The sequence below is a fragment of the Anomaloglossus baeobatrachus genome, chromosome 2 (genome assembly GCF_048569485.1).
Source record: "Anomaloglossus baeobatrachus isolate aAnoBae1 chromosome 2, aAnoBae1.hap1, whole genome shotgun sequence".
Lineage (NCBI taxonomy): Eukaryota > Metazoa > Chordata > Amphibia > Anura > Aromobatidae > Anomaloglossus > Anomaloglossus baeobatrachus.
The window spans coordinates 235089125-235233303 of NC_134354.1; the positions used below are offsets into that span (position 1 = coordinate 235089125).

The window sequence follows — 144179 nt, forward strand, 5'->3', positions numbered from 1 at the left end:
CACTCTGCCCTGAAGGCCAGCATCCCAGAGTCACCTTTTCACTGTAGACGTTGACACTTGCATTGGTACTATTTAATGAAGCTGCTAGTTGAGGACCTGTGAGGCGTCGATTTATCAAACTAGAGAATCTAATGTACTTGTCTTGTTGCTCAGTTGTGCAGCGGGGCCTCTCACTTTCTACTCTAGTTAGAGCTTGTTTGTGCTCTCCTCTGAGGGGAGTAGTACACACCGTTGTACGAAATCTTCAGTTTCTTGGCAATTTCTCACATGGAATATTCTTCATTTCTAAGAACAATAATAGACTGTCGAGTTTCACATGAAAGTTCTCTTTTTCTGGCCATTTTCAAAGTTTAATGAAACCAACAAATGTAATGCTCCAGATTCTGAAGGTCAGTTTCATAGCTTCTCTAATCAGCAAAACTGTTTTCAGCTCTGCTAACATACTTGCACGAGGGTTTTCAAGGGATTTCTAAACATCCATTAGTCTTCTAACACAGTTAGCAAACACAATGTACCATTAGAACACTGGAGTGGTGGTTGTTGGAAATGGGCCTTTATACACCTACAGTATGTAGCTATTGCATTAAAAAACAGACGTTTGCAGCTAGAATAATCATTTACCACATTAACAATGTATAGAGTGTATTTCTGTTTAATTTAATGTTACCTTCATTGAAAAAATGTGCTTTTTTTTCAAAAATAAGGAAATATCTAAGTGACCCTAAACTTTTGCACTGTAATATATGCCTTTTCATCATGCAACCGACAAAAAAGGGACAAAACAAGACAAAAAAGTTGTATGCGAATAAAAATGGCATAGCTGAAAAAAAGCTAAAGTTCTCAGAATAAAGCAATGCTGTGTTGCCAAACAGTACTGTACTGTCACATGTGAGGTATTGCCACTTTCAGGAGAAATTACTTAACACATTATTGGCATTTTTTTTACCTAGAAAATTGGAAATCTCGGGCTAAAACAACATTTCAGTGGTTAAAATGTAATTATTTTTTCTTTACCGCCCAATAGTATAAGATTATGTGGCACACCTGTGTTATCAATATGCTCACTGCACCCGTGGATGAATTCATTGAGGGGTGCAGTTTATAAAATGGGGTCACTTATGAGGGGTTTCTGATGTTCTGCCACCTCAGGGGCTTTGCAAATGTGACATGGCACAATACTGCGCTCCTTCCCTTTACTTTGCACTGTGTCTGAAAAGTAGTTTTCAACCAAATGTGGGGTACTAGAGTACTCGGGAGAAATTGTGTAACAAATTGTATGGTCCATGATCTCCAATTATCCTTAATTAAAACTTTGGGAGGGGCAAAGCAACATTATTGTGGAAAATATGATAATTTGTTTATTTTCACAGCTCAATGTTATACAATTCTGTGAGTTAGCTGAGGGTTAAAATTGCTCATTACATCCTTAGTTGAATTCCTTGAAAGGTGTAGTTTCCAGAATGGGTTCGCTTGTGAGGGAGGGGGGGGGGTTCTGCTGTTTTGGCATGTCAGGGGATCCTCAAATATGACATGGCCTCTTCAATCTATTCCAGCCAAAATGGCATTACAAAACTCAAATAGTGCTCCTTCCCGTCCAGGTCCTGCCATGCGATCCTCTCGCTTCCTAAAGCTCAATGTGGCCACAATTGAACTAATTATATTTCCTCCATCTCACCTACACTCCTTAACTGATCTATCTATTACAATAAATAACATCACGCTCTACCCAGTATCCAAAGTTCGGTGCCTCGGAGTGACCCTCGACTCTGCCTTGTCCTTCAGACCATACATCCAATCCCTCACCACCTCCTGCCATCTTCAACTCAAAAATATTTCCAGAATCAGTCCTTTCCTCAATCTTCAATCTACAAAAATGCTAGTGCATGCCCTCATCATCTCCCGCCTTGATTACTGCAACATCCTTCTCTGTGGCCTCCCTGCTAACACTCTCGCACATCTCCAATCCATCCTTAATTCTGCTGCCCGAATGATCCACCTCTCTCGTCAATACCACCACACTTCTCCCCTCTGCAAATCCCTCCATTGGTTCCCTATCCTCCACCGTATCCAATTCAAACTACTAACACTGACCTACAAAGCCATCCATAATCTGTATCCTCCATATATCTCCGAACTAATCTCTCGCTACACTCCAACACGTGACCTCCGGTCCTCTCAAGATCTCTTTCTCTCCTCTTCACTCATTTGTTCCTCATGGAACTGCCTCCAAGACTTCTCCCGAGCATCCCCAGTTTTCTGGAATTCGCTGCCTCACCACGTCAGATTTTCTGCTACACTTGCAACCTTCAAACGGAACTTGAAAACTCATCTGTTCAGAAATACCTATAATCTTCAATGACCCTACTGCCTCACCACCGCCACCACAGCTACTGCCGCCCGACCAACACCCCACCTACTGTCTCCTCCTCAATATCCTACAGAATGTAAGCCCACAAGGGCAGGGTCTCCTTCCCTCTGTACTAGTCTGTCTATTGTATTGTATATGTATTCTGTAAATAACCCCTTCTCATGTACAGCACCATGGAATCAAAGCTGCTCTATAAATATTAATAATAATTAATAATAATAATTAATAATAATAATTAATAATAATGCGCCCAAACAGTAGTTTTCCACCACATACGGGGCACTCAGGAGAAATTGCACAAATTGTATGGGGCATTTTCTATTGTTACCCTTGTGACAATTAAAAAGTTTGGGGTTAGAGCAATATTTTTGTGGTAATAATGTATTTTTTCATTTTCACATTTTCACAGCTCAACATTATAAACTGCTGTGAGGCACCTGGAGAGTCAAGGTGCTCATCACCCAACTAGATACATTTCTTGAGGGGTCTAGTTTCCAGAATAGGGTCACTTGTGGGGGAGCTCCACTGTTAGGCACATTAGGGGGTCTCCAAAAGCAACATAGCGTCCGCTATCTAATCCAGATAATTTTGTGTTTGGAGCCATGCGTGTGCTGCCAAACACTGAGAATCGGCATCCATCTCCAGGCACTGGTAACCAGTGCACACCACTGTCCATCACTCTGGGATTTTCAGACGCCAGAGACTCGTGTCCAATAATAGCCATAATTTACAGTCGCTTCACCACTGCGTCCCCGCCTCTAAGGTGGCCGCTTTAAGAAAAGTAGTCGCCCTTTTAAGAGCGGCGGCCGAAGTCGAACGCGAGGCTGTGACGTCACAGTGGAAGTGATCCGGCGTTGGAACGTTCCAAAGAGAAGTCGGTGCGGAGCGGCTTGTGGTGCTCTCGGTCCAGTCTGTGGCGAGGAGGATCAGGGGGCCCTTCCCCCACTCGTTTGTAAGGTCCCAGGTCATTGTCGGGGCCGCGCCTTGTCTCCTCGTACGATCTACATGTACCGATCGTTGTGTTAGGCGGCCGCCAGATACGGGCCGGCGTGCGGGACGTGTAATCTCCGGCAGCACTGGTGGAAGGTGACAGCTATACCGTGTTCTGTGGTGGTAGAGCGCACGGAGCCAACATGATGAATCCCGGGCACCCCTTCCTCAACCCCCCGCAACCTCAGCCGCAGCAGCCGGCGCCACAGTATAAGTCTGCGCTACCCATAAAGAAGAACGCCATCACAGATGACTACAAGGTCACCAACCAGGTGCTGGGACTGGGCATCAACGGCAAAGTGCTGGAGATCTTCAGCAAGAAAACCGGGGAGAAGTTTGCTCTGAAGGTAACTGGAGGTGGGGCAGGTCCTGGTGACAATGGGGAGCAGATGGCATGTGGTCATCACTCCGGGATGTCAGATAGTGCTGGTCGTGGGCAGTGTACTTCTGCCCCGTACCCAAGACCTGGGCCGGCAACTGGTGGTGTGTGACATCTAGATCTATGGTGGAGCAAGACCTGTCAGTGGTGGTGCAATCCAGGATCCGGATCAACCACAGGCATAGGCCGGCATCTGGTGCCAGTGTGTGACATCTAGATCCGTGGTGGAGCAAGACCTGGGGTGAGATCCAGATTCAAGGGGAACTGGGGTCAGTGGATGTGGCAGCAGGGTGAGATCCAGATCAAGGGGGAACTGGGGTCAGTGGATGTGGTGGCAGCAGGGTGAGATCCAGATCAAGGGGAACTGGGGTCAGTGGATGTGGCAGCAGGGTGAGATCCAGATCAAGGGGGAACTGGGGTCAGTGGATGTGGTGGCAGCAGGGTGAGATCCAGATCAAGGGGAACTGGGGTCAGTGGATGTGGTGCTAGGGGTGAGCTCCAGATTCTAGGGGAATCGGGGGTCACTGAATATGGTGCCAGGGGTGAAATCCACTTTCAAGGGGATCTGGGGTCAGTGGATTTGGTGCCAGGGGTGAGATCCAGATTCAAGGGGAACTGGGGTCAGTGGATGTGGTGCCAGGGGTGAGATCCAGATACAAGGGGAACTGGGGTCAGTGGATGTGGTGCCAGGGGTGAGATCCAGATTCAAGGGGATCTGGGGTCAGTGGATGTGGTGCCAGGGGTGAGATCCAGATACAAGGGGAACTGGGGTCAGTGGATGTGGTGCCAGGGGTGAGATCCAGATACAAGGGGAACTGAGGTCAGTGGATGTGGTGCCAGGGGTGAGATCCAGATACAAGGGGAACTGGGGTCAGTGGATGTGGTGCCAGGGGTGAGATCCAGATTCAAGGGGATCTGGGGTCAGTGGATGTGGTGCCAGGGGTGAGATCCAGATTGAAGGGGAACTGGGGTCAGTGGATGTGGTAGCAGGGGTGAGATCCAGTTTTAAGAGAAACTGGAATCAGTGGATGTGGTGGCAAGGGTGAGATCCAGATGGTTGGTGTCTTTGGTGTTATGTAACATTACAGAATTACTGGGTCTGTAGACTGTGATCTGTCTTGGGAGTAGCAGCTCATGAGTGACAGGGGGTCTGGACCGGTTCTGCTACTGTATTTGGAGACGTCTATGAAACTCAGCCTGAGCACAAACACTTCTGGGTCTCTGACCCCTCAGCCATGTATGAGGCTGACGAGTTTGGGTTGGGAGACTCACCGATAGTCCGTGCATTGTGGACTGTACTTGGCCCAAGCTTCCCAGACGTCTGCTTGAGCCCTTAATGGCAGCGGCTGTTCCTGTCTGGCCGGCCTGGGTCCATTGGGGGCAGGTATTTGTTGTAGTGACACCTCCACATTGGTGAGGGGATCCTACTGACCCAGGAGCTTTTGGTGGATATTGAACCTGATGATTAATTGCTGTGGCCTGTACCTAATGGTGACCATCTCCAGACGTTGGTCTCTGGGCCTCTTGGCTCCTGGCCTGGGCTAGCATGTGCTGCTGGCAGGAGCTTGGGGTGGAAGGGGCGTTTGCACAGTTTTATAAGTTCTGAAGTTTCCTCTTTACAGAAAAAATGTCCGTTCCAATGATGTAAGGAACAGGAAGTCATTGTGTAGGGCTGTGCTCCCTGGAGAGGTGGTGGGGACAGCTGCATTCTTCACCAGTATGGGGTGGTGATAGAAGTATCAGAGCTCCACCAGTGACTGACGGGTGCAGCCAGTGCCTGACAGCTGCCCGCCCAATCCGTGTGTGTGCGGACGGAGGCAGTGCCAGGGACACCTGTCAGATATGGGAGCACGTGAAGCCCTGAGCCTGGCCGCCGGCTGACTGTTGCCTTATTTAGCCTGTAATAGTAAGACAAGATGGAGGCTGTCCCTAGTACTGTGCTGCCTGCATGGACTCTGCAAGCCGTCATGTCTGTGGAGTGGACGGGTCACTACATGTGAAGGGATAGATTCCTTGGTGGTTTTACCTCTTGTCTAGACGGGGCCGGTCACTCTCTAACATGAGTGATCACCAACCTGTATCTGCGGTTATCCATCAACCATGGCCGGATTACCTGCAAGCTTTTATTGCTGCCGATCACGGAGGGATTTGCTGTAGATAAAATAGTCACCTCCTTGCTGGGTAGTGAAGTGATTACCTGCAGACTTGGATATGTCAGTATTGTGGTCAGCGCGGGGTGTAATCTGATTGTAGGGAATTCCTGATTTGTTTGGAGTGAGAATCTGTCACCACTCCATATTTATTGCCAGCTGGGTGTTAGGCCCTGTGCCCACGGGACCCTACCTGCGGATTTTGCCATGGAAAACCTGCGGATTTTCTAGATAAATCTGCAGGTTTTAGCTAGTACAGACACTCCCCATGTTACCCTATGGGACGTGCTGGGTTCATGGTGCAGTATGTGCGGCTGTGGATGTCCCGCAGCCGCACGTAACTGCATGTCAATTATTCATACGGAAATATCTGCGGAAATCCCGCTCCTCCACTATGGAGTTAGAGGCCGGGACCTCTGCAGGTAAGTCGCAAGAATGTCCGCAGGTTTCCCCCAGCTATTTCGCTGGAATGGATAGCTGCGGTTTCCGGGGAGCAGCTGTGGAAAAACTGCTGATATATTCGCAGGTACATAGTCCTGTTCGCACATAGCCTTACGGTTCTTCTATGTTCCTATAAGGGCTAAGCCACACGGCGAGAAAAACAGTGCGAGTGGAGTGCGATAAAACATCGCATTCCCCTCGGACCAATTCTAGCCTGTGTGTCAGCACACATGGGCGATTATTTTCTCAGCCCTAATCGGACTGAGAAAACAATCGCAGCATGCTGCGATTGTAAGCTGAGTCTCTTTCTCTCGCACCCATTCAAGTGAATGGGGCGAGAGAAAAATCGCACTGCACTCGCGGTACACCGGTGTACTGCTAGTGCAGTGCGAGAATGGCAATAGCCGGCTATGCAGGAGAGAGGGAGAGAAATCCCCCCCTCCCCTCCTGAGTGCCGGCCCGCCCCCCGCAGCTGAGGTCTGCTCGCACGAATGGACCTCAGTTGCAAGGACACAGACATGACACTCGGCTCTGCTGTACTGCCAGCACGAGCCGAGTCTCATGCAAGTGGATCGCAGTAGTGCCCGTGTGGCCCCAGCCTAAGGCTGCTTTCACACATCCGGCTTGATCTCTGCGGCTCAATCCGGCTGTGCAAGCTATGCAATGGATGCGGTGAACACACCGCATCCTTTGCATAAGTTTTTCCTTTGCGGCCAGTCTGGTTTTTGCCGCTTGCGGCATGCTACTGAGCATGCGCAGTGGCAAAAACCACATGCGGCGGCCGGATGCGGTTATTGCCGCATCCGGCCGCCATAGGCATGCATTGAAAAATGTGCCGCATCGGCCGAATGCAGCGCGATGCGGTTTTTTTTGCTGCACGAAAAAACGTGCCAGGCAACGTTCCATCCGGCCGCCGCATCGGCTAAATCTGCCGCATGCGGCAAAAACCGGACGGAACGCAAGGCCATGCGGCACAATGCGGCACTAATTAAAGTCTATGCAGGAAAATCGCAACCGGCAGCAAAAAAAAAACGGTTGCGATTTTCCTGCAAAGTGCCGGATTGTGCCGCATTGCAGAAACCGGAGGTGTGAAAGCAGCCTAAAGGTGACTGTTCGGACAGGGGCTTTGTGCAGTGACGCACCTTCAGCTTGGGACACCACCTTCAGCTTGGGACACCACCTTCAGCTTGGGACACCACCTTCAGCTTGGGACACCACCATTTTTAATTCCTAAATCTCTAGGAGGAACAACACAATGTAAAGGTATAACAGAAGATCTGTTATTTCAGAAGGCAGGGCCTCTTCGTGTGCCGTGTATCTGTGAGATGCGGTTCCAGAACATGTGCTTGGCTGCCGCTGCTTTCCTGGCTTTACACATCGGCCCCCATGGCGTCTTCATTCACAAATGGCGTTGTCCTGATGGAGAACATCATTCAAATAGTCTGGGGGCCAAAGATGGTGTGCAGTTAAGTACTTCTTTCCCAATTTTAAGTGTCTGAGGATTCCTGCTGTATATCTCAAACACCTCAGCTACTCCTACCATACAGTTTGGTCCAGAAATATTTGGACAGTGACACAATTTTCGCGAGTTGGGCTCTGCATGCCACCACATTGGATTTGAAATGAAATCTCTGCAACAGAATTCAAGTGCAGATTGTAACGTTTAATTTGAAGGTTTGAACAAAAATATCTGATAGAAATTGTAGGAATTGTACACATTTCTTTACAAACACTCCACATTTTAGGAGGTCAAAAGTAATTGGACAAATAAACCAAACGCAAACAAAATATTTTTATTTTCAATATTTTGTTGCGAATCCTTTGGAGGCAATCACTGCCTTAAGTCTGGAACCCATGGACATCACTAAACGCTGGGTTTCCTCCTTCTTAATGCTTTGCCAGGCCTTTACAGCCGCAGCCTTCAGGTCTTGCTTGTTTGTGGGTCTTTCCGTCTTAAGTCTGGATTTGAGCAAGTGAAATGCATGCTCAATTGGGTTAAGATCTGGTGATTGACTTGGCCATTGCAGAATGTTCCACTTTTTTGCACTCATGAACTCCTGGGTAGCTTTGGCTGTATGCTTGCGGTCATTGTCCATCTGTACTATGAAGCGCCGTCCGATCAACTTTGCGGCATTTGGCTGAATCTGGGCTGAAAGTATATCCCGGTACACTTCAGAATTCATCCGGCTACTGTTGTCTGCTGTTATGTCATCAATAAACACAAGTGACCCAGTGCCATTGAAAGCCATGCATGCCCATGCCATCACGTTGCCTCCACCATGTTTTACAGAGGATGTGGTGTGCCTTGGATCATGTGCCGTTCCCTTTCTTCTCCAAACTTTTTTCTTCCCATCATTCTGGTACAGGTTGATCTTTGTCTCATCTGTCCATAGAATATTTTTCCAGAACTGAGCTGGCTTCATGAGGTGTTTTTCAGCAAATTTAACTCTGGCCTGTCAATTTTTGGAATTGATGAATGGTTTGCATCTAGATGTGAACCCTTTGTATTTACTTTCATGGAGTCTTCTCTTTACTGTTGACTTAGAGACAGATACACCTACTTCACTGAGAGTGTTCTGGACTTCATTTGATGTTGTGAACGGGTTCTTCTTCACCAAAGAAAGTATGCGGCGATCATCCACCACTGTTGTCATCCGTGGACGCCCAGGCCTTTTTGAGTTCCCAAGCTCACCAGTCAATTCCTTTTCTCTCAGAATGTACCCGACTGTTGATTTTGCTACTCCAAGCATGTCTGCTATCTCTCTGATGGATTTTTTCTTTTTTTTCAGCCTCAGGATGTTCTGCTTCACCTCAATTGAGAGTTCCTTAGACCGCATGTTGTCTGGTCACAGCAACAACTTCCAAATGCAAAACCACACACCTGTAATCAACCCCAGACCTTTTAACTACTTCATTGATTACAGGTTAACGACGGAGATGCCTTCAGAGTTAATTGCAGCCCTTAGAGTCCCTTGTCCAATTACTTTTGGTCCCTTGAGAAAGAGGAGGCTATGCATTACAGAGCTATGATTCTTAAACCCTTTCTCCGATTTGGATGTGAAAACTCTCATATTGCAGCTGGGAGTGTGCACTTTCAGCCCATATTATATATATATAATTGTATTTCTGAACATGTTTTTGTAAACAGCTAAAATAACAAAACTTGTGTCACTGTCCAAATATTTCTGGACCTAACTGTATATATTTTGAAAGGGAGTCTGTCATTTTTTTTCTTTGGAAGTAGTGGGATGGCTTTGCCTAATAAAATGTATGTATTCTACTCTTTTGGTGATTCAGTGTGTTTAGTCTTGAGACGTGTAGCATAGAAGCTGCATCATATCAGGTATACAGCGCATGAGGCTGGGTCACTGCACCTTGACTGTGGTTTTGTGTGTGTGTGTCTACACGCTGCTAAAAGAAAAGACACGATGGTTATTGGGGACTATATTTTATTAATTTTTTAAAAGCTTAAGAACCTTATAGGCAGATAGATGTTAATTAGCCAACGTCCTGTTGATTGACATCAGTCTCCCCTTAGTTAGGCAATGGGGAGCCGGCTGTGAGGGTGACATCGGCCGTCACACCCGCATAAGCAGAGCGGAAAAGAAGCCGCTGCTCTGAGGCCTTTTTCATACATCCATGGCTCCGGTACGTGGGATGTCAGTTTTTACATGTATCAGAGGCACGGGCACACACTCATTAAAATCAATTTGTCTGCGCACATGTCCGTGTTTGAACATTGACTGTCTGTCCATATGCTCCACAATCCACACAGCGACATGTCGGTTTTCTGCTGGCAGCACAGGTGTCACACGGACCGCACATTGATGTGATCCGTGTGACATCAGTGTGACACGTACCCGAGGAAACACAGGTCACATCAAAACAAAGGTTTGTTTTATACTTGCCTCTCTCTGGCGCTGCTGTCTCCGCATCTGCTGTTGCTTCCGGACCCGCTCATTATGCTTCTTGAATATTCACTGTACTGACCACAGACCCGGAAGTAACAGCAGCGCTGAGAACAGGTAAGTATACAAGATCATGCTGTTTGTATGCTATCTGCATGTCACAGGGACAGCACACACAACACACACATGGACAGACGCTCCTTCACCACGGATTGTGCAAAACGTTCGTGTTTTGCATGGACGTGTGAAGGCCTGAAGCTGCAGGAGACCATAGGAAAAAATGGTCCCAGATAACCTCTTTTTAAGGACAAACCAACATAATGCATCAAAGGTCAAGGGAAACCCAAGTCTTGAAATCGTCCTGAAAGAGTATAACATTGAGATTGTGTGGCTCCATTTTTACCTTAATTTAATCACATCTCAAATTATGACTCCCTATTGTGTATGGCCCCTACGTTCCTATATGCACTCTTGACATTAAAAGTATACTGTTCATGGGACAGTGGATGGCATCCTTGTTGATCAGCACTCAAACCTGGATCTGGTTATCGGTGACCTCCTATCCAGGCTGTGGTGCTTCTTGGTGGCATTGAATGTACTGATACCTTACGTCCTAGAGGTTTTCAATTTAGTTCAGGTTTGGGTTACTGGAGGGCCAGTCATGACATCAATGCCTTCATCATCCAGGGACTGTCTATACGCCATCACCACATGAGGCTAGGCAGTGTCCGCCACCAAGATGAATTCTGGGTCTCCTGCAGCAGTGTGAGGTCTGCCTACAGCTAGGAGGATTTTCTCCTCACCGAACAGCGGTCAGGGTCCTGCTGGCTATCACATGGAGGTTTGTACCACCCTTGCCTAACTGGTCATGGCACATAATGTCATAGGCAGCATACCAGTCACTGCAGCACCTCCAGATTCATGTGTCACATGTGCTCAGTGTGAACCTGCTCTGAACTGTGAAGAGAACAGGTTGCCAATGGTGGACCTCCCATTTTTGGTGTGCTCCCAAGAATGCCAGTCAAGCTGTGCTGTGAGTGCAGTTCCCACTAGATCACATCAGGCCCTCATGGAATCGATTTTTGGCTGGGCAGAAGGCTGCACATGAGTAGTCTCTAGAGGTCATTTTGTAAGGCTTCTCTGGTAATCCCCCACCCCCCCCACCCCCTTGCGGAAGAGCAGATACCTGGGTTAATGCCCTACTACAGCACTGTCCAGTGTTCCAGTGGAGGGGGGTGTATGATGCGGCCTTCAGGGGCCTGTTGTATACAGATAAATATACATGTTTGTATATACACATGTGTACATATATGTATCACTGAATTTGAGCATGGTCCTGTAATAGGATGCCACTATGGCAATAAGACTGATCATTCTTTCCTCCTGAATATTTGCACGATCATGGTGGAAGTGTCAGGGATTGACAGTATGGACACGCTCAGACGAGCGTATCAGTCCGTGTGCCATGGATCGTACATGGACCCATTAGGCTATGTGTCCACGGTAGAATGTACCTGCGGATTTTTCTGCCTGAAAATCCGCGACTTTCGCGGCAAATCCGCACCCGCGGATTTGCCGCGGATTTTGATGCAGATTTTTTTTTTTTCTTTTTTCCCCATTCAAAACCAAAAATCCGCACCAAATCTGCACCAAACAATTGACATGCTGCAGATTTTTCCGGATCAAAATCCGCGGCAAATCCGCAGCGGAAAAATCCGCAGCATGGACACAGCATTTCCAAAATGCCATTGAAATGGCTTGGAAGTGCCGCTGCTGCAGATTTTCGGGAAATCCGTGGCAAAATCCGCGGTAAATCCGCAGCGTGGGCACATAGCCTTATAGCGAGTTCATAGCATGGACTGGTTTGGTCAGTTTTTACCAATCAGAATAATGAATGCAGTCTAAAGGCCGCTCTTGCACATGTCTGCAATTCACATGGACCCGCACACAAAGAAGGTCACTTCCGCAGTTTGCAGGCATGACTGGTCCAATTTCTAATACTGCTTTCCAGCCCTGGGATCACACAGTACTGAGCCGGATAGTGCTCCAACTAAATCACTGCAGAGCTCCCAGCCTTTGGCAGCTGCATCTGCATGAAACGTCACCTGGAGCTTGTTGGCTTTGCTCTCCATCGCTGAGCAGACACGTGTAAGCCTTGGATTACCAAGCACAACTTCAAGCATTGGATGGAAGTGGTGTCTGATGGACTAGTCTCGGCTGGTGAGTTCCAGGAGAACGGCATCTGTCTGACTTCATTGTTCCAAGTGTGAGGTTTTAATGGAGGGATGATACTTGGGGGTGTATTTTCAGAGGTTGTTCCAGGCCCATTCTTTTCTACTGAATCATATCTTAATGATTCCGCATACCATACATTTTGGAAAACTTCATGCTTCTGTGGGAACTGTTTGGGGAAAGCCCTTTTCTGTTTCATTTTGCCCCAGTGCACAATGCAAGATCAATAAAGGCGTGGTTGGGTGGGTTTGGTGAGGAAGACTTTGCCCTGACCTCACCTCATAAAACACGTCTGAGGTGACCTAGTATGGAGGCGAGGACTTGGCTCTGGGCTCTTCTGGATGAATGGGCAAAAGTTCTCACAGACGCTCCAAAATCTTCGTATTCCCAGAAAAGAGGAAGCTGTTAGAGGAGACCAATGGTTCTGGTGTTAGTATGGCAATTGTTCCTGGAAAAGTTAAGTACCTAACACTGTCCAGTCTCTACGCCATGCCAGCTTGTGTGGAGCAGGTACCAGTAATGGTTCGCAGTGCTTGACTGTGGATTTTTTTCCTTACTGTGGTCTGCTCTTTGTACCGTATATCCTTCTGTGATGTCAGTCCTGGCTGTCTTCTACCTTCCCCCTCCCTTTTCTTTCCTTTGTTGTGTCTGAAGTGCATAATAAAGAAAAAATGCTGAAAATTTCCAGTTCGGTTTTATTCTTGTATAGTTTAGTAATGATTTACGGTTTCCTGCAGTTTTGCTTTTTTTCTTTGACACAAGAATGGTTCATATCGCTCAGTCCAGGAAAATGTGGTATTTTAATGGAGCTACCAGATTATCCATATTTGTGATGGAGTGAACCTGCAGATTCAACAGTGCAAATGCCAAATGCAGGTCGCATGGTTAGTCTCCAGTAAGTGTGAGTGTGTGTGTGTTTGCAACATTTTCCAGAGATGTATCCTTTACTGGGCTTCTTGCTGTAGTTTTGATACAATCACTGTTTTCTCTGCAGATCTAGCAGTGCAGAAATGCTGAGCTGTGTATAACTTCGCCCACATCACTAATTGGGTATCTTTCTATATACTCTATGTATAGGCAGAAAGTTGCCAGAGTATATAGAAAGATACCCAATTAGTGATGTGGGCGAAGTTATACACAGCTCAGCATTTCTGAGCACTGCTGGATCTGCAGAGAAAACAGTGATTGTATCAAAACTACAGTAAGAAGCCCAGTAAAGGATACATCCTTGGAAAATGTTACACACACACACACACACACACACACACACACACACACACACACACGCAACTTTCTGCCTATGCATAGCCAATCAGTGGTGTGTGTGTTATGGTTGGACTACGTGGCAGAAGACTGTGTAGTCTTCTAATAAGAGCTTTTATGAACACTCCAATAATAAGCTGTCACATTGCTGGAATCAGGATCTCTGCCCCTATGTCATTCTGCTCTCAGATTAGGTAGCACAAACCTGGTGACAGATTCCCATTAAATTCTTGATGTTTGTGGAAACCTGGCGCTTTTAAGAGATGCCCAAAAAACTGAAAATATGTGCAGAAAGTCATTTTTCTATAGAAATGCATATGGTCATTCTTTTGAGGTTTGTGGAGTCCACATGAAAATAAAGTACATGTTGTCATTGCAGTAAAACAAGTAATGGATGCCTTTAAAAAAACAAATATTTATTTAATGGGAGGCAAACTTTAAGTGTCATAAATGTTGTTAAAAGGCAATCTATCTCCAGGTTTTTGCCACCTAATCTGAGAACAGCCTAATATAGAGACAGAGACCCTGATTCCAGCGATGTCACTTACTGGGCTTCTTAGTGTAGTGCTGATAAAATCCCTGTTTAATCATCAGTGATTATCAGTACAGGACTACTTGGCGTGCTGCCCGGTAGTCCAGCATAGTCATGAGCTCTGAATAACTGCTAGATCTGCAGCAGAAAAAACATTGATTTTTATCAAAATAACAGCTCAGTAAGTGAATCGGGGTCTCTGTCTACATTATGCTGGTCTCAGATGGGGAAGCAAAAACCTGGTGACTGATTCCCTTTAAGAAAACCGATTTTAGAATGAATGTAGTTTTCCCCAATTAAAGAATTAAAGGGATCTGTCATGAGAGTTTTTCTACCTTATCAGAGATCCGCATAATGTAAGGGCAGAGACCCTGATTCCAATGATGTGTCCCTTAGTTTACTGTGTGCAGCAGTTAAGACTAAGTTTTTAGATGTAGCAGAGCTCAGAGAGCTAACACCACAGCTTTATATGCACATTTACTATTGACAGTGAGCCGATTATCAGAGGAGGGGGCGTTGTCTGACATCAAGCTGTAGTCCTGGCAATGATCACTCAGTGATAAAACCTTTGTGTAAGTAAACGGCACACAGCCTAATAAGTGACACATTGCTGAAATTGTCTGATGACAAATTACCTCTAATGCCATGTCCTTACATAATCCTACATTCTTCAAAGACCTACATGGTATTGACTTCAAACCAGCTGTCTACGATCTGATCCTGCCCCCTACTTACTAATACACATTTGGTAGATTAGTAAGAAGGATGAGGAATCTGGCTGGGTTGTAATATGGATGCTGGATCACACGGTTTTCCAAAGTTGCTTTTTGTCATTTTGAACATGGTAGACAGATTCAGATTGGTAACAATAATCTAATTTTTTTCTAATGGCCTAATTCTAGACTTTCCCTTTAAATGTTGGCTTCTCTGAGGCGAGGAGTAGCGTGTGCTTGGTGGTGTGTACAGTGCATGAAGCATCTAATTATAATCTCTTAAGTACAAGGTGCATTATCTTGTGGACATACCAGACCGGGCAGGTTCCTAGAGGCTCACCCTGCTCCTATGGAAAGTAATTGCAGGAAATACTCAGTTACATAATCTGGAATACTCTTCCTTGTCCGAGAGGAGCAGGAGGCGAGAGGGTTAACCGGTCTAACGCTGTCTGTTTGCCAAGGTGTTGGTTCAGAGCCCAAATTGTGCCTCTTTGTTCTGTGAGACTGGCTCAGGGCAACTTGTGATTAATTGTTGCCAGGAACATGCAGTGAAGATTAATGTGGCCACGTGAGGCATTAAAGGGAACCTGTCAGGTCATTCTACCACCCTAATCCACAACGATGCCATAGTAGATGACCTCCAGTCACTCGGTTCATGCCCAGGTCTGTTTTCATCAGGCAGCCCGAGCCATAAAGTCACAAAATGCTGTGTGAGAAGCCAATTGGGCGTTCACTGTCCGGTGTCCCGCCTGCCCCTATAGTATTCATTACCATCACCCTACTCCCCCGCCACTGTAGTCGCCATAATACCGCTCTATAAAGCGACTGTCAACCTAAATGTCAGTCAGTGTTTTACTAAAATATTATATGTAGCAACATAAAGTATAAAGTAATGAATCCAACCCTAAGTAATGAATCCAACCCTATTCCGCAATGTGGCAGGGGCATGAAGTAAACTCTGAGGTGTGCGTCGTTGTAGTGGCATACCATGACTTTTGGCTGTACGTGTCCGTATAACCGAATCGAAATGGTTGCATAATCTTAATCTTCTGCATATAAGTTACCACTTCTGGAACCCCACCTGCCACACAGAGAAGGGGTTAGCTTCCAAACTTGAGACCTCTATGTAGAGGATAGTTTCCCAATAGCTGGGGGTTCAACTGCTGGGACTCTAACGGGGGTGTACGGATGGAACAAGGGCTCCTAGGCCGACCCCAAGACCGGGCCCCTGTGCTGTAACTTATCTTGAAGGTAAACTTGATGGTAGTCAGGTTGGAGCCTCCAACGTGGCCCTATCTCCTGTCCAAGCCCTGATACTATTTCCCCACTTCCACCCCCACCCAGGGAGTGGGCCGGAAACCCAGTTACTAAAACCCCACATATAATCAGATTAGGGTAAATGAAGACTTGTGCACATTGCACTGAAACACAAAGGAGGGACAGACTGTGAACTGGGGATTAACGCAAAAGGGGTTGGCAATAAATACACAACTGGAGGACTCGCACACCATGCTGATGATCACCATGCAACTGGATAACTTCAGAAACCAGGAATCAGAAAGCGATATCTGGCAAACGGTCCTAGAATTCAGAACCTTATAAAGGCTAGAGATGGTGATCAGCAGCCTGAGCTCCCAGCAGATGATCACAGGCCAGCAGAAATTAACTCCCGCTGTACTAGAGAGCAGTGAAACCAGAACCAGTCATCGCCCATGATGGGCTGTCTAACTAAAGAATCCCAGGCAGTTTGTCTGACTCTGCAGTGTGAACAGAGTCTGACACTGCTATGACATCCACCAAGTTCAATGCACCACACGACAGACCCCCACTGATCCCGGTGGCGTGTGATCAGTCATGCGCACTGCACTCCATATTCACTCTTATGGCAGTGCCGATGAGTAGCCTAATTCTGTGCTCTATCTCCTACGGTCCCATAAGTATGTATGGAGCGGCAGTGCACATAATTGACCGCCGGTTCTCAGGATTGATGGGGGCCATCAGTCATGCTCCCGGCAATTAGGGGATAAGTGCCTATCTTATGGATGGGGGATACGTTCTAAACTTGAGGGGAAACCCCCCCCTTAAAGTATTGATGTGTGTTTGTAAAACCCACATCTAATTATCTGGTGTATGGGGAATCCTGACTCTGATGTGTCTAGATAGCAGGGGTGTCTGACATGTTAGTGATGGCTGAGCGGCGTGGGCGGTTATATGATAGCTGATGATGGCCTCTACTGAAGCCTTGGGCACCCCCAGCTGTTTCCTTATGACCCGATCAGGCCTGTAGTTACTCGGGGTGATTGTCTGCTGGACATTTTACTGTTCTAGTAAGACTTTCTGACAAGGAGTTATACAGGTGGCTGGGGAGGCCTTCAGTGACGAATATTCTGTAGCAGTCGGGATGACCCGGAGTCAGGTGACAGCCTTGCCTGCCAGCGCCGTGTGCGTTTCAGTGACATCAATGGCCTGTGCTGCTCCCTCTGTCACCATGTTGATGGGACACATGAGATCGTGTTACTGTACATTCATTACATCGCTCATTTGTTTGGCCTCCATCACAAGGTTTTGTCTTATTTTTATCGCCATGTTTCCTAATTTCCCCTCCCCGATTCTCTGGTATTTTTATAGCTGGTTCTTGCGCAATAAACAGAATTGTCTGTCTTCACCTTGCTGTCATGTGGTGAAGTCGAGGAGTTTCCCTCAATGAACGCTTGAAGATCAGTTAAGGGTTTTTCTAGAGGAAGTTTGTTGGTAAGAACTGTAATGTCATGATTCTCGCACCTCATCCGCTCCACCCCTCACAGCTATTCCGTGCCTGGGAACGTGATTGAAAAATTTAAAGTGTAACAATCACTTTAATTTTTATTTCATAAATCAATAGTGCACATGAGAATAAGCAACTTTGTAATATATCTTATCAGGGAATATATCTTCTGAGGGAAAATCTACACATGTGGTCAAAATTGTTGGTACCCCTCGTTTAATAAAAGAAAAACCCACAATGGTCACAGAAATAACTTGAATCTGACAAAAGTAATAATAAATAAAATCTATGAAAATGAACAAATGAAAGTCAGACATTGCTTTTCAACCATGCTTCCACAGAATTTAAAAAAAACCCCAAAACAATTCATGATATGGGCCTGGACAGAAATGAAAATGTGACAAAAGGGACATGTTAAATCAAAGTGTGTCCACAAATTAGTATCACAGGTGTCTACAATCTTGTAATCAGTCAGTGGGCCTGTATATAGGGCTACAGATAATCACTGTGCTGTTTTAGTGACCTGGTATGTACTACTCAACATGGACCAGAGGCAGAGGAAGCGAAGGAAAGAGTTGTCTCAGGAGATTAGAAAGAAAAATATAGACAAACATGTGAAAGGTAAGGGCTACTGCGCACATAACTACTGAAATTTCAGCAGCGAATTGACAGCACATGAGCTCTTCAAATCGCTGCAGAAACACTGCATAATGAATGCAGTATTTTTGTTAAAAAAAAAAAGAAAAGCCGATTTCATGCGCTCGGGATGCTGCCCCCACCATAGACAGGGAGCTGCATCCATAGCGCACGGTATAATTGACATGCTCATTTTATGAACGCATGGATTTGGGTCAAAATTTTAGCACCCAAATCTCTGCGTTCATAAAAGAAACGTGCGTTCGTATCACGCACAATCTACATAGATTGTGCAGGGGACGCAGTACGCATGCATTTACGCTGCAGTGCAATACGCAGCGTAAATGCATGCAATTACGCAACGTGCGCATGAGCCCTAAAGGTTATAAGACCATCTCCAAGCAGCTTGATGTTCCTGTGACTATAATTGCACATATTATTCAGAAATTTAAGATCCATGGGACTGTAGCCAACCTCTCTGGTTGTGGCCGCAGGAGGAAAATTGATAACCAATCAAGGAGATGGATGATATGAATTGTAACATAAGAGGCCAGAAGAACTTCTAAAGAGATTAAAGATGAACTTCAAGCTCAAGGAACATCAGTGTCAGATCCCACCATCCATCATTGTTTGAGCCAAAGTGGACTCCATAGGAAACGACTGAGGACACCATTGTTGAGAAAAATCATAAGCCAGACTGGAATTTGCCAAACTACATGATGACAAGCCACAAAGCTTCTGGGAGAATGTCCTATGGACAGATCAGACAATACTAGAACTTTTTGTTAAGGTACATTAGCTTTATGTTCACAGATGGATAAATGAAGCATATAAAGAAATGAACACTGTCCCTACTGTGAAACATGGAGGAGGCTCAGTAATTTTCTGGGGCTGCTTTGCTGCATCTGGCACAGGGTGTCTTGAATCTATGGAAGGTACAATGAAATCTCAAGACTATCAAGGGATTCTAGAGAGAAATGTGCTGCCCAGTGTCAGAAAGCTTGGTCTCAGTCACAGGTTATGCAACAGGATAATGACCCAAAACACACAGCTAAAAACACCCAAGAATGGCTAAGAGGAAACATTGGACTATTCTGAAGTGGCCTTCTATGAGCCCTGACCTAAATGCTATTGAGAATCTTTGGAAAGAGCGGAAACATGCCGTCTGGAAAAGGCAACCTTCACACACGAGACAACTGGAGCAGTTTGCTCTTGATGAGTGGCCAAAATACCTGTTGAGGGGTGCAGAAGTCTCATTGACCGTTATAGGAATTGTTTGATTGCAGTGATTGCCCCAAAAGGTTATGCAACCAAATATATAGTTGAGGAGGAGGAGAGCGCATCATTTCTGTCCAGGACTATTTCATGAGGTTTATTTTTTTTTTTTTTTTTAAATTCTTTGGAAGCTGAAAAGTAAGGTCTGACTTTCATTTGTTCATTTTTCATGTGTGTGGTGTTTTTTTTTATTTTTATCAGGACCGCAAAAAACAAACCGCTACATAAATAAATAGATGGGTATAGTATAGAGATGGATAGATAGAGACAGAGAGAGGGATTGAAGAATAAATAAATGGAGAGCTAGATAGATAATAGACATATAATATCCTACCCCCCTGCATATTTTAAGCTGGTACCCTTTAGTGACTTTCATGTGGCACTAAAGGGTGCTTAGCCTTGTATTTAGCCAAAAAAAACAAAAAAAAAAACTGTCGGGTCCCCCCTATCTTTTGTAGCCAGCTAGGGTAAAGTAGACGGCTGCAGCCTGCAGACCACAGCTGGCAGCTTCACCTTGGCTGGTAATCCAAATCACAGGGCACCCCACGCTGTTATTTTACATCAAATAAATAATTTAAACAAAAAACGTGGGGTCCCCCTCAAATTGGATCACCAGCCAAGGTAAAGCGGACAGCTGGGGTCTGGTATTCTCAGACCAGGGAGGTCCATCGTTATTGGATACTCTCCAGCCTAAAAATAGCAGGCCACAGCCGCCCCAGAAGTGGCGCATCCATTAGATGTGCCAATCCTGGCACTTTGCCCCAGCTCATCCCGTTGCCCTGGTGCGGTGGCAAATGGGGTAATATATGGGGTTGATGCCAGATGTGTAATGTCACCTGGCATCAAGCCCTAGGGTTCGTGATGTCAGGCGTCTATCAGATACCCGACATCACCAACCCAGTCAGTTAAAACTTTTTTTTTTTTATTTGAAAAAAACACTCCCCAAAACATTCCCTCTTTTCACCAATTATTGAAGAGAACAATCAAATCCGGGTCCGGCGTAATCCAATAAGGGGGTCTCACGATGATCAATACTCACTGTCCCAGTCAATGAAGAACAGAATGTTCCTCATTGGCTGGGAGACCAGTGCAGTGACCCGAGCTAACATCATGAGGTCAGCCCAGGTCACTGCAGGGCATGACCAGCGCTGACTTCAGGAGGTTAGCGAGGTACATTACCTGTGGGGATGGAAGACGCTGCACTCCTGACGTCAGCGCTGGTCACGGAGTTCAATGACCGCTGCGTTCACAAGTATCGTGAGCGGTCCGTGACTTCACCGCTAGTTAGTCTCGGGCCGCCCGCGAGACGTGATATGAGAACGCGGCGGGCATAGAAGTCAGTGACGAGCGCTGACGTCAGGAGTGCAGGAGATCGTCACAGCAGGTAATGATCTCATCTAACCTCCTGATAGCAGCGCTCGTCATCCCCGCGGCTGTCACACTGCAGTGCGGGCAGACGCTGTCACACTGCAGTGCGGGCAGACGCTGTCACACTGCAGTGCGGGCAGACGCTGTCACACTGCAGTGCGGGCAGACGCTGTCACACTGCAGTGCGGGCAGACGCTGGGCTAGCGTGGGAGCGGGACACAGACTGCACGGGCACCAGACGGAGGTCACATGGAAGTCCTTCCGTGCGGCTTCCAGGGATTTTGTGAGCCCATTGACTTGTATTGAGTCACGGTCCGTTATTACGGAACAGAAAACGACATGTTCCATAATAATGGAACAGACATATGGCAGCCGATGTGTTTTTTGTAGGATCGGATGCACATGGAAGTGCTTCTGTGTGCCATTCGATCCTACACAAAAGACATAGAAAAGATGGTCCTGTCAGTAGGTCCGCAAAAAAACAGGGACTGACCAGGACAAACGGAACGGTCATGTGATGAGCCCTATAGGGGACGGCAGTTGTTACTGATGAGATCCTATCTCACTAATGGGAAAGTCTTCATGGAGTATAGAATTTACCGCAGATTTGCAAAAGAAGCAAATTTGTATGATAAGATACACTACTCACGCCTGCAATATAGAATCGCATAGATAGTGACTGCAGGATTTTAACAGCCGGCGCTCAGCTTCAGTTGTGACTTTTAGCTACAGATGCCGGCTATTTAATACAGCAGACAACAAACGTGGAGGGAACGCAGCTTCCGAGACCCCTCTATATGTGGTCACCCCAGCTCAGGACATGCATACTATCACTCCCATTTGATGGATGGAGGACTGTCCTCTTTCTGGGATGTTTTTGTTTTTTTTTTAAACACATGCATTTTCCACTAAAAATAATTTTTGCAATTTTTTTGTTAATTATTGCACGATTTTGGAATATTTGTTCCGTGCACATTCAACTTTCACGTGGCCTGTGGTGCTAAATCAGCCGAGGAGATAAGAGAAAAATAGTGCTGCAAACTCCGTTGCACAGGCGCACTTTGATCTGCCTAGCTGAGGGCAGTGCAAAGTATTGTAGTGCGCATGCGCGGGCGGTCTGTGACCTTTCCTCACACCTGCATGTTATAGTACTTTACTCTGCCCATAATAGGGCAGATCAATGCACATGCGCAGAGTACAATGGAGGCCTCTGTGCTAATGATGCAGGACGCATCATGTACACTGGGCTGGGCAGGAGGACTGTGATCGCGCAAGATGGAGGACGCCCATTGGACCGCCCCCTTGGTGAATATTATAAAGGTGTTTTTACATTATACAGAGCGGCGTGGGCTCTTATATACAGTATTCTAGAATGCTGTTTATAAGGGATCACTGGTGGTGGTCCCATCCTATAAGGGAAAACCGGTGACAGGTTCCCTTAAGAATTTTGGGTTCTCGAGTTCTGTGAATACAGTAGCATCATTGCAACACTAGCTACACAAGCTACAGAGCGCAGCAGTGCCTCCGGTTCCATCTCTGACCTAGCGCATATATGGCAAGGAATGGATACCGCAAAAATCCTAATGACTGTCGTTCCGATCATCATGATGTATGAAGTATTGAAAGCCGGTGCCAGCAAAGGATTACTGGCATATTTGTGGCCAGAGAATACAGTATTGTTATATCAGCAGCTTGCAGTTTTCGCTTCCATGAGTGGATTTTTCTTTTCTGAGCGGTTTTCCTTGTTACTGTGACTCCAGTTTTAGGAGCAACTTATTAAATATGATTTTAAAGAGAATCTGTCAGAAAGATCAACCCTCCTAAAGGGCACGTTACACACTGCGACATCGCTAGCGATCTCATTAGCGATGTGAAATTCTAGAGCGCAAGTGCGATCGTTCGAGATCGCACATGCGTGAAATGACCTATGTGCGCTCTCGAAAGATCGCACTTGCGCTCTAGAATTTCACATCGCTAATGAGATCGCTAGCGATGTCGCAGTGTGTAAAGTACCCTTTAGCCTTTTATATGGGCACGTAGGTTATAGGAAGCTGACTACAATGATACCTGGATATCTGCCATCCAATGTCTTTATAAAATGTAAATGACCGGTTAAGATCTATGGGATGGATACTGATCTCCCTGTAGTCTGTGTCTAGAACTTATTTTAAATGAAAGTGGTCATTACCAGTGGGAGACATGTTGAACAGACTGTCAGTCATTACATGTCTCGCACTGGTAACACCCCGTTTCATTTAAAGCTTTAGAGACCGCTTCTTATACAGATCAGTATTTGACCTGTAGATCTTAACAGCTAACTTGCATATTCCAGAGAAATCCATCAAATTTCAGCTATCCAGGCATCATTTTATTCAACTTCCTATGACCTACATACCCATAAAAATGACTTAAAGGGAATGTCACCAGGTTTTTGCTCCCCCCCCCCCCATCTGAGAGCAGCATAATGTAGAGACAGAGTCCTTGATTCCAGAGATGTCACTTACTGAGCTGGTTGCTGTCATTTTGATAAAATCTGTTTTCTTTGCTGCACATCTAGCATTTATACAGAGTTTATGAATATGCTGGACTACCTGGCAGCATGCCAAGTAGTCCTCTAATGCTAATCTACTGCTGATCAGTGAGTTTTATCAAAACTAAGCAGTCCTGTAAGTGACACATCGATGGAATCAGGGTCTCTGCTTCTACATTATGCTTCTCTCAGATTAGGTGGCAAAAACCTGGCGACACATTCCCTTTAACATGGTTGATCCTTATGACTTATACTGGGCTCACACATAGCGACGCAGCAGCGATCACGACGGGCGACCTGACCTTATCAGGATCGCTGCTGCGTCGTTACATGGTTGCTGGTGAGCTGTCAAACAGGCAGATCTCACCAACGACCAATGACCAGCCCCCAGCCAGCAGCGACGGGTGGAAGCGGTGCTGCGCTTGGTAACTAAGGTAAATATCGGGTAACCAAGGGCTTGGTTACCCGATATTTACATTGGTTACCAGCACACACCGCTTAGCGCTGGCTCCCTGCACGCCAGAGTACACATCGGGTTAATAAGCAAACCCATGCTTATTTACCCGATGTGTACTCTGGCGTGCAGGGAGCAGGGAGCCGGCAGCACAGGCAGCGTGAGAGCGGCGGACGCTGGTAACGAAGGTAAATATTGGGTAACCAAGGAGAGGGCCCGATGTTTACAGTGGTTACAGCTTACCGCAGCTGCCAGAAGCCGGCTCCTGCTCGCTTCAGTTCGTCGCTCTCTCGCTGTCACACACAGCGATGTGTGCTTCACAGCAGGAGAGCAACGAGCAAAAAATGAAGCAGGACATTCAGCAACGAGCGGCGACCTCACAGCAGGGGCCGGGTCGTTGCTGGATGTCACACACAGCGACGGGACGTCGCTGCTACGTCACAGAAAATGGTGACATAGCAGCGACGTCGTTGTCGCCGTCGCTGTGTGTGACACCACCTTTATTCCTTTCAAGTGTCTAGGTATGATATGCCACATATCTACCAGGATTAAACTTTTAAGTTATTTGCACACATTGTCCTTTTCAGGCATCTTCTACCTTAAAGTTGGTGTTGGTTTTTTCATATTATTTTTAATATTATTATTTTATTTTATTTTTTTAAAATCCTATGCACAGCAATATCAATACCACGTGCCGTGCATATGTTCTGCCTTTTGTAATTTCTTTTAACCGCTTCAGGCTTTGAAAATTGTGGAGTGGCCTTTAAAGAAGTGACCGGTCCATTCTTGTGGTGGTTTCCACGTGGACGCTGCCACTGTTTATATATGGATTTAATACGACGCTGTGTTCACATATCCTCACAAGTTCAATTGATGGCAAAGTAATGGTTTTCCGTCAAGAAGACGTTCAACATTTGACTGGTATACTTAGACATTGTGTGTTTAAAATGCAATGGAGACAGAAAGGTGATACAGAAGACTTTACTTTAAGGCTCTGTGCCCACGTATCATATTTTCATACAGTTAGGCTATGTGCGCACGTTGCGTAAATTCATGCAGTAACTGCATGCGTCCTGCGTCCCCTGCACAGTCTATGGAGATTGTGCAGGGGCCGTGCGCACGTGGCGTCTCAGAGCGCAGCGCTTCGGCTACTGCCGAAGCGCTGCGCAAAAACAAGTGACATGTCACTTCTTTCCTGCGCTTTGCCGGCAGCTCCTGCTCTGTCTATGGCAGGAGCTGCAGGCAGAGCGCATGGAATCGGCGCTCACTACGGACATTTCTGCAGCGATCTAAAGCGCACATGTGCTCTTCAGATCGCTGCAGAAATATCTGCAGGGCTAGTACGCAACGTGCGCACATAGCCTTACGCTGCTTTCTGCACCGCAGCGTAACTGCATGCGTCCTGTGTCCCCAGCACAATCTATGAAGATTGTGCCTAATCCATGCCCACGTTGCGTATTAGAACGCAGCGCTTCGGCAGCTCTAAAAAGCAACATGTCACTTTCATGCGCTTTGGATGCAGCCCCCGCTCTGTCTATGGGAGGGGCTGCATCCAGAGCACATGAAATCGGCTTTTCATTACGGACTGTTTCTGCAGCGATTTGAAGCGCACATGTGCTGTTCAAATCGCTGCAGAAATTTCTGCAGGGACAGAATGCAACGTGGGCACATAGCCTAAAGAGGCTGTTCCTACCTTGCTAAGTTGGATGGCTCATTAACCTTTGTATCCTTGCAGTCTGGTATTGTTACCACTTATTGGCCAATGTTTTCCCTATAGGTTTCTATGGATGTTTGTAAGTAGTGGTGAGTGAGCACTACCATTCTTGGGTGCTCTGTACTCGTAATGACTAGTGATGGGCGAGCACTACAATGCTCTGGTGCTCTGTACTCGTAATGACTAGTGATGAGTGAGCACTACCATGCTCGGGTGCTCTATACTCGTAATGACTAGTGATGAGCGAGCACTACCATGCTCGGGTGCTCTGTACTCGTAATGACTAGTGATGAGCGAGCACTGCCATGCTCGGGTGCTCTGTACTTGTAATGACTAGTGATGTGTGAGCACTACAATGCTCGGGTGCTCTGTACTTGTAATGACCAGTGATGAGCGAGCACTACAATGCTCGGGTGCTCTGTACTTGTAATGACTAGTGATGTGTGAGCACTACCATGCTCGGGTGCTCTGTACTCGTAATGACTAGTGATGAGCGAGCACTACCGTGCTCGGGTGCTCTGTACTCGTAATGACTAGTGATGAGCGAGCACTACCATGCTCGGGTGCTCTGTACTCGTAATGACTAGTGATGAGCGAGCACTACCATACTCGGGTGCTCTGTACTCGTAATGACTAGTGATGAGTGAGCACTACCATGCTCGGGTGCTCTGTACTCGTAATGACTAGTGATGAGCGAGCACCACCATGCTCGGGTGCTCTGTACTCGTAATGACTAGTGATGAGCGAGCACTACAATGCTCGGGTGCTCTGTACTTGTAATGACTAGTGATGAGCGAGCACTACCATGCTCGGGTGCTCTGTACTCGTAATGACTAGTGATGAGCGAGCACTACAATGCTCGGGTGCTCTGTACTTGTAATGACTAGTGATGAGCGAGCACTACCATACTCGGGTGCTCTGTACTCGTAATGACTAGTGATGAGTGAGCACTACCATGCTCGGGTGCTCTGTACTCGTAATGACTAGTGATGAGCGAGCACTACCATGCTCGGGTGCACTGTACTTGTAGCGAGCAGTAGGATGCTCGGATGGGCGTGACTTTGAGTACCCGGGTATAATGGAAGTCAGTGGGGGACTCGAGCCTTTTTCTGGAAAAACACCTGAGTCCCCCATTGGCTTCATTTATACTTGCACTAGAGTTGCGCCTACTCGAGCGTCCGACTGCTCATAGAAGTTGCTTGCTGGCTATAATATAAAATGGTATACGTTCCACAAACAAGATGGGGTGTGTGGATTTCCTCCTTATGTTTTGGGCACACAAGGCTTACAGATGATGGCTATTTCTAAACTACGCTATAAAGTGGATTCCCACAAATGTTCTATTCCCGGTGGACTGGCGGCCCGGATCACACTTCTATCCCAATGAGTGGGCTTTGTTTCATAGTATTCCTGAAATGGTGATCGCACATCTAAGGTAATGTTGCCATTAAATATTTGGGAATGAAGACTTTTTCAATACTCTCCTACACCATGTCCGCAAATCAAGAGATACCTGCAGAGGGTGGATTAGACTGAAACTGTCTTCTCTAATGGCGCATCAATGCCTCTGACTTCCGAGCATGCCACCGCTCATTGTGGTGGTTAAATGCCAGCGCTATCTCTTCATAACAAGGAATGCGTCTTTCTTTTGTTGAGTTGCTATTTTGGATCACTGGTGTTTCCGGGGTGGGCTGGGGGGGGAGAGGTATCTGATTCTGGTGGAATTTATCGTGGCTGCTGGATTCTAAGAATAGCTGAAGGACGTCGCTTTGTCCTCTTACGTCTGACCTTCCAGAGTATCCGAGCCGAGGAGATGCTTGAAGACCTGCTTTGACAAACCATGCACTGTATGAAGGGTTATTGCAGCACCTTGTCATCTCAGACCATGATTTTTGCAAAGCAGTTCTTACAATTCAGTTAAAGGAATTGTCCCACGAACAAAGTTTATTTTAATCAATAGATCCTGGAATAATAATAATTTCCACAATTGGATGTGATTAAGAATGTTCTTGTGCTGAGAATCTTATATATGTGCCCCTGCTGTGTACTGTGTAATGGCTGTGTCTGACCGTACAGGGGCATGGTCTGATCATACCACAGGTCCTGGGCCGGGGAGAGGTATTTCTCATGGGGCTAAGGATCTACCTGCCTGCTCCGCCCGGTGCCTGCTGAGTGGTTGTGGGCCGCTGGTGATTGTGCTGCTTCATTTGACCGCACGTCACCAGAGCAGCTCTTCCTCTTCCGCTCTGCTGTTGACATGGTGTGACTGCTGATTGAGCCCGCAGTTATGCAGCCAGCTGTCAATTGGCAGTGACACCCAGTTGATGGTGGATGAGGAGTAGCTGCTCGTTGGCGTGAGCTGACCAGAAGCTGCAGAATCACTGCCAGCAGTCTGTGACCGCTCTTAGGCTATGTGCGCACGTTGCGTATTTGCATGCAGTTACGCTGCGTTCTGTACCGCAGCGTAACTGCATGCGTCCTGCGTCCCCAGCATAATCTATGAAGATTATGCAGGAGCCGTGCGCACGTGGCGTATTAGAGCGCAGCGCTTCGGCTGTTTCCCGAAGCGCGCGTTCTAAGAAGTGACATGTCACTTCTTTCCTGCGCTCTGCCTGCAGCCCCTGCTCTGTCTATGGGAGGGGTTGCAGTCAGAGCGCATGGAATCGGCTTTTTTTTTTTTTTTTTCTTCATTACGTACTCTTTCTGCAGCGATTTGAATCACACATGTGCTGTTCAAATCGCTGCAGAAATTTCTGCAGGGCAGAACGCTACGTGCGCACATAGCCTTAGCTGGTAGAGATCAGCACGAGGCAGAAGTGGTAAGTAGTTAGCAACTACCTGCCTGTAAGTTCTTAGGCCCATAGTAAAGAAAAGAAACCTAAACATTTTTTTTTTTTCTTTTCCTTTTTTAATGGTGGCACGGGCAGACGTCACTTGGACTGGCCGTCATTAATACGATCATGCTGTCTAGAACAATAACTGCACAATGTGCTCTCTAATTATTTCTATGCTGGTTTAGCAATCTTCACATCTGACAGACGAGCGGTCCTCTCTGTTGTTTGGTGTTCGATGGCCTATTTGCATAGGATTACAGATAGCTCGTTTTCTATCTCACCTGTATTAATCACTGGGATGGGACAAGGCTGGTTTTCTGTTGGATGGTTCAATATGACTGGGCAGATGAAAGGGCAACTGATGGCCTACAAGGTTGGACAGCTAATGATTTACCATTTCACCAATGCATAAAGCGTAGATGGACCTTATACCCCTGTAAAGCCCCAGGTCGGAGTGTTTTCTTTGCATCTTGTGAGTCTTGAGTGGCAGTCACACACAGCTCTTGCCGGTAATTCGATAGCTCCTGCTGAGGTCATGTCAACAGAGTAGCTGCTTCCCTTCTGCTAATGCGGTGGTTATTAGTGATGTCGTGCTGATTGACAGCCAAGATCCCCACTGCCTAACTGCGGGGAGCGTACCGTCAGTCAGCATTCACACCCCATCGACATAGCAGCCTGGAAGAGCTGCTCTGACGCGAGGTCAAATGAAGCCGTAGAATGTCCGGCAGGAGCGGGCCTTAGGCCTTGTGCGCATTAGACGGAATTTCCCGCGGATTACCCCCGGATTTGCTACATGTTTCGCTGCAGAAAATGTTCAGAACATCTCTGCAGTGATTCACCAGCAAATCCTATGGGAAAAAAAATGCTGTGCGCACTATGCGGATTTTAACAGCTGCATGTTTTGCTGTGGGATTCCCGCAGCAAAAACAATTGCATGTCACTTCTTTTCCGCAGGTAGCTGCGGGACTGGCTACCAGAGGAATCTCCAGTAATGCCAGGCCTGTATTCAATTACCTGTACTGAACTCCGGAGCTCAGGTGAGAGCTGCGGAGTTCAGTGCAGGTAACCGCAGCCAGGCCTGGTATTACTGGAGATACCTCCAGTAGCCAGTTTGACACTGGATGCGTCATTTCCGCACCAAATCCGCATCAAAACGCAACAAACCACATGCGAATTTGGATGCGGATTTCGCTGCGGTATTTTCCTGCAGGTGCGGAAATCTTTCTGAGCCTTTGGAATTTTCTTAAGAAAATTCCTTTTTCTAGTGCGCACAGGGCCTTACAGCTCTGAGCCAGTGCTGGGCAGAACAGGCAGGTAGTTGCTAACTACTGTACATGCAATTCAAGTCTTAGCCACTATGAGAAAAAAAAAATAACCCCATAAATTCTTTTTTCAATGGGTCTTTGTGATCAGAACTGAAAGCTGGTTCCTATTTCCATAGCTCTGAATAAATGCAATATATTCTAATGTGCATTACTCCAATGAGCCTAATTTACGACATGTTCCATTAAGCAATATTCCTCAGGCCTCGGATGTAATGAACAGATAAACGTCCTTGCTGCCCTCGCTCCGTTTCCTGTTGTTGCCCTCTGACCGGCATTTGTACAGCAATTGTGTTGTAATCAGAATGCTGAGTCAAGGAGTCCTAAAATCCTCCATCTTATTTGTGGCATACATTAGACAAAATGCTGCAGTAGATCTGTTTGGACTTACATTTTGTCAAAAAGTCATGTTAAAGTAATCGTATCTAATTCAACAATATACATTTCCCTCATTCCGAGTCTGATTTCAGATGTCTGTGTGATGGCCGTAGGTCTCCTGACCCGGTTTCTCATAGGTCCATAGGTAACATGGTTGAAAAGAGAGAAAAGTCCATGTTCAAGAAGAACAACCTTATTGGTATACAGAGCCTTGAATACCATATTTTTCGCCTTATAAGATTCACCTGATTATAAGACGCACCCCCAAATCTGGTGTAGGAGAATATATATATAATTATTTTTTTTTTTTTTTAATGTTAATTGGAGTCCGTCTTATAATGCCAGTGTCCATCTAACAAATCATATAGGGTATATTATGTCTCTTATAGCGCCCCATCCTAAAATTAGCTGCCTTATTCTGGATATGGCCCCTCTGTGAGGCCACACGTGCCACACGTCCCCCCCCCCACCCCGTGAGGCCACACGTTCCCCCCACCCCACCCCGTGAGGCCACACGTTCCCCCCACCCCACCCCGTGAGGCCACACGTCCCCCCCTGTGATTGATATGGCCCCCATGCTGCTTCCCATAGTAAAATAAACACTTTACCTTCTCGAGCACTGTAATCCCTCGTGTCTCCCTCTGTGCTGCTGAGCTCCTGCACTTCCTGGTTCTCTGTGATCATGTGATCGGCACAACAGAGTGACATGATCTCTGCGTGCCTGATCACAGCGGCAACAGTGAGATCAAGGAAACATGCTGGAGGAGGTAACTAAAGCTTTTATATTTTAGGATGGGCAGCAGCATGGGGGCCATATCTAACACGGGGCAAGGGGGGGCATGTGCGATCAAAGAGGGGGGCGCAGGCAGATATAATATGCGCCGCTTCCCCAGCCCATTGCCGCGGTGCGGTGTCAGCACCACGGTGATGGACAGCGGCAGTGCATATTATATGAGCGGGAGCAGGAGATCTAAGGCTATGTGCGCACGTTGCGTTCTATTATGCAGCGTAAAAGTCACTGCCTGTGCGTCTCATAACGCAGCCGAACAGCTGCGTTCTGAGACTCATTCGGCAGAACGCAACGTGCGCACATTCCTGCAGAATTCATGCGTTCTGGATGCTTTCTCTGCCATGGGAAAAGCATCCAGAGCGCACATTTTTGACAGTGCGGTCCCACTCTGCTCTGCAGCATCCCCATAGACTTTCAGCAGAGCCGACTGAGACCGGAATGTCAAAAAGAACACATGGCTGGCTGCGGGAGACAGCCGCGCGATCAGAATGAACTCGGGTGAACTTCACCCGACTTCATTGTCATCGCGCGGCTCTGTCCGTGTGCCGCGGCTTGATTTGCGGTCACAGGTGAAGGACTCACCTGTGACTGCAAATCTGAGTGACTGCAGTGAGCCACGCGATCACCGGTGCCGTCACTCAGGTTACCCGCGGCCAGCTCGAGTCCTCCACCCGAGACCTGTGGCCGCGGGTAACCTGAGACGTCCCCGCACACATCCCGACATCCCCGCACACATCCCGACGTCCCCGCACACATCCCGGCATTACCTCAGTGACGTCCCCGCTGACAGCGCAACTCACTTCAGTTTCTGCATGGAGCGGACAGGAGCGGCGGTGTTCTACTGCCGCTCCGGTCAGCTTCATGTGGCAGAGCTGGATGTGTCGCGGGACCTCGTGGATTACGCCGGACCTGGAGGTGTGTTTGGAGGTTAATAAAGTGGTGAAAGAGTGTGGTTTTTGTCTTTTATTTCAAATAAACACATACACCAGAAAAATCCTTTATTTACTTTCACCAGGTTAATCATTGGGGATGTCTCAAAGACTCATGCAACGATTAACTAGGACTTAGTGGCAGCTATGGGCTGCTGCCATTAACTCCTTATTACCCAGATTGCCACCGCACCAGGGCAGTTCTGGATGAGCCGGGTAAAGTCCCGGGACTGTCTCATTTAATCCATGCGGCAATACCGGGCGGCTGCTGGCTGATTTTTTCGGCTGGGGGGCGCCCCATAACGTTGCGCTCCCCATCCTGAGAATACCAGCCTTCAGCCGTGTGGCTTTACCCTGGCTGGTATCAAAATTGGGGGGGACCGCACGCCGTTTTTTTTTTTTATTAATTTATTTATTTAACTGCACTACATAGACCCGCCCACTAGCGGCTGTGATTGGTTGCAGTGAGACTGCTGTCACTCAGCATGGGGGCGTGTCTTACTGCAACCAATCATAGGCGCCGGTGGGCGGGGGAAGCAGGGAATACGAGATTGAATAATGAGCGGCCGGCATTTTCAAAAGCAGGAGAAGCCGCCGGAGCAGTGGGACAGCCGTGCAGTGAGTATGAGAGAGGGGGGGGAGAGAGAGAGACCGACCGACAGGGAAACACAGAGACCGACAGACAGACAGAGAGAGAGACCGACACAACCAATACGCACAAAAGAAGTGACATGTCACTTCTTAGAACGCGCGCTTCGGGCAGCAGCTGAAGCGCTGCGCTCTAATACGCCACGTGCGCACATCTCCTGCATAATCTTCATAGATTATGCTGGGGACGCATGCAGTTACGCTGCGGTGCAGATCGCAGCGTAACTGCATGTAAATACACAACGTGCGCACATAGCCTAACGCTGCCTCCTGCAGCCTCTACCAGCCTCCCCCAGCACCGCTCCAGAGTTGCCCCCACCTCCCCTGGACCCGTATATTCAGATTATAAGATGCACCCCCTACTTTCCCCCAAAATTTGGGGGAACAAAAGTGTGACTTATAAAGCGAAAAATACGGTAAGTATTCATATGGCATGAACTTATTATTAATAATAATAATATTTTTGGACTCCGCACTTAGTTTGTGTTTTTTTTTTTTTTGTTGTAATTTATTTACATTTTAGAAAAGCCGCATGCGGTTCCTCTTATTTTCATACACAGCTAAGATAAGTGCACGGCTGGGGCTGCAGCCATATGCTTTATCTGTGCTGGGTATCCTAATACGGAGGGGTGGAATACCCTACGCCAATTTTATTTAACACCACAATAGAAACACAGTGCCTGTAGTTGGTTGCAGTCAGACGCATTCCCAGCCTGTGTGACCGCGTCTGACTGCAACCAATCAGACGCCAGGACTGCCAGTGGGCGGGGGAAAGCAGTGCATATGCATGAAGGTAATGAGCAGCCCAGGAAGTAGTGTTACAGCCTCTGAAACTAGCAAGTGTAACACACCTGCTCTTCAAGCATTGTTTTTAAAGCGACTGATTTGGGTCCCCATTGACTTGCTTCCAGGTAGATACCTGGGATCAATCCTGAGCCCAAACAGTGTGGTGTGGGTGTCTTCTTTTTTTTTTTTGTTTTTTTTGTTTTTTTCTCTTCTCTCCCCCCGCCCCCTCCCAGATTGGACCTGGGTATGTGTGGGTCCGCCCATCACCAATAGTAACACAAAGTAGTAAGAATGTAGTGTAAAGGAAATGATACATGGTTTACTAAATATGATATAAAATATAAATATGAAAATTGTGACGTGCTTTATTATTCAGTCCTCTTCTGTCCAATACTCCAAAATATAATCCTGAGTGACCACTTGCCTCCAGCAGTCACCTAATTAGTAAATTGAGTTCACCTGTGTAATTTTTTTTTCTCAGTATAACTACAGCTGTCCTGTGAAGGCCTCAGAGGTTTGTTTGACAACATTCGGGATCAAAACGCATCATCAAAGCTAATGCACACACCAGACAGGTCAGATATAAAGTATTGGAGAGTAAGGCTATGGTCAAACTTTTTTTTTTATTTTTGTGCTTTCATTACTTTTATGCAAATTTAAAACCTTTTTTACAGATCTAGTAAAGGCTATGATATTTCATAAATCTCATGCACACAATTGCATTTTCTTTTCTGTGTGTAGTGGAAAATTGCTGCGTTCTTGAATGTCAGTTATTTCAGTATTTATCCACCGTTGAAAGCAATGAGCGCAAAAAAATGCAACCACTGCTTTTTTGCTGATTTTGTGGTGAATTCAACTAACTTTATTAAATATGCACTGTAAACAAATGACAAACCAAAATCTTTTTGGAAGCCGCTTTTTTTTCCGACAAGACAACTGTTTTGGTGCAGAATAAATGCAACTTTAAACATGAACTAATGCAGGGTTAGGTTATTAAACAAAAAATGCCCCAAACCCCCGTCCCTTCCCAATCACTGTTTAGTTATCTTAAAATGGAAGGAGCATGACATAACTGTAAACCAAGATATGGCTGTGCACCTTAACTGATGTGTCAAGCAAGGAGAGGGCTAAGGCTGGAGTCACACTGGCATGACTCGCACGAATGCAGTTAGGAGAAAATCTCGCATTGCACTCGGCCCCTTGTAAGACAATGCTGCTGCGCAGATCTGCGTGTCTTTTTCCTCAGCCCTAAACTGACTCCGGAAAAAAAAATTGCAGCATGTGGTGGTTATCTGCGAGAGCCGTGTCACTCACAACCATACAAGTCTATGGGTGCGAGAGAAATATCAGACTGCAATTGGATGTCATCCAAGTGCAGTGCGATATACGCACAGGCTGACAATGGAAGAGATGGGGAGATTAACAACTCCCTCTCCTCTGCAGCTGTGACCTGATCACTAGATCAGGTCACAGTTGCAAGACCCTCGGCTCACGCTCGCAGCGAGGGTCATTAGCATATCTCATCCGTTACTCTAGCATCAGAAGCGATACGTAAAGCCCCCGTCACATTTAACAACTTACCAGCGATCCCAAAAACTATGTGACCTGATAAGGATTGCTGGTAAGTCGCTGGGAGGTCGCTGGTGAGATGTCACACAGTCAGACCTTACCAACAATGCAGTAACGATAAGCGACCTGTATAGGAGGTCATTGTTAGGTGTCAAACACAGCGATGTGTGCTGCCCAGCAGGACATCACCTTTGAAGAAAATGGTCCGGACCCTTTGGCAACGACTAGCGATGTCACAGCAGGGGCCTGATCGCTGGTAGGTGTCACACATAACGAGATCGCTGGCAAGATCGTTACTGCGTCACAGAAAAGGTGACGCAGCAACGATCTAGTTAGCGATCTCGTGTGTGACGGGTCCTTAAGTGTGACCCCAGATTAATTGGCAGAGAAGCCAAAAGATCCATGGTTACTCTAGAGGAGATGCAAAGATCCTCAGCTCAGATTGGGGAATCTGTCCTCAGGTCAACTGTTATGCTTCTGTTCCACTTGTGATTACAGATAAGTGCAATCCAATAAAACATCGGATTGCACCTTCACCAGTGTTAATCAGGCAGTGTCCATCTGCTATTTTGTTTTTTATGCCATATCGGCATGAAAAAACAATCACAGCATGCTGCCTTTGGCGGTGAGTCTCGGCTCATACGCACCCATACAAGTCTATGGGTGCGTGTGTAACATGTCATCCGAGTGCAGTGTTATATACGGCGAGACAGGCTGAAGAGAAGAGGGAGAAATTACTCTCCCTCTCCTCAGCAGCTGTGATCTGATCGCAAGAGAGACTCAGTCACTTGACCTGAGGTTCATTAGCATGTCGCTTCCGATGCGTGAGAATCGGAAGTGATTCTCAAGTGGAGCTGAGGCTTTAGTCACATACTCCACAAAACTGGTCTTTATGGAAGAGTGGCAAGAAGAGACATTTTTTTTTTTTGAAGGCAAACCATAAGAAGTACTGTTTTCAGTTTGCTAAAGATCCATGTAGGGGACACAGCAAGTGGAAGGTGCTCTGGTCAGATGAGATCAATTTTATAATTTTTGGGCTAAAAGCAAAACTATGTGTGATGGAAAACATTACACATCACTCTGAAAACACCATCCTCAGTCAAACACGGGGGCAGGGAAGCTGCTGAAATTTCATGGGAAGATCATAGTTAAATAAATACAGGGCAGTCCTGGGGGAAAACCTGTTATTCATGTGTGTGAATGGCCCACTCACAGTCCAGACCTTAATCGCATTGAGAATCTGTGGCAAAACTTAAATTGCTGTTCAGACGTCTCCTCCCAATCTCTGAGTTAGAGCTATTGTATAACAAAAAATAGATAAAAATGTCAGCCTATAAATATGCAAAGCTGGTAGAGACATACCAAAAGACTTGCAACAGTAATTTCAATGTAAGGGGCGGGATGAATACAAATGCACATCACAATTTTCCAACCTTTATATTTTTTTAAATGTTTTGAAAACCCTGTATGTGTTTTATTTCACAAATACTTGGTAATTTGTTGGTATATTACTTAAAATTTCAATAAAATACATTCTAAGTTTGTGGGGTAAGGGAAAAAAAAGTATCTGTATTTTGCCTCTGTGTGCTAGTGCACTGGTAATCTAACCTGGGGTTGGTCATGGCTTTTTCTTTGTCTGTTTTGTGTTCTTTTCTTTTTCTTCTATGGGCACCCTTGACGTGGGTTGCAAGCTTGTGTATTTGCCCAAAATATGGACCAATGCCACATGTATTTGATACATTATATATATATATATATATATATATATATATATATATATATATATATATATAATATATTATATATATATAATTTTTTTTTTTTTTATTGCACATTCTTTCCATTCCTATGCAGGATGCAGCCTGCCCTTGTGTTGGATAGGTGTTCTGGTGTGTTTTCCCTGTGGGGTGCACTTGTATAGTGCTGGGCAGCCTGCTTGATCTAATAGTATAGGCATCAATAAGCTTTAAGCCAGACACTGCATCACACCTACCTGTGTGACTGGTGCTCTATACAAGCCTCCTCTGCATGCATATTTAATATTTGGCAACCACCCCCTCCATGACTTGGTATGGTGTGAGTGGTTGTCATCAGTATCTTGCTCTTGTGCGGCGCCCACCCTTTATCTTGGGGGGTCTCTGCTGCCTCCTGCTAGTACGTTGGTAAGGCTGTTCCTTTTTCCTCTGACGTTGGAGGGAAAAAATAAAAATGGAAAATGTCACAGGGTGTGAATACTTTCAAGGGGCTCTTTATGAGGGTTTTAGGAGACCTGGGAGCCGTCAATATATACCACGGTCCATACACTGACTGTTTAAGACCTGAATTGGGCCTAAAGGCTCGTTCCCTCAGCAGCTTCATACTAGATATTCCTCCTTTGCTGGTGGCCAAGTACGGTCCTCCTCTGGGGTTACATCAGCACTGAGGTGATGGATTCCTTCCACCTCAGCTCACACATGACGGGGATGTTTGAGCTGCCGATCTTATTCCTTCCTGTAAGAGGACTCCTTGGGCCATTTTCATGTGCATACCTCGTGTGACGTGTGCCTGTGCTATTGGAATGGTGGCGTCTCTGATTTCTGTTGTTGGTGGGAGATCAGGTGAATTTGTGATGTCTGCTGAAATGCTGTTTCTGTATTATTTCTCTTGTATTGTATCATGCAGTTGCTTGTATGTTGTGCTTCAGTCCTATAGTGTAATGTATGAGGTGTCTTGGCCTTACAGTCCTTGGACCGCACTACACTATGTACTCACGTTACCTTTTTTTGTGACCACAAAGATGCAGCATTTTTGTGCGTTTTTGGACACTAAAAAACTCACCCGCGGTAAACAACTCATCAAAATGCGTTGTTTCTGCTGCGTTTTTTTCCAATGCATTGCATGGGTGAGAAACGCTGGCAAAAACGCAGAAAGAATTGACCCGTTGCATCTTTGTGGTCACCACAAAAATGCACCTAAAACAGAACGGCACTGTGCGGACAGCAAAAATGAAAACTCATAGATTTTGCTGGGGATGCAAAGTCATACAGTTCTAAGACCAAAATCTCACCTAAAAAACGCACCATGCGCACGTAGCCGAAGTCCTCCTATCTGTGATAAGTCAGTTACCCAACAAATGTCTCACAGGGAGGGAGTGATGGGGTCACATAAGGAATACGCTGCCTCCTTTTAATCCCAGTTTTCTGTTTTATGGGTTTCAATTTTTTTTTTTTTTTGTTTTTTGTTCTTTCCCCTTCCTGCTTTTGGTTTTGTTCATGGCGTGCACTGTAAAAGTGGCCTGGCATCGTGTGTGTGTGTGTGTGTGTGTGTGTGTGTGTGTGTGTGTGTGTGTGTGTGTTATATAATATAATAAAATCTGCGCTCCGTTTTCTCCGCAGTGTGTGAATAATATGCCGGAGATTGTGTTACGCCAACTATACACATGGAATGATTTATTACAGATAGTTTAGTGCTCCTTGGTAAGGGTACCGACTCACCAAACGACGTAGCAGCAATTCCGACCACGATACGACCTGGTCAGGATCACTGGTGCGTCGCAACATGGTCGCTGGTGAGCTGTCAATCAGGCAGATCTCACCAGCCACCAGCGACTCTGCGCTTGGTAACCAGGGTAAATATCGGGTAACTAAGCAAAGCGCTTAGTTACAAGAACAGTGTGTAACGATCAGTGACTTCACAGCAGGTGCCAGGTCGCTGCTTAGTGTCAGACACAGCGAGATCGCTGATGAGGTCACTGGTACGTCACAAAACCTGGGACTCAGCAGCGATCTCGCTATGTGAGAAGTACCCCTAAGAGTGGCTTGCCTGTGTAAGGCTATGTGCGCACAGTGTGTTTTTTCGCGCCGTTTTTGCACTTTTTTTCGGGTGCGTTTTTGTGCATTTTTGGGCTCAAAACTGCATGACTTTGCTTCCACAGCAAAGCCTGAGTTTTCATTTTTGCTGTCCGCACACAACTTTTTTCTTTTTTTAAGCTGCGTTTTTGAGCTTGGAAAAAAAAAATGGACATGTCAATTCTTTCCTGCGTTTTCCCCTCGTGCAATGCATTGGAAAAACGAAGAAAAATGCAGCCAAAAAAGCACCAAAACGCGGTAAAAACGCTTGCGTTTTTACAGATGTGTTTTTTGCTGCGGGTGCGTTTTTATGTGTTGTGCGTTTTTAGCGGCCAAAAATGCAACGTCAAAAAAAAATGCAGCATGCGCACATTGCCTTAGGAGGCAATTAGATGGTTAACGACCAGTAAATATTGCCAGTTAGAATAATCTGAACACAATATGTTTGTAGACTGCGAAGTTTTTTTTTTTTTTTTGGTGTCCATTCTTTGAATGCGCTAGCTTGACCCAGCACGGCTGAAGGAATGCTATTGTTATTCGTGAAACCTCCTTATCTCCTGCGTCTGAGGTCAGGCTGACCTGTGTTTGGATAGAGGGGTTGCGCATCTTCCATAACATAGAAAAAGTGATTAATAATATAAGTGTGTGTGTGTGTGTGTGTGTGTGTGTGTGTGTGTGTATTAAAGGGAAACTGTCCCTTGTCCTGTATTCACTTAATTAGCTCTGATAACTGCTATAAAGAGCCATGCATCCTATGAACTGATTAAACAGCACAGTAAAAGGAACTTGTCTTCTAAAAAACGCTAACCTGCACATATGGGGTTAATCATTTTAGCACCCGCACAGAGAACCCTCCCCCCCTGTGAGGAGATAATGACCTTTATACCTCTTGGCATCCTCCAGGCTTTCAGTCATAGGGGCAGCGCTGGCGCGGGTTCAGTGACGGATAGCGGCTCAGCATTAGATTATTAATGAGTTTTTAAATATGATTAATTCTGAACACAAGCACGTTCCCAAATGTAAGGGGATGCTCACACTTATGCAACCTCATTAATTTTGGCTTTTATTTTTACCCTTAAAATGATTCCGCATGTTTTTTTTGTTGTTGAATTGTACAAGGTGATGTTAAAGGGAACCGGTCACGTGAAAAAAATGCTATTAACCTGCAGATATGGAGTTAATCTGCAGGTTAGGGCTATGTGCACACACTGCGTTTTTTGACGCTGCGTTTGTTAGCGCTAAAAACGCACAAACGCAGCGTCTTTAAAAAAATGCATGCGTTTTTACCGCGTTTTGTTGCGTTTTTGCTCACTGCGTTTTTCTGCATTTTTTTTATCAGTGAACATTGCCATTTAAAAATTGTTGAAAAGAAAAAAAAAAAAAAGGTCTGATGTAATTTCCTTCTTCCATATTTTCTTCATTCGCCACTAGTGTATGCAGGAGAGCAGACAGCTGCAGAACTATAAGGCTCAGCATGCTCCATCCAGGACTGTATGCGGGAGGGAGAGTCAGAGGGAGCAGACCTACAAGGCTCAGGCTCAGCATACTCCATCCAATAGTGTATGCAGGAGAGCAGACAGCAGCTGTCGAACTACAAGGCTCAGCATCCTCCTTCCAATAGTGTATGCAGGAGAGCAGACAGCAGCTGTCGAACTACAAGGCTCAGCATCCTCCTTCCAGGACTGTGTGCAGGATTTTTGACCCCCCCCCCCCCCAATCAAAAAAAAAAAATGACGTGGGCTTCGCCATATTTTTGTATGCTAGCCAGGTACAGCAGGCAGGTACGGGCTGCCCCCAACCCCCGGCTGCCTATTTGTACCCGGCTGGGAACCATAAATATAGGGAAGACCTTTTTATTTATTTTTTTTATTTCATGAATTTCATGAAATAATTAAAAAAAAATTACGTGGGCTTCGCCCAATTTTTGAGTCCAGCCAGGTACAACTAGGCAGCTGGGGATTGGAATCCACAGTGCAGGGTGCCCAAGCTTTCTGGGCACCCCCGCCGTGAATTGCAGTCCGCAGCCACCCCAGAAAATGGCGCTTTCATAGAAGCGCCATCTTCTGGCGCTGTATCCAACTCTTCCAGCTGCCCTGGTGACGGGTGGCTCGCTGGGTAATAATGGAGTTATGGCTAGCTGTATATTATCAGCTGGCCCTAAGCCCGAAATTCATGGTGTCACGCCAATATTAGACATGGCCACCATGAATGTCTAGTAAAGATGAAAAAAAAAAAAAAACACAACACACAGAAAAATATTTTTATTAGAAATAAAACACAACACCATTAGTGACTCCATCTTTATTGAAATTAAAGAACCCCCCCTTCCCAGTAATCCTGGGTCAAGGGTCCCGCGCCGTCCAATCCGGATCCAATATCATCTGATCGGTTTGCTAGAAGGCAAAGCGATCAGATGATGTCAGGATCAAGGATGTAAATCACATGTCACAGCAGCTGATTGTATAAAAGCTGTTTATACAATCAGCAGATGCATCAGTGCAAAAACAAACAAAAAAAAAAACAAAACTCACTTATGTGCTGATTACCGGCAGCTCCTGGAGCGGAGTTTGATCCCGTCCGATCGCTGCAGGAGCTGCCGGTAATCAGGGATGAAGTCTCCTAATGGCATCAGCTGACAGGTTAAGCCGGCCGAGTGCCGGCGTCACCGCGAGACTTACGATCAGCTGATGCGTCAGGTGATCCATCACCAGTTCTTACAGCTATCGGAGGTGTCCCGGCCGTCTGCACACAGCCGGAGCGGCGGTACCGGGAGAGGAGCTGGGAGCGGACATGGCACCGGGAGTCTACAGACAGGTGAGTGACATTTTTATTTTTATTTTTTTTTTTTTAACTGTTCACTTTTGATTTCGCAGCTGCCTCCACCTCCCGCCCAGACATGGCGCCGCACAGGAGCTGACATGCACAGGACCGGAGGTGGACGCAGTGGTGACGGTACCGGGAGGATTCACACTTCTGTGTTTACTGACAGAAGGAATCCTCTTCCTGTACACGTCACTTTACTGCCCACCCCTTGCGTTTATAGTTGCATTTTTAGTCATAGAAACGCAATATAACGGAGCTATATTTGCAATTTGCTGTTTTCATTGCGTTTTTGAACATCTCATTGAACTCTATGGGTGGAAAACGCAGTGAAAAACGCAAAAATAATTGACATGCTGCGTTTTTGTGGGCACCACAAAAAAGCAGCTAAAAAAAACGCTGTGTGCAGACAGCAAAAATGAAAACTCATAGACTTTGCTGGGGAAGCAAAGTCATGCAGTTTTCTGAGCAAAAACGCACCTGACAAAATGCCGCGAAAAACGCACTGTGTGAACTTGCAATAAGTGTTCTGAGACTGCCTAGTCCCTGCACATTAAATCCCCCTGCTGGGAGGAAATTAACTTGAATCCTCCCGCCAGCATGCAGGTTTCAGTCACTGCTCTGTGTATGAAGAACGTCGGCTGTAACTGCACCCTTTGCACTGACTGACAGCCGCTCATCATTATAACAGGCTGTTGGTCAGTGCTGGGACTGCGGTTACTTCTGCCACTGTCCATACACAGAGCAGTGACTGAACCAGCGACACCCACATGACTGAACTCCGATTGCTGCTGGGAGGGTTAAAGTTAATTTCCTCCCAGCAGCTGGATTTAATGTGCAGGTTCAGAATACTATTAACCCAATATCTACAGGTTAATAGTATTTTTTCCATGTGACAAGTTCTGAAATAATGGAACGGTGTGTACCCTTTTATAGCCACTGTACATCACCGGGCTCTGTGGCTTATCGCGTGGTGAGCCTGTGCTGTAGGAACAGTCATTTCTTTGGAAACTTTAGCGGTTGGAATTTGTGTGTAATGCTATCTATTCTTCTGATTCCTCTTTTCTTAGTAGGTTATTTCCCAGGTCCAGGATTGTTCAGTTTCTGTGTACATTATCAGCTGACTAGGGAATGTCCAGGATTAGATTTTCATTTTTCCTTTTATTATATGCAATAATGTTGTTTATGGGTTCTGAATGAAAAATGCAGTTTATTCTGTGTAATTGTCAGTCATTTAGTCCCGTCCCCCACAATTGCAAAACAAAAAAATCCCAAAAAACTTTAATTTATTAAATTATGGACCGCACCATTATTACTGGCACTCTGATGGTGGAGCCAGCACCCATTTAGCTTATGTATAAATGGCTTCCCTATTAGGCCCGCAGATCTTTTTGAGTTTTTTTCCGAGACCAGGGTTAGGGTGGAAACACATCTATGCGAGTAAAATCGGTCCGACTGGGCTGAAAAATACTCGGCTGATTTTAGTTCACGTTAGGTGCGAGTGCAACGCAAGTGCGATGCTTTTTGCTCGCGTGTGTGTTGCGATTGCGATGCTAGTTTCATGCAACATCTTAATTAGATAAAAGCTATTACACATGTGTCATTTAATTAACCTATGGGAATTTGCTGTCACATTCATCTAATGAGCAAAGTTACTGCCACACTCGCAAATGTGAACGCTGGTGCGCGTGTGTGATGCTACTTTTAATCCCCTTCCATAGGAAATCATTGGGACAAATGGTGCGAGAAACTCGCAAAAAAGCAGCATGCTGCGATTTTTTTTCTCGGTCCGATTTGGACTGAGAAAAAAATCGCAGATGAGAGCTGAATCATTAACTAACATGTGTCCGATTTCAATGCGAGTTTTTCTCGCATTGCTCTACTGCGAGAAACTCGCAAGTGAGAAGCAGCCCTTAGGCAGAGTTTGGGCAATGAGCCACATTCGGCTCTCTGGCTGGTCCAGTCCATTGACCGGGAAAGACTAAGGGCTGAAAACACTGGCCAGCAGGCCGCAACATGCTCTCCGCACGGATATTGATGTCACTGCTATCTGCAGGATCGGGCCACGGTCTTTGTCCACCATCAATCAGCATGTGGCACAGCAGATATAACACCATAATGTGTGAAGGGTACCCCATGGAATGCCAGTGACCAGGGAAGATCATCAGGGGAACAGGTGTGTGTGTCTGTGTGTGTCTGTGTGTGTCTGTGTGTGTCTGTGTGTGTCTGTGTGTGTCTGTGTGTGTCTGTGTGTGTCTGTGTGTGTCTGTGTGTGTCTGTGTGTGTCTGTGTGTGTCTGTGTGTGTCTGTGTGTGTCTGTGTGTGTCTGTGTGTGTCTGTGTGTGTCTGTGTGTGTCTGTGTGTGTCTGTGTGTGTCTGTGTGTGTCTGTGTGTGTCTGTGTGTGTCTGTGTGTGTCTGTGTGTGTCTGTGTGTGTCTGTGTGTGTCTGTGTGTGTCTGTGTGTGTCTGTGTGTGTCTGTGTGTCTGTGTGTCTGTCTGTGTGTCTGTCTGTGTGTCTGTCTGTGTGTGTCTGTCTGTGTGTGTCTGTCTGTGTGTGTCTGTCTGTGTGTGTGTCTGTGTGTGTCTGTCTGTGTGTGTCTGTCTGTGTGTGTCTGTCTGTGTGTGTCTGTGTGTGTCTGTGTGTGTCTGTGTGTGTCTGTGTGTGTCTGTGTGTGTCTGTGTGTGTGTGTGTGTGTGTGTGTCTGTGTGTGTCTGTGTGTGTCTGTGTGTGTGTGTCTGTCTGTGTGTGTCTGTCTGTGTGTGTGTGTGTTTTGTTTTCTCCCTCCTTTAAGGGATGTTTATATGTATGTATGAGGCTATGTGGAGGCTCGGACTGTATATAGAGGGGAGTCTTCAGAATTAACTTCAGCCTATTGGTTCGGCCCTCCACCAGTCAGTCTCTTATGTGTCCCATCAGGAAATTTAATTGCCCACCCCAGTCCTAGACCACTCTTAAAATATACAGTGGGTACGGAAAGTATTCAGACCCCTTTAAATTTTTCACTCTTTCATTGCAGCCATTCGGTGAATTCAAAAAAGTTATTTTATTTTTTTTTTCTTCTTCTCAATGTACACTCTGCACCCCTTCTCGACAGAAAAAAAACATGTGTAGAGATTTTTGCAAATTTATTAAAGGAAAACTGAAATATCACATGGTCATAAGTATTCAGACAGAAGCTTCTCCTCAGTGTAAGAAATTAAAGCCCTCATAGAGTTAGCAAAAAAAATCACATGAAGGACTCCCAGACTATAAGAAATAAGAGTCTCTTGTCTGATGAGACGAAGATAGAACTTTTTGGTGATAATTCTAAGCGGTATGTGTGGAGAAAACCAGGTACTGCTCATCACCTGCCCAATACAATCCCAACAGTGAAACATGGTGGTGGCAGCATCATGCTATGGGGATGTTTTTCAGCTGCAGGGACAGGACGATTGATTGCAATTGAAGGAAAGATGAATGTGGCCAAGTACAGAGATATCTTGGAAGAAAACTCTTCCAGAGTGCTCTGGACCTCAGACTTTTCCCCGAAGGTTCACCTTCCAACAAAACAATGACCCTAAGCACACACCTAAAATAACAAAGGAGTGGCTTGATAACAACTCTGTGACCATTCTTGACTTGCCCTGACCTAAACCCAATTGAGCATCTCTAGAGAGACCTGAAAATGGCTGTCCACCAACGTTCACCATCCAACCTGACGGAACTGGAGAGTATCTGCAAGGAAGAATGGTAGAGGATCCCCAAATCCAGGTGTGAAAAACTTGTTGCATCATTCCCAAGAAGACTCATGGCTATACTACCTCAAAAGGTGCTTCTACTCAATACTGAGCAAAGGAGCTGAATATTTGTGATATTTCATTTCTTCTTGTTTAATGAATTAGCAAAAACGTCTACATTTCTGTTTTTGTTCTGACAAGATGTGGTGCAGAGTGTACATTAATGAGAAAAAAATGAACTTTTTAGAATTTACCAAATGGCTGCAATGAAACAGAGTGACACATTTAAAGGGGTCAGAATACTTTCCGCACCCGCTGTATGTAAACCTATGGTGTGTGGTTTTTGTTTTTTTTTTTTGTTTTTAAATTAAACATCGCAAAACCCATTGTATGCTGGACACTTTCACTTTATACCATGTCATGGTTGACTTGCAAAAAAACGTTTTTGAAAAGTTGTGTATATTTATTTATTTTTTTTATTTGTCTGATCCAACCAGAATGTGCAGGTTGCGTTGATACATGTGGAAAGATGTGACCTAATAATGCTGTCCTGCCCAAACAGGCTACGAGTAACACTGCGATGGGATCTAATTAAATCTCATTTGACTTTCATTAGGGAGTGAAAGCAACACGAGCGTTCTACACTCCTGTAACCGCACTGTACACAAGAGCATTTCCCTGTGTGTATACAGTGTTACTTTATTTTTCAGGTAGCAAAAGAGAAGTGTAACTCCATTTTTAGTGTGACTGCCTTTGCCTTCAGAAATGCCTGTTTTTCTAGGTACACTTAGGCCCCATTCACACTTCAATGTGTTTTTAAACAAGTACAGTGGAACCTTGGATTAAGAGTAACTTGGTTTGAGAGCGTTTTGCAAGACAAGCAAAGCTTTTTACAAATGTGTAACTTGGTTTAAGAGCAATGATTTGTAATAAGAGGAGATTCCCACTGAGCACACTTCCGGGTCCGTCCTTTCACCACGTTCTGACCCGCTCTGGAGGTAACTTTCTGTTCATATGTGCTGTACACAGTATACCATTGTACAGTGTATACTATATTGCATATCTATCACTTTGCATTTGTGGATATATTATTGTACTTATTGATAACCAGTACAGCACATTGTTATACTGTACCTCCCGCACACCAACAATTCTATTGTAAGCTAAAGTGCAGTTTAATTTACTTTATATTATATTTATATATATTTATATTTATAATTTTTTTCTTTTTTTTTTTTTTTTTTACTTTTTATGTTCTGCTAATTTGCTTTAAATGGTTTATCCATGGATGAATACTACGGAGCTGTGGAGGGGAAAGGTCTCTCTTCGTTCCATGTGATGTATATTTTTCTTTTCCCTCGAATTGTAAAAAAACAAAAACCTGTCACTCTTGTCGGTGGATATATGTTCATTATTCAGCCGCAATAACCATTAAACTGTTTTCCTAAGAGGAATAGATTGACTTTGAAGCATTGTAATCCATGCCAAAAGAAACATACATGGAAAGCAAAATAAGAGATTAATAGTGGTCTTAACCCCTTAGCGACCCGCCCATATTTTTCAATTCTGACTAGTGCCACCGTATGGCTGTAATGCTGGAAGACTAGATCTCATTTTTTTTTTTTTGTGACACATTTTAAGAATGGTAAATTTAGGTTGATATCTTTTACGTTCATAAAAATATCAGAAATTTTACTTTTTCATTTGTTGTGGGTTTTTTTTTCTTTTTTTTTTTTTTTTTTGTTTTTTTTTTTTGCAACCTTCAAACTTTGAATATTGCTTTAATCTTGGAAACTTAAACTTTACCTCTTTTTCTTTACATCAGCACCGTTTGTAAAATGCTTATTTATGTTCGAAGGTTTAAAAGTGGACCTGCAAAAAAGATGAGGCCTGTAATTGACATAATAGGTAGATCACAACTATGAGAGAAAAAATGAGAAAGCAAATCCAGAAAATCACCACATCTGATTCGGCAAGATTTTTATTTTTGCAAATTATGGTGGAAAATAAGTATTTGGTCATTACAAACATGCAAGATTTCTGGCTCTCACAGACCTGTAACTTCTTATTTAAGAGTCTTCTCTTTCCTCCACTCATTATCTGTAGTAATGGCACCTGCTTGAACTTATCAGTATAAAAGATACCTGTCTACAACCTCAAACAGTCACACTCCAAACTCCACTATGGTGCAGACCAAAGAGCTGTTGAAAGACACCAGAAACAAAATTATAGCCCTGTACCAGGCTGGGAAGACTGAACCTGCAATTGGCAAACAGCTTGGAGTGATGAAATCAGCTGTGGAAGCAATAATAAGAAAATGGAAGACATATGTCTCTCGATCTGGGGCTCCACGCAAGATCTCACCCCATGGGGTCAAAATGATCACAAGAACAGTGAGCAAAAATATCAGCACCACACGGGGGGAACCTAGTGAATGACCTGCATAGAGCTGGGATCACCGTAACAAAGGCTACCATCAGTAACACACCATTCCACCATAGACTCAGTTCCTGCAGTGCCAGACGTGTTCCCCTGCTTTAGTACATGTCGGGGCCCATCTGAAGTTTGCTAGCGAACATTTGGATTATCCAGAAGAGTATTGGGAGAATGTCATATGGTCTGATGAAACCAAAATAGAACTGTTTGGTAGAAACACAACTCGTCATGTTTGGAGGAGACAGAATGCTGAGTTGCATCCAAAGAACACCATACCTACTATGAAGCATGGGGGTGGCAACATCATGCTTTAGGGCTGTTTCTCTGCAAAGGGACGACTGATCCGTGTACATGAAATAGCGAATGGGCCCATGTATCGTGAGATTTTGAGTTCAAACCTCCTTCCATTAGCAAGGGCATTGAAGATGAAACGTGGCTGTTTCTTTCAGCATAATGATCCCGAGCACACCGCCAGGGCAACAAAGGAGTGGCTTCGTAAGAAGCATATGAAGGTCCTGGAGTGGCCTAGCCAGTCTCCAGATCTCAACCCCATAGAACTTCTTTGGAGGACCCAAAACATCACTCCTCTAGAGGAGATCTGCATGGAGGAATGGACCACCAAAGGATATATAACAAAACAGTGAGATTAACTTTTGTCATATATATATATATATATATATATATATATATATATATATATATATATATATATATATATATATATATATATATATATATAATTATAATATTTTCTAGTTTACAGGTCCCCCAACATTATACCATTTTAGAAGCCGCATATTCACAACTGCTGTCGGGTAGTTTATAAACCCATCCGGTGCTTTTCAGGATTTGATGTATGGCATGATAGCAACATTTAGATTGAAAAAATATTTTGTCTAACAGGTCACTATTAGTGATGAGCAAGCGCTACTATGCTTGACTGCTCAGTACTCTTAATAACCAGTTAATGCTCGGACAGATGCGACTCAAGTGCCCGAGTATAATGGAAGTTAAAGGGGGACTCTAGCACTTTTCCAGGAAATCTGCCAAAAAAATCTTCAAGCCACCCCATTGACTTCCGATATCCTCAGTACTTGCGCCGCACCCATCTGAGCATCCAGCTACTGGTTACGAGTACTGAGCACTCGAGCTTGGTAGTGCTCAATCATCACTAGTCACTATCTGGCATAATCTAAGGCCATTATTTGGCCAGACGTATGGGCCTTATTTTGCGCATTTGTGGCCTTTACTAACAGGACAGGACTCACAAAATTCTCTAGGGTTTACATTAGCCACGCCCATTTGGTAAAGACCATAATTAATGGCACTAAATAAAAAGGCCTATACCTCTGGGAATGTGTGGAGAATTTTAAAAACCTCACACAAAATGGAACACTTGGGAGCTGCAGGAATAAAGAGCAAAAACTGCTCCTATGATCTGATCACTGGTTTTCTTTAAGATCTGTTTCTGAAGGGCCAACTTTGGCTTGCTTATAGCACACTGATTCACGATCTACAAGTCATCTGGTGCTTGGGTACAGGCTGCTACAAACTTGTGAATAGAGTGATTGTTATTACCATCATTCTGCCCCCTTTCAGCTTCATGTTTTCCGCAGTATATCCCTTTACTCGTAGTGTTGTACTGCTGGTAACTATTTCACTCCTCTGCATCAAATTTGCTGAGTGTTGACTACAAGATAACATGTGATCTTTGAGTTGCTGAATCCAAAAATCACATCCATTTCCTCCAGTCACATTTTTTTTATTCTTGCAAAACACTGTTTACTAAGGAACTCTTTCAGTAGTAAAATATTTTATGTATCCTTTTAATTATATTTAGATAATGCTGAATATGGAATCGATATAACTAATGGGAAGACTGCTTAGTAGTCAGCTAAAAACTGCTGACCCCAGAATGGTATGGTTATATAAGCAGTGTGAAAACTGATAGCAGTATTGTCATTCAAGAGGCTTACAAGCTGCAGCAAATTTACCTGTGTTAAAAAGGTTTTTGTTGAATGTCACCCAATGCTCAGTTTGTGGATGGTGCATGAATGGTCCTGATATATTGTTACATTTGTGGGTGTTGTAAAACACCCAAACAAAAGACAAATATGTGACTTTATGTAAAGCTTATGCTTATTTGAGGGTTAGACTGGAAAAATCTTGGGCTCCACATAAATTGTATGGGACAAGCATTGAAAATCTAAAACGGTGGACTAAGGGTCAGAGAAAGTGTCAGCTTTGGCGTTCTAATGGTATGAGAGCCTCCAAGCAATGTTGATAACTGTTACTTCTGCATAGTAAATATTACAGGTGTGAACACTCACTGTAATAAATCCACAGTGGTCGCTAAGGCTAGCCATGTACCTTAAATGGTAGTCGGGCTAACAATACTTCAGCCGATAATTCAGCTGACAACCCTCTCTGCCAGTGATTCCATACACAGGACCGTTGGCTCGGACCAACACTCCTATATTCTGTTCTTTTATTAGAAAGCTGCCAACTAAGGCTGCTTTCACACATCCGGCTTGAGCTATGCGGCTCAATCCGGCTGTGCAAGCTATGCAACGGATGCGGTGAACACACCGCATCCTTTGCATAAGTTTTTCCTTTGTGGCCAGTCCGGTTTTTGCCGCTTGCGGCATGCTACTGAGCGCGATGCGTTTTTTTTGTCGCACAAAAAAACGTGCCAGGCAACGTTCCATCCGGCCGCCGCATCGGCTAAATCTGCCGCATGCGGCAAAAACCGGATGGAACGCAAGGCCTTGCGGCACAATGCGGCACTAATTAAAGTCTATGCAGAAAAAACGCAACCGGCAGCAAAAAAAAAACGGTTGCGATTTTCCTGCAAAGTGCCGGATTGTGCCGCATTGCAGAAACTGGAGGTGTGAAAGCAGCCTAACAGCTTATCTTAGGGAGAATAATGCGATCGACCTCTCTCCTGACCAGCAGTTGGCCGTCATCTACATTAGTCTGCCGAATGTGTTGATCTAGGCAGATTCGGCCAACACTAGGCTGTGTATGAGGGCATTAAGACGTTTGATAGAGGAAGGGGGCTTCATTTCTCATCTTAGAATGTGGCTATGAAATATAAATTAAAATATAAAGGTTCCCATGTTATGAAGCCTTATAATAAGCCACAAGCTAAAGCAAGCACCCTCTTTGCTGTATAAACCTTCTACCCTTTTATTAAAACGGTTATCTGCCCCCCCCTTCCAATTTTCACTATTGGGCTACATTGGGGCAGGTGAGTAAATAGCAACTACCTACCTGCCCTGCTGTCAGCCCCTCTCCCCGGCTCAGTGAGGTCATATGACTGCTCCTGCTGGAATTTTTCTGCTTCCTGTGATGTCACGACTACAGGGGCAGCAGCTTATGCCCGTCTTGTAGACTGGCACCACAGCCAGTGTCATGTAGCCGCTCTGCTGGGCAGGTACAGTGTGACGCAGCCCCCGCCCCCCTCATACTTCCTCCCCCTGCCCCCCTCATACTTCCCCCCCCCCCCCCCGCATCCCCCCCCCGCCACCCCCTCATCCTTCCTTCCCCCTCCCACCCCCTCATCCTTCCCCCCCCCCTCCCACCCCCTCATCCTTCCCCCCCCCCCTCCCACCCCCTCATCCTTAATCTACCCCACCCACCCCCCGCCCCGCCCCCCACATTCTTTCCCGCTCCCCGGCCCCCAGTGCACTGCTATTGTCCACTATATGTCCAGGGGTCCTGGACAAACGGGTGGGCTCACTCGCTGTCGGGGACACGGTCAGTTCTGTTTGCCCGACTGTATGCTTTAGGATGTATGGGGCCCGGGTACCAGCGGTGTCAGCGATGATGCTGCTCTTATCACAGCGCAGGGGGACAAGAGAGCATGGGGTGAGGGACGGGGAGGGATGAGAAGAGAGTGCACGAAGGGATCGTGCTGGGCAGAATAGTTACAGCCAATGAGTGTGCAGGGGGGGCGGGGCTAGACACTGAGGTCAGGCGGTGCCAGCTCTGACTAAAGTTTGGCAGTCAAGCATGTCATGTTTGCTTGAGCTGCAGGTAAATAAAGTGTGTGCAGAGAATAAAGGGATAATTCAAGAGAAACAAAAATGTTGGCGTTTGTCGGACAGCTCCTTTAAAAATCAGGTCTCCATGCACAGAGTAGCTGCTGAGCCTATGATAGGCTTGAGTTTATAGACAGGAGGCGTGTCTTAGACTACCGCAGATACTCCATAGGTACTGTCTATGCAATAGTCACAGATCACAGCTCTTCTGTATTGACTTGAAGTAAAAAGCACCCAATAAAGAAGACTTCAAAAATAAAACCATGCATGAGTGGACTTCATCAGGGTCTGTCCAGCTAGCCAGTACATCTAAATGGTGGTGTACCCTATTGGTTGGGCCCATTTACAACCACTAGTTTGTGCTTTTTTCCTGGCGAATTACCATTTGGGATCTTCTCTTCCACCAGTCATGGTCATCATAGCTTCTCGTTTTATCTCCTTGTGTTCCACATACAATGGTTTCTGTATTTTATTGCAAAATTGTTTGCCACATGAAATGTTAATATTGTACCCTCCATTGTCAGATATAATTGTAATCTTTTTGCTCTCCCCACCATAGATGCTGCAGGATTGTCCCAAGGCGCGGAGGGAAGTGGAGCTGCACTGGAGGGCGTCCCAGTGTTCACACATTGTAAAAATTATTGACGTGTATGAGAACCTGTACCAGTCCCGAAAATGTCTACTTATTATAATGGAGTGGTGAGTGTGTCTTGGTTATTGTTTTTTTTTTTTTCTCTTTCTTCGTGCAACATATTGCACACAAGTGTACACAAAAGAGAGAATGGGAAGGAGAAAAAAATGAGGCAAATGATGCAGAGCAAAAAAGAGTATAGTCCTGGGAGCATGGGCTCCAGCAAAATGTCAGGAAAGCAAATTCCCCATCTATATTTAGGTCTAACCAGTGTATCTTAACTTATATGTGGCCAGTCTTCTCTTATAGATGACAACGGCACTAAACAACTATCGGTAAACATTTATTGATCCGCTTCGTTTCATCACTGCTCTTCAGTTGCACCTTGTTGACCTGTAATAAATTGTTCTGTTTAGACTCTTAGCGATTAGGATGTGGTTGGAGACTTGCTGAGGGATTATGGGGTAGTTATAAAGGTTTCGCCAAGCTAGAGCTTCTTCAAAGAGTATTGTAGGGCTGCCCAGCTTATGTAATCAAACGTTGGGCAGCATGGTGGCTGTGGTTAGCATTGTTACTTTGCAGCTCTGAGGTCCCAGGTTCCAATCCCACAAAGGACGACAAACTCATTTGTAGATGTGTGTTTGGTGTGTGGGAGAAAACCTACACAAAGACCTACTTATGGGGGGAATTTAGATTGTAAGCTTTAATGGGGACCGATAAGAATGTCTGTCTGTCTGTCAAGCTCTGCAAAATATGATGGCCCTATATAGACAACTATAATATAAGTTGGTTTGGCATTCAAAGAAACCCATTTTAATAAGCAAGTATTTCTCCACCGAGGATGTAAGATTAGATCTAGGGTTCTAGCCTCTTTTCCCACAATAAAGCCAGCATGACTCATATGTATGTGCTAATTAATGTTTGGGGTTTTTTTTTGTTTTTTTTCTAATTAACTTTCTGGTCTTGGCATTCTTGGGTGTGGATTATATGCATTTTTGATGTATTATTGCTGCGTAAATGCACTTAAAATGTGTGCATTTTTTATTTCTTTACCTGCTTATTTTCCGCAACTAATATAAGTCTATGGGGAAATTCTGCACAGAAAACGGCATATCCACAAGAGAAATGAACATGTTGTGGATTGGATAAATGCACCGCAGCCCTCTGAATGGAGGGGAGCTAGCGCATGCACACCCACCACTCCAGCCATTGTTAATGGGACTGCCGCAGATAACTGAGCACTGCGGCTTGTTACAACCACTTGATTGAGACCCTTTCATGTAAATTATAATGCTAATAATTTGCCGATTTTATAGAGTTAATCTGCAGGTTACTAGCCTTCTTAACAGTGCGGCTGCTCTTCTGCCAGGATAAAAGGAGCTTAATTCCTTTTCGCAGACTTGGGCTTTCAGTCATAGTGGTGGGTCATGGTGGTCTCGGTGACCACTGTGTGCATACTGAGCAGCAGCTCCAACTGTCCCCCCCACATTGACTGACAGCCGGTTCTGAACTTGTACAATGCTGAGCAATGGCCGTACAGCATCAGAATGCCTTATTCTGCCTTATTACGTGCAGGTTTCCTTTAACATTTAATATCTAATTTAGAAAAGCTGTGTTAATGCTGCTGTGGTGGATCACGAATCGTTGGAGCCAACTGAGGAGCATACTTGGTATATGCAATGTATAGGAATGTATCATACCCTTAGGCTGACATTGTGACATGCTTATTCACTGAGAGAAGAGGTCAGATACTCCAATCTCACACTAGGTGCACTGACTTCTGAACACTTCAGTGTCTTGAGATACTTGATTGCATGAAATCTTAACCACACATTTTAAGCTAAAGCATAGGTAATTTTCTTTCCTTTAGAGGGGTTATCCAATACCAGAGCTGATTTGATAAATCTTGCTATTACGTGCCTCTTTAAACATCCATGATGCTATTTTAGCAGTATTACCTTTTATCATGCTCTAGCACTGCATTCTCATTGCTTTATACAGCTCTGATGGAGTTAAAGGGAACCAATCACCAGGATTTTTGTATATAAGCTAAAGCCAGTGCTATACTGGCACTATCAGGCTGATTCTAAACATACATGTAGTGGTCAGCTCGGATGTTTAGGTTTTGAAATCCAAGAAAGTGAAGTTTATAAAATTAGCTGCTTACTGAGTGACAGCAGCTGAGGATCAGATATGTTCATAGTTATCCCCTCACCCTGTTAGAATTAGCATAGGTTTTATACAATTGATTAATAGTTTGACTTGCAGGACCTGTGTGAGGTCATACCCATGTGACCAGAAGGGGTGAGGCCTCAGTCAACAGAAAAATGTTGCATCCCGATATCGGCTTTGTTGTCTGAGGTCCCGCCCCTTCTTGTCACATGGGTATGACCTCACAGGTCCTGCAAGAGACACTGAATCGTTTGTATAATACTTATGCTAATTGTAACAAACTATTCACTGTCTCTTGCAGGACCTGTGAGGTCATACCCATGTGACCAGAAGGGGCGGGGCCTCAGCGAACAAAGCTGATATCTGGATGCAACATTTTTCTGTTGACTGACGCCTCGCCCCTTCTGGTCACATGAGTATGACCTCGCACAGGTCCTGCAAGTCAAACTATTAATCAATTGTATAAAACTTATGCTAATTGTAACAGGGTGAGGAGATAACTATGAATATATTATCTGTCCTCAGCTGCAGTCACTCAACAAGCAGCTAATTTTATAAACTTCACTTTCTTGGATTTCAAAACCTAAAGATCAGAGCTGACCACTACATGTATGTATAGAATCTGCCTGATAGTGCCAGTTCAGTACTGGCTTTAGTCATATACGAACATCCTGGTGAGTAAAGGGAACCAATCAACAACTTCCTCTCTCTTCCTGTATTCTAGTACTACAAGTTCCATCATGCATTGCAGTAGCACTTAACACACCCACTAAAAACTCCACCCAAACCCCTTTCCCCTCCATCTTAATGTATGCATCTTGCATATAGCACATGTATGCAGGAAAACAAATGTTTATGTAAACACCGCAACATCCCGGACAGCACACACTACACATCTGATACACACCATGACACTGCTTTATGTAGCAGTGAGTACAAAAATAAAATTAATGCAGGAGTGCTCGTGTTTCTTATACTTTTTTTTTTTTTTTTCTCTTTTCGGATTGCTCTACTACTGGTTTTGACACATTTACTCAGTGTGGACGGGGCTTACAGGATTTTCCACCTTCATCACTTGGCTTTTGTGTGTAATAACAGGCAGCCTTACTCCCTGCTTGTCCCCTCCTGCCCCATCTTCACTATATGGACAATAGTCGTGATGTGACTACACCACGCCACTGTTGCAGCCATAGTCATTACGTAACAATTGCAGCCATGTGATCAAAGGCTGAAGATAGACCTACAGCGGCAGGGTGTAAATAATGCTAATTTTATTTATTTTTATTTTTTTACACATTACCAGCTATGGATTAATAGTGTTTTTAAAAGAGAAATGTCACTTTGAAGGCTTTTTATCAACACTTTGTAAAATTCCTATTCTTTAATGTATTTTATGTGTTCACTTGTATTATGACTGGGGCTTAGGGAAGTATTTGTGTATAGCGATCACTGGTAATTTTGATCTGATGACAGCTGCCCCTTCCCTTGCTGGTGGAATCTCATCACATCACCCTTGTCATTAGAAAGAAGAACCTTTCGGTCTCTGTTGGTATAAATATACAGTATATCACAATGTGAGGGGTGTAAATATTTTATCTTTTCATGGGATAACACTGAAGATGACACTTTTATACAATGTAGTCAGTGTACAGTTTGTATAACTGTAAATTTGTTGTGCGCGCTAACTCAACACACAGCCCTTATTGATGTAAAAACACTGGCAACAAAAGTGAGTACACTCTTAAATAAATATGGCCAAATTGTGCCCAATTATCCATTTTCCCTCCCCGATGTCATGTGACTCATTAGCATTACAAGGTTTCAGGTGTGAATGGGGAGCAGGAGCATTAACATCAAATTTATTGCTCACACACTTACTGGTCACTGGAAGTTCATGGCACCTTATGACAAAACATTCTCTGAGGATCTGAAAAAAAGAATTATTGCTCTAATAAAGATGGCCTTGGCTAGAAGAAGATTGCTAACAACCTGAGTGAGCTGCAGCACGTTGGCCAAGACCATACAGCAGTTTAACAAGACAGGGTCTGCTCAGTCATATCCAGAGGTTGTCTTTTCAAAATAGATCAGTGCTTATGGCATTGCTGCAGTTGTTACAAGGGGTGGCGGGTCAGCCTGCCAGTGCTTAGACCATGCACCACACATTGCATCAAATTGGTCTGCATGGCTGTCAACCCAGAAGGAAGCCTGTCCTAAAGATGCACAAAAAAGCCTGTACACCATTTGCTGAAGATAAGCAGACTAAGGACATGGATTACTGGAATCTTGTCCTGTGCTCTGATGAGACCAAGACAAACTTATTTGTTTCAGATGGTGCCAAGCGTGTGTGGTGGCAACCAGGTGAGGAATTCAAAGAAAAGTGTGTCTTGCCTACAGTCAAGCATGATGGTGGGAGTGTCCTGGTTTGGGGCTGTATAAGTGCTGCCGGCTGTGGGGAGCTACAGTTCATTGATGGAACCATGATTGCCGACATTTACTATGATATACTGAAGCAGAGCATGATCCCCCGCCCTTCAGAAACAGGGCCGCAGGGCAGTATTCCAACATAGCGACCCCAAACACACCACCAAGATGACCCCTGCCTTGCTAAACAAACTGAGGGTATAGGTGTTGGTCTGGACAAGCATGTCTCCAAACCTAGAGTGAGGTGTAAGGTCTCCGCTAAGATCCTCCAGCTCCGTGATGTCGTTGTGGAAGAGGAGCCAGTGGCTCCTGTGAAGCTCTAGTGAAGGCCATGTCCAAGAGAGTAAGGCAAGGTTTGAAAATAATGGTGGCCACACAAAATTTACACTTTGGGCACAATGTGGCCCTTTTCACTTAGGGGTGTACTCACTTTTTGTTGCCAGTGGTTTAGACATTAATGGTTGTGTGAGTTATTTAGATGGCACACCAAATTTACACTGTTATACAAGCTGTACACTGACTACTTTATATTGTATCACAGTGTCATATCTTCAGTGTTATCGCATGAAAGGATGTAATATAAAATATTTACAAAAAATGAGGGGTGTACTCACTTTTGTGATATACTTTAAATGTGTAGTGTATTCTAGATGTTTAAGTAATATTTTCATGTAATTTGTATCCGGTGATCAGCATTGTCTATTGGTGTAGTGTTTTGTCTTTAACATCACATATCTGTCTCTTAGTTTGGATGGTGGTGAGCTCTTCAGTCGAATCCAAGATCGAGGTGACCAAGCTTTCACTGAGAAAGGTATGTGCGCCGTCAAAAAAAGAAAAACAAGTACAAATAATCGTGTTCCGGAGTCTGTGTACAGTACTGAAGTCTAGTCTTTCTGTGAGCCTACAGAATATGCTCTAGTTTTTCCTGTGCCCTGAGTTTTTTGGGATGGAAAGTGGCTACATAAGGCCCTCCTTTTATATAGGCCGTCAATCGGGCCGATGTGCACGGCACTGGTCTGTCTAAATCTGGCGCCCAGCTCATTAGTGGTTTGGGCATCTATATTATGCAAGCGTTCAAATTGTTTGTCAGCTGCACATTTTCCTGTGTAATCGTGATATTTTTCTGGCAATTTTAAATTGTGAATGACTCGTTCAATCACATACCATGCCCATGATTACGCCTTGTGAATGGAGATAATCAGGCGCAGGTTTAGTTGCTGTATTGCCAGATTTATTGCCGAAAATGAGAATCTATGTGTAAAAGCGCCCTTAGGCTCAGTTTGCCTTGTCTCATGACTCCGGGAGCTTTTCTTCCCCCTGAATGAGCCATTGAGTACAATGCAAAAAAACGTGTAAAGTATGCAACCTGGATATGTTGTCTGCCTAATAATAGACTCCACTTAAATAAGGCCAAGTGGTGGCCAAGTGGTAGCCAAGTTGCATAGTGTAGACCCAGCTTGCCTCAATGTACTCAAAGGCCGAGTCGGGGGCACGTTGTAGATCTGACAGCTGGTAAGAGCCAAAGAGCCCCCCACTAACTTTTACAAGGGCTGTCCGATTTTGTGTGTGTGTATGATATATATTTGTGTGTGTGTGTGTGTGTGTGTTATTACGATACACACACACACACATATATACACACACACACACACACACACACATACTCGTTTTTGGTGGTTTAGAGGGACACCTGACTGGAACATGTATTGTGGGGACTACCATTCCCTGCAGTGATATTAACAAGGCAATCATATAGGAATATTTTAGTGCAATGTGTAACCACAGTTATCACTTGAGCTAATCAATATTGCTTAAAATAAGGAACCTGACTTTTACTATCCTTGTGAGGACCGTTTCATGAACAATGACCATCTGAGGACATCTGTAAATACACACATCTCAGGGTTTTAACCACCTGGGGACTAAGATATTTTTCTGCTGTTAGGTCACTAACAATGGCGGTCTATAGGAGAAATTACATTTAAGGCTCGCCCACACAAGCGTATTTGCCCGTCTGTGCAGTGTCCGCAAATAGGGACCAAAGCTTTGGTCCCTAATTGCGGACACTGCACAGACGGGCAAATACATTCGTATGGGAGAGTCCTAACTTGTTGAAAAAAAAATCACCACACCAAGACCATGCTGTTTTTTTAAACAAACTGCCAATTACCCAAGAAATACAAAGTGAGAAAATGCTCCATCTACAATGCTTTTCATTTTGTGGTTATTATACTTTCCCTGTTCAGTGCTAGCCAATCTGTCAGCAGCATTTTTCTGCGAAAAAAAACAGGTATAAACATTTAATCTGTTTGAGAACAAAAATTGTTTGATTTGCCCATAATAACCAATCACAGCTTTGGTATCAACCTCTGATTAGTTGCTATAGGTGATTAAGACAGAGTGATAAGTACAGGCAAATGGATTTTTATAGAAAATGGTGCGTGTAACACCAGCCTTACCAATTTTACCATTGATGTTGCATTCAGGCCCTTAAAGTTCATGTATTATTTCCTTCCCGCAAAATGACCTAACTCTACATTAAAGGGGTATTCTGGGAATACAGAATTCCCAGTACCTGGCAGGACACCTGTAAGGAGAGAAGGGGGACTGGTGCTTATAGTCTCGTCACCGGCGGCCTTCCATGCCATGCAGCAGCCTCCATCACCGGCGCCGCAAAGTCCCAAAGTGTTGGGCCGGCATCTATCGTTCATGTTACCAGCGGCTACTCACGCTTCACTGGTTAGGCTCGATCTGCTTCTGAAGCCTGTGAGTGGCTGGCAATCACGTGTACAATGACGTGGTAACAGACACTTCCGGTTTTTGTAGCGCCGGTGACGGGAGCCCCTGCTCAGGACAAGAGACCGCGGATGATGGTAAGTACCAGTCCGCCTCCTATCCCTACAGGTGTCCTGCCGGCTGACAAGAATTCTCTATTCCCGGAATACTCCTTTAAGTTTTTAAGAGACTAGTTTACAATTGACATATGGTAACATGATTTGGATGAAGTGAGCACAAAAGCAGTACTAATATACAGCTGGGCTATTGCTACAATGGATGGGGTTGGAGCGAACTATGATCCCAGTACTGAAGTTAGACAGTAATACAGTTAGCCCTACAGTGTAGGTAAATTAATAAATAAATGTGACAGACAAATATTGAATGCCAAAGTAACAAATTTATTCAACATTTTATATAAAATACATATGTAAAACAATTGAAGTTGCAGGGTTGAAACAGAGTGGAGTAAGAACAGTTCACAAGTTGTGGAAGGAGGGCGAGTACATTTAAAATTTAAGTTGAAATTAACCCAAAACTATTTAGTCATGTTGACTAAACAACTAGACACAATGTTAGCAATGGTAAAATGCTTTAGAGAAACCGAGAACAAAAATAATTTCATTCTATCTAATACTTACCATTCAATATGTCCAAGTAAAAGCTTATGTAACTGAGCAACATAAGCATACAGCACTATGAAAATAAGTGTGAAAAACAAAACGCACAGTCAAGATTTACAGGTGTGCTATTCATATAATAGGGCCTATTGATATCCCTAGTGTACCATATCAAATCAAGGACAAGCGGCTATATTGCACACTTGCTTGTACTATACCACTTTCAGACATGCAGGTACAAGTCTTTTATCATTAAACCTAAAGGGGTTCTGGAACCAAACAGGTGTACTCGCCTATTGTTGCGCCCCAAGGTCCTGGTCCGGACAGGCATCCTGGCTCTCCAGCACCTCTGTTAGAAACACTCTTATTGACCAACGGCCCCATAGTGTAAAGTGTAGAGCTTCAGAGCAGTTGATAGGCAACACCTAAAAGTTAGCTAGAGTATTACAGGGCGTTGTAAGGCTACGGTCCTCACGTGTATAGAAGCATTAGACCCACAGGAGACCCTTGGTGAAGAGTGATCTTACCTATCTGAGGGGTGATGCGGAGTCACAGCAGCGTGTGCGTGTGGGCAGCAAAGGAGCCCGTGCCTCTTAGGTGCAGCGGGCTCCGGCATCCACGTGGGGTGTACCGTAGCCTTACAACGGTCTGTAATACTCTGGCTAACTTTTAGGTGTTGCCTATCAACTGCTCTGAAACTCTACACTTTACACTATGGGGCCGTTGGTCACATAACCAAAGCACTCTAGGTAAGCTATTTCTCACTATCTTTGAAAACTCATTATTGTACAGGAGTCACTGGGACCTGTTTCTTAACTCTTTCCCCTATATAGAATAATGTAACTGGACATATTATGGTATTATACACTGCTTAAGGTAATAGCCTATGCATATCTGTGTATCAATGGATTTTCTATGACTAATTCAACAAACAAATGATTTATGATGTACTATTATTTTGTGGAGATACGACATATGTACATGTGTGTATATGTGTATATACATAATTGTGTGTTTATGATTCAGAATCAGGATACCCCGGTTTCATTTATAGTATGTACGACATGTAAACTTTTTTATATCTTCTTTTGTGTTTATTAATATTTTAATTGATTATATGTATTTTATCATTCTAGACCCTGCGCATTTTATGTTACGGCTTGACAAAGGGCTTGTAGCCCGGAACGTTGCCACATTACCATGGTCTAGTATTTATTGTTAATAAAAACTTTTCATTTTATATCCGTGTAACAACTGTCATTTTATACCCCTATAGTAAATTCTTGCACTGTGTCGTTCCAAAGTCTGAGCATAAACAGAAAAGTGACTTTTCACTCTGCTTTCCCATAGAGAATAGAATGAAAAGAGTCACTCTTCTTGTGCATCTACTGACTGTGGACTAGCACAGTATGGGAATGGGGGCAAGTATAAAAAATACATCACCGGATTTCCTGTTCCACCTACTATAAGCCCCATGAGTTTGAGGCTCAGAGTAGGGGATAGAACTGTTAGGTTTTAGGTAGAATTAAATTTCTTTTGTTCTTTTCTAGTATGCTAACCTATAATTTAACCAAACTTAAAACCCGGTGCCTGGCTCAAAATGTTGTGTTTATTCTATCGGATTGCGTTTTAGAGCTGTTATGCAGTTCTTTATGTAAAACTTAACAGCAAGCCAGTTTCTGTCTTTCAGTGCAGATGGTTCTGCAGCGATACATGCCACACAGTCATTTTTTCCAGGCACTTTACATTTATGAATAAATTTAATCATATGTTTCTCTATAGCCTTCACTTCCTCCCTGTTCCAAGGTATCTTCTTTACAGGTTTTCGGCCTGAAAAATAAAAAAAATATATATATTTTAAAATACCGGTTTTCATATCAATATATGAGAATTGCATGATATAGTATTCCAATACAACAATATAAAATTTAAAAGAACACATGCCTTCTGATTTCTTTAGTTTATGGTCCTGCCCAAGCTCTGACTCACTTTGGTGCTGAATTTGTTCCAAAGAAGAAAAAGATTATATATATATAAAATGAATACTGTATATACTCGTGTATAAGCCAACCCCCCTGACTTTTAACATAAAAAAGTGGGAAAAAACTTTGACCCTCATATAAGCCGAGGGTGGGAAATACAGCAGCCTGTGCCCCTCTGTAGCCCCCCACTGCTCTTCTGTAACCAATATGTAAGTCCCCTGTACCCTCCTGTAGCCAGCCTGTAGGTACCCTGTGCCCTCCTATGCTGGGTTGGCCAAGAACAAGTCGGCACCGGCAGGGTTAGCCGGGAAATGTAGCAGCCTGTGCCCTTCTGCGCCCTCCTATAGCCAACCTGTAGGTCACCTCCTGTATGCCCTCCTGTAGATACCCTGAGCCCTCCTACAGTCCTCATGTGCTGGATCGGCTGAGAACAAGCCAGCACCAGCAGGGTCTGCCAGGAAATGCAACAGCCTGTCTGTTTTCTGCGCCTACATAGTAAGACAGGACACAAACCTGTAAATAAAGTAAATAAATCATGGCAAATTTACTTTAGCTGCGGGCAGTCCTGCATATACAATAGAACACGGACGGCTGAATAGAAGCGGCCGCGTTCCATTAAAATCGTGGCCACGTTCTATTTATATTCGCCGCTGCAAATACAATAGGGCGCGTCTAGCTCAATAGAACCGGCCATGTTCTATTTACATTCGCTGTGCAGCGAACAATAGCAGCTGTACAGCAAATGTAAATGCCTTGTGTGGCATGGCGCACCAGCGCTTCTCACTGGTGCGCCATGCCACACAAGATTTCTTTTTCTCAATCTGTAAGTTATTGTGTATATTCCACCTGACAGGTTTCCTTTTAAATGAGTTTTTGAGTTTTGCATGTTAATGCAATATCGTCAGGATAGGCTTGAATCTGATCAGAGGGTGTAGAGCCACCATAGCAAGATCTACATTGTGAAAGGAGCCCGAAGCAGATAGCTAAATTTACTATGCAGTGGCCATGCCAGACTGCAGCAGCTCAGCTCCCATACTAGTGACTCTGAACTGAGCTAAATTAACCTGGCAGATCCATTACACAGTGAACAAAGCCATCTGCTTCTGGTTCTGTCAGGGAGACATCGATGAATAGCAGATTAGTGGGAGTGTCAGATGTCTGCACCCCACCAATCAGCATTTTCAACACTAAAGACAAATCGTGTGATTGGTGCATGACCTGAAATGTGTGTGAGTATGTCCCCACGAGCACCGTGACCTGAAAGGAAGAGGCAGGGTGCTTTGAATGTTGGTTATGAAGTCTGGATGTGGTGAATGTCCCCACTTGGTGCATGACCTGAAATGTGTGTGAGTATGTCCCCACAAGCACCGTGACCTGAAAGGAAGAGGCAGGGTGCTTTGAATGTTGGTTATGAAGTCTGGATGTGGTGAATGTCCCCATTTGGTGCATGACCTGAAATGTGTGTGAGTATGTCCCCGCGAGTACCGTGACCTGAAAGGAAGAGGCAGGGTGCTTTGAATGTTGGTTATGAAGTCTGGATGTGGTGAATGTCCCCATTTGGTGCATGACCTGAAATGTGTGTGAGTATGTCCCCGCGAGCACCGTGACCTGAAAGGAAGAGGCAGGGTGCTTTGAATGTTGGAAATGAAGTTTGGATGTGGTGAATGTCCCCACTTGGTGCATGACCTGAAATGTGTGTGAGTATGTCCCCATGAGCACCGTGACCTGAAAGGAAGAGGCAGGGTGCTTTGAATGTTGGTTATGAAGTCTGGATGTGGTGAATGTCCCCATTTGGTGCATGACCTGAAATAAGTGTGAGTATGTCCCCACGAGCACCGTGACCTGAAAGGAAGAGGCAGGGTGCTTTGAATGTTGGTTATGAAGTCTGGATGTGGTGAATGTCCCCATTTGGTGCATGACCTGAAATGTGTGTGAGTATGTCCCCGCGAGCACCGTGACCTGAAAGGAAGAGGGTGCTTTGAATGTTGGAAATGAAGTCTGGATGTGGTGAATGTCCCCATTTGGTGCATGACCTGAAATGTGTGTGAGTATGTCCCCGCGAGCACCGTGACCTAAAAGGAAGAGGCAGGGTGGTTTGAATGTTGGTTATGAAGTCTGGATGTGGTGAATGTCCCCATTTGGTGCATGACCTGAAATGTGTGTGAGTATGTCCCCGCGAGCACCGTGACCTGAAAGGAAGAGGCAGGGTGCTTTGAATGTTGGAAATGAAGTTTGGATGTGGTGAATGTCCTCACATGGTGCATGACCTGAAATGTGTGTGAGTATGTCCCCACGAGCACCGTGACCTGAAAGGAAGAAGCAGGGTGCTTTGAATGTTGGTTATGGAGTCTGGATGTGGTGAATGTCCCCATTTGGTGCATGACCTGAAATGTGTGTGAGTATGTCCCCGCGAGCACCGTGACCTGAAAGGAAGAGGGTGCTTTGAATGTTGGTTATGAAGTCTGGATGTGGTGAATGTCCCCATTTGGTGCATGACCTGAAATGTATGTGAGTATGTCCCCACGAGCACCGTGACCTGAAAGGAAGAGGCAGGGTGGTTTGAATGTTGGTTATGAAGTCTGGATGTGGTGAATGTCCCCACTTGGTGCATGACCTGAAATGTGTGTGAGTATGTCCCCACGAGCACCGTGACCTGAAAGGAAGAGGCAGGGTGCTTTGAATGTTGGTTATGAAGTCTGGATGTGGTGAATGTCCCCATTTGGTGCATGACCTGAAATGTGTGTGAGTATGTCCCCACGAGCACCGTGACCTGAAAGGAAGAGGCAGGGTGCTTTGAATGTTGGAAATTAAGTCTGGATGTGGTGAATGTCCCCACTTGGTGCATGACCTTGTTGTGGTGGAAATATCTATGAATTCACTAGATAGATAAGTTCTATAGTTCTAAAGTATTGTTCAATGTGTAGTCAAGTCTCTTATTAGATGTCTAGAAGACTGTGACCTTTAACTCTGCTTTCTCTAAACACAAAGTGTTCAGCACATTCTGTAATGTCCTAAGTAGTCTATCTATATTGCCTATGTGGCTATCGTTGGACATTAAGACCCAGGATAAGTTGAAGTATAAACACTTAGTATACTTGTTAACCAGTTTTCTGTGTAACCATATCATTTTCTTAGTAATTTCTTTGTCCAATACTGCCTCCAAAGGTAGGATGCTGCATTGGTACTGTGTACTCATAACTAAACTGAAATTCGTTGAAATGGAGCCCACATGACGAATATAACCCATGTTTATATATACTAACCAATTATCTTCTGTAAATTAACAGATGTTTTGTTACCTCACCATATGATATAATTGGAGGTATTTAACCTCGTCCATTGTAATTATACAATACAACCTTTTCCAAAACTCTACGACATTGTGTGGCGTAGATTTATTGGGCTTGCAAGCAAAGGGTAATGATAATTGCGGACACGAGTTAGGGTACCGTCACACTTTAGCGACGCAGCAGCGATCCCACCAGCGATCTGACCTGGTCAGGATCGCTGCTGCGTCGCTACATGGTCGCTGGTGAGCTGTCAAACAGGCAGATCTCACCAGTGACCAGCCCCCAGCCAGCAGCGACGTGCAAGCGACGCTGCGCTTGCACAGAGCCGGCGTCTGGAAGCTGCGGACACTGGTAACTAAGGTAAACATCAGGTTAAAGTGTGACGGTACCCTAATCCTGCTTGTGGAGCTCATTTGCATATAAATTGTGATGAGCAAGCACCAAAGTGCTCAGAAGAGGGGAAGGTGTCCGGATAATACTACTAGCAGGGAACAGCCTGCCTCAAGGTATCCCTGCCCTCTGGCGTACAGACCAAAGTGCCAGATGGAAGGCAAACCCAAGGATACACTCTTTGGAGACACGGTGGGCGGGGACAGCCTGGGAACACTCCTACAGTGTCACTGCAGAAGGCTTTACCGGCTGTCCCTTTCCACATTGACGCACATGGAGTTTCCATGTGTTCCCACCCACCAGCACGTCAAAGTGGGTGGGAAGAACAGGGACTTTGAATTTAGTAGTCCCTGCTCACATTTGTGAGGCGCTGGTGGGTGGGAACAACAGTGTGTCATCAGGGGGTTGGAGCCTGCCCCTGACGCGTCATATGACGCAAAAAGACGCTGCACACAGCCCGACCCGGAAGCACTCCAGGCCAGGCAGTGTCAGGAAAGTGACACCACAGCGCCGCCGACCGGAGGACGGACCCATTGACTGCTGGCAGCGTCTGCAGGAGCAGGGGAGTATAATTTCTTTTTTTGCCCTGACAGAACTCCTTTAAATCTCTATAATTAAATAACCTAAGTTGGTTTCTGCTGTCTGACCACCGTGCCTACCAAACAGTGAGAGAACTCCACACTGAAAAACTGGTGACAAAATTCCCTTGTTACAGTCATCTTAACATAAGAAATGACACTGGTTGACATCTATTAAAGGAATTTTTCACCAGTTTGATGCTAGCTAAACTGCCAACGGCCATGGAAAGGGAAAGTATACATCTCTGCTTTTAATTTAGACATTTTGCTGCCTTTGTTGTGCTGGTAAAGTCAGAGAGGCTACATCTTCACTGTAATGAGAGATTTCTGGGTATACCAATATGTTTAAAAGCCCTAAGGCTATATGCACACGTTGCTTTTTTTTCAGCGCGGAAAAAAACGCACCCTCTGGCAGAGGGGAGAATTGTAAACAATGCTTTTTGAGAAAAACGCATCGAAAACGCACGCATTTTTCATGCGTTTTTCATGCGTTTTTTTAGGTGCGTTTTTTAAGACTTGTCAGTGTTAATAAAGTTGGTTGAACACAGACCTTTGGAAAAAAAAACCTGTGATGTCATTTCCTTCTTCTCCACATTCTGTTTGGATAAATGGGAGGGCTTGCAATGGAAGGAGCACCATTTGAATTTTGGAAAAGTTGAAATAAACTTCGCGCACCATGTCACATTAGCAGGGCCCCTTGGGTACCTATATGTCAGAAAACCCCCACAAGTGACCCCATTTTGGAATCTGCACCCCTCAAGGATTTTAGTCAGGAGTATATTAAGCATTTTGAATCCACAGCTACTTCACCCAAAATGTTGCTGTAGCAACAATATTCTCACTTTTAGGCCCGTTTCACACGTCAGTGAAAAACACTGACGTTTTTCACTGGCGTGTAAAACACGCACATGTCCCTCCGTGTGCCGTGAATCACGGCACACGTGGGTTGTCTAAGTGCAATCCGGGCTCCGTTCTCCTTGGCCCGTGATTGCACTTAGTAATCAACTCACCTGCGCCCGCTCCCGCTCTCCATGGTGCTGATCGCTTCCGCGGTGCAGCATCCGGCCGGCGCTGACCCCCGCAGCAGCTGCTTCTGGGTCGGCTGTGTCGCGCATCATGAATATGCGCGACAGTAATGAGCTGGCTCAGAAGCAGCAAGCTGCACGGGCTGCAGAGGACATCGCTGGACGCCGGGTGAGTAAAAATGATTTTTATTTTTTCTGGCACGTGTTTCACGGACCACACCACTGCGTGGTCCATGGAACATCAGTGATGCCAGAAAAAAATGGACATGTCTCCATGCGGCAATCACGCACACGCGGGTACGCCGCACGGAGACACGTGCAGTGAAAAATCACTGACGTGTGAGCAGACCCATTCATTATAATGGGTCTGCGTATGTCAGTGATTCTGGTACGTTTAAAAAAAAGCACAAACGTACCAGAATCACTGACGTGTGAAAGAGGCCTAAGGCTATGTGGCCATGATCCAGCAACACGGCGTCTAGTACACAGTGTCAGCCTTCCTGCAGCCAGAGATGTGAGTGTTGTCCACGGGAGAACGCAGCTGCCCATGCCCACGATGTGGGTTCAGGCTGCTGTGGACTTTAGCTCTATTCTACCTTCAGAGAACACTCTCGTCTCCGCAGCATAAATTGACATGCTGATCCTCGGGAAGCCACGCCACCGGTCAGTTTATGCTGCGGAGAAAAGAAGCACAGTGGGCATGGGCTCTCCAAAAATCCTTCCACTGTGCTTCTACTGCACAACGCAGCGTTATGGACGCAGGGAAAACATTCAGCGCCCAAACCACTGCAAAACCTGATTGTGGGCACACAGCCTAAAAAGCGTCAATGGATGAATGGATGTCAAATATATATAACGTCCCACCCCCGCCTGCATATTCTAAGCTGGCACCTTTAGTACCTTTCATGTGGCACTAAAGGGTGCCTAGCTTAGTATTTATCCAAAAAAAAACAAAAACACAATGAAAAAAATGGCGTGGGGTCCCCCCTATTTTTGATAGCCAGTCAGGGTAAAGCAGACAGCTGTAGCCTGCAAACCACAGCTGGCAGCTTCATCTTGTCTGGTGATTAATTTGGAGGGCTCCCCAGGCTTTTTTTTTTTATTTATAAATAAAGAATTAAAAAAAAAATAACGTGGGGTCCCCCCAAATTAGATCACCAGCCAAGGTGAAGCTGACAGCTGGGGTCTGGTATTCTCAGGGTGGGAAGAGCCATGGTTATTGGACTCTTCCCAGCCTAAAAATAGCAGGCCACAGCCGCCCCAGAAGTGGCGCATCCATTAGATGCGCCAATCCTGGCGCTTCGCCCCAACTCATCCCGCGCCCTGGTGCGTTGGCAAACGGGGTAATAAGGGGTTGATACCAGATGTGTAATGTCACCTGGCATCAAGCCCAGCAATTAGTGATGTCACGGCGTCTATCAGATACTAGACATAACTAATTGACAGTTAACAAAAGCAAAAAAAAATGACAAACATTTTTTATTAGAAAAAACACTCCCCAAATCATTCCCTTGTTCTCCAATTTAATAAAAAAATTTGAAAACAATGGGTCCGCAGAAATCCATTTGGATGTCCCACGTCGACTCTGGACCTTCTAGAATATGGGGGCACGTTCAGGGAACGTATCCCCCATTTTCTAGGAGGGCAGACCCTCCATTTGTGGAGAGTGGGTGCCAAAAATCTGCACCCACTCTCCCCGGGTCACAGCTGCAGAGTGCGAGCAGCCAGCACAGCTCTCTGAACACAGTGCTGGCTGTCAGCTGCTCTGCTCATGTGACCGCACTGACCGGCGTCTGCTGTGAAGGAGGAGGGGGCCGCGGGGGATCAGCGCTGCGACCGGACAGGTAAGGGGGAATACCGGGGGGAATAGGGGGTGACCTGGCAGGGCCTGGGGGGCATTTTTCTGTCGCATGTCTCAAGGCACATGCGACAGAAATCATAGGAGCAGGGCGGCCGGTGCGCTACTGTGCGCGCGGCCATGTTGGATTTTCGGGAGGGGGGGGGGGTCGAGGCGGGCACTTTGGCGACACCGGGGGCTTTCCAGGACTTTGCCAGGAAGTGAGGTCCACAGGAAACCTCTTGACCTCACTTCCAGGTAAATGCCTGCGTTCTGTGTGCCGACAAAGCCCGTGGACCGCAACAAAAAAGCAGCTCACTGCGGTGTAGATGCGTTCTGACCCCACATCATTGATTCAATGGGGGAGAGAACGCAGCCACAACGCACAAAAGAAGTGACATGCTGCTTTTCTTTCCGCACCGATTTTTGGCATCCAAAACGCTGCGTTTAGAAACGCAGCGTGTGCACTGATTTTTCGGCTTTCTCATACACTTTGCTGGGAAAGCTGAACGCATGCAATTTGCCACTGAAACGCTGCGGTTCTAAACGCAGCGTTTCCGCGGTAAAAAACGCAACGTGTGCACACAGCCTTAATCTACCTACTATAGCTATTAAATAGCAAACTAACCCCTATTCATATTGCCCTCTTAAGGGCTCAAATACATCTGAAAATATTTCAGATTTCGGATCCGAAATTCGGACCCCATTGAAATGCATTGATTTCAATGGGGTAAAACACATGTCCGAATTTTTTTCGGCCGATCCAAAAAAAAAATTCGGATGCATGTCCGAATTTTCATTTTCAGACTGAATTTCAGCCCCATTATAATAAATGTGAAAAAAAAATTCGGTCCGAAATTCGGTTGTACTTGTAAACGGAACCGAATTTCAGGCCGAAATTTTTATTTATTTTTTTTCATTTTCCCATTTAATTTACATCCGAATTTTGGATGTCCAAAAGAAATTTCGGATCCGAAATTGCGCAAATTCAGACCCGAAATTCGTATCCGAATTTTTTTTCGATGTGTGTCTTAGCCCTAAGGGTGCTTCTTTATGTTACCTGATGTTTCAAAAATGGTGCTGCCTCAGTAACTGACTGCAGTGGATTCACATGATCAGCAGAGACAGGACATAATCAGGACTGGCTATCAACTGGGGAAAGATGGATACCCTATAAAATGCATTAAAAAAACTGATTACTTACCACCATATTTTTTCATTCCACTGAAATTCGTACACGAAGTTCTTAAAATTTTCTGGCTCTCATCGAAATTGATGAGCTCGCCTCGATATTCTGCAACAAAACTCCCTTTTTCGATTTCAGTTTCAGCAAACACTCCTCTTCCTGTAGAAAATATTTATCATTACCTAAGACAGTCATTCTAATGCATGACAATATTAAGGCAATTTAGTTAAAACTTGTTTTAACTCACCTTTAAGGGGATTGATGTATTTCATGGTCAGTCCAGGTTTGTCAGTGATGGCACCGACATAAGGTATGGCGTCTTTTTCGGGCGTTATCCTTCGCCTTTTCATTGTGAAAATCCAGTTGCCTATATCAAAGCAAATTCTACTACTTGTAAAGTATGCAGAAAATGAAATGTAGAGCATATAACATGAACTGCTGAGGAACGCATCATAGGTTAGTACTTAAAGGGATATTGTCATGTTCTAGTCATAATGCAAGCCGGACATTTGTCATGTTACCCTGTAATCGCCGGCCTGTGCTAATGCTCACAAGATATAGGCTCAGCTGCTCAGGCTCCCCTCTGCCTTCTGTCTGGGTGCCCCGAGTTATGTCCCAGACACACGTGTGCAGTAGGGGATATCCCTGCTGAGATGCCAGTGCTACAGCACGCGTTTGCTGTGGAGTAGGGGATATGCCTGCTGAGATGCCAGTGCTAGAGCACGCGTTTGCTGTGGAGTAGGGGATATGCCTGGTGAGATGCCAGGGCTAGAGCACGCGTTTGCTGTGGAGTAGGGGATATGCCTGCTGAGATGCCAGGGCTAGAGCACGCGTTTGCTGTGGAGTAGGGGATGTCCCTGCTGAGATGCCAGTGCTACAGCACGCGTTTGCTGTGGAGTAGGGGATATGCCTGCTGAGATGCCAGTGCTAGAGCACGCGTTTGCTGTGGAGTAGGGGATATGCCTGCTGAGATGCCAGTGCTAGAGCACGCGTTTGCTGTGGAGTAGGGGATATGCCTGCTGAGATGCCAGGGCTAGAGCACGCGTTTGCTGTGGAGTAGGGGATATGCCTGCTGAGATGCCAGTGCTAGAGCACGCGTTTGCTGTGGAGTAGGGGATATCCCTGCTGAGATGCCAGTGCTAGAGCACGCGTTTGCTGTGGAGTAGGGAATGTCCCTGCTGAGATGCCAGGGCTAGAGCACGCGTTTGCTGTGGAGTAGGGGATATGCCTGCTGAGATGCCAGGGCTAGAGCACGCGTTTGCTGTGGAGTAGGGGATGTCCCTGCTGAGATGCCAGGGCTAGAGCACGCGTTTGCTGTGGAGTAGGGGATATCCCTGCTGAGATGCCAGGGCTAGAGCACGCTTTTGCTGTGGAGTAGGGGAATATCCCTGCTGAGATGCCAGGGCTAGAGCACGCGTTTGCTGTGGAGTAGGGGATATCCCTGCTGAGATGCCAGGGCTACAGCACGCGTTTGCTGTGGAGTAGGGGATATGCCTGCTGAGATGCCAGGGCTAGAGCACGCGTTTGCTGTGGAGTAGGGGATATCCCTGCTGAGATGCCAGTGCTAGAGCACGCGTTTGCTGTGGAGTAGGGGATATGCCTGCTGAGATGCCAGTGCTAGAGCACGCGTTTGCTGTGGAGTAGGGGATATGCCTGCTGAGATGCCAGGGCTAGAGCACGCGTTTGCTGTGGAGTAGGGGATATCCCTGCTGAGATGCCAGGGCTAGAGCACGCGTTTGCTGTGGAGTAGGGGATATGCCTGCTGAGATGCCAGGGCTAGAGCACGCGTTTGCTGTGGAGTAGGGGATATGCCTGCTGAGATGCCAGGGCTACAGCACGCGTTTGCTGTGGAGTAGGGGATATGCCTGCTGAGATGCCAGTGCTAGAGCACGCGTTTGCTGTGGAGTAGGGGATATGCCTGCTGAGATGCCAGTGCTAGAGCACGCGTTTGCTGTGGAGTAGGGGATATGCCTGCTGAGATGCCAGGGCTAGAGCACGCGTTTGCTGTGGAGTAGGGGATATGCCTGCTGAGATGCCAGGGCTACAGCACGCTTTTGCTGTGGAGTAGGGGAATATCCCTGCTGAGATGCCAGGGCTAGAGCACGCGTTTGCTGTGGAGTAGGGGATATCCCTGCTGAGATGCCAGTGCTAGAGCACGCGTTTGCTGTGGAGTAGGGGATATGCCTGCTGAGATGCCAGTGCTAGAGCACGCGTTTGCTGTGGAGTAGGGGATATGCCTGCTGAGATGCCAGTGCTAGAGCACGCGTTTGCTGTGGAGTAGGGGATATGCCTGCTGAGATGCCAGTGCTAGAGCACGCGTTTGCTGTGGAGTAGGGAATGTCCCTGCTGAGATGCCAGGGCTAGAGCACGCGTTTGCTGTGGAGTAGGGGATATGCCTGCTGAGATGCCAGTGCTAGAGCACGCGTTTGCTGTGGAGTAGGGGATATGCCTGCTGAGATGCCAGGGCTAGAGCACGCTTTTGCTGTGGAGTTGAACCCTATGTGAGCAGTTCTTACCTTCAATGAGCAGAAGTCTCTTTTTTCAGATTTCAATATCTCTGTGGGTATCTGGCGGAAATATGGAATACTCTTAAAGACCCTGCACACCACTACTGCTAAGTCATATGACCAAGACTGTATCTGTGTCCCTACAACACGACAAATGTGTGTGTGAGCCTGCATTGTGGGGTATATACAATATATTATAGAGCTGGGAAGGATCGTTCTAAGCAGTGAGCTGTTCCAGTATTAGTAGGAAAATACCCAGTAGAAGCATCAAACACAGCACCAATACCTCCCATCAGTATCCCACCACAGTGCCATGTAACCCATGCCCTACACTCCCATCTACACCAATACTATACAGGCACAAACTAGTATATCTGACTAACAGCCCCCAAAATATGAAGAACAGCCTATAGTTGAGTGTGGATATAAAATCTATGTGAGCAGAGCTAGAATAGAAATCACTGATCGCATTGAAGTCATTCTGACCATAAATCACCATGATATGAAGGGGAGGAGTTGTGTGTTACTGCTGGGAGGAAAGGGTTAACAGTGGAATATTAAGGTGCATTTCTGTGTGCAGTGTTACTAGTCAATGTAACAATTCAGTATGAGCTGCTCTTGGTGCCGGGGGAGGGAGATGCTCTCCTGAGCAAGCTAGATGGGGAATGAACATGATATCTATATAGTGTAAGGGATATATATTCCACATACTCCGCTTTCGAGCGGCCGCAATTGCGTCCCACTTTTGCAAGAACGGACCGCAAATGCGGCCACAAAAACAGCAGCAGTGTGAATGAAGTGCAAATAGTAAATTTGACAAGTCATTTAAGGGTACGTTCAGACGTGGTGGATTTTTCACAAGGTTTTGCACGGAAATGCCACTGCGGCCACGCCCTCCATTATACCCTGTGTGAACTGCAAAAAGCAGTTCACACAGGGCGGAAAATTGCCGCCGTGGAAAGCAGGCCGCAGTGCGGCAATTTTCAACCGCATCTTGTCAATTTGCCGCTCGGATTTCTTGCGGAATACAAACGGAAATTGCTTATAGGTTAGAATTGAACCGCTGTCAGACCGCTCTTGCAACATCTTAGCAGTGTATTTTTTGGCGCTTTTGCCGCACATAAGAGCGCCAAAAAAGCACCTCAAAACCTGCAGAAAAGGTGGAATTAATTTTGTCAATTGCAATAACAAGCATGAAGTCTGTGACAGAATTACCTAACAGATGAGAATTATGGCTCGTCCACACATGCCGGATTTGTGGCGGCTGATCCGTAGCCGCCAGCAAAACCAGTACTGATGTCATTGGTCGGATTATTTTCATCCGGAAATTGATCTGGACTGCCGTTATTCTCAACCGCATCATGTCAATTTGACGGACAGGATCCGTCCAATAATTTGACATGCTAGAATGGCAGAAACCGTGGCTAAATATCAGCCGCGGCTTCTTGCGGGAATTAGCGGTGGTAAGGAACTACCGCCGCTATTCCACCCTATTACTGCCATATATACGCCGACCAATTGGTATATATACTCTGGAATACCGCCGCATTTAGAGGCCAAAGTCCATACGGATTCCAGACGCCATACACCCGCAGCGTGTGGACGTACCCTTAGACTTAACTCAGATTTAAGGTCCGCTAAGAGGTCCCCTTATCCTTTATATATTACACATATATCATGTTTATTCACCAACTATTTAATCGCTTAGGAAAGTTACTGGAAAGCTGGGTATGTGGGATATATCTATTACACTGTATACTGTACATATATCATGTTCATTCCCCATGTCTCTTGCTCAGTACAGTTACTGGAAAGCTGGGTATGTGGGATACTGTATATCCATTACACTGTATACTGTACATATATTATGTTCATTCCCCATGTCTCTTGCTCAGGAAAGTTACTGGAAAGCTGGGTATTTAGGATATATCTATTACACTGTATACTGTACATATATCATGTTCATTCCCCATGTCTCTTGCTCAGTACAGTTACTGGAAAGCTGGGTATTTAGGATATATCCATTACACTGTATACTGTACATATATTATGTTCATTCCCCATGTCTCTTGCTCAGTACAGTTACTGGAAAGCTGGGTATTTAGGATATATCCATTACACTGTATACTGTACATATATTATGTTCATTCCCCATGTCTCTTGCTCAGTACAGTTACTGGAAAGCTGGGTATGTGGGATACTGTATATCCATTACACTGTATACTGTACATATATTATGCTCATTCCCCATGTCTCTTGCTCAGGAAAGTTACTGGAAAGCTGGGTATTTAGGATATATCTATTACACTGTATACTGTACATATATTATGTTCATATGTCTCTTGCTCAGTACAGTTACTGGAAAGCTGGGTATGTGGGATATATCCATTACACTGTATACTGTACATATATCATGTTCATTCCCCATGTCTCTTGCTCAGTACAGTTACTGGAAAGCTGGGTATGTGGGATACTGTATATCCATTACACTGTATACTGTACATATATTATGTTCATTCCCCATGTCTCTTGCTCAGTACAGTTACTGGAAAGCTGGGTATGTGGGATATATCCATTACACTGTATACTGTACATATATTATGCTCATTCCCCATGTCTCTTGCTCAGTACAGCTACTGGAAAGCTGGGTATGTGGGATACTGTATATCCATTACACTGTATACTATACATATATCATGTTCATTCCCCATGTCTCTTGCTCAGTACAGTTACTGGAAAGCTGGGTATGTGGGATATATCCATTACACTGTATACTGTACATATATCATGTTCATTCCCCATGTCTCTTGCTCAGTACAGTCACTGGAAAGCTGGGTATGTGGGATACTGTATATCCATTACACTGTATACTGTACATATATTATGTTCATTCCCCATGTCTCTTGCTCAGTACAGTTACTGGAAAGCTGGGTATGTGGGATATATCCATTACACTGTATACTGTACATATATCATGTTCATTCCCCATGTCTCTTGCTCAGGAAAGTTACTGGAAAGCTGGGCATGTGAGATATATCTATTACACTGTATACTGTACATATATCATGTTCATTCCCCATGTCTCTTGCTCAGTACAGTTCCTGGAAAGCTGGGTATGTGGGATATATCCATTACACTGTATACTGTACATATATCATGTTCATTCCCCATGTCTCTTGCTCAGTACAGTTACTGGAAAGCTAGGTATGTGGGAAACTGTATATCCATTACACTGTATACTGTACATATATCATGTTCATTCCCCATATTTCTTGCTCAGTACAGTTCCTGGAAAGCTGGGTTTGTGGGATACTGTATATCCATTACACTGTATACTGTACATATATTATGTGCATTCCCCATGTCTCTTGCTCAGTACAGTTACTGGAAAGCTGGGTATGTGGGATACTGTATATCCATTACACTGTATACTGTACATATATCATGTTCATTCCCCATGTCTCTTGCTCAGTACAGTTCCTGGAAAGCTGGGTATGTGGGATATATCCATTACACTGTATACTGTACATATATTATGTTCATTCCCCATCTCTTGCTCAGTACAGTTACTGGAAAGCTGGGTATGTGGGATATATCCATTACACTGTATACTGTACATATATCATGTTCATTCCCCATGTCTCTTGCTCAGTACAGTTACTGGAAAGCTGGGTATGTGGGATACTGTATATCCATTACACTGTATACTGTACATATATCATGTTCATTCCCCATGTCTCTTGCTCAGTACAGTTACTGGAAAGCTGGGTATGTGGGATATATCCATTGCACTGTATACTGTACATATATTATGTTCATTCCCCATCTCTTGCTCAGTACAGTTCCTGGAAAGCTGGGTATGTGGGATATATCCATTACACTGTATACTGTACATATATTATGTGCATTCCCCATCTCTTGCTCAGTACAGTTACTGGAAAGCTGGGTATGTGGGATATATCCATTACACTGTATACTGTACATATATCATGTTCATTCCCCATGTCTCTTGCTCAGTACAGTTACTGGAAAGCTGGGTATGTGGGATACTGTATATCCATTACACTGTATACTGTACATATATCATGTTCATTCTCCATGTCTCTTGCTCAGTACAGTTCCTGGAAAGCTGGGTATGTGGGATATATCCATTACACTGTATACTGTACATATATCATGTTCATTCCCCATGTCTCTTGCTCAGTACAGTTACTGGAAAGCTGGGTATGTGGGATATATCCATTACACTGTACTGTACCTATATTATGTTCATTCCCCATGTCTCTTGCTCAGTACAGTTACTGGAAAGCTGGGTATGTGGGATATATCCATTACACTGTATACTGTACATATATTATGTTCATTCCCCATCTCTTGCTCAGTACAGTTCCTGGAAAGCTGGGTATGTGGGATATATCCATTACACTGTATACTGTACATATATTATGTTCATTCCCCATCTCTTGCTCAGTACAGTTACTGGAAAGCTGGGTATGTGGGATACTGTATATCCATTACACTGTATACTGTACATATATCATGTTCATTCCCCATGTCTCTTGCTCAGTACAGTTACTGGAAAGCTGGGTATGTGTGATATCTATCCCTCATCATCCACATTACGAACCTTGTGTACACTTATATTCATAATCCACATTATGCAACCCTATGTGCAGTCACACCAAACATATAAAGAGCAACATGCAGCATAAAATAGAGAGTTGTTTGCTGTGAAGTTGAACCCTATGTGAGCAGTTCTTACCTTCAATGAGCAGAAGTCTCTTTTTTCAGATTTCAATATCTCTGTGGGTATCTGGCAGAAATATGGAATACTCTTTACTGCTAAGACCCTGTACACCACTCCCACTAAGTCATATGACCAAGACTGTATCTGTGTCCCCACAACACACTTTAAACAAATTTGTGTGAGAGCCTGCAGTACCTCGGTTTGCCAGAGGTGGAATCTTGAGGCTTTTCTGAAGTGTGTATCAGCTTGCAGTACCACAAAGGCACCAGAGAGGGAGTGTACACACATTGAGCACACGCACTCATACACACTCATACACACTTTCTCTTATATATGTGTATAAAGAGGACACTTGAGATTTTGATGCTAGGTATATAAACAAGGTCTTCTCCATTGATTAGCATTGGCAGCTTTGTGGGGACCTGATTTTTGGTCCCCACGAAGACAGAGGTCCCCACACTGTTGGTGTGTATTCAGGTCCATGTCCCCACAAGTATAGCAAAACAAGTACACACACACACACACACACACACACACACACACACACACACACACACACACACACATACACATACACATACACATACACATACACATACACATACACATACACATACACATACACATACACATACACACACACACACACCCTGCAGGCTGTGGACTGAGTGGGCAGACAGTCTCTTGATCCAGTGCAGACTTATGGAGCGGCCTGCTCCCAATCCATAGGCTCATTGGAATATCCACTGTGATTTCTGTTTTTTTTTTCTTTCCCCCCAACAACCCCCCCCGTCCCCTTTGAGGACGGATTACCCGGTCTCTCATGATGTGGTGTTTTGATAGCTTACATGCATGTTTGCAGCAGAATGTGACATACGGTCTAGTTGTAATGACCAGCGTTATATAGGCTTGAAGTGTGATATTTATAACCCTTATGACTTTATTGCAGAGGCATCTGACATCATGAAAAGCATCGGCGAGGCCATTCAGTATTTACACTCTATCAATATTGCTCACAGAGATGTTAAGGTAAGGGGCACAAATTGTCTTCTGTTCCTTTTCTTTGTAGTATTGTAGTATTTGTGTGTTTTGCTTTAGTTTTTATTGCTGTGGGATCTTTAAGTTGTAGTCAGTGATATGTAATGTACGTTAAGATTTTCTTATACGATGATCTCATGGATGTGCACCTTATTTCATCTGTTTTGGTGGCAGTGTTAACAGGTTCAGCTCGACAACAACTGTAAACGAAGCCATTTCCACCCGGACGGATTCACAAAGCACTTAATTCATTTACAATAAAGGGGACCATCTGTGCCATAGTCTATACTATTTTCTAATATACAGTACTTGAATTATAAAATTTCAGATTTTTAACATCTTCACGACATCTGACGTACTGGGTACGTCATGGATCATGTCAGGTTAACCCCTGCCTGCTGCCACCAGCAGTGATCACTGCACATGCCAGCTGATTTGAACAGCTGACATGTGCAGCTATCAGTCACGAGTGGATTCGCTACCCACTCGCGCCTGTTAATCTATTAGAGTGCGCTGTGAAAATGTAACAGCGGGCCGCGGTATACATTCACTTACCCGGTTCCATCGTAAGTCACGTGATGTGATCATGTGGATCTGATAGTTACCATTGTAGCACAGGGTCATGTGATGACTCCTGTAGACACCATGAGTCAGTGCCTCTTACAGCTGGCAGAGCGCAATGGTGCTATGATCTACAAGAAAGAATGAGCGATCAGACTGCTAATCATTATAGTCCTCTATGGGGCCTTGTAAAATAAAAAAAAAAAACAAAACCTAAAAGTTCAACTCACCCCCCATTCTCCCCATTGAAAATTAAAGGGTTAAAAAAATATACACTTGGTATTGCCGCGTTCAGAAACACCTGATCTATCAACATATAAAATAAATTAATCTGATCAGTAAGTGGCGTAGCTGCAAAAAAAAAAATTCCAAACGCCAAAATTACGTTTTTTCATCTCTGCAAATTTTGCGCAAAATGCGATAAGTCGATCAAAAAAATGTGTTAAAAACCGCTCAAGACGAAAAAAGTAAGCAGTCACTGATCCCGAAAACTGAGAATGGTATGGATCACGGAAAGTGTCGCAAAAAGTGCTTCATTTTTTTTGGGACAAGCCTCTGAATTTTTTTTTTAACCTTTTAGATAAAAGAAAACCTATACATGTTTGGTGTCTACAAACTCGTACCGACCTGAGGCCTCACACCGATACATCAGTTTTACGATATACTGAACACTGAATAAAATATCTCAAAAACAATCGCACTTTTTTTTGCAATTTTTTGCTCTTGGAATTTTTTTTGCTGTTTTCCAGTACACTATATGGTAAAATATTATGGGTTCATTTAAAAGAAGAACTCGTCGTAGAAGGGGAGTGAAAAAAAAAAAAAACCCTGGAAAAACAGAAAATCACCTGGGGGTGAAAGGATTAATACTTTTTTTTTTTTTTTTTTTTTTTCTTCTTCCCCATTTCATTTTTGATGACTTTTCGATTAAGAAACCCAGATCACTGCTTTGTGCATGCTCTAATCTGGCCTCTCTTGCCCTCGCTCTAATCTGGCCTCTCTTGCCCTCGCTCTAATCTGGCCTCTCTTGCCCTCGCTCTAATCTGGCCTCTCTTGCCCTCGCTCTAATCTGGCCTCTCTTGCCCTCGCTCTAATCTGGCCTCTCTTGCCCTCGCTCTAATCTGGCCTCTCTTGCCCTCGCTCTAATCTGGCCTCTCTTGCCCTCGCTCTAATCTGGCCTCTCTTGCCCTCGCTCTAATCTGGCCTCTCTTGCCCTCGCTCTAATCTGGCCTCTCTTGCCCTCGCTCTAATCTGGCCTCTCTTGCCCTCGCTCTAATCTGGCCTCTCTTGCCCTCGCTCTAATCTGGCCTCTCTTGCCCTCGCTCTAATCTGGCCTCTCTTGCCCTCGCTCTAATCTGGCCTCTCTTGCCCTCGCTCTAATCTGGCCTCTCTTGCCCTCGCTCTAATCTGGCCTCTCTTGCCCTCGCTCTAATCTGGCCTCTCTTGCCCTCGCTCTAATCTGGCCTCTCTTGCCCTCGCTCTAATCTGGCCTCTCTTGCCCTCGCTCTAATCTGGCCTCTCTTGCCCTCGCTCTAATCTGGCCTCTCTTGCCCTCGCTCTAATCTGGCCTCTCTTGCCCTCGCTCTAATCTGGCCTCTCTTGCCCTCGCTCTAATCTGGCCTCTCTTGCCCTCGCTCTAATCTGGCCTCTCTTGCCCTCGCTCTAATCTGGCCTCTCTTGCCCTCGCTCTAATCTGGCCTCTCTTGCCCTCGCTCTAATCTGGCCTCTCTTGCCTCGCTCTAATCTGGCCTCTCTTGCCCTCGCTCTAATCTGGCCTCTCTTGCCCTCGCTCTAATCTGGCCTCTCTTGCCCTCGCTCTAATCTGGCCTCTCTTGCCCTCGCTCTAATCTGGCCTCTCTTGCCCTCGCTCTAATCTGGCCTCTCTTGCCCTCGCTCTAATCTGGCCTCTCTTGCCCTCGCTCTAATCTGGCCTCTCTTGCCCTCGCTCTAATCTGGCCGCCCTTGCCCTCGCTCTAATCTGGCCGCCCTTGCCCTCGCTCTAATCTGGCCGCCCTTGCCCTCGCTCTAATGTGGCCGCCCTTGCCCTCGCTCTAATGTGGCCGCCCTTGCCCTCGCTCTAATGTGGCCGCCCTTGCCCTCGCTCTAATGTGGCCGCCCTTGCCCTCGCTCTAATGTGGCCGCCCTTGCCCTCGCTCTAATGTGGCCGCCCTTGCCCTCGCTCTAATGTGGCCGCCCTTGCCCTCGCTCTAATGTGGCCGCCCTTGCCCTCGCTCTAATGTGGCCGCCCTTGCCCTCGCTCTAATGTGGCCGCCCTTGCCCTCGCTCTAATGTGGCCGCCCTTGCCCTCGCTCCAATGTGGCCGCCCTTGCCCTCGCTCTAATGTGGCCGCCCTTGCCCTCGCTCTAATGTGGCCGCCCTTGTCCTCGCTCTAATGTGGCCGCCCTTGTCCTCGCTCTAATGTGGCCGCCCTTGCCCTCGCTCTAATGTGGCCGCCCTTGTCCTCGCTCTAATGTGGCCGCCCTTGCCCTCGCTCTAATGTGGCCGCCCTTGACCTCGCTCTAATGTGGCCGCCCTTGACCTCGCTCTAATGTGGCCGCCCTTGACCTCGCTCTAATCTGGCCGCCCTTGACCTCGCTCTCGCTCTAATCTGGCCGCCCTTGACCTTTTATGTAATCTGGACTAGACATGCAGAATTAAATATTTACTTTGAAAATATTCTAAATTGATTTTTGGTATAATGCTGAATTCCTGCTCCAAGAGCTCACCGCATGCCTCTCATTTTAGTATAATGTACATATTTCGGGTGCCAATCTTTTATACAAGCATAAATTTCCAATTTTATTATACCATTTTCCGGATTATGATCACTATTCAACATATTCTGCCACCTGTAGAACATACCATGGTTTTATTTAAAAATGGTCGGAACATAAACCTTCTTCTTCTTCTTCTTCTTCTTCTTCTTCTTTTTTTTTTTTTTTTTTTTTTCCCTTTTGGTTTTGTTCCCCCCCTTTTCCTCTTACAATTTTAAAATCTGACAATGGTGTAAGGCTATGTGCGCACTAGAGCTTTTTACCTGCGGATTTACCCGCGGATTTGCCCCGGAAATTTCTTGAGAAATGTCTGCAATCTTTGTGCAGACATTTCCCATGAAATTCAATGAGAAAAAAAAATAGTTGTGCGCACTGTGCGGATTTTTCTCAAGAAAATTTCTTGAGAAAATTTTCTCGAGAAACTTTCTTGAGAAAATGTGCATGTCCATTAATTTCCGCAGGTACCTGCGGTATTCCGGGGGTATTCCGCAGGTAGCAATGATGTGCGGTATACCACCGGAATAGCCGCGAATTACCTGCGGGAATGCTCATCGCTGCCTGCGGTTTTGCAGGAAGCGATGTCATTATGCCAGGAAGAGGAGGCGGAGCAGAGTAAACACACGTCACACTCCCTGGACGCCGCACAGAAGCACTTCCGTGCGACCTCCAGGTGCCCGTGCAGTCTGTGTCCCGCTCCAGCCTCGCGGCTGCCTGCACTGCAGGGTGTCAGTGTCTGCCCGCAGTGTCAGCAGCCTGTCACGCTGCAGCGTAGGCAGACACTGACACAGTCAGACGCTGACACTGCACTGCAGGGTGTCAGTGTCTGCCCGCAGTATCAGCAGCCTGTCATGCGGCAGCGCAGGCAGACACTGACATCCTGCAGTGCTGGGAGCCGCGGGGATGACGATCGCTGCTGTCAGGAGGTGAGATCATTACCTGCTGTGACGATCTCCTGCCTCCTGACGTCACCGCGGTCACTGCTGTCTATGCCCGTCTCGCGAGCGGCCCGAGACTGTCACTAGCGGTGACGTCACGGGCTCTCGCGATACTTCTGACAACGCGGCGGGCATAGAAGTCAGTGACAGCGCTGACATCAGCAGTGCAGGAGATTATCACAGAAGGTAATGATCTCATCTATGCTCCTGATGGCAGCGCTCGTCATCCCCTGCAGTGACCTGAGCTGACCTATTGATGTTAGCTCAGGTCACTGCATTGCTCTCCCAGCCAATGGGGGAACATTCTGTTCTTCATTGACTGGGACAGTGACTATGGTATGGATCGCCGTGGGACACCCCCCCCCCCCCCCTTATTGGATTACGCCGGACGTGGATTGATTGTTCTTTTCAATAAATTGGTTAAAGAGGCTATGTGGGGAGTGTTTTTTCAAATAAAACTTTTTTTTGTTGTCTATTTTTTAATTATTACTGACTGGGTTGGTGATGTCGGGTATCTGATAGACGCCTGACCTCACCAACCCCAGGGCTTGATGCCAGGTGACATTACACATCTGGCATCAACCACATATATTACCCCGTTTGCCAACGCACCAGGGCGCGGGATGAGCTGGGGCAAAGCGCCAGGATTGGCACGTCTAATGGATGCGCCACTTCTGGGGCGGCTGCGGCCTGCTATTTTTAGGCTGGGGAGTGTCCAATAACAGTGGACCTCCCTAGTCTGAGAATATCAGACCCCAGCTGTCCGCTTTACCTTGGCTGGTGATCCAATATGGGGGGGACCGCACGTTTTTTGTTTTAAATTATTGATATAATTTAAAATAACAGCGTGGGGTGCCCACTGTTTTGGATTATCAGCCAAGGTGAAGCTGCCAGCGGTGGTCTGCAGGCTGCAGCCGTCTGCTTTACCATAGCTGGCTACAAAAAATGGGGGGACCTCACGTCGTTTTTTTTTTAATTATTTATTTTATGGCTAAATACAAGGCTAAGCACCCTTTAGTGCCACATGAAAGTCACTAAAGGGTGCCAGCTTAGAAAATGCAGGGAGGTGGAACATTATATAGGTTTTTCTCATCTATCTATCTATCTATCCATCTATCCCTCTATCTATCTATCTATCCCTCTATCTATCTATCTATTCATCTATCCATCTTTCCCTCTATCCATTATCTGTCTATCAATTATCTTTATTATTTATTGCAGGGACAAACCTGCGGTAAATCCGCGGCAAATCCGCGGCAAAACCGCATGCGGATTTGGTGCAGATTTTTTCCGCAGGTCCGGAAATCTTTCACTGGCAGAAGTTTCTCAAGAAATTTTCTTGAGAAACTTCACATTTCTAGTGCGCACATAGCCTAATTGTCAGAATTTGCCTTTAAAGTCCCGCTTTAGGGCAAGTTGTGGTGGATTCTACTGGTCCAAGGTTTGTTACAAGCAGAATGTCTGTGACCGAATATGCATGGATCGTAGAATCTGCACTTTCCATAAATAAGTATGCTCAGACCGATTCTAGCTATAAAAAGGAGTCTCCATATAACTTTTATATACGTCTGTCTTTTGACATTGAAATTTATTTTTTGGAAATGTTTTAAAGGGACCCTGTCAGCCGACTCCTGCTTCTCAAGCCACGGGCAGCATGAATCCAAGCCTGGCTGCACATTTGTAATACATTTTTGCTATAGTTTCAAACAACCACAAACCATGGCGAGAGACTTGACTAGTCCATTCTGCCCCCGCCGGCTTCCCTGTGCCCCTGGCTCCTCCTATGGACACCCAAGACCTGTCAATTATCCTATGTGGTTCGGGGAGGACCGCTCTGGACTATCACTTCTCTCTTTAGTTTTGCCTCTTGAAATGTTCCTTTTAAAAACACCAGAGTATTTCAGAGCGCTACTTGCAGCCAGGCACGATAGTTGGGCATCATGAAACCAGACATGATCCCTTTTTAAAGGAGGGTGTATAAAGTTTAGAAAGTTACCTCCTATCCTTTTGATAAGGGATGTCTTGCTGATCGCTGGGGATCCAACCACTTGGACACCCATCCATCTTGAGAACAGGGCTTTGAAGAGCACAGTCTGAATGTAGCGAAGCTTGAGCATGCGTACCTCTGGCAGTCCGATAGCAAATGAATGGAGCAGAGTACAGCGCTCCGCTATTTACTATCCATTAGATAATGGCATGTGAGGGGATGTGTATGCAATGACCTCTTTTCATTTAGATAGGCATTTTAGAGCCTTCTTCTCTGGGATGGTCAGATCCCAGAACTCCCAGCAATCAGTAAGTTATTCCATATCCTAAAGATGGGACATATCTTTCATACGTAGTACAAACCATTAAGTGTTTGCCGACCTCTCCAGTTGCTAAATATATTTGATGGAGAGGGGAAAATCACATTCCCTACAGTCGTCTTGAGATGCCTTCTGAAGGTTTCAGTGTGCGAATGATCGCAGCTTCCTGGAGTAATGTGATGTGAATAATATGCTGCAAAAGCAGACGTTTCTCCATACAGTAACCTTCATTTCTTTTATATGTTTAAAGGAGTTGTGCCAGATAAGAAAAATTACTGCTTTCTTTCAAAACCGTCACCATCCCTGACCACGTGTTGGTGTTGTTATTGAATGATCGGTTAGCGCTGTTCATGAAAGAAATGAACATGTTGTTCTAACCTTTTAATCCTCAAATATCTAATGTGAGTGGTTCATAGTGGTCGTCATGCAGTCTGGTAGAATCTGTAAAACCAAATTTTGTTTAAAGGTTACCTCCTTATTTAGCACGCTGAATGTGAGTCTAATAGAGCATCCTGGCAACCTTCTGGAAAAAATGATTTCTGGAGGCCTTTTTGGTACTTGGGATATTTGCCACCTGTTCTGTGATAGTTGGCAAATATTGTTTAGCTATTCCATCCTGTACACTCAATTTATTATCCTAAACACACACAGTACTGGTGTGTGGTTGTGTGGTGGTGTGTGTGTGTAGCATATTCTCCAAACAACCACACACACACACACACACACACACACACACACACACACACCCACAATGAGAATGTAGGAAATAGCAATACAATCAGTGTTTGGTGTGACCACCCTTTGCCTTCAAAATGGCGTCAGTTCTTCTAGCTACACATGTACAAAGTCAGTGACTTTTGTTACTCTTCCTCATACATCTGACTGTACTCGCACAATTATATCAAACAAGTGATAATGACTGTTTCAGCCTACATATGAAAACATGAACCGAAAACGCTGTGTAAGAGGTTTAAAACTGGGTAAGGAACGGCCGACCTTTGCTACAAAGGTGAGGTTGTGGAAGAGAATTTGATAAGACGTTATACAACATGGCTAGTAAGACCAAACAAGACACCAGGTAGTTATACAGCATTAGCAAGGTTTCTCCTAGGCAAGGATTTCAAAGCAGATTAGGGTTACAGGATATGTGGAGTTCAAGAAATGGCCAACATTGAGGACCATAGACACGGTGGTCACCTAAGACAGCTTGGCTCGGTAGATTAAGAACACCTCATGCTTTTGTTTTAAATTGGAAGATGTTTTGCGGTGTCAGCAGCCATTAAAAAAAACACCACTACACTCATCCTACAATCCATATCTTGAGTGTGGAAGCCAGGTTAAGCAACTCAACTCAATTTGCTGAAATGCAGCCCCAAATTTGCAGGGACTCTCCCCATGTTAAACTGCTGCATACAGACACTCATTATTGTATCATTCCTCACCCCTTTAGAAACAAGAGCCTTCTGTTAAAACCAAATATTTTACATTCTGACTTGTCAGTCTGGAGCACCTTCTGCTATTTTTCTACACACTTTTGTGCATAGTTGGGTCACCTTAACTTTGTTTCCATGTTGATGGTATAGTCTGTTGGCCACAATGTTTCAATGAATACTAATTCTGGCTAGACTTCTATGCACAGTAAATGGGTGTAACTCGGTGCCACTGTTTGTCAGTTCTGAGTTGATGGCACTGCTGGACATCTTCTGATTTCAAAGGAATATGCCCCTTAATGTGGTGCACTAAGTTTTCTTGACTGACGACTGCATCTATGGTCCTAAACATTGCCAGTTTACTGGTGCTTCTTCAAAAATCATGAACGCTTCTTTAAATCCCATTCTTTTTTTGGAATTTTGACTGGTAAAGACTTTGCTGATTCAGTATAACTACCTTCTTTGAGACCTGTGACCTGTAATGTTCTTCCACAACTTCGCGTATGTAGGAGAGTCTGGCTGCTTCTCATCCATTTTTAATCATTTCGTAGATTTCTGTTTCAGTTAAAGATCATTTTCATATGTAGGTTGAAACTTTCATTAGGCTATGTTTAGTTTTCTAAATTAAACGCAACCTTTCTATATGTACTTTGCAAAAACTGTAGGTAGGTGTGTATGTATATTACTAGTACAAACACTCCAAAATATTGAAATTGCAGCATGAGAAAGGGAGTTATGCAATTATGAAAATCACAGGATCAGTGTAGATGTCAATTATATGCAAATGGCTGTTATCAATGAGGTGATTAATGGCTGCCTGGGGAATATTATGCCATGCTTTATGCGCTTGGGCTCTCAAATGATCAAGATCGACTGCTGACGGTTTCCGTTGCAGTTACTGACCAATGAGTTCCGCATATACTCATTGGGAGCCAAGTCCGGAGATGCTGCAGGCCATGTTAACATATTTAGATCACAGGCTGCTCATAGTTGCATGAACAACATGCAGTATGTTGTGTATACCGCCCTCTCTGAAACAAAAAAAAACAAAACAAAAAAGGCTCCTCTTTATGATATTGTCGAAATGACCACCATAATAAGGTTGAAGACCAAAACCACACTTGTTTATAACAATATAAGTGTGTGTGTGTGTGTGTGTGATTTGTGCAGCTTTATTTGCACCATTGCTGTATTTTATACAGAATTTAGTCTCGTGCTGTTATTTTCCGGTTCCCTACTGGTAAACACCTTCATTTTGTTTTCCGATGCAGCCAGAAAATCTCCTCTACACAACAAAAAGACCAAACTCCGTTCTGAAGCTTACAGATTTCGGCTTTGCGAAAGAAACAACAACTCACAACTCTCTAGCAACACCCTGTTACACGCCGTATTATGTGGGTGAGTATTTGGTGCCATTGTGTTGGGCGATGGCTTCTCTGTTCAATCCCAGAGATGAGGAAAGTTAGCATTGGGTTATTGTACAGTATAATAGGGGATTTTACATGGCGGCGGTGGGATCACAGAAATGATTTATTACGCAGTTCCCTTATGTCAAGGCAGCTTTATGTAGATGCAAATAGGATTTCCTTAGATATGATGTTTGTATTGTTTTACCATTATTTTCGTGTTTTCATGATTTTCCTTCCATTCTAATGTTGCTTCTATATATTTTTTTTTTTTTTTTTTTTTTAAGCACCCGAGGTCCTGGGCCCAGAGAAGTATGACAAATCGTGTGATATGTGGTCACTTGGTGTCATCATGTATATTTTGTAAGTAGTGTATTTTTGATATTGTATGAGGCTTTTATGGCTGACCTGTAATGTCGTTTTTGAAGACTTTTGGATAGAACTTGTTCTTGATTTAATTTTTTTTTCAAAGAATAATTGCTGTCTGCTGGAAGAAGCAACTGGTTTTAGTTTTTTAAAGAATCTCTTAGCAGGATTTTGCTACCCTGTTTCCCCGAAAATAAGACTGTCTTTTTTTTTTTTTTTTGCCCTGAAAAAAAAAAGCACTAGGTCTGATTTTTCAGGGGGTGTCTTATTCTCGAGGAGACATGGTTTGGGATAAGTTTACCCCCCACAAAAAGCAGACCCCCCCCCCCCCCCCTTCTCAGGTTCATCATACTTAGCAGCCCCGGGTGTCTATCTGGCTCCCAGATTTCCCAGCACGTTGCCCTCCCCTGCATCTGGCCAACACACGTACATTAGATCACACACTCACACATCAGATGGCATACACTCATATACACACACACACACACACACACACACACACACACACACACACACACACACCACATTCCATATCTGTCTGTGATCTTTGTGCTGCACGTCTCCCCTGCATCTGACTGACACATTCATTAGATCACACTCTCACATCAGAACACACACACACTTCACATCATTCCTCCCTGTGACCTCCGGTGGGTGCTCCAGGCAGCTGTGCTGCACGCCATCTTCCCCTGCGTCCGGCCGACATTTCACACATCAGATTGTATACACTCACACATCCAATCGCATACACTCAAGATATCGTGTGTGTGTGCACGCTTCTCATGTGTGTTCTCGTGTATGTGATCTGATGTATCTACTCCGCTGCAGGACCTTGATGCGTTCACCTGCTCCCGGTCGGCGTCTGGTGTGTATGATCGGGGTCTTCTCTCTTCTTTCTTCTGTCCCAGGGCTGTGGAGTCGGAGTCGTGGAGTCGGAGTCGGAGCTCATTTTGGTGGAGTCGGAGTCGGTATAAAATGCACCGAATCCGACTCCTAAAATATATAATAAATTGGGGACAGGAGTGCAATGCAGAATGTGCTGAATATTTTACTAAATAATAACATTTAGTATAATGCTTATATTTAAGTGAAAAATTTATTGTAGTACAATGTGAACATCAGACATTTAATTGTTTTTATGATACAATAATCAAGATATTTGGATAGAACATAAAATATTTATTGGAATACAACTTTAGAACACAAAAAACTAATAAATTGTAAATATGTAATATATATATATATATATATATATATATACACACAGTGTATATACACACACAAGATATATATGTAATCTACTGTATATTACATAGTGTATTACATATTTACAATTTATTACAGTTTTTTGTGTTCTAAAGTTGTATTCCAATAAATATATTTTATGTTCTATCCAAATATCTTGATTATCGTATCATAAAAATTATTAAATGTCTGATGTTCACATACACATATTCATGTACTACAATAAATTTTTCACCTAACTAAGCAATATATGTAGGAGTCTGAGTCTGAGTCTGAGTCTGAGTCTGAGTCTGAGTCTGAGTCTGAGTCTGAGTCTGAGTCTGAGTCTGAGTCTGAGTCTGAGTCTGAGTCTGAGTCTGAGTCTGAGTCTGAGTCTGAGTCTGAGTCTGAGTCTGAGTCGAAGGTTTGGCTTACCGACTCCACAGCCCTGTTCTGTCCTTTGGGGGTGCCCGCTGTCTATAATGAAGTGTCCTGCAGTATCTTTAACTTTTTTACTGCTGCATGACACTTCATTATTGACCGTGGCTAGGTCTTATTTTCAGGGGATGTCTTATATTTAAGCATCCCTGAAAACTCCTGGGAGGTCTTATTTTCGGGGAAACACAGTTTGTAATCTGAGATCACATGACGTAGGGAAAGTAAGCCCGATTCCAGCAATATCACTTGTCTTCATGCTGTTATTTTGATACCAGGGCTGTGGAGTCGGTAAGCCAAACCTTCGACTCCGACGTTTCCCTTGCACCGACTCCCGACTCCCACATATATTGCTCATAGTTAAAGGGGTGGTTCACCCATATTTTTTATTGTCTAGATCGATATTATATTGAGAAACAATGTTTCTCTCAAATACCTTATGTTGTCAATAGTGCCTGTGAGATGCGCTATTGCAGACCGCTGCTCCCCGTCCAGTGACGTACCCGTCCAATGCTGCCACGTCACATCCGTGCGGCCGGCTGCGTTCTGAGCCCATCTTCTCCCTGCTCCTCCTCCTCCCTCACAGCACGTCTCTTGCTTGCAGCGTTCTGCGAGGAGGGAGGGGGGAGCAGGAGATGTGCCGTGCTAGGAGGGAGGGGGGAAGGGGGAGCAGGAGACGCGTCGTGCTGCTGTGCTAGGAGGGAGGAGGAGGGGGGAGCAGATGGGCTGTGACAAGCGGTGAAACGCCGCTCACAGCTCAGAGTCTGGAAGACTGTAGCCGGCCGCACGGATGTGACGTGGCAGCATTGGACGGGTACGTCACTGGACGGGGAGCAGCGGTCTGCAATAGCGCCTCTCACAGGCACTATTGACAACATAAGGTATTTGAGAGAAACATTGTTTCTCAATATAATATCGATCTAGACAATAAAAAATATGGGTGAACCACCCCTTTAAGTGAAAAAATTATTGTAGTAAAGTGTGTGTGTGTGTGTGTGTGTGTGTGTGTGTTTGCGTGTATATGTATATATGTGTGTGTGTGTGTGTGTGTTTGCGTGTATATGTATATATGTGTGTGTGTGTGTGTGTGTGTGTGTGTATGTATGTATGTATGTATGTATGTATGTATGTATGGGCTCCTCAGTTTTCATGCTTTGTGCGAAGGAGGTCAGACATCCACGCATAGCTCCACTGTTTAGTCAGCAGCAGCTGCTGACTATGTCGGATGGAAGAAAAGCGGGCCCATACTAGGGCCCCCAGAATGCTCCCTTCTCACCCCACTTTTGTCGGCGGTGTTTGTTAAGGTTGAGGTACCCATTGCGGGTACGGAGGCTGGAGCCCACATGCTGCTTCCTTCCCCATCCCCCTTAGGGCTCTGGGTGAAGTGGGATTTTACCGGTCTCCAGGCACTGAGACCGTGCTCCATCCACAGCCGCTGGAGAATCTGCTGGATATGGAGCTGAGTATCGTCAGGGACATGGCCCTGCTACGTCAAGGTACTCTGTGTCCCCGTACAGACCGCGCGCAGACACACTGCAGCATTGCTGGGTGTGTTAGTGCGCCGGGGACAACAGCGCTGCGCGCTTGTGCCACTACTCACTACAGCTCTGCTGAGTGAGTTAATGTATTGGGAACTGCCGCGCCGGCCGCTGCTGTCAGTTTACGCTGCGGCGCGGCTGGGACTTGTGGTGCGCCGGGGACTTCCGCGCTGGCCGTGCATATATGACGGCCGCGCTTATTACTCGAGTCCCCGGCTTTTGCGGCCTAGTTTCGCTTCGTTCCCGCCCCCAGGCCTGCCAGTCAGGGGAAGTGCGGGACGCTGTACAGAACATCAGCGCAGAGGGCTGGAGTCTACTTTACATACTCCAGCCCTCACACTGGACACAGTGGGACGCCAGTTTCCCGCACTTTGTCTGAGGCACGCCCACGGTCCGCCCCTCTTCACAGAACGCCGGCAGCCATTCCTGTGTGCAGTCTGAGCTGGAGAGGGGAGACAAGTTCTGGTAGACCCAGACACTGGATTCTGGCGCCACACACCCGCGTTTGAGCGGGCGGTAAGCGGCACCTCTGGTGCTGACCCCACTAGTGCCGAAGTGTACATTTGTATTTTTATGCTTGCATGCTATACATAGCACTGTACGGTCGCTGGTGATTCTTGGCTATATACCCTCCTAGATTGCTCAGAGGAGACAACAGCATGTCATCCGCAAAAAGCAAGAGTGCCAAGGCACAGGCTTTCTATGCTGCTTGTACCGCATGTGAGGCTACTCTACCGGCAGGTTCCACTGACCCCCATTGTGTGCAGTGCTCGGCCCCTGTGGCACTTGCTCGGCCGGGGCCTCTGCTAGAGGTGACCCAGGGAGAACCACCTGTGAATACTGTCCAGGTGACGGGGACGGAGTTTGCAGTTTTTGCGGATAGGTTGTCTGTGACTATGACTAAAATTCTAGAAACTTTGCAGTCTAGACCAGTAACTCAGACCATGGGCACTGTGGAATCATTGCTCCCTGGTCTCAGTTGGAACAGCTCCGGGCTCCGGGGGTGTCCCATGCATCCCAGGGTGAAGGCTCTGACACGGACGACAGTCCCAGACAGCCTAAGCGAGCTCGCTATGAGCGGCCCTCGACTTCATCACACTGGTCAGGGTCCCAGCAGGAGGACTCTCTCTATGATGAGGCGGAGGTAGCTGATCAGGATTCTGATCCTGAGACCGCTCTCAATCTGGATACTCCTGATGGTGACGCCATAGTGAATGATCTTATAGCGTCCATCAATAGAATGTTGGATATTTCTCCCCCAGCTCCTCCAGTGGAGGAGTCAGCTTCACAGCAGGAGAAATTCCATTTCAGGTATCCCAAGCGTAAATTAAGTACTTTTCTGGACCACTCTGACTTTAGAGAGTCAGTCCAGAAACACCACGCTTATCCAGATAAGCGTTTCTCCAAACGGCTTAAGGATACACGTTATCCCTTTCCCCCTGACGTGGTCAAGGGCTGGACCCAGTGTCCCAAGGTGGATCCTCCAATCTCCAGACTTGCGGCTAGATCCATAGTTGCAGTGGAAGAGGGGGCTGCACTTAAAGATGCCACTGACAGACAGATGGCGCTCTGGTTGAAATCCATCTATGAAGCTATCGGCGCGTCGTTTGCTCCAGCATTCGCAGCCGTATGGGCACTCCAAGCTATTTCAGCTGGTCTTACACAGATTGACACGGTCACACGTACATCTGTTCCGCAGGTGGCATCCTTAACCTCTCAAATGTCTGCATTTGCGTCTTACGCGATTAATGCTGTCCTGGACTCTACGAGCCGTACGGCAGTGGCGTCCGCCAACTCCGTGGTTTTACGCAGAGCCTTGTGGTTAAGGGAATGGAAGGCAGATTCTGCTTCCAAAAAGTGCTTAACCAGTTTGCCATTTTCTGGTGACCGACTGTTTGGTGAGCGTTTGGATGAAATCATTAAACAGTCCAAGGGTAAGGATTCATCCTTACCTCAGCCCAGACAAAACAAACCCCAACAGAGGAGGGGACAGTCGGGGTTTCGGTCCTTTCGAGGCTCGGGCAGGTCCCGATTCTCCTCGTCCAAAAGGACTCAAAAGGATCAGAGGAGCTCAGATTCTTGGCGGGCTCAGTCACGCCCAAAAAAGACAGCCGGAAGACCCGCTACCAAGGCGGCTTCCTCATGACTTTCGGCCTCCTCTCTCCGCATCCTCGGTCTGTGGCAGGCTCTCCCGCTTTGGCGACATTTGGCTGCCACAGGTCAAAGACCGTTGGGTGAGAGACATTCTGTCTCACGGGTACAGGATAGAGTTCAGTTCTCGTCCTCCAACTCGATTCTTCAGAACTTCTTCACCTCCCGACCGAGCCGATGCTCTTCTGCAAGCGGTGTGCACGCTAAAGGCAGAAGGAGTGGTGACCCCTGTTCCTCTTCAGGAGCAAGGTCACGGTTTTTACTCCAATTTGTTTGTGGTGCCAAAAAAGGACGGGTCTTTCCGTCCCGTTCTGGATTTAAAACTGCTCAACAAGCACGTGAAAACCAGGCGGTTCCGGATGGAATCCCTCCGCTCCGTCATCGCCTCAATGTCTCAAGGAGATTTCCTAGCATCAATAGACATCAAGGATGCTTATCTCCACGTGCCGATTGCTCCAGAGCATCAGCGTTTTCTACGCTTCGTTATAGGAGACGAACACCTTCAGTTCGTAGCTCTGCCTTTCGGGCTGGCGACAGCCCCACGGGTCTTCACCAAGGTCATGGCAGCAGTAGTAGCAGTCCTGCACTCTCAAGGTCACTCTGTGATCCCGTATTTGGACGATCTACTGGTCAAGGCACCCTCTCAAGAGGCATGCCAACACAGCCTGAACTTTGCGCTGGAGACTCTCCAGAGTTTCGGGTGGATCATCAACTTTTCAAAGTCAAATCTGGCTCCGACCCAATCGCTAACATATCTTGGCATGGAGTTTCATACTCTCCCAGCGATAGTGAAGCTTCCGCTGGACAAACAGCGTTCACTACAGACAGGGGTGCAATCTCTCCTTCAAGGCCAGTCACACCCCTTGAGACGCCTCATGCACTTCCTAGGGAAGATGGTAGCAACAATGGAGGCAGTCCCTTTCGCGCAGTTTCATCTGCGTCCACTACAATGGGACATTCTCCGCCAATGGGACGGGAAGTCGACATCCCTCGACAGGAATGTCTCCCTTTCTCAGGCGGCCAAGGAATCTCTTCGGTGGTGGCTTCTTCCCACTTCATTGTCAAAAGGAAAGTCCTTTCTACCCCCATCCTGGGCGGTGGTTACGACAGACGCGAGTCTTTCAGGGTGGGGAGCAGTTTTTCTCCACCACAGGGCTCAAGGTACGTGGACTCAGCAAGAGTCCACCCTTCAGATCAATGTTCTGGAAATCAGAGCAGTGTATCTTGCCCTACAAGCCTTCCAGCAGTGGCTGGAAGGCCAAGCAGATCCGAATTCAGTCGGACAACTCCACAACGGTGGCATACATCAACCACCAAGGAGGAACACTCAGTCGGCAAGCCTTCCAGGAAGTCCGGCGGATTCTGACGTGGGTGGAAGACATGGCATCCACCATATCCGCAGTTCACATCCCAGGCGTGGAAAACTGGGAAGCAGACTTCCTCAGTCGCCAGGGTATGGACGCAGGGGAATGGTCTCTTCACCCGGACGTGTTTCAGGAGATCTGTCGCCGCTGGGGGATGCCGGACGTCGACCTAATAGCGTCCCGGCACAACAACAAGGTCCCGGCTTTCATGGCACGGTCTCAAGATCACCGAGCTCTGGCGGCGGACGCCTTAGTTCAAGATTGGGTAAGTCCAAGAGGGTCTGGCTCACTGTAAGTGCTCAGGAAAATAACAATATATAGTAGAAAAAAATCCCGGCACGCTTCTGAGTCATAAGAAACAATTAATTTGTGTTCAAACTAGAGTTTATTTTGATTGAAATTGACGTTTCGGCAATTTTAGCCTTCATCAAAATTCAACTAGACAAAGGAAAAAAATATATACATACATGTATTAGTACCATACTATGTCAACTCATAATATATAGAAAATACAACAAAGAAAAAAATACCTATATGGTATATAACAGATAATTCTCTCAATATAGGAATCTTGATGGATTATCCTGTGACAGACATCAAGAAAAAGGAGGGTCCATTAATTGAAAAAGACATATCATAAGAACTATACAATAAGGTGTATATGCCCAAAAATATAAAGAACATATTATATGAATCACATAAGGGAACAAAATTCCAAGGGCCAAAAAGAGTACAAGAGAATAAAGTAATAAGGGTTTTTTTACCTGAAAAGGGATAGAAGACATTAAGTGAAATCCAGTGTATAAGGATATAATACCGCTATGTGGAAAGCTGGGAAATAATAAGAGTAGAAAAAAGGAAGTTTAGAACACCTTACTAACAATAAGACAATACAAAGCAAAAAGGCCCATTGGATAAGCTGGAGAGCAAAGCAGTATTACCTGTGTCCAGGGTGATCAGCGGTGGAGTGAGTAGAGTGAACTGACAGAGAGGGTTTATAAAGGGGAAGGGCGGGACAATTGAAGCAATTTCCTGAAGATGGAATAGAAAAAAAAAAAAAAAAAAGGAGAAAACAGGAGAAACAGAGAAAGGAGGACCCAAAAACTTCCATGGAGATGGCGGTGAGCGTCAGCGTAACTATAGGAAAGAGGGGAAAGAAGTAAAATTACATGTCAAAGAAGCAATATCATATCATTAGATATACGGCATTTAATTAAACAGCAAGAGTGGGTATAATATGCTTACAAAATGGTGAGAAATACATCACAAGGGTATATGAAGACACACGGAAATAATCTGAAATATCAGAATAATGATGTGTCGGTATAGAAAACAGCACAGATAAGACGGACCTCAAATAAAATAAGATAAACTTAATGATACTCATACTCCCTATTGAGACCGTGAGGGGACAGGGTACCCAGCGTATGGATCCAATAGGATTCCCTATTTTTAAGTATACCGACCCTGTCACCGCCACGTCTCAGTGGAGGAACATGTTCGAGAACTTGAAACCGGAGCTGGGAAACAGTGTGGCCACACTGAATGAAATGCTGAGGGATGGGTAACATTGTCAACTTGCAACGAATAGTGGATTTGTGTTTCCCGATGCGGTCTCGGATATGCTGGGTGGTCTCCCCAACATATCCGAGACCGCACGGACACTTGATAAGATAAACTACGTTTAGTTCAAGATTGGTCGCTGTTCCGGCTACCTTATGTGTTTCCACCTCTGGCACTGTTGCCCAGAGTGCTGCGCAAGATCAGGTCCGACTGCCGCCGCGCCATCCTCGTCGCTCCAGACTGGCCGAGGAGGTCGTGGTACCTAGATCTGTGGCACCTCACGGTAGGCCAACCGTTTCTTTCCTACAATCCGGTTTGGATAAAGGTTTGTCGCTCGGCTCCCTTAAAGGACAAGTCTCAGCGCTATCTGTATTTTTTCAGAAACGCCTAGCACGACTTCCTCAGGTACGCACGTTCCTGCAAGGGGTTTGTCATATCGTCCCTCCTTACAAGCGGCCGTTAGAGCCCTGGGATCTGAACAGGGTTCTAATTGCTCTCCAGAAGCCGCCTTTCGAGCCTATGAGGGATGTTTCCCTTTCTCGCCTTTCACAGAAAGTGGCCTTTCTAGTAGCGGTCCCGTCTCTTCGGAGAGTGTCCGAGCTAGCAGCGCTGTCATGCAAATCTCCCTTTCTGGTGTTTCACCAGGACAAGGTGGTTCTGCGCCCGATTCCGGAGTTTCTCCCTAAGGTGGTATCCCCCTTTCATCTCAATCAGATGTCTTACCTTCTTTGTGTCCTCATCCAGTTCATCAATGTGAAAAGGATTTGCATTTGTTGGATCTGGTGATAGCACTCAGAATCTACATTTCCCGCACGGCGCCTCTGCGCCGCTCGGATGCACTCTTTATCCTTGTCGCCGGTCAGCGTAAAGGGTCGCAAGCTTCCAAATCCACCCTGGCTCGGTGGATCAAGGAACCAATTCTTGAAGCCTACCGTTCTGCTGGGATTCCGGTTCCCTCAGGGCTGAAGGCCCATTCTACCAGAGCCGTGGGTGCGTCCTGGGCATTACGGCACCAGGCTACGGCTCAGCAGGTGTGCCAGGCGGCTACCTGGTCGAGTCTGCACACTTTTACCAAGCATTATCAGGTGCATACCTACGCTTCGGCGGACGCCAGCCTAGGTAGACAAGTCCTTCAGGCGGCGGTTGCCCACCTGTAGGAAAGGGCTGTTTTTTCGGCCCTATCACGAGGTGTTATTTTACCCACCCAGGGACTGCTTTTGGACGTCCCAATTGTCTGGGTCTCCCAATTAGGAGCGACAAAGAAGAAGGGAATTTTGTTTACTTACCGTAAATTCCTTTTCTTCTAGCTCCAATTGGGAGACCCAGCACCCGCCCTGTTTTCTTAGGGATTTTTGTTTTTTCGGGTACACATGTTGTTCATGTTGAATGGTTTCAGTTCTCCGATGTTTCTTCGGATCGAATTTGTTTTTCAACCAGTTATTGGCTTTCCTCCTTCTTGCTTTTGCACTAAAACTGAGGAGCCCGTGATCCCACGGGGGGTGTATAGCCAGAAGGGGAGGGGCCTTACACTTTTAAGTGTAGTGCTTTGTGTGGCCTCCGGAGGCAGTAGCTATACACCCAATTGTCTGGGTCTCCCAATTGGAGCTAGAAGAAAAGGAATTTACGGTAAGTAAACAAAATTCCCTTCTTTATATAATATATATATATTTTTATATAATATATATATATATTTTTATAATATATATATAATATATATAATATATATATATAATAAATATATATATATATATATATATATATATATATTTATATATTTATAATATATATATATATATATATATATATATATATACATACACACATACACACATACACACACACACAGTGCTTGCCAAAAGAATTGGCACCCCTGCAATTCTGTCAAGAGAATACTCAGTTTCTTCTTGAAAATGCAATCACAAATGGTATTGGTATTTTTATCTTCATTTATTTTGTCAATGGGAAAAAACAAAAAATTGTCATAAAGCCAAATTTGGATATAACTCCACACCAAACATAAAAAAGGGGGTGGACAAAAGTATTGGCACTGTTTGAAAAATCATGTGATGCTTCTCTAATTTGTGTAATTAAAAGCACCTGAAACTTACCTGTGGCACCTAACAGGTGTTGGCAATAGGTAAATCACACTTGCAGCCAGTTGACATGGATTAAAGTTGACTCAACCTCTGTCCTGTGTCCTTGTGTATACCACATTGAGCATGGAGAAAAGAAAGAAGACCAAAGAACTGTCTGAGGACTTGAGAATCCAAATTGTGATGAAGCATGAGCAATCTCAAGGCTACAAGTCCATCTCCAAAGACCTGAAAGTTCCTGTGTCTACGGTGCACAGTGTCATCAAGAAGTTTAAAGCCCATGGCACTGTGGCTAACCTCCCTAGATGTGGAAGGAAAAGAAAAATTGACGAGATATTTCAACGCAAGATTGTGCGGATGGTGGATAAAGAACCTCGACCAACATCCAAACAAGTTCAAGCTGCCCTGCAGTCCGAGGGTACAACAGTGTCAACCCGTACTATCCGTCGGCGTCTGAAAGAAAAGGGACTGTATGGTAGGATACCCAGGAAGACCCCACTTCTTACCCTGAGACATAAAAAAGCCAGGCTGGAGTTTGCCAAAACTTACTTGAGAGCCTAAAACGTTTTGGAAGAATGTTCTCTGGTCAGATGAGACAAAAGTAGAGCTTTAAGGGAAAAGCCATCAACAGAGCTTACAGGAAAAGAACACTGTCCCTACAGTCAAACATGGCGGAGGTTCCCTTATGTTTTGGGGTTGCTTTGCTGCCTCTGGCACTGGACTGCTTGACCGTGTGCATGGCATTATGAAGTCTAAAGACTACCAACAAATTTTGCAGCATAATGTAGGGCCCAGTGTGAGAAAGCTGGGTCTCCCTCAGAGGTCATGGGTCTTCCAGCACGACAATGACCCAAAACACACTTCAAAAAGCACTAGAAATTGGTTTGAGAGAAAGCACTGGAGACTACTAAAGTGGCCAGCAATGAGTCCAGACCTGAATCCCATAGAACACCTGTGGAGAGCTCTCAAAATGGCAGCTTGGAGAAGGCACCCTTCAAATCTCAGGGACCTGGAGCAGTTTGCCAAAGAAGAATGCTCTAAAATTCCAGCAGAGCATTGTAAGAAACTCATTGATGGTTACAGGAAGCGGTTGTTCGCAGTTATTTTGACTAAAGGTTGTGCAACCAAGTATTAGGCTAAGGGTGCCAATACTTTTGTCTGGCCCATTTTTGGAGTTTTGTGTAAAATGATCAATGATTTTATTTTTGTTTCATTCTGTGTTTTTTCATTGCAAGCAAAATAAATGAAGATAATTCCAAAGAATTTGTGATTGCAATCATTTTCAAGAAGAAACTGAGTATTCTCTGACAGAATTACAGGGGTGCCAATACTTTTGGCCAGCACTGTATATTACATATCGTATTACAAATTTACAATTTATTAGTTTTTTGTGTTCTAAAGTTGTATTCCAATAAATATATTTTATGTTCTATCTCTAAATATCTTGATTATTGTATCATAAAAATGATTAAATGTCTGATGTTCACATTGCACTACAATACATTTTTCACTTAAATATAAGCAATATACGAAGGCTATGTGCGCACTTACCGGATTTTGCCGCGGATTTTTTGCGGTTTTGCTGCATGTTTTGCTGCAGAAAATGTTCATAACATCTCTGCAGTGAATCATCAGCAAAACCTATGGGCAAAAAAAATCCTGTGCGCACTAGGCGGAATTTGACAGCTGCATGTTTTGCTGCGGGATTCTCGCAGCAAAAACAATTGCATGTCAATTCTTTTCCGCACGTCGCTGCGGGATTTCACTACATTGACTCCAATGTAATCGTGAAATCCCGCAGGGAATAACGCAGGCAGCAAATTCTGTGCGGTTCACTGCGTTTTCCTGCATTATTCCCTGCGGTATTTCGCGGTTTACCTCCGGTAATGTACATCGCTTGTCTGCGGTTTTGCAGGGAAGTGATGTCATTACAGGAAGAGGAAGCAAAGCAGAGAGTAAACACACACAGATCACACACACACACACAGACATCACAGACCTAGAACACAGACACAGACACATAGAACACACATAGAAAGCAAACGGAAATATAGAAAAAAAAAAACACGTGGGCTCCGCTGCATATTTTCCGTCTAGCCGAGGTAAGCACACAGCGGCGGCCCGGTATTCTCAGGCTGGGGAGGGAGAGGGGCAGGGTTAATGTCCCCCGCCTCCCTCCCGCCTCCCGCAGCCGAGAATATCAGCCGCAGCTGTCCCGGGACTGTCGCATGCATTATGCGGCAGTACCGGCGTGTCCCCGGCTCTTCCTGCCGCCGTGTAGCAGTGGCGGTCAGGGTAATACAAGGGGTTAATGGTGGTGGATCACCACCATTAACTCCAGGCTTGATCATGGCAGCGTCTATGTGACAGCTGACATGATCAACCCGTAAGTAAAGTGAATGAATAAAACACACACACAGAAAAATCCTTTATTTTAAATAAAACAAACAAGCCTCGTTCACCATTTTATTAACCCCTCCCGAAACAAAGCTCCGGCGTAATCCACAGCTCCGGCGCTGCTTACATCCAGCCGCGACTGTCAGACACAGCGCTCAATGAATGCAGCAGACAGCAGAGGTAATTACCGGTCATTTCCCACGGCCGGTAATGTGAACTCACTGCCGACCGTGGGAAATGCAGCGATCTGTCCTCTACCTATCTATCTATCTATCTATCTATCTATCTATCTATCTATCTATCTATCCCTCTGTCTGTCTATCTATCTATCCCTCTGTCTGTCTATCTATCTATCCCTCTATCTATTCTTCTGTCTCTTTATCTATCTATCTATCTCAGAGTGAAATGACTTTTTTTTTTTTTCAATGTGCTTTATTGCATTGAATGCAATAAAGCACATTCCAACCCGCACGCGGCAAAACCGTGGCAATACCACGGTAAAACCGCAGCAAACTGCATGCGGTTTTCGGGTGCGGTTTGCCGCGGTTTTTTACTGCGGGTGCGGTAATCTTTGAATAGCTGCAGAATTTTCTTAAGAAAATTCCATTTTCCAGTGCGCACATAGCCTTAATGTTATTTAGTATATTTTTGTTGAAAACTGTTTTTTGCCACTTACATAGTGTATTACATAGTGCATTACATAGTGTTATATATAACACTATGTAATACACTATGTAAGTGGCAAAAAGCAGTTTTCAACAAAAACATACTAAATAACATTTGTGCAGTCTATGAATTTGTTGTAAGAAATAGAATTGCTTCCATCAGATCCTCCTTCACAGATTACCTCAAATCTGACCTAATAATTTTAAGGCTAGAGAACAACCTCTCTACACTAACTTGGGTTGGAGGCAAAGCCATAACCACATGGGCAACATCTCTAACAATTTCCGGGTATAAAGGAATTGCCTCATGCACAGTCAGTTTTGATGAATGGTTGAATTTTTCTATTTCTTTGAGAGCAAGTGAAAAATTTTACTAAAATGTGGTCAATCTGCTTGCTATAAGGCCCCATTACACGCTACGATTTATCTGCCAATCTCGGAAACGATGTGACATGCCCAGATCGTGGATACGATTAGCCGAGATCGCACATAGGTCGTTTTATTTGCGGTCTCGCGTACACATCTCACCAACGACGCAACAGCAATCAGCGATATATTGTTTGACCAAGACGGTCGTTTGAATGTTTGTCGTTGGCAGGGTGTCACACGTACCAATATGGGGAGACAAGGCATGCACACCAGTGACCATGGAAGGGGAATACATGGAATAGCAGAAACTGCCGTGTGAATACCGACATGAAAAACTCAATAGCTACCTGTAAGAATGAAATGTGAAAAATGGAACCTGCATTACTGCCATGAACATATGAACAAAGAGAAATTTAGCTACTGAATTGATCAATGCAGAAGAGCCCCAACACTACGCCAAAGTATCTCTCTACTCTTACAGGTAGCTATTGAGTTTTTCATGTCGGTATTCACACGGCAGTTTCTGCTATTCCATGTATTCCCCTTCCATGGTCACTGGTGTGCATGCCTTGTCTCCCCATGGTGATGTTTTTTAGGTTTTTTGCACCCAGTTCAGACATAGAATGGAGTTCCAAACGTTATTCCTTAATGTTAGTATTTTTTCGTTTGTGAACCCTCCCCATACACACCTATTGCCAATCCACATTATACGCATATATAGCCTGGGTCTCAGCGTCCCATACACGGTAAGTTTTTTAACTGCATGAGAGGACACACACAAGCTAGGGACCCCAACGTAGAGAGATACTTTGGCGTAGTGTTGGGGCTCTTCTGCATTGATCAATTCAGTAGCTAAATTTCTCTTTGTTCATATATTCATGGCAGTAATGCAGGTTCCATTTTTCACATTTCATTCTTACAGGTAGCTATTGAGTTTTTCATGTCGGTATTCACACGGCAGTTTCTGCTATTCCATGTATTCCCCTTCCATGGTCACTGGTGTGCATGCCTTGTCTCCCCATGGTGATGTTTTTTAGGTTTTTTGCACCCAGTTCAGACATAGAATGGAGTTCCAAACGTTATTCCTTAATGTTAGTATTTTTTCGTTTGTGAACCCTCCCCATACACACCTATTGCCAATCCACATTATACGCATATATAGCCTGGGTCTCAGCGTCCCATACACGGTAAGTTTTTTAACTGCATGAGAGGACACACACAAGCTAGGGACCCCAACGTAGAGAGATACTTTGGCGTAGTGTTGGGGCTCTTCTGCATTGATCAATTCAGTAGCTAAATTTCTCTTTGTTCATATATTCATGGCAGTAATGCAGGTTCCATTTTTCACATTTCATTCTTACAGGTAGCTATTGAGTTTTTCATGTCGGTATTCACACGGCAGTTTCTGCTATTCCATGTATTCCCCTTCCATGGTCACTGGTGTGCATGCCTTGTCTCCCCATGGTGATGTTTTTTAGGTTTTTTGCACCCAGTTCAGACATAGAATGGAGTTCCAAACGTTATTCCTTAATGTTAGTATTTTTTCGTTTGTGAACCCTCCCCATACACACCTATTGCCAATCCACATTATACGCATATATAGCCTGGGTCTCAGCGTCCCATACACGGTAAGTTTTTTAACTGCATGAGAGGACACACACAAGCTAGGGACCCCAACGTAGAGAGATACTTTGGCGTAGTGTTGGGGCTCTTCTGCATTGATCAATTCAGTAGCTAAATTTCTCTTTGTTCATATATTCATGGCAGTAATGCAGGTTCCATTTTTCACATTTCATTCTTACAGGTAGCTATTGAGTTTTTCATGTCGGTATTCACACGGCAGTTTCTGCTATTCCATGTATTCCCCTTCCATGGTCACTGGTGTGCATGCCTTGTCTCCCCATGGTGATGTTTTTTAGGTTTTTTGCACCCAGTTCAGACATAGAATGGAGTTCCAAACGTTATTCCTTAATGTTAGTATTTTTTCGTTTGTGAACCCTCCCCATACACACCTATTGCCAATCCACATTATACGCATATATAGCCTGGGTCTCAGCGTCCCATACACGGTAAGTTTTTTAACTGCATGAGAGGACACACACAAGCTAGGGACCCCAACGTAGAGAGATACTTTGGCGTAGTGTTGGGGCTCTTCTGCATTGATCAATTCAGTAGCTAAATTTCTCTTTGTTCATATATTCATGGCAGTAATGCAGGTTCCATTTTTCACATTTCATTCTTACAGGTAGCTATTGAGTTTTTCATGTCGGTATTCACACGGCAGTTTCTGCTATTCCATGTATTCCCCTTCCATGGTCACTGGTGTGCATGCCTTGTCTCCCCATGGTGATGTTTTTTAGGTTTTTTGCACCCAGTTCAGACATAGAATGGAGTTCCAAACGTTATTCCTTAATAATAATAATACACGTACCAATATGTCTGCTGCGATCCAAACGATGAACAATATTTTGAAAATGAACGACGTGTCAACGATCAACGATTTTCAACCTATTTGCGATCGTTGAGAGTCACTCGTAGGTGTCACACGCAACGACGTCTCGAACGATGCCGGATGAGCGTCACGTAAACCGTGACCCCGATGGCAGATAAATCGTAGTGAGTAACGCCGGCTATAGGAGACGGAGTGAAATATTTTTCCTTGCGGCAACGCTTTGCCTGCTCCATGTCATCCAAAAACTTGTCAATGTTAAACTCCTCATCTGATGAGGAAGAAGATATGGCAGCAGTAGCACTGTCAGGCCCAAAGTCCTCTTCCGCCTGGCAGTCCTGTAGCCACTCATCCTAACTGCTACCTCACTCAAACCTTATTTTCCTTTAGAAAGCTGTTGATCATCAAGCAGTATACGATGACTTGGGTCCACATAAACAGCTGCCAGAAGAATTTTATTTTCCAATAGCTGTGTCTGTTTCATTGTTGCAGAAATGCCATCTGAGATTAAACCTCCTCTTTGAGACAGGCACAATAGCAAGTTCTTCCACTCCCTTATGAAAATGCCAGGAGTTAAATCCTCAGCTTGTAATTTTTTAGTCACAGTAAATGGGTGATTAAGCAATTCCTTCAATTCAGCCACCTGTGTCCATTGACCTTCATTTAAGGTTACTTGAGGGTTCACCATATCTATAAGAAATGATTTTAGTTCAAGCAATCGCTCAGTCATTAAATAAGTGCTGCCTCACCAAGTGGCTTGATCAACAATTGCCCCTTTCCCAGCACGTCTCTTCAAGATGGAATCAATTTTAGGGGTTCTGGCAGCAATAACCAATTTCCTCACTTTTCCAATCGGATTTCTAGCATGTCCTCCCAGTTTCACACATCCGGCTTTTTGCCGGTTTGGCGAATGCGGCGCACGCCAGTACAGTAGGATATAGTACAGTGGCAGCGCTGCAAACTTCCGGGTCACATGACAGCATGTGACCGGCGTTTGTCGCACTGCCACTGTACTGTATACACTGTACTGGAGAGTGCCGCATTCGCCAAACCGGCAAAAAGCCGGATGTGTGAAATCGGGGTCCCACTTGCAGACTATCTTTTATTGCCAGCTGCAGCGTGTGCACAACACAGCGCATGTGATGAATATGAAAATGTTTTGAAGCAACTTCAACAAGATCATCTAATCCTAAAGTATCATTTTGGTGTTCTTCTGTTGTAATATCTGTTTGCTGTTCATCTAACTGAGGAACAATGTGCCCTTCCATCTCACACATACTGAATCCTAAATGTTCTTCTAGCTGTTGTTCATTCCTCTCATTCATCAGTTTAGTTGTACTTATGTTTGAGGCATTGTCTGTTACAATAGCAAGAACCTGTTCTTTTCTGAGTTCATAATCTTGCAGAACTTTTTCTACTAAGGCCTGGAGAAACTGGCTGGTGTGATGAGCTTTAGTATCTTTTACTGCCAGTGTCTCGCTAACAATTTCTTTCTTGTCACAAACATATCGAACATTGATGGCAAAATAATTCAGTGAAATGCAGTGACTCTGGCATCCAGCAAAGGCAATGGCTTTCAAGATATGACATGCAGACACATCGTTTTGTGAGGATCCGTTTTCGTGCTCAAAAACAGATCCCCACAAAGAATGAACATGTCAGTTTGTGGCGATTTTCAAATCTGCTTTTGCTATTGAAAGCATTATTTATGAGCTCAAAATCTTTCGGGTGATGCGGCTTTTTAAAAATCTGATCTGCTTTTGCAGCTGATAAACGTATCCTCAAAAAACGCAACATAAACGCTTTGTGTGAATGTAGCCTTAGATCAGGAATAGAACAGACATTTGTAGGACATTTCATAACTTTCCCAAATTCCTATGAAAAAATATTCAGCACATTCTGCATTGCACTACTGTCCCCAATTTATTATATATTTTAGAAGTCTGTGCATTTTATACCGACTCCGACTCCACCAAAATGAGGTCCGACTCAGATGCCACGACTCCGACTCCACAGCCCTGTTTGATACAATCATTGGTTTATCTGGTGCAGATCTAGCACTGCCCAGAATGCTGAGCTTTGTATAACCTGCCCACACCATGGTTAGCAGCTTTCTGTCAATCAGTGGTGGGGGCAGGGTTTACTATGAGTGAGGAGGCACCTAGTCCTGTAGTGATAAACTCTAACTTTAAACAGCAACACAACAACCTAGTAAGTGATACATCAGCGGAATCAGGCTCTCTGCCCCTACATCATGCTGCTGTCTGATTTAAATAACAAATCCTGCAACTATTAAAGTGGGTTGTTCAGTACTAGTGCCTTTAACCTATGAAAGTGTTAGGAAATTCATTGCTAATTTATTTTACAAAGTCGCTATACAAAATAAAACCTATGGACAATTGTAGCACTATTATTGGCATAAAGTAGCCATGTTTGTTCTGGCTTCTAGTGTCATAGTTCTCATTCTTGGTATCATACTTGTAGTGTTTAGACTCTGACCATTTTGTACCTCCTTTTTGCAATCCGTTTAGCCCTCCACTGATTCATTACATTTAGAAGCCTTGTCAGTTCAGCATAACCCTGGGAGCAGTTGTAATCAGGTTTTTATATAGGGTGAATTCACCAATCTGCAGTAAAACCTACAGATGTTCCATTTTGTATTCTTTCTTAGGGATTTTGGTTTTGTATTGCCTCATTACGATGAGTGAAAATTGCATACATGAGATCACACGGCCTAACAATATTGGTAAATCCTATCCGCAACATGCACACTATCGGGATTCAGGAGTCTGGATATTTTGGACACCTAATTCCGGCCCTTTCAAAGAGTTTTCAGCAGGCTCGTTATAATCAGAGGCAGCATTAGGCCAGGTACACATATCCGGCTTTTCGCCGGTTTGACGGATGCGGCGCACGCCAGTACAGTGTATACGGTACACTGGCAGCGCAACAAGCGCCGGTCCCATGCTGTCATGTGACCGGAGTATGTGACCTGGAAGTTGCGGCGCTGCCACTGTATTGTATCATACTGTACTGGCGTGCGCCGCATCCGTCAAACCGGCGAAAAGCCGGATATGTGTACCCAGCCTTACAGAGGCACATAACTCCTCTATACACAGCTGATGATACTTGATCAGCCAATCACAACAGGCGATGTGACAGCCCTGTCCCTCTCCTTCCACAATGGCTTTTGTACTGGCTCATTTGAGGCATCCATACTAAAGAAGGCTGTATACATATCTTCTGAACCAAAAGGAAGATGGCGTCTACAAAAGCTCCAGTGGTCGGTGTGAAAATTGCAAAATTTGTATTCTTTATTTTTAATACAGATTTCCACTTTATTTTTAGAAACGTTTTTTTTTTGTTTTTTTTATTCTTTTAACAAGTTAATTTAAACAATAGGTAATTTTTTTAATGTATAGCTTTTCAGTTCTATTTTTTGGATCTGTGGGTGGAACATAGGCGGGGTGAATTGATGCTTATTCTCACTCTTGTTTTTATGCAGATTGTGTGGATATCCTCCATTTTATTCAAACCATGGTCTAGCAATATCTCCGGGAATGAAGAAGAGAATCCGGATGGGACAATACGAGTTCCCTAATCCTGAGTGGTCTGAAGTATCGCTGGATGGTGAGAGACTGTGCTTGCCCTAAATATATAACCTGTTAGTAGTCACCAAGGTTCATTAGAACCTGTCACAAGGTTTTTGTGATCTCATCTGAGGGCAGCATGATATAGGGGTAGATGGCTTGATTCTAGCAATGTATCTTAGTTTACTGGGTGCAGCAGTTGTGATAGAACACGTTTTCTTGGCTGCAGAAATAGCAATACTCTGAATGCTAAGGCCTGCATCACTGATTGTCAGCGTCCTGTGTACACTCAATATTGCCAGAATGCTGCAAATCAATGGTGGGGATGTGGTTACTCACCGCAGGAGGACTAGGTGACATGAGACACCTAGTCCTGTAGTGATAATCTCCTGCTGATAAAACGCTAAATTTAGTGAAACAGTAACAGTGAGGGATATCCCTGGAATTGGGGTTACTACATCATGCAGCTCCCAGATTACAGCGCAAAAACCTGCTGATGGATTCCGTTTAACCCTACCTTGATTATTGCAGACGGACTAAAGAAGCGATCACCGCGAGACCAGCATGTGTTGTTCAGAAATATTCCGAGATTGCATACATGACATAATTGGTATGATTGAATTCTCTACCTATATTGACTATGGAAACTTGTCATTTTAGTAAAACAGCTTATCCGAAACTTGTTGAAGACTGATCCCACTCAGAGGATGACCATTACAGAATTCATGAACCACCCTTGGATAATGGTATGTGCCAGTCCTCAACAAATTGAGACACAGGACATACTGCGAATTTTAAATCTGTTACATGTCCTAAAGTCTTCAGTGCTGTAAAACCCCATTCGCTAGCATCAGACTAAACTTTGTACTAAAGTCTGCAGCATTGGTACATGCCCTCAGGTCAGCCTCATAACCTAAAGGTCTATGCTATGCCTGGTAATCTTGGCCTGACGGCGAGTAGATCAGCACTCTCTCCTGAGTGTCATAGACCTAAATGCAGACCATATATGCTGGTCCTGGCGCGCAGGTCTCCACCCAACATACGTTTGACATTTGCAACAGTTGGTGTCAGTGATCTTGGCCTTAAGTGTCATTCAGTGGATGAATTTCACTTCTTCTTTTTTTTTTTTTTTTTTTTTTCCCCCGTCCATCTATATGGGTGCTAAAGTGTTTAGACATGTACTTTAACATCGGTTAGTTTTTGTTACAGCTGCTTAACACTAGAAGTCCCAGGACTTTCGAGCTCCATAGGGTTCCAATGGTAGAAATGTCAAATGACCCCTCTCTGGGACTTCTAGTGTTAAACTCTTGAAAATATGGACTTAAACCATGACAAGCTATCCACAGATACCCCTAGGGGGTGCTTACTGTACTTTAAAAAAGAAAATACACACAGATTATATTTTATATAATTTTTTTTGTGTGTGTGTATATATAATATAATTTTTATATTAAATTGAATCGATGGGCAGAGGGGGCCTTCATGAAGTGCTTTCACTTCTGAACAGTTTAAAGGGAATCTTTCATGTTGAAAATAGTATCTGATCTGCAGACAGAATGTTAGACCAGGCGCAGCTGATCAGATTGATACATATTTTTGTGGGAAAAGTGTCATTGAAATCCCTGGTGTTTGTCAATCACTGAATCGGACCACCCTCTGGACTCATAAGCATGACTGTGTATGCAGTGATAGCTGTCAATCACGGAGTAGGATCTCCCACTTGACTTGTATGCATACAAACACCAAGGGTTTTGATGACTAAAATACCGATTTACACTAAATCTTTTCCTACAAATTCATATGATTCTGCTCCGCTTCTTTTTCTCTATACAATGCTGTCCGCAGATCAGACTGCAGGTACAACATGACACATTTGCTTTAAAGAACCTCAGTTGCCCAAGCTGTTAACAGTTTTGGACACTTATCTGTCATCTGTATTTTTTCAGTACCCTGCATGGTCTTTTTAATTACATTTACCTTCCCCTCCCATCTTTTTCTCACCAGCAATCAATGCAGATACCTCCAACTCCTCTCCACACTAGTCGTGTCTTGAAGGAAGAAAAGGATTTGTGGGAAGATGTGAAGGTGAGAACGTTTGAGGTGGAGGGATATATTTCCCTAATTTTAAAGGCATTGTCTAATGAACAAAAGTAGATTTTAATTTACGTCTTGGAAGAATAAAAATCTTCCTGTGCTGAGAAAATCTTGCCCATTATGTACTGTAACAGATGTGTCCAACCATGCAGAGCTGCTCCACTTCACGGTCAGCACATACCACAGCTCCTGGCCAGGGTAGGAAACATAAGTGAATATCCTTACCACACAGCAGGGGCTAACAGCTGCTGCTTTCTGTGCAGTAACACATTTACCTGGCTGTTTTTGCCACTGACTATTTATGATGAGGTCTCAGGACTGGTGAAGCATTAGAAACACTAAATCCTGTGATAAAACAGTCAGGGAAATGTTACCTCATCGCAAAAAAGGTGTGAGCTTCTGCTTTGTGCTCAGTACATCGTATGATCCCTCCTCTTCCTAGAAGGTGTGGAACAGTATGTCACAAGTGTGTACACCCCCTCACATTTTTGTAAATATTTTATTATATTGTTTCATGGACAACACTGAAGATGTGATACAATGTAATGTAGTCAATGTACAGCTTGTATAACAGTGACAGTTTGATGTGTCCTCTACATAACACAACACAGCCATTAATGTCAATATTGCTGGCAACAAAGGTGAGTACACCCCTAAGTGAAAATTACCAAGTTGTGCCTTATTAGCCATTTCCCCTCCCTGGTGTCATATGGACTCATTAGTATTACAAGGTCTCGGGTGTGACTGGGGAGCAAGTGTGGTAAATTTGGTGTCATCGCTCACACCCTCTCATACAGATCATTGTAAGTTTAACATGGCTCCTCATGGCAAAGAATACTCTGAGAATTTGGGAAAAAGAATTGTTCTACAGAAAGATGGCCTAGGCTACAAGAAGATTGTCAGCACTCTGAAACTGAGCTGCAACACAGTGGCCAAGACCATACAGTGGTTTACATGATAGGTTATGCTCAGAACAGGTCTTGTCATATACATAGGTAGTCTTTCAAAATAGATGTATGACTGCTGCCAGCATTGCTAAAGTGGTGGTGGGGGTCACTTTGTTAGTACGCATATCATACGCCACACACTGCATCAAATTTGTCAACAAGGATGCCGTCCCAGAAGCAATCCTCTTCTAAAGATGATGCATAAGAAAACTTGCAAACAGTTTACTGAAGACAGGGCATAGATTACTGGAACCATGTCCTGTGGTCTGATGGAACCAAGATAAACGTATTTGGTTCAGATGGTGTCAAGCATATGTGGTGACAACCAGTTGATGAGTACAAAGACAAGTGTCTTGCCTACAGTCCTACAGTTAAGCATGGCAGTGAGAGTATCATGGTTTAGGAGCTGCATCAACATGTACTGTGACCTACTGAGGCAGAGCATGATCCCCCTCCTTTCAGAAACAGGGCCGCTAAACAGTATTCCAAAATACTGCCTCAAACAACCCTCAAAGACTACAGCTTCCTTCTTAGGTTACTTTCACACATCCGGTTTGAGCACTGCGGCTCAATCCGGCTGTGAAACCTATGCAACGGATACGGCGAAAACACCGCATCCTTTGCATAAGTTTTTACATGTGTCCAGTCCGGTTTTCTCTGGTTGCGGCACGCAGCTGAGCATGCGCAGTGGAAGAAACCGCATGCGGCGGCCGGATGCGTTTTTTTCCGCATCGCGCCGCATCCGGCGTCCATAGGCATGCATTGAAAATGTGCCGCAGCGGCCGGATGCGTCGCGATGCGTTTTTTTTTTTTGCCGGACAAAAAAACGTTGCAAGACACGTTGCCTCCGGCCGCCGCTTTGATAAATTTTGCCGCATCCGGAAAAAAAACGGATGCAACGCAAAGCCATCAGGTACAATCCGGTAACAATGCAAATCTATGGGAATGCGGTACTGGATCCGTTTTACCCGTTTTTTTCCGGATTGTACCTGATGGGAAAAAACTGATGTGTGAAAGTAGCCTTAAAGAAATTGAGGGTAAAGGTGCAGGACTGGCCAAGTATGTCTCCACCCTAAACCATATTCAGAATCTGTGGGGAATGTTGAAATGAAAGATGGATGAGCGCAAAGTCAATAACATCCACCAGCTCTGTGATGTCACAAAGGATTCCAGTGGCAGTCACCCAAAATAATGGCACTTTGGGCACAATTTGACCTTTTTCACTTAGGTGTAGTTAGGTGCAGTTCAGACATTAATGGCTGTGTGTTGCATTATTTATAGGGCACCAAAGATCCACATTTGTATGTTAAATATAAAAAAAAAATTATATATATATAATATATAATATTTATATTTGCCAACCAGAAGCTCTGCTTGGTCGGAGACATAAATAATCCCCTGCGTACTATCTTATTTGCTAAGATTTTGTAGGCACAGGAACTTGTGTGCATTTGTATATGTGTGTAATGTTTGATTGACGAACTGATCAATTTCATAGCGCTTTGTTTGGCAAATGATGATCAATAGAAAGCTTTCAGTATTTGGTGTCACAGATTTGTTCTGGGGTCACATTTCCCATATTTTCGTTGCAGGAGGAGATGACTAGTGCCTTGGCCACAATGAGGGTCGACTATGAACAGATTAAGATAAAGAAAATTGAAGATGCGTCCAACCCACTTCTCCAGAAGAGGCGGAAGAAGATCACCCCTCATGTTGCCACTCATTGAGCTAACGCCTTGTCACTCTAGAACTGTTGGTGCCACTTCCACCAGCTCAGTGTTAGCTGTAAATGTGGTTTATAAGTGCCACTGTAATAATAGGGGCGGGCTTTAAGTCTACTGGATTGATGCCTGGCATGGGAAACCTTATGGTTTTCTGGCTTGCTACTCCATTTTTAGTCTGGAAGTTTTATTTTTTCTTTAATTTTTTTTTTTTTCTTTTCTGTTTTTAGAGAATATTCACAGTATATTTTATATATATAAATATTAAGTATTTTTAAATGGCGACTGTGTTAGGCGACTGTTTTGGAGAAGAAGTGGAGTCTTTTGGCCTTAACCATAAGAAGTAATATGTACTTTGCATCTCATTCAGAGGTGACGTTCATTATTTTTATTTTTTTTTGGGCAGTGGTACTGGGAATGTGCAGCTCTACAGAGTTTCTTCAGAGTACTGTCACTTAGTAAAGGTGTCGGACGAAGTTGCTTAGGCCACCATGTATTTGGCAGCATTTTTTACTGTTTGGCAGGTAGATTGCATCTTGTTCCACACCTTGCTCTGACTCTGATAAAGGACTGTTATATTTTTTTTTTCTTTTAATTTTTCTGTATCACTTGACTTTGCCATGAAATCTCACCAGATCATTGTTTTCAAGTGTGTAAATACGTTAGAGCAAATTGTAATATTCTAAACCGTCACTGTATGTCTTTTTCCAATGCCAAATATGTATTACTTGTTTATTGGCTCCTTGTAAATGATTCATTTTAGCTATGTGTTCAGTGCCTGCTTTTTCATCACATTGCCTTTAAATGCAACAATATACAGACCTTTTTAAAGGGGTTGTCCAGTGAAAACAAGTATCCATAAAAGGATGGTTGATAACAAGTGATGAGTGACCACTGCCTTGCTTGGGATACTCGTAACGATCAGCTGGATGCTCGTATGCGTGTGACTCGTGTACAGAGTATAATGGAAGTCAGTGCGGAACTTGAGCGCTTTTTTTGGAAGATCTTCTGGCAAAAAGTTCTAGTTTCCCATTGACTTGACTTCTGTTGTATATGAGTTGAGCCCGTCTGCTCATTACTTGTAAGAGCACTGAACATTGTAGTGCTCACTCATCATTTTATTGACTGGTGGATGTCCAACCACTTGGACCTCCACTGATCATCAGAATGGAGCATTTTTATCCCCATTCTCTATGGGGCTGCTAAGCTTGGATTTTACCAGCCGGCCCCTAGGGAATGAATGTACAAGTAGCTGCCATTGGCCTTGTACACAGCCTCTGCCTTCGAACAGGGATAAAGTGCCCCTTTGAGCCGATTGGTGCCGGTCTCTGTGGTCTGATACCCAACAATCAAGAACTTATCATGTATCCTACAACTATGTGATTACTTGTTTTCAAAAGAGATTCCCTGTCACATGAAAGTGGTCATTATTTTTTAAAACGTTTGTTCTTGGTTGTGTGTGTCTGGCCTGTCACCAATGCATCCATCCAATCAATCATGGTCCTACAGCTACAACTTTCCATGTTAATTATGTTGTAAGAAAGTAGCTTTACCTTATAAAGCCTTTTTTCTTCTCAACCTCAAGGGTGGAAAAGTCCATACATATTTCATCTCCTATCTGTGCCAGCCACGACATTGGTGGCAGTTTCCATGAATGACATTGATGGCAGTAGTGCAGTCCCTATTCAGTTTCTAATCATATGAATGGAGACTCTGCACATTATAAATGGACTAATAGGTTTGGGATGACCTATTCCCCGATAGATTTTATCCAGTGCTCGTTCTGCATGAAGATACCATAATTAGGTGTTCACAAAGCACATTCTGTTACAAATTCTGCATCATGGTAACAAAATGTCCTGTTTATTTTATAAAATGAGGGTCTGTAATCCATCTGCACCATTCAGATCTGATGGACTGTATGTTCGGAGTAAATGAGGGGGGTATGGTAAGCGGTGTTACATTTTTGTAATTCCATCTCTGCTCTAGTGTGTTCTGCAACCTTTTATTTTCCTGCTCTGTGCGAGCTCCAGATCTTCACTGTTATCTTGAAAGCAATATCTTTTTTGAAATTGTTGTAAAATTATAATTTTGTATGATCAAGTTGTTTTACTAAACAATTTTAATATTTGGAAACTGTGTGTACAGTGCATTGTTTCAATTAGTGTTAGATTTTAATATATTGGCAGTTTTTTATTTCTGTATCCCTGCTTTTTGCAGAAAGGGTGGATCCTGAATGTTCTCCATATGTTTGCATGGGTTTGCTCCTAGGACTTTCATTCAAACTCGACTGTCAAGAAGTGTTTTCTACCCCACCTGAAAGCAGCATGGTGTAGAAACAGAAACCCTGATTCCATTGATGTAATACTTACTGGGCTGCTTGCTGCAGTTTTCTAAAATCACTGTTATAACTTCAACAGATCTACCAGTTCTCTGAATGCTGAGCTCTATATAACCCTGCTCAAATCACTGATTGGCCGCTTTCTGCCTCCGACAGTGTACACAGCTGCCAATCAGTAGTGGGAAAGTGGTTGCACTACCTTGCAGTAGGTTAACTATCCTCTAGAAATAATCTCTAACTTATAAAATGGTGGTTTTTATATAAACTACAGGAAGTAGCCTAGCAGGTGACACATTGCTGAAACTGGTTTCTGCTCCTGCGTTATGATGCTCTCAGAATAGATAGCACCGTCACCAGGGTTTTGCCATCAGTTGCTATGCGGGCCCACTTTCTTTGCATCAATGCCTAACTATAGCAAAGTGACCAGTAACTTAAAGGGCCAGAGACAGTGGTCATATCACTGGTATTAAATAATCAGCCACAAGTAGATAAGCAGAACACAAATCATGAAATGCATACATATGCATATCTACATGAATACATGTTTGGTCCTGATGTAGGGAACAAGCCCTGGAGCTGACCCTGCACCTGCCTCTACACCTATTTTTAAGGAGATTTACTGTTATTTAACCTCATAGATGCCATTATCAATGGTTGGATCCTGGGTTAGGAGTCTTTGGCAACCATCAGCTCCTCCACTATGCAATCCCACACTAGCAGTAGTGTTTTCATTGCATCTGGATGCCTACTGTAGGCCCTGTTATCTACCATGTTGGTACTGTCTTATCAGGACATTGGGTATGATGTGACTCCTTGCTAGCTTGTGTGGCAAATGGGCTGCACCCAGTGTGCATTGTGCATGGGTCTGATACATTACAATGCTCCCTGGAGTTCAGATAGTTGCTTTACCAACTGTTTCACTTGGTGAATAGTTGTCTCTTTGTAGCTTATATCAGATTGTGTATGAAATTATGCTTGGAGTAACACAATCATGAGCTCACCAGATTAGTGGTAAACTACAACTTTTAGGCTATGTGCCCACGGGGAGATTGTCCTGCGGATATATCCGCAAGACATTCCGCAGGAGCTCCCAGAAATCCGCAACAGAACTTTCTGTTTCAATGCTGCGGATATACAGCGGAATGTCTTGCGGATATGGTGCGGGCATTCTGCATTGAGGATACAGTACCATGGCTTCGGCACTGCATCCTCAATGCAGAACAAGTGCTGCAGTGATGGGGTGCTCATACTTACCTCCATCATGCAGCAGCTCGCTTTCCAGCGGCCGGGTCACTGTCAGGCAGCGTCTGGTTCACTGTGCTGGAGGTGGGCGGGCCTGAACTAGCTCCGGCTGTCACATGACCGGAGCTCGTGCAGGCCCCGCCCACCTCTTCCTTCCTGTACCTGGCTGGATCCACCGCGCTGCTGCCGCTACACCGGATGGAGAAAGTGACTCTGGTCTCTATCAAGGCAGGTAAGTATATGGGACCCTGCGGAGAAATCCGCTACAATAATTGACATGCTGCAGATTTTTCCGCATGATTTCCGCTGCGGAAAAATCCGCAGCGTGGGCACAGCATTTCCCAAATGCCTTAGAAATGGCTGGGGAGTAGCTGTGCTGCAGATTTTCAGGAAATCCGCGGCAAAATCCGCGCATTTTCCGCAGCGTGGGCACATAGCCTTAGCGTCTGGTTCAAACCAATCAGCTACAAAAAAAAAAAAAATATAATATAGAAAAGCTCACCCTGACAAAGGTATGCCTGAATAAATCCTTGTAATGTCCTCCACCAGGTCCAAGCAGGATATAGGATAGGTAGCAGCACAATATAATTATCCACATGAAGAGAAAAATCTGCTGAGAATCCGTGGTGGCAATAAAATGTAACTAAATCTTTTTTAAAAATTGGTCATCACACCGGCATTGTCAATATCCACTTCATAGATGGTTACATGTGAAAACGTGTTTCGGCAGCAATGCCTTCCTCAAAATCTACAAAGCTACAAAATTGCAGCATGTGATCATGCAAAAAATATTGTAGCAAAAACCTGTTTTACCCTAGTGTTCCAATTTTTTTTTTCTTTGATTGCATCACCCTCTTATGGTGCCTTATACTGTAATGAAATCTGACATCCTTCACTGCCCTGGATCGGAGCGGAGAGCTGTGATCGTTTGGTTCTACTGATCGGCTCTAACACCGATTGGAACGTGAACATGCGCAGAACTGTCTACAGATGCGAGTTCTTGGGCAGAGATGGAATGGATCTGTCAGCTTCATTGCTGCTTGAAATGTTTGCAAATGCATGCAATCTGCAGAAGACAAGGCCACAATTTATAAAAAAAAAAAAAAATGATCTTGTTTTCAAAAATACACAATATGAACATTTTTTTGGGGGACACCTTTTAACCCCTTCACGACCTTGGACGCATTATCCGTCAAGGATCGTGTCCCGTTAAGCCCCGCCCCCTGCCGCGGGCAGGCGGCTGCGGTCGGCACACATATCAGCTGTTTTCAACAGCTGACGTGTGCCTGCATATTGCGAGTGGAATCGCTTCCACTCGCAACATTTAACCCCTTAACACTAGAACTACTGAGGTAATCCTTTTGACTACTTTGCACCATGTATTTCTATATAGGTGTCACGAGTCCAGTAGTTCTAGTTTTAAATCTCGCTGCCAAAGTCTGGCAGCGAGATCTATATGCGCGCGGCCATGTTTTTTACTTACCGCCGCCCCCACCGGAAGTCACGCGACGTTCAGTGGTTGCCATCGTAGCACAGGGTCATGTGATGACGCCTGCAGCTACGAAGTTTCACTTTTCGTTTTTCCTCGGCACGGGGCAGAGGGAAACCGGAAGTGACTGAATCTGCTGTTTACAGCTGTATAGCTGTGATCAGCAGATAGGTAAGAGCGATCGGATTGCTGAACTCTATAGCCCCCTAGGGGGACTAGTAAAATAAAAAAAAGTAAAAAAAAAAAAGTTTTAAAAATAAAAAAAAACAAAACCTAAAAATTCAAATCACCCCCCTTTCACCCCATTGAAAATTAAAGGGTTAAATAAATAAATAAATAAATATACACATATTTGGTATCACCGCGTTCAGAAATGCCCGATCTATCAAAATATAAAATCAATTAATCTGATTGGTAAACGGCGTAGTGGCAAAAAAATTCCAAACGCCAAAATTACGTTTTTTGGTCGCCGCATGTTTTACGCAAAATGCAATAACAGGCGATCAAAACGTAGCATCTGCGCAAAAATGGTACCATTTAAAAATGTTAGCTCGAGAGGCAAAAAATAAGCAGTCACTGAGCCATAGATCCCGAAAAACGAGAACGCTACGTGTTTCGGAAAATGGCGCAAAACGTGCGCCACTTTTATTGGACAAACTTGTGAATTTTTTTTAACCCCTTAGATACAAGTAAACCTGTACATATTTGGTGTCTACAAACTCGCACCGACCTGAGGCATCACATAGATACATCAGTTTTACCATATAGTGAACACGGTGAATAAAACATCCCAAAAACTATTGTGCGATCACATTTTTTTTTTGCAGTTTTTCCACACTTGGAATTTTTTTGCTGTTTTCCAGTACAATATATGGTAAAACCTATGGTTTCATTTAAAAGCACAACTCGTCCCTCAAAAAACAAGCCCTCATATGGCAAGATTGACGGAATAATAAAAAAGTTACGGCTCTCGGAAGAAAAGGAGCAAAAAACAAAAACGAAAAGTGCCCGGGGGCTGAAGGGGTTAAACATTGATTTTAGATATATTTTTTTTTTTTTGTATGTCCATTGCCACAGATGTAGAAAACAAATCCTGCTCCTGTCCATGCGGTCTTGTCTTGGAGCAAGCCATTCTTTCACAAATGTATATAAAGAGCTCCCTGAATTGGTGTGGTTCTGTAATAGGATGTCACTATTGCAACAAGTCAGTTTCTAAAATTTCCTTTTTGAATATTCCACAATCAACTCTTAAGTGTTAAGCTCCTACATTAATTAGAAGGTGACTAAGTTACAGACAAAATTTTCTTATTGTTGAGGCACCTATTGCACATGTTACCAACGCTCTGCTGACTCAGCAACTGCTGATTTCCAAATATCAGTCTTCTACATCCTTACAAACTCTTCACCAGAAGCTTCGTGGCATGGGTTTCCATCGGTGTGCAGCTGCATGCAAGCTTTAAATTACCAAAAACTATGCAAAGCATGAGAAGCAGTGGGAGGTGGTGCCACCACGGGACTCGGAGTTTAATTAGGCTTGGTTTGGCAAATTCTACAGAATGTTATCTACCTGACGTTGGGTCAGCTGTAAAGTTTTGTGGAAGTGGTTTTTTTTTTTTTTTTTTTTCAGGGACTGGTGAAGGGAAATCTTAATTCTTCAGTTTACAATTGTCTTAAATGTTCCAACTTTGGAATGAACTAGAAAAAGATTGAGCCAGGCCCCTCACATCCAAAAGCTTTGTCTGATCTTGCATGCTTTTCTGGATCAATGGGCAAAAAGACAAAAAAGTCTTCCATGAAGAGTTCAAACTTTTTTTTATTTAAATTTTTATTTTAAACTTCTCAGCAGTGTAGCTGAAGCTAACGGCCAAATGGAGGATTAACAAAGTTCTTGAGTGATATCGCTGTACTTATGTGAAATCCAAACGGTTACTGTTGACAACAACCTAGACCGGCAAGTCTTCTGGAAAACCTTCTTTGACTATGGGTAAAGCCTGAATAATTATTTTCAGCACATCTAAATAAAGGTTCATAATAATTTGAAATCTACTTCTAATCAGGCTATGAAGACAATCATGGACATCTGGGTCCATTATCTGAAGGGTGAAGTCTAGTTAGCTACCAAATATATTCATTTGAGTTCATTCTTACAAGTTGGCCCAACATTTCTGTGCACAAGTCATGATTTAAAAGCAAATCAATTTGACATTACATCTTAAAGGGGTTATCCGGCTTCTTTGACATTTTTTTTTTATTTCCCTATTGGGCTACATTGGGGCAGGTAAGTAGATAGAGACCACTTACCTGCCCTGCTGTCAGCCCCTCTCCCCCGGCTCACAGCGGTCATGTGACCTCTCCTGCCGCGATTTTGCTGCTTCCGGTCATTTCATGTCAACATGGGCAGGGCCATGTTGACATGCAAATGTGGAAACAGCATGTCGCCTCCCTGCTGGGTGTCTACAGTGTGATGAACCCCGCCCCCTTCCCTGCACCCTCCCACACATTCCCCCGCACCTCTTTTACTCTCCAGTAACCTCCCCCTGCACTGCTGTCGGTTCCGTAACCTGGGGGAGGGGCCTGGCGGCAGCTGCCATGGTGTCAGCTACAGCACCGGGCCCCCTGCTCAGGATCACACATTCAAATGTACCGGCATCACAGATCACAGATGCCGGTACATTTGAAAGTGCTGATGAGAAGCAGCGCAGTGCTGCTTCACCTCACTGCCCGGCTGTCTGTGCTCTCTTCAGCACAGCGGTGACGACACTACTGTGCTGATATGTCCAGAGCACAGACAGCGCGCGAACGTGCAGGAGCGGCGGGGAGCGAGGACGGGTGAGTATGTACTCACCCGTGGGGGGGTGCAGAGCCATATGTGTGCGTGTGCAGAGCCATGTGTGCGTGTGCAGAGCCGTATGTGTGTGTGTGCAGAGAGCCATGTGTGCGTGTGCAGAGCCATATGTGTGCGTGTGCGGTGCAGAGCCATATGTGTGCGTGTGCGGTGCAGAGCCATATGTGTGCGTGTGCAGAGCCATGTGTGCGTGTGCGGTGCAAAGCCATGTGTGCGTGTGCAGAGCCATATGTGTGCGTGTGCGGTGCAGAGCCATATGTGTGTGGTACAGAGCCATATGTGTGCGTGTGTGGTGCAGAGCCATATGTGTGCGGTGCAGAGCCATATGTGTGCGTGTGCGGAGCAGAGCCATATGTGCGTGTGCGGAGCAGAGCCATATGTGTGCGTGTGCAGAGCCATATGTGTGCGTGTGCAGAGCCATATGTGTGTGTGTGTGCAGAGCCATGTGTGTGTGTGCAGAGCCATATGTGTGTGTGCAGAGCCATATGTGTGCGTGTGCGGTGCAGAGCCATATGTGTGCGTGTGCGGTGCAGAGCCCGATGTGGGGCTGTTATTTGCAATGCTGTAGTGATACCAGGTCAAGTGCTGGGGAAGAATACTGACAGGGAATGTGTGTGCAGGGGGCGGGCAGAGGGCGAGGCTGGACACTGAGGCTGGGTGGTGACAGCTGTGACTGAGGTTCAGCACAGGAAGTGGTCATGTTTGCTGGATTTGAATGTAAACAAGGTGCTGCAGAGAATAAAGGGATAATTCAAGAGGAACAAAAGTTAGAAAACAAAAAATAACAATGTAGGTGTGACTTATATGACAATACAGCACAGATAAACTCAAAAATTTTTGTTAAGCTAATGTCGGACAACTCCTTTAAATTTCCACCAAACCATAATTCCATCTTTTTGGATATGTTGGATATCCAGATTTTGTGCCGTCTGACTGTCAATAACTGAGAAGCCAAGACCTACTGCTCTGTGCCCCCGTGGCCTCTACATCCCACTCATTGTCCCCAGACAGGTTTTTCCAAATTCTAATTCAAGCTTTTCTCTATGCACGCTGGTATGATGTGATGGCATTCAGTGCATGGAGCCACAGACAACCCGGACACAGGCTTGTGTCACCATATTTCCATAAAAAAGTATGCAAGTCTGGTGTCACATTGGGTTTGTGGAAAGAAAAAAATGGAAATATATCCAAGTCTGATTTATAGACCAAAGTAGCCAATTGTAATGGTGTTTCAAATGGCTAGCATACACGTCATCTGTCAGTTTCACCCTGTGGTTATAATCCAACATCCGATGAAACAGCACATTGCTCCTTCATTATGTGATTGTTGGAAATTAACATTTGTTAATAACAGGTGACAAGCCATTAAGAGGCACTCACCACTTGATGAATTTGGCACATCTTTGAAAGCTGCCATTAGAAATCTTCTCAAGTCATAGTGAACTTGGCCATGCCATCCTTCCATTAAGTCCAAGATACATATATATATATATATAAAATCTATATATATATATATATATATATATATATATATACAGTGCCTACAAGTAGTATTCAACCCCCTGCAGATTTAGCAGGTTTGATAATATGCAAATAAGTTAGCGCCTGCAAACTTCAAACAAGAGCAGGATTTATTAACAGATGCATAAATCTTACAAACCAACAAGTTATGTTGCTCAGTTAAATTTTAATACATTTTCAACATAAAAGTGTGGGTCAATTATTATTCAACCCCTAGGTTTAATATTTTGTGGAATAACCCTTGTTTGCAATTACAGCTAATAATCGTCTTTTATAAGACCTGATCAGGCCGGCACAGGTCTCTGGAGTTATCTTGGCCCACTCCTCCATGCAGATCTTCTCCAAGTTATCTAGGTTCTTTGGGTGTCTCATGTGGACTTTAATCTTGAGCTCCTTCCACAAGTTTTCTATTGTGCTAAGGTCAGGAGACTGACTAGGCCACTGCAACACCTTGATTTTTTCCCTCTTGAACTAGGCCTTGGATTTCTTGGCTGTGTGCTTTGGGCCGTTGTCTTGTTGGAAGATGAAATGACGACCCATCTTAAGATCCTTGATGGAGGAGCGGAGGTTCTTGGCCAAAATCTCCAGGTAGGCCGTGCTATCCATCTTCCCATGGATGCGGACCAGATGGCCAGGCCCCTTGGCTGAGAAACAGCCCCACAGCATGATGCTGCCACCACCATGCTTGACTGTAGGGATGGTATTCTTGGGGTCGTATGCAGTGCCATCCAGTCTCCAAACGTCACGTGTGCGGTTGGCACCAAAGATCTCGATTTTGGTCTCATCAGACCAGAGAACCTTGAACCAATCTGTCTCAGAGTCCTCCAAGTGATCATGAGCAAACTGTAGACGAGCCTTGACATGACGCTTTGAAAGTAAAGGTACCTTACGGGCTCGTCTGGAATGGAGACCATTGCGGTGGAGTACGTTACTTATGGTATTGACTGAAACCAATGTCCCCACTGCCATGAGATCTTCCCGGAGCTCCTTCCTTGCTGTCCTTGGGTTAGCCTTGACTCTTCGGACAAGCCTGGCCTCGGCACGGGTGGAAACTTTCAAAGGCTGTCCAGGCCGTGGAAGGCTAACAGTAGTTCCATAAGCCTTCCACTTCCGGATGATGCTTCCAACAGTGGAGACAGGTAGGCCCAACTCCTTGGAAAGGGTTTTGTACCCCTTGCCAGCCTTGTGACCCTCCACGATCTTGTCTCTGATGGCCTTGGAATGCTGCTTTGTCTTTCCCATGTTGACCAAGTATGAGTGCTGTTCAGAAGTTTGGGGAGGGTCTTAATTAGTCAGAAAAGGCTGGAAAAAGAGATAATTAATCCAAATATGTGAAGCTCATTGTTCTTTGTGCCTGAAATACTTCTTAATACTTTAGGGGAACCAAACAGAATTCTTGTGGTTTGAGGGGTTGAATAATAAATGACCCTCTGAATAAACTTTTCACAATTTAAAAAAAAAAAAAAAAAAAAAGAAATAACATTCTTTTTTGCTGCAGTGCATTTCACACTTCCAGACTGATCTACAGTCCAAATGTCACAATGCCAAGTTAATTCCGAATGTGTAAACCTGCTAAATCTGCAGGGAGTTGAATATTACTTGTAGGCACTGTATATATCATATATATATATATATATATATATATATATATATATATATATATATATATTACAATAAATTTTATTTTTTGCCAGGGGCTGGTATAAAAATGCAAGTCACGTCATTTTTTATCTGCCCTACTAAGGGCAGAGTAAAGTGTTGTAATGCGCAGGTGCATGTGCACTACAATCCTTCCTACCTCAGCCAGACAGATCAAAGTGCTTGCAATGGAGGCTTCTGTGTGGGTGACATAGGAAGCATCATCCACACTGAGCTGGAATGGAGGATAATGACTGCACAGGATAGAGGATGCGCTGGACCAGAGACAAGCGACGCCCATTGGACCCAACTGCCGCTCAGGTGAGTATAGTAAAGGTCTTTTTCACCTTCACCACCACAACACCACCAGATAGGTAGGTCCACCCATCTTAGTACAGTAAACACACTGAAATAAAAGGGCGGCACCTCTCTATTGCATCTGTTCGGTTTCCTTCCCATGATGAGGGACCCAGAAGAGCTGTGGTGCTGCCACAGTGAAGGTCAGTGATCCCGGGGTTGGACTGGTAGCTGGAAGAATGGCAATCTGCTGTGGCACTGGATCCCAGCCCTGGAAGCGTACTTGTGGGGCTAAGTTCCCCCTCGGGGACGAGAAGCGGGCTGAGGAGGTCCTGGCCATGTTCTTTTTCCGGGTCTGCGTACCTGCTGCTTGGCGGCCTGTCCAGGCAGGGAGTGCGCCGGATGAAGAATTTTCTGGTCTGCGTGCCTGCTCGGTGACCTGTCGGTCTCTCCCTGCAGTGAGCGTGCCAGTTCTTCCAGGTGTGCGTACCTACTTGGTGACCGGTTGGTCGGTCCCTGCAGCGAATGCAGTGGTTTGTGTTCCTGCCCCGGGTCTTCGTACTTGCTCAGCAGCTTGGAGCCTGTCCCTGCAATGAATGCACTGGGTGACGATCCGGAAGTCTGCAGTCGTAAATGTGTGATGTCAGTGCTGGCATCCCAGAAAATCGGACTGAGTATGCGTGGGGGTGGTAAGATGGCGCTGCACACAGCTATCGGAAATGGAGTACCGGAGATATAAAAGGCTGTGTGCTGCTGCAGTGGATGCTCATGTCCTCCAGATTATGGAGAACCTGATGGATCAACTGATCAGGAACGCCAGCAGCAGCAACCACATGGCACTGCAGGCTGCCACTCAAGTGGTGGTCGGGCTAGTCAGAGGTCTAATGAGTCCCACAGGAATCTACCCCAGGACACCAGCCAGCCCTTTGATCTGGAACCTTGTGCATCTACAAAGTGGTAAGTAATCTCCATCATCTTCCCACTAATAGAGGTGCTCCTTTCTTTTGTGTCCGGTTCCTTAAGACAGACCCAGGGAAAAAACGACTTAACAGGGAGTGTGTCCTCTGTTAGATCCCATTGGCATCTGGGATCCATAAAGATCTGTCTGGTTCTTGTGTTCAGAGGACTATTAGTGAGGAGACCCCGAACTTTGCCTCTAGTCTCAGGGATGTGATCAGAGCAGAAGCCAGAGATTCCCTTAGAGGCTTTTCTCAGCCTAAAGCCAAGAAGTGTTCTAGAACAAAGTTACAGGACTGTGATCCCGATGATTCCTCAGAGTCAAGTCCAGGTTCCTCATCTTCCTCTTCAGATGAGGAACCCCAAGGGAGGCCCTGTTTTCTAGTAGCGGAAGTTAGTCACCTAGTCAAAGCAGTCAGAGCAACTATGGGGCTTGTGGACTAAGGAGCCAGAGTCCCTTGAGGATCTGATGTTTAAGGGATTGGAACAAAGGAAGAAACGCTCCTTCCCTGTTCATTATAGAATTAAAAGACTAATAGAGGAATAGTGGAGGAAGCCTGACAAGAGAGCTGACCTGGCTTCATCTTTCAAGAGAAAATATCCCTTCCAGGAGGATGACTCCTCTCTTTGAGATAAATGCCCCAAAATTGATATGGCGGTGTCAAAGGCTACAAAGAGATCTTCCCTCCCCTTTTGAGGACCTCGGTACACTCAAGGATCAGCTTAATAGGAGGGCAGATAAGTACCTGAGAAGTTCCTAGAAATCTTCCACAGGGGCGCTAAGACCAGCTGTAGCAGGCACCTGTCTAGCACAGACTTTAATGGTGTGGCTTCAGCAGTTGGAGGATCAACTAAAGGAAAATGTTCCCCAAGAGAAGATCCTGGCCACCCTGTCTCTGGCTCAAGGTGGGGCAGCCTTTCTCGCAGAGGCTTCAGCCGATTTCATACAGCTGTCTGCCAAATCAGCGGCTTCGTCCAACTCAGGCAGAAGGGTCCTTTTGGCTTAAGAACTTGCCAGGGGATGCCCAGTCGAGATCATTGTTGTGTTCCATGCCTTGTGAGGGAGACTTCCTGTTTGGTAAGGGCTTAGATGACATTCTGGAGAAGGCTGGGGATAGGAAAAAGGCTTTCCCTACTTTTCCTTCTACTCCATTCAGGGGCCAACCCTCCCGGAATTAAAGATTCTATAAAAGGAAGTCCCCCTAAGCCGCAGGACACCTGGACGGATTCTATGAGAAAGTGGTCTGGATCCCTGTTTGGAAGTCCTTCCGGAGATAGGAAGAAGCCATTGGAATGACATTCCCATCCAGGTGGGAGGAAGGCTCTTCTCCTTTGTCCTCACCTGGAAGATCTCCTCCAGCGGCTGGATCTTGGGGATTATTAAAGAAGGTCTCAAGCTCCAATTTCATTCCCCCCCCGCCCCCATGGGTCACTAATTACAACATCTCTCAGCAGGACTGAGAAATGTCTTGCCTTGCAGCGGAAAGTTGTAGACCTGGTCAGAAAGGCTGTTCTGGTGGAGGTTCCCAGAGAGGAGGAGCCGTCTGTTCTCCTTATCCTTATCCTCCTTCTCCTTCTCCTCAGCGCTCTTCCTTTTGGTTTAGCGATGGCCCCAAGAGTTTTCACTAAGGTGGTCGCAGAGATGTTGGCTCACATTAGCAAAAGGAACATCAGAAGACCATTGCAGGACCCAGATTCAGTCCGTAACATCGATCTTGAAAGATCTAGCATGGATCTTGAATTGGAAAAAATGAAGTGAAGACTACAGCCCTCCATAAAACAGACCTTTTAAGGCCACTTTACACACATCATGGACATATTGTTCCATTTGTACACAGCTACAAACCTGGCACTGATTGTCCACAATTTCACTGCAACCACAGATCTGCCGCAGATTTATCTCTGTGTGTAAAGTGGCCTTAAGGTCTAGTACTAGACTCTCACTCTTAGATGCTTCCTTCCGTGGTAGAAAATTCTCGCTATAAGGGCTTTGGTGCACTCCACTATAACAAACCAAATTCTTACCCTCAGAGAAGCCATGTCAGATTTGGGGTCCCTGGTAGCATGTATTCTGGTGGTTCCGTGGGCTCAGTTCAATACCCATTTGCTGCTGAGGGAGGTGCTTACTGTATAGCGCAGACTCGATTAGGAGGGTTTTTGGAGGGAAGTATAGAACTTTCTCCTATGGTAAGGGATTCCCTCCGTTGGTGGCTGGACCCTCAATCTGTCAATAGTCGTTCCCTGGACTTCTCCTATCTCAGAGATTGTCACCACAGATGCAAGCTAGTCAGGTTCAGGGGGGGGGGGAGGACTCACTTGGGGGTTCACATAGCCCAGGGGGTTTGGACTCTCCAAGAGAGCTGAAGTTCTTCTAACGTAAGGGAGCTTTGGGCCGTCGGAAAGGCCTAGATGCCTTTCTGCCTATGTTAGTCAGTTGCCACATTTGGGTTCTGTCGGACTACAGGGTGGCAGTTTCTTACATAGATCACTGGGGGGCACAAGATTTCCCTCTTATGGAGGCAGCACGGGGAATCCTCTCCTTGGCAGAGACTCATCTCGCTTCCCTCTTGGCCCTACACATCAGGGGGGTAGACAACACTACGACCGATTTCCTGAATCATAGTCAGGTTCAGCAAGGGGAATGGCCCTTGAATGTGAGGGTCTTCAACCAGATAGTAGATCTTTGGGGTTCTCAAAGGATACATCTTTTTGCCAACAGGAAAAGAAAGAGAAAAGTGCTCCCTAAATCCCTGCGAAAACCCTTGGGCAGTGGACGCTTTCACATTTCATGGAAGACAGGTCTCCTATATGCATTTCCCCCGTTGATTCTAATTCCAGCAGTCCTGAGGAAAGCCCGGGAGGGCGGGGCGAGATTGGTTCTGATAGCTCCATTCTGGCCCAGAGGCGTTGGTTTTACTGGCTAAAAATAATGTCCTAGTCAGATCCATTGGTCTTGCCGGAGACTCTGGAACAACTCTCCCAGGGCACTCTACTTCATCCTCAAATTTGACCTTCATTTGACTGCCTCGAATTTGAGAGGCAGCTGTTTACAGACGGGGCTTTTCTGATAATCTAACTACTACCCTTTTGCTGAGCAGGAAGCCAGCAAGCACAAAAATTTATGGCAGAGTGTGGCATAAGTTTCTTTCCTTCTCAAGGGAGACTTCTCGAGGGAGGGCCACGATAAACACCATTTTGAAATTCCTACAGAGGGGGTTAGAATTAGGGTTATCAGTCAGCACCTTAAAAGTACAGGTAGCAGCCTTGGGAGCCCTCTATAATTACAACCTAGCAGGAGACAGGTAGATAAAGATTTATTTCTTATCGGAGATCAAAGCCTGTCCCTTCCCCGGTATTTCATCCCTGGGATCTAAACTTAGTTCTAGACGCCTTTAATGGGGCCTCCGTTTAAACCCCTTTTGCAGTCCTCGTTAAGCTACTTACCCTTTAAAGTGGTCCTGCTGGTCGCTTTGACTTCTGCCAGAAGAGTGAGTGACCTTCAGGTCCTTTCAATCAATCACCTTTACGCTCGGGTCCAGGAGGATAGGATTATACTTTTGTATGGACCTAGCATATTTGCCAAATTTAGCCAAGTCCTTCCACAGGTCCCAGGAGATAATCCTTCCCTCGTTTTGCTCGCTTCCTAAAAACTCATAGGAGGAAAGGCTCCATGTTTTGCATATCATGAGATCAGTGCTTCAGTACTTAGAGGTTACTAGTTCTTGGAGAAAAAGTCAAGCTCTATTTGTGTGCTTCCAGGGAGCTAGGAAGGGTTTTCTGGCTTCAAAAGGATCCATAGCTAGATGGGTGACAGAGGCAATTAGGGAGGTCTATATAGCTCAGGATAGACGAGTGCTCCATGGTATCGCTGCATATTTCACCAGGTCGGTAGCAACTTCCTGGGCTGAAAGAGCTGATGTGCCTCTTGAGCAGATCTGTAAGGCGGCAACCTGGTTTTCTCCTTCAATTTTTTTTTTTAAGCACTATAGATTAGATTCATCTTCCACAGTGGATGTTACGTTTGGTAGAAGGGTTCTACAGTCTGTGGTCCCCACCTAGATTTTATTGTCTATCAGAATATCTCTGGTGGCGTGGTCGTGGTGAAGGGAAAAAAATCTAAATTTACTTACCGGTAATGTTTTTTTCCGGAGTCCACAACAGAGCCACTACTTCCCACCTCCTTTTTAACAAGTGCAATCTCGGGTGTTATTCTCCACAGTTTACGGAGGATAGATAATGTTAGTGTTTGTATATGCTAAATATGCTTTTTGGTATTCCTCCGTGGCTCTGTAACTGAACTGATGCGGTGGAGAGGTGCAGCCCTTTTATTTCAGTGGGTTTCCTGTCCCAGATGAGTGGACCTCTCTCTGGTGGCGCTGTTGTGGACTCCGGAAAAAAACATTATTGTTAAGTAATTTCGATTTTTTTTTTTTTTTTTTTTAACGTTATACAGAGCGGCCTGAGCACTTATATACAGCATTCTAGAATACTGTATAATGGCTCACTAGTGGTGGCCGCAGGTTATAAGGGAAAATCCTGGTCACAGAATCCCTTTTAAAGGAGTTATCCACACCATTCATATTGATGAGCTATCATTATGATTAGGGTTCATTCAGACTCAGGTCAGCGGAGGGTGAATACACAATACTCCCATCGATCAGCTATTATATCCTTCGACTGCAGCTGGATGTAAACTGTATGAAGCGAATTAGCACTGCTCCATCACTTGATTATTTAACTAGGTGATCTGCAGTACCAGACACTGTCCACTAAACTGTAATAGCATTGGATTATAGTCCTATTCACTTCAATAGGAGGCAGATGTGCAGTACCTGTCCATGGTCGCTATCAGAAGACAGAGCAGTCCCGGTACTGAACATTTCCTGCTGCTGCCACCAGCACGGAGAACAGCTGATCGGCAGGAGCTCTGGTTGTCGGACCTCTGCCAATCAAACATTGATGACCTATGCTAAGGATGTCAATGTTTAAGTAGTGGACCACCTCTTAAGGATAGGTCATCAGTATTGATACAGTTGGGAAACCCCTTTAACCTAAATGACCATTGCTGTAGTCCCTCTACACAACATCCCACTACATGCCTGTGCACATTTGGCTATACTTATAAAGTGAGCAGGGTAGATGTTTCCCTCCATTTTTAATTTTTAGTGTATTTTAGTTGAAGTATTAAAACTCATGGTTGTGTCTGCTTGAAAAAAAGCCACTAAATTTGAGCTAAATATTCAGTGCAGAAATGTTCTCATTCTTCCATTATACCACTAGGTGGAGCCAGAGCCTGACTAATACACCACACCAATGCTCGCAGCAATAAGCTCTTCCTTCCAATACTATGGTGGCAGAAGTCAAATAACTCAAAAATGTAATGCATCTCCCCCTCCCCGTAGCATGTGATTCACTATTATAAGCAGAGACTGCTACATGAACAGCATTTCATCTGCTGGAATGTTTGATTTTTCAGGGTGCTACAACTAAAGAAGCAAAACAAAAACCGCATGGACCGCATGTCCAAAACTCCTACATTATTATGGCTGAGCAAAAATGTATAAAGCTGGACTTGAGGATTATAGTTAACATTATGATCAAAATTTATGAGCCACTGACATGTCATGGTGAACCCATTAGTGGTTCCCTTGACCTTAAAGGTGTGGGTAACCAGCTCTGAAGTGATTCCGTATTAGCAGGAGAGGCGACTCGGGCACCCCAAACCATCCATGATGCTAGGCAAAGCCCCAACAGCTCCAGGTAACACCTTCCCAAAGTCACAGAAACAATGGCCGCTACTCAGCACCAACACAAAGTAATAGGAAATCTCACTTTTCACGTGGTCTCCGACAAACAGCTGAGAGCTAAACAGGCACGGCTCTTGTCTTGTGTTTATGAAAACAATAATAAATTAATAGGGTGTCCATATTATATATATATATATAATATAATATAATATATATACTATGTATATAGGAAAAGGAGCCATATGGGACAGGATCTGCAGGGCAAAAGGAGCACATGTGATGAGATCTGCTGGGGAAAGAGGCCATAATAGGATGGCATCTGCAGGGGAAAGAGGCCATAATAGGATGGCATCTGCAGGGGAAAGAGGCCATAATAGGATGGCATCTGCAGGGGAAAGAGGCCATAATGGGATGAGATCTGCTGGGGAAAGAGGCCATAATGGGATGAGATCTGCTGGGGAAAGAGGCCATAATGGGATGAGATCTGCTGGGGACAGAGGCCATAATGGGATGAGATCTGCTGGGGAAAGAGGCCATAATGGGATGAGATCTGCTGGGGAAAGGGGCCATAATAGGATGGTATCTGCAGGGGCAAAGGGGCCATAATGGGATGGGATCTGCAGGGGCAAAGGGGCCATAATGGGATGGGATCTGCAGGGGGAAAGAGGCCATAATGGGATGGGATCTGCAGGGGAAAGGGGCCATAATGGGATGGGATCTGCAAGGGAAAGAGGCCATGCTGGGATGGGATCTGCTGGGGAAAGAGGCCATAATGGGATGGGATCTGCAGGGGGAAAGAGGCCATAATGGGATCGGATCTGCAGGGGGAAAGAGGCCATAATGGGATGGAATGTGCAGGGGGAAAGAGGCCATAATGGGATGGGATCTGCAGGGGGAAAGAGACCATAAAGCTATGGGATCGCAGGGGGGAAAGAGGCCATAATGGGATGGTATCTGTAGGGGGAAAGAGGCTATAATGGGATGGGATCTGCTGGGGAAAGAGGCCATAATGGGATGGGATCTGCAAGGAAAGAGGCCATACTGGGATTTGATCTGCAAGGAAAAGAGGCCATAATGGGATGGGATCTGCAGAGGAAAGAGGCCACATGGGATGGGATCTGCAGGGGGGTGGAGAGACTACATGGGATGGGATTTGTAGGGGGAAAGGAGCCACATTTTAGCAATTTTAGCAGGGCTCCTTTAGTAATAATTTTTAAAAACTGTAGAAAAAACGTTTAATACAATATGACTGACAGTGGCTGGAACATCTGGCGCTGGACAGGAGAGTGTTGGTATAGGAGGGGAAGAAGAGGAAAGAGATTTTACTTTAAATTACTTGTATTTTTTGGATGAGGAAAGTGCGTGAAAATGGGTGAATGGGTGTGGCTAACAAAATGGGTGTGGTTACAGAATGGTGTGGTTTTCAAATGGGCGGGGTTTACAGAGAACCTGATGTTAAAAATTTGAATCCCACCCCTGGATATACTGCAGGATGGGGCTTTATATAGAGGGGGCTGGATAGAGCAATATACTGAAAGCTTGGGAGCTGTACAGTCATGGCCAAAAAGTTTGAGAATGACACCAAAATTATATTTTCACATGATCTGTTGCCCTCTGGTTTTTAATTGTGTTTGTCTGATGTTTACATCACATACAGAAATATGATTGCAATCATGTTATGAGTACCAAAAGGTTATATTGACAGAATGAGTTAATGCAGCAAGTCAATATTTGCAGTGTTGACCCTTCTTCTTCAGGACCTCTGCAGTTCTCCCTGGCATGCTCTCAATCAACTTCTGGATCAAATCCTGACTGATAGCTGTCCATTCTTGCATAAGCAATGCTTGCATTTTGCCAGAATTTGTTGGTTTTTGTTTGTCCACCCGTCTCTTGATGATTGCCCACAAGTTCTCAATGGGATTAAGATCTGGGGAGTTTCCAGGCCATGGACCCAAAATCTCTATGTTTTGTTCCATGATACATTTAGTGATCACCTTTGCTTTATGGCAAGGTGCTCCATCATCCTGGAAAAGGCATTGTTGGGCGCCAAACTGCTCTTGGACAGTTGGGAGAAGTTGCTCTTGGAGGACATTCTGGTACCATTCTTTATTCATGGCTGTGTTTTTAGGCAAGACTGAGTGAGCCGATTCCCTTGGCTGAGAAGCAACCCCACACATGAATCGTTTTAGGATGCTTAACAGTTGGCATGAGATAAGACTGGTGGTAGCGCTCACCTCTTCTTCTCCTAATAAGCTGTTTTCCAGATGTCCCAAACAATCGAAAAGGGGATTCATCTGAGAAAATGACTTTACCCCAGTCCTCAGCAGTCCACTCCCTGTACCTTTTGCAGAATATCAGTCGGTCCCTGATGTTTTTTCTGGAGAGAAGTGGCTTCTTTGCTGCCCTTCTTGAAACCAGGCCTTGCTCAAGCAGTCTCCGCCTCACAGTGCGTGCAGAAGCACTCACACCAGCCTGCTGCCATTGCTGAGGTAGCTCGGCACGTCTGGTAGTCCGATCCCGCAGCTGAAACAGTTTTAAGATACGGTCCTGGCGTTTGCTGGTCCTTCTTGGGTGCCCTGGAGCCTTTTTGGCAACAATGGAAGCTCTCTCCTTGAAGTCTTGATGATGCGATAGATTGTTGACTGAGGTGCAATCTTTGTAGCTGCGATACTCTTCCCTGTTACGCCATTTTTGTGTACAGCAATGATGGCTGCACGTGTTTCTTTAGAGATAACCATGGTTAACTGAAGAGAAACAATGATACCAAGCACCAGCCTCCTTTTAAAGTGTCCAGTGATGTCATTCTTTCTTAATCATGACTGGTTGATCGCCAGCCCTGTCCTCATCAACACCCACACCTGTGTTAATGGAACAATCACTAAAACAATGTTAGCTGCTCCTTTTAAGGCAGGACTGCAATGCTGTTGAAATGTGTTTTGGGGATTAAAGTTCATTTTCTTATAATTGACTTTGCAAGTAATTGCTGTTAAGCTGATCACTCTTTATGACATTCTGGAGTATATGCAAATTGCCATTAGAAAAACTTAAGCAGTAGACTTTGTAAAAATTAATATTTGTAGCATTCTCAAAACATTTGGCCATGACTGTATATAAGGGGCTGACAGGATTAATGATTTTCATGATGGGGCTGTATATAGAGTGGCTAAGGATTGATATATTGCTGGATGAGACCTGTATATAAAAGGGTTAAGATGTGTGATATACTGCAGGATGGGACAGTATATTTAAGGGCTGAGAAGAGTGATGTGCTGCAGGATGGGACAGTATATTTAAGGGCTGAGAAGAGTGATGTGCTGCAGGATGGGACTATGGACCAACATACTGCATAATGGAATGAACTTGTATATACACTGTGTGCAGAATTATTAGGCAAATGAGTATTTTGATCACATGTTAATTTTTATACATGTTGTCCTACTCCAAGCTGTATAGGCTTGAGAGCCAACTACCAATTAAGTAAATCAGGTGATGTGCATCTCTGTAATGAGGAGGGGTGTGGTGTAATGACATCAACACCCTATATAAGGTGTGCCTAATTATTAGGCAACTTCCTCTCCTTTGCCAAAATTAGTCAGAAGAGAGATTTGACGGGCTCTGAAAAGTCCAAAATTGTGAGATGCCTTGTAGAGGGATGCAGCAGTCTTGAAATTGCCAAACTTTTGAAGCGTGATCACGAAACAATGAAGCGTTTCATGGCAAAATGCCTGCAGGGGTGCAGAAGCGTGTTGGGCAAAAAAGGCACAAAATAACTGCCCATGAATTGAGGAAAATCAAGCGTGAAGCTACCAAGATGCCATTTGTCACCAGTTTGGCCATATTTCAGAGCTGCAACGTTAGTATCAAAAAGCACAAGGTGTGCCATACTTGGGGACATGGCCAAGGTAAGGAAGGCTGAAAAACAACCACCTTTGAACAAGAAACATTAGATAAAACATCAAGACTGGGCCAAGAAATATTTTCAGACTGATTTTTCAAAGGTTTTATGGACTGATGAAATAAGAGTGAATCTTGATGGGCCAGAGGCTGGATCAGTAAAGGGCAGAGAGCTCCACTCCAACTCAGACACCAGCAAGGTGGAGGTGGGGTACTGGTATGGGCTGGTATCATCAGAGATGAACTTGTGGGACCTTTTCAGGTTGAGGATGGAGTGAAGCTCAACTCCCAGAGCTACTGCCAGTTTCTGGAAGACAACTTCTTCAAGCAGTAGTACAGGAAGAAGGTGGTATCGTTCAAGAAAAACATGATTTTCATGCAGGACAATGCTCCATCACATGCATCCAGCTACTCCACAGCGTGGCTGGCCAGTAAAGGTCTAAAAGATGAAAAAATAATGACATGGCCCCCTTGTTCACCTGATCTGAACCACATAGAGAACCTGTGGTCCCTCATAAAATGTGAGATCTACAGGGAGGGAAAACAGTACACCTCTTGGAACAGTGTCTGGGAGGCTGTGGTGGCTGCTGCACGCAATGTTGATCATAAACAGATCAAGCAACTGACAGAATCTATGGATGGTAGGCTGTTGAGTGTCATCATAAAGAAAGGTGACTATATTGGTCATTAATTTTTGGGGGTTTTGTTTTTGCATGTCAGAAATGTTTATTTCTAAATTTTGTGCAGTTATATTGGTTTACCTGGTAAAAATAAACAAGTGAGATGGGAATATGTTTGGTTTTTATTAAGTTGCCTAATAATTCTGCACAGTAATAGTTACCTGCACAAACAGATATCCTCCTAAGATAGCCAAATCTAAAAAAAAAAACACTCCAACTTCCAAAAATATTAAGCTTTGATATTTATGAGTCTTTTGGGTTGATTGAGAACATAGTTGTTTAACAATAATAAAAAAAATCCTCTAAAATACAACTTGCCTAATAATTCTGCACACGGTGTAGAGGGGACTGAGAGGGATTTAATGCAATGCAAGATGGTATTGTATGTATAGAAAGCTGAGAGGACTGATATTCTGCTGGAGGGAGCTTATATATAAGGACTGAGAGGAGCGATGTACGGTTGGATTGTATATAAAGGTGGCCAAAATAAGTAAACCCTCTGCAGCCACATTACAATGTTTAAGACGCTCCCACGCAACAAGATGCCCTTTCTGATGAGCTAGGAGATGCCATTGTCCATGGCTGGCTGTGACAGGTCGGATTGATCATTTGTATTGTAGAACAGAGTGTTGAGCGCTGCTGTCAGTGTGCCACAGGATTGAGCACATTGTGTTGTGTACGACTGCATACAGCACTCACATGGTTATATATACTGCTCAAAAAAATAAAGGTAACACTACCATTCTGTTGTTTAAGTGTTCACCTTATTTTTCTGAGCAGTATATTAAATGCAGCAAAGGAAGACAGCTGTGCTGTGAATCTGTTGGGTCATAGGTTATTGTTATTGTGATTGATTAGTTAAATGTATATATTATAAATCGGGGGTGCACTGTGTGAGTGATAGTGTTATTTGTGGGGTGATTACTATTATGCTAAGATTATCTTTTGTGATTATAATCCGGGGGAAGGGCATCACTTAGTTTAGTTGTTTAGTTTTGTGTATTGTATTTTTTTGCATGCAGCACTCAACTGGTTACACTCAATTCACCCAATTCATTATTCTATTTGTGCCTTTTTTAAGTCTATTTCATATGCATTCACATGGGGGGGTTTTTTCCGCTTTTTTTTTTTTTGCGAAGTCTGGCAATTCCAGATATTTTAATCTGATTCAGCAATTGTGACTTTTTAACTGTTGCATAATTTGGAGCAACTCCACTCCATGCTCCCCTTGGAGTGATTTTCTGCGCTCTGGACAAAGTTGCATCTTTTTCAACATTTCAAAAAGCTCTGACTTTTTGCTCAAAAAGGTGCATAAACAATAAATGATGGGAAATCCCCCTATTTTTTACTTTATGCCAAATTCATGAACCACGTGTGCCATTTTAAAAATGTGATGCAATAAACGTCAGCCAATACCACGACACTTAAAAAGAAAATTGACTTAAAGGGTTATTCCCATCTCCAAGATTCTATCCCAATATGTAGTAGGTGTAGTAGTAGTAGTAATAATAATAATAATAATAATAATAATGTTAGCAAATACCTCCAATCAGAAATGTAGTATAGTTCTCCTGATTAGCCATGTCACTTACCTCATGTGTAGGGCATTGCAGCCTGGTTATTCATGGTTACGTCCACTCATATAGTGACTGTTTAGTTGTTTGTGGTTGTAACCATGGATACCTAAGCTGCAATGGCCTGCACATGAGGTAAGAGACATGGCTATATCAGGAGAACTATATTACATTTCTGATTGTAGGTATTTACTAATATTATTATTACACCTACTACATATTGGGATAGGATCTTGGAGATGGGAATAACCCTTTAAAAATAATGATGAATCGGGGCCAGTGTTTAATGCACACTTACATTGGCATTTTTTTAATGTTCCTGATGAGTTTTACTTTTTTGGCCACCAGATGGAGCAATAGTAACATACATATGTAAAGCACTAGCTGCTGTTTGTAGCACTGTAAGATCAGCCCTATTGAGCAGGTCACTATGTACCAGGTGTAATAGCACTAATACTTTGTCACATACGATAGTCCTTAATTCCAAACACATTTCTATCTTCCTCATTGGTTTTTAGCCTCTAGATCAGCATACATATATCAAGTATTAGCTGCTATTTCTAACATCCATGTATCACCCTGTCTACTAATTATCAAAGAAATATGGCAAAACCAATTTTTTGCTAGAGCTGATTGATAGTGCCTTATTCTCCTCTGCCTCTGACAAACTATACTAACAAGTTATTTGACTTTCTATGAAATTCACCATAGTGTTTGTCTATATTTCAGAACAGTAGATATAAACCTGATTGGGGACAGGAACTCATGTAAGTGGTGATAAACTCTATACATCGCAGTGGAAGGGGTTTCCACTGCTAGGACATCCCCATCTCATGCTACATATTTGTCCTCATTAAAATAAGAAAGCTCATACTAACCTCCCGTGCTGGCACCATTTACAGCGGAGCCGGCACTCACTAACCTGGGGCTCATGTATTACTATTATTTATTTATAGACCACAATTGATTCCATGGTGCTGTACATGAAAAGTGGTTACATACAATATACATATAGAAGTTACAATAGACAGACTGGTACAGAGGGAAGAGAACCCTTCCCTTGTGGGCTAACACTTTATGGGATGATGGTGAGGCAGCTGCAGCAATGGTACAGTGGCAGCTCTGGCGGTAGTGAGGTGGTAGGGTCATTGGAGACTATAAGCATTTCTGAACAGATGAGTTTTCAAGTTCCGTTTGAAGCTTGCAAGTTTAGCAGATATTTGATGTGCTGAGACAGCAAATTCTAGAAGACTGTTGATGCTCTGGAGAAGTCTTGGAGGCGGTTGAATAAGGAGCGAATGAGAGAGGAGGAGAGAAGGAGATCTTGGGAAGACAGATTTAAGTGTAGCATGTAGGGTTACTATGTCACATGAGCCCAGTCACCACCAACTTCTTTCTCCACGCCTTCAAACGTATAAGTAATCAAGAGGAAGTGAGACATGCATCTGGTCACTCACGTCCTCTTGATTACTTATACATCTGATGGAGGGGGATATGGAAGTTGGTAGGGATTGGTCAAGGCGCTTGCAAGACGTAATAATTTAACGAGCCCTGGGAGACGGGGCAAACATGGGGTATGAGAAGGGTTTATCCAAGTAGTGGACACCCCCTAACCCCCTATAAAGGACCAGATATAAGAAAATGATAAATACTCTAAAAGGCTGTTTACACATTAGTTTTCTGCTGAACATCTTCACTCTATACTTTCCATTCCTCACCCAACAAAACATGTGGTTTACAACAATGCACTGTTGAAATATCTGGATGCAAAAAAGGAACTGCATTACGTCAAACAAGAGATGGTCGAAAAGTGAAATAAAAATGTCTAAAGCTGAAATTCTCATCCTGCATTAACCACTGTAATAAGTTTGCCTCTTTACGTCAAATTGTAAACTGTCTACATTTGGGACAGTATTAATAAATGTACCCATTGAGTTTCCCTTGCTGTAAAGTAGTGCCTGACAAATGCCCAAGATTTTGTGACTTAGGTTTTATTACACTAAGCAACTGACAGTATATAGGTAGAATCACAACTAGCAAGGATAACCTCAAGACACACAAAGGCATAGAAGGACACATTGCAACAATTCATCTTCATTGTTGTTGTGAAGACAAGGTCAGAACCTTGTGATGGTTGAGGAAGGGTGAATGAAGTGAAAATAGGATCTTATAAGAAGGTTTCTTATGGGTGATACAAGTAAAATATATCTTTGTACCGTGTTAGCCAGTAGAGATAAAAAAAATTGTTTAAAAGAACTGAGAGTCCTCAGTGGTTGATACCTTTTAATGGCTAACTGAAAAGATGGTAATAATTGCAAGCTTTCGAGACTACTCAGGTCTCTTCATCAGGCATGGTATAACACAAAATCTGAAGAGTCACATATTTATACACAACAGGACATAGAAAAGTGCAGTAAGAAAAAAAAAACAAAAAAAAAACAAGTTATATAAAACAGAACTATCGCTATGGCAGGGGGGCAAACTGTTGTGGCCATAAATTTTGCTGCAGTTCAGTGTGAAAGTTTTATTGTCCTTTGATAAGGGTCTGGTCCGGGCTGTGACACGCTCGGATGGTCAGAGGAGCACATCTCTTAATTGATGTAAAAAGACATGAATCCATGAGACACATTCATTCCTGCTCTGAATGTGTCAAAGGTCATCATAAGTTTGTACTCCCATAGTCTCCTATCTCTCTGGGACTTGAAGTTTCCTTTCAATACCAGCAATTTCATGTCCATGATGCTGTGGTCTGGGTTACAGAAATGTTTGGCCACAGGTAGATCCATCCTTTTTTCTCTAATTGTGTGGCGGTGAGAATTCATCCTTGTTCTGAGCTGTTGTCCGGTCTCCCCTACATACAGACCCCCAGTTGGACATTTGGTACATATAATTAAGTACACCACATTGGTTGTAGTGCAGCTGAAGGTACCTGGGATCTTGTAGTCCTGATGTGATCTGGGAATCTTTATCTTGTCCTTTGTCAATATTAATGGACAGGTCTTACATTTTTTCTGGTTGCAGGGAAATGTTCCTGTTGTTGTTGGAGAGGACAGGGAGCTTCTGACAATGATGCTTCTTAGATTTGGGGGCTGTCTAAAACACAGAAGTGGGGGGTCTGGAAAAATAGATTTTAACCGGGCATCTTTTTGCAGTAATGGTTGTAGTTTCAATTAAGAGATGTGCTCCTCTGACCATCCGAGCGTGTCACAGCCCGGACCAGACCCTTATCAAAGGACAATAAAACTTTCACACTGAACTGCAGCAAAATTTATGGCCACAACAGTTTGCCCCCTGCCATAGTGATAGTTCTGTTTTATATAACTTGTTTTTTTTTTTTTTTTTTACTGCACTTTTCTATGTCCTGTTGTGTATAAATATGTGACTCTTCAGATTTTGTGTTATACCATGCCTGATGAAGAGACCTGAGTAGTCTCGAAAGCTTGCAATTATTACCATCTTTTCAGTTAGCCATTAAAAGGTATCAACCACTGAGGACTCTCAGTTCTTTTAAACAATTTTTTTTATCTTATGGGTGAGCAATAGCTTCTTTCTACGTTTCCACATTTTAAAGCATCATCCTCAAGTTTAAAATTGTTCTCGGAATTAGCGCTGACCACAGAAACCAATCAGATTCCAAGTATTTGCAGAATACAATGAATTAGTGCAACACAGCACACTTCTTATGTCACTCCATAGACAGAGCGTCTCATTAACATTTTCTTCCATGTAAAAACCACTCCTGGCTTATATTCATTGCAAAATGCTGTCATGTGAAAGTGGCATTTTTTTTGGTCACGTCATAATTGTTGTCAATTTGGAGCCGAATCACGCTTTATTCTGGTTGTTTTTGAGAAATATTTAGAGTTCACATAGATATTCGGGGGCCTATACCAAAGATCTGATTCCGCCACATTCCCCTCCCCTATGTCCTCCCAGCTGCATTCATACAATCCATTGGTCTTCCAGGAGAACCCAATGAAGGAGACAGACACCTGCTCCATACAATTTCTCCCACCTTGTGGCTTACATATACAGCAGAGGACAGAAGAAAAAGGGATCAAGAAGAGAACAGAGTTATCTGGAATTGGACCCCACCAAGTCATTTGGCAACAGGCCCCATAGCAGTTGAGTAATCTGCCAGAATAGGTGGTAAGCCCCTGGGTAATGGCCTTTTTTTTTGCCTACCCCTCACTCAGACTCTTGATATGATTGAATAACTCCATCCTGATTTTCTGAACTCTGTTACTGATTTAAAGGCAGTGGCGTAACATGAAGCTCATGGGTCCCAATCCAAAAGCTCGAACTTGGAACCAAATATTGAAAGTCTTAATGCTATTGGTCTTTTCATATAGACCAATGTGACTTTTTGGGCTCCTTAGACTGTAGGTCCCAGGTGCAATTGCAACCCCTGCACCGATTGTAGTTACATGCCTGCTTAAAGGAATTGTTTTCCTTGATTGTTTTATCACACAATTAAACTGTCAGGATTAGACATCTCTATTCCATGTCCACTTACCCAGGCCGGTCATGCTGGTAAGTTCAAGTATTATGCCATGTGATAAAAAAAAATTGCATTTAAACCAGTTTTTAATGCAATATTTGAAGCTCATGTAATTTTAGATAAAAATCTAAAAAAAATCAACCCATACATCTCCTTAAATGAAGTTATGTGTAAAGCGGGCTTTACACGCTACAATATATCTAACGATGTGTCGGCGTGGTCATGTCATAAGTGACGCACATCTGGCATCATTAGTGATATTGTAGTGTGTGAAACCTACGTGCGATTGCGATTGAACAAAAAACAGTTGATCGCATACATGTCGTTCAATTATAAAAAATTGAACGTCCGGTTGTTCAATGTTCCCGAGGCAGCACACATCACAGTGTGTGACACCCCGGGAACGATGAACATCTCCCTACCTGCGTCCCTCCTGCAATGTGAAAGGAAGGAGGTGGGCGGGATGTTTACGTCCCGCTCATCTCCGCCCCTCCGCTTCTATTGGCCGGCTGCTGCGTGACGTCGCTGTGACGCCAAACGTCTCTCCCACTACAGTAAGTGGTTGTTCGCCGCCCACATCGAGGTCGTATGGAAGGTAAGTACGTGTGACGGGATTTAATAGTTTGTGCGACACGGGCAACAAATTGAACGTGCCGCACATACGATGGGGGTGCGTGCGATCGCATGTGTAATGTTAACGTGTAAAGCAGGCTTTAGGCTATATGCACACACTGCAGTTTTTTCTGCACACAAACTGCAATCAAGACTACAACTTGTCTCAGAGAGCCTGGAAATGTCAAAAAACGCTTGAGGTGATGGTGCATTTTTGTTGCTTTTTTAGTCGAATTTTTGGTTAATTCTGGTTTTATGTGTTTGTCTGTATAGAACGTTTGACAAATTGTATCAAAAAAGCAAGAAAAATGAACATGCTGCATTTTTTTTGTCAGAAGTTTGTGACAAACTGCAGACAAAAAAAATGCAACGTGCACACAGCAGATCTTATTTCTCATAGACTTTCCTGGGAAGTCAAAAGCCAGAACTTTCTGAGAACAAAACTGATCCAAAAAAAGCAACAAAAACTGCAGCGTGCGCATATAGCATTATAGTGAGGAATGACACAAGGAAAAAGTATTGTACACGCTTACTGAAATTTACTTAATACGTCATACAAAAGCCTTTCTTAGTGATGACTGCTTCATGACTCCTTCTGTATGGAGAAACTATTTGCATGCACTAGGTGTGATTTTTGGTCCAGTCTTTCACACACAGTGTTCAAATCCTAAAGTTTCCATGTGCTCCTTCTATCAACTCTGAGCTTTAGTTCCTTCCCTAAATGTTCTACTGTATTCAGGTTAGGTGATTGGCTGCGACATTCTAGCAAGTTTGCTTTTTTTTCTTTAAAATCAACTGAGAGTTTCCTTGGCTGTGTGTTTAAGATCACTGTCTTGCTAAAATGTCCACCTTTGTTTCATCTCCATCATCCAGGTAGATGGCGTCAGATTTTTATCAAGAATGTCTAGATACAGTTGTCCATTCATCCTTCCTTCAAATACCGTGTTTCCCCGAAAGTAGGACCCCCCCGAACGTAAGGCAGGATGGGGGTTTCGGGGGGTCCGCCAATGTAGGGCACCCCCCGATTGTAAGGCAGGGTAGCGGGGGGCCCGGGGAATGTAAGGCCGCCTATGGGTGGTGGTCGCGGCGTAATGTAAGGCCGCATATGGGTGGGGTCACTGGGGACAGTATGGCCGCATATGGGTGGGGTCCCTGGGGAAAGTACAGGAACTTGCCGCTGTTCCCTCGCTCCATCCAGGCCTTCTCCAGTCTCGTGCCACCCGTGGTCCGCCTTCGGTGAATGGCCCCCGCAAGGCTCCCTGCTGGCCATCAGCTCGAGCTGTGATTGGCCAGTCAGCCGGCTCGCAGCTGATTGGCCCTCAGCTCGAGCTGCGATTGGCCAGTCAGCCGGCTCGCAGCTGATTGGCCGAAATCAGCCGCGACGTCACCGCCTGCAGGCTCGCTCCGATTGGTCCAGCGTCCCCGGCATCTGAATCGTCAGCCCGGCA

General features: G+C 44.7%; 1 protein-coding gene across 1 annotated transcript; it reads left to right on the top strand.

Annotated features, from left to right (window-relative positions):
- Positions 1-3206: 3206 nt before the first annotated feature.
- Positions 3207-115529, top strand: MAPKAPK2 (MAPK activated protein kinase 2). Its single transcript, XM_075335709.1, has 10 exons — positions 3207-3705; positions 52376-52515; positions 57787-57851; positions 78927-79006; positions 88293-88419; positions 88715-88790; positions 108547-108671; positions 109292-109377; positions 110636-110716; positions 113265-115529. Exons 1-10 carry the CDS (start codon positions 3502-3504, stop codon positions 113397-113399), a joined length of 1119 nt encoding a protein of 372 aa, XP_075191824.1. The 5' UTR covers positions 3207-3501; the 3' UTR covers positions 113400-115529.
- The last annotated feature ends 28650 nt before the right edge of the window (positions 115530-144179 follow it).

Bases quoted from the DNA above. Each gene is read 5' to 3' on its own strand.
- MAPKAPK2 (XM_075335709.1), top strand. From the start codon at position 3,502: ATGATGAATCCCGGGCACCCCTTCCTCAACCCCCCGCAACCTCAGCCG. The intron at 3,706-52,375 runs GTAACTGGAGGT...TCCCCACCATAG, and splicing joins GGGAGAAGTTTGCTCTGAAG to ATGCTGCAGGATTGTCCCAA. The intron at 88,420-88,714 runs GTGAGTATTTGG...TTTTTTTTTAAG, and splicing joins TTACACGCCGTATTATGTGG to CACCCGAGGTCCTGGGCCCA.